The sequence below is a fragment of the Onychostoma macrolepis genome, chromosome 01, assembly GCF_012432095.1.
Source record: "Onychostoma macrolepis isolate SWU-2019 chromosome 01, ASM1243209v1, whole genome shotgun sequence".
Taxonomy (NCBI): domain Eukaryota; kingdom Metazoa; phylum Chordata; class Actinopteri; order Cypriniformes; family Cyprinidae; genus Onychostoma; species Onychostoma macrolepis.
The window spans coordinates 14,320,770-14,456,149 of record NC_081155.1 but is presented as its reverse complement, the minus strand read 5'-3'; the positions used below and the strand labels follow the sequence as shown (position 1 = coordinate 14,456,149).

Sequence of the window (135,380 nt, the reverse complement as noted above, 5' to 3'; positions counted from 1 at the left end):
CCCAATTTCTGCAGGACCAGTTTAAAGAAATCGAAAAATCAATAAATTCAAACAAATTCTGGGATAAATGGAAAGTACTATACAAATCAAATCAAGAAGATCTGGCTATCCAAGATTGAGAGATATGGAAAAATAATTTCCAAGAATTCGCGTCGGGCGGTCCACGGATTTTTTTTACAGTCTATGATTTTAATGCACGGCTAGCCGTTGATTATCCCTTACGTAAATCATATAGATTTGTAACTTTTTAAACGATGGCATAATGTGTCATTAGTGTATCATACTTAGTTTTCCATCATTACGGTCTTCACTGCGCAATCTCAGGACCGAGACTCTCCCATCCCGGATGAATCCAGCAAAACTCCTTACAGCGGACATGTCCTGAACATTTGATTTCGGGCACACAGATCGTATTCCACATTTGCCATGTTTGACTTGGTCAGGCTTTACCAGCCCCAACCCCTCTCTGACCTGCGCTCCCCAAAAACACAACATGATCACAGCTGATGCACGAGAAGATCAGACTCCGGAAGAGTCTCTCTGCACCCCTGGACTGACGAACACACTCATATTAATCTGAAAGCAAACACGAAAGTTAAAAAGGAAGTGCTGGTTTCAGGCTAAACGAAACCTTTTCGATTTCCCACAAAATGAAAGCGTTTGGAAACTGTATCTGCCACGTTTGTAATTTTTTTAATAGAGAGTGATAAGCTAACCCTTATTTCCGCGCAACTGAATAAAAATAAAACGTCCTTAAAATTACCTTTTTTATTTTTTATTCAGTGGCGGAAACGGGCTTCCATACAAAACCATGATGACAAATAAAAATACGGATGAGGGATTACAATTTATTTGAAAACGAAAACAAAATTTAAAGAGATAGCCTAGTTTCACCCAAAAATGAAGATATTGATATAAATTATATACTCCCGTCTTGTTCGAAAGCGTGACATAATATGTCTTATAGCGCCACCTTCTGGCCGATTTTCACACAATTTGGTACACACATTCCTTTGCATGAGGGCTATTATCTATTTTGTACCGGTAAAATCATTCAGATTTGTCCAGCAGGTGGTGGTAATGCAACTAAAAGTTGTAGAAGATGACTGACTGTATCGGTAGTAGGTTCAAATGAGCCAAGAGGGAAAATTGTTGGGAGGACGTTTGTAGTAACAATGTGACAAAAAACACCCGCCAATAATTGGTTCAAACCTGTGAACCAAGCAGATTATGAAGGAGCGCCACAAAAACAAGTAAAGTTAGTATTGCATACTAACTAAACACAATTGTGAAAACATTGTGTTAAATCAAAACAATTATTTGGTACTTAAACTTATTTTATTCCGGTTATGTTGCCTCTATTGTTCCATGTGTAAATAATCTGATGAATATCATTTTTTAAAAATGCACAATAATAGACATATTTACTAGAACATGCATTTTTATTTATCTATGCAAATTAATATGTTTGAAGAAACACTAAATAACAAAACATACAATAAGTTTGAGTTGACATGCCAGAATATCTGTATATTAATGCATTATATTAGGCTATATAAAAATCACAAAGGGCTTTAGTTAATTTATTCTACCAGCAGTAAAACATGAACAATAAAAAGTCTTTTAAATAATGCTAGAAATAGAATATCTATAGCTCTCACAATGTTTATTTACATATATAAGCAATTTTTATGATATCTAACCTATATAAATCATGATAACTAGCCAATATGAGTGTTCCATAGCCAATAAGCTACAAAGTTTAGCAGCATATGCTTGACTGCATATGGTCTGGAATTTGGAGGGAATTTCACGCTCGTCCAAAAACCTTACAAAAGTTGATTGCATGTATTAGCTTGTCACGAAGTGTGTTGATATCGCTGTATTTGGGAAGAATTAATCTGCCAAAACAGGTCTGGGCCTCTGGCAGTCGGTCTTCTGCATCAGGACAGTCCCGCAGTTCAATCTTCAGAGAGCGCTGTGAGAAACCTCCCACAGGTACACGGTCCGTCCCATACAGGAAAACTAGAGAAAAATAAATAATGTGAGACAAATAATAATGATATTCCTTAAATAACGTAGATACATCAAGACATTCGTGTTCAAGACAAAACCTACTCAGAAATTTCCTCTTGTTCTCTTCAGATAACTCAAAGAAAACAGTCCAGAAGTTCTTGATGAGCTCATCAGAGGCAGAGCACTTTTCATAGGAGGCACACTGAAGAAGAAGCAGAAAAACTCAGGTACTGTCAAATATTTAAAACGTCAAACATTGGCACGTTTCTTGAACACGTTTACCTGCTGAAGCTCCTTCCACTCGTATTTCGGGGAGCCGTGGAGAAGCTCCTGGAGTTCCTCAGGGTGGAACATGCTCCAGACATCAAGTGGGCAGCCCTTAAAGAAACCTCTTGAAAAATGCTCGAACTGTTTCTTCACTGACTTGTTGAAAATGAAGTCGACATACAAATCCACATACTTCTGTCTGAAAAAAAAAAAGTGTTTTCACTATGCAGTGATGGATTGTTGCATCCTCCTGCTGGAGTCCCCATGATCGCCATCAGAGGGCACTCCTCCCGTCTCCCTTGCTTTCCCATCATGAACACCCATAACCTATTGCCTGGACACTTCCACCTGTGTGTCACTACCTCATTAACTCCATTATAACTCTATATACATATTATAACATCGAGAGGACATTTAGAAAAGGAACGTTTTGTCAAGACAAGCTTGTGTGAAACATTCAAAGATATTTTGAAGATTTGACAGATAGATCTGTTTCTACCTATTAGCTTTGGTCACTCGAATCTGATCTCCGTTTGGGATGAGCTTTTTTCCTTTGACCTGAAGGAGGTAAATAACAGCATAAATTTAAACAACAGCTGTGTACACTAATACATGTGAAACATAGAAACTGTATTACCATGAACTCGAAACCGAGCATATCCACTACTTCGTCCTCGTCCTCCTCAAGAAGGCTTTTCAAAGTTCTAATGTGAGATTTTTGAAATACAATTATAAATATGACCTGCTCTGTAACACTACAATGTATAAATTCGGATGGCTCGTAGTCTTTAATCGTTTACCTGGCCTCCACAGGAGATAGTTCCTCCAGATCATTCAGTGTGGGACTCTGCTGGAGGAGTTTCTTGAACAAGGCCAGCGGGAAGTCAATGTTTATATAATGATTGGTTGTAGAGCGCCATTCCACAGATAACGCCAAGATAGTAAAAATCCCTATTAGCTTGCATGCCCTGCAAAAGACACAAGCATCGTGGCGCATGTATGTGATATATGAGAAAGACCACATTAGGAAGAACAAGGAATGTTTGGTGAACTTACATCAGGATTGAACCAAACCAGTGAACTCTCATGGACTTCCAGGACCTTCTTCTCCCATTTCAGAAGAGACTGGGAAAGGAGGGAGAAGAATTCTGCCGATAAACCCATCAGATCTACTCCGTTCTCCCCAATGAACGCCACCTGCACAGGAGATTTTCATTAAAATACCATATCAGACATTTCAACTCTGATTTCAATTCTTTAATTCTTTTACCTGCAGTGGATAACAAAAAGAGTGGGTTTTTTGTCTGAGATACTTTAGCGTGTCTGTCAACACTGATTCCCTGTTTATGTGCAACATGTTGCCATTTAAAATGATCCTGTCTGGGTCTGGAAAGCTCTCTAAAAGTTGACCCTGCAAATACTAAAAAGAGTAAAATGATGTTAATAGGATAGTCCACCCAAAAATAAAAATTTTGTCATCATTTACTCATATGACTTTATTTCTTCTGCAGAACACAAATATTCTAAAGAATGTTGATAACCAAACAGTTTGGTGCCCATTGTTTTCCATTATATGGTTAAAAAAAAAAGGAAAAAAAGGCATTTCTCAGTTTAAGAGTGACTAAATGATGACAAAATTTTCATTTTAGGTGAACTGTTACGTAAAAAATGTATTATTTGTCATATGCATGTTTGGCATATGTATGACTTAGTATATCCATGTCTGACTTACAGAAAACATTCTCTGTTTAGATACAGTGTCAGCCACAAAAGGGAACTTGACCAATATGTTAATAGATTCCTGAAAGAAAGATGCATTGAAGAAATATAAGGTTTCTCAAAGTAACTGAACAAGAAACATAAAAATGTCATACATCATGTATCAAGTCGACAGCCTTTAATACTTACAAAGCAGTAATCTTTCGATTTCACCGTATCCTCCCAATCGTCGGGAAAAGCAAAACACAAAAATGGCAATAACAGTTTCTTCAAGGTGGCTAGCAGCTATTGATGTAGAAAAAGAATATTGTGGTGATTTGGTTTTCCTCTAAAAATTTCTTTGTGCAGCAGAATTCACTATTGCTTTGGTTCTTACTGTATCTAGCAGATCATTGATCTCATGAATGATGAAACCCCTGTTTGGGATGTCTCTGTTGGCACTGCAGCAGACCTTCACAATAAAGTATAAACAACTATTATACAATGATTAAAATACATCTTTGATCCAAAAAAGCATCTTTGTTTAAAAAGGCACCTGATAGATCATTGAAAGGACCTTCAAAAACTTCTTCAGGCGTTTAGTTAAGTCATAGCCCATTTCACCACAAGAAATCTGGCCAATCAGCTCAGCAGATGGTTTGCGAAATAACCTCACCAGGCTTTTGAGCCAATCATCAGGGAGTTTGGACCAGTACTTCTCTGAGAATATAACACACAAAAACTTAGACAAATAGAGCAAAGCCAAAAACACAAGTCAAAGACTGAAAGGTCTTCAGCTTTACCTAACACCTTGTGAGAATCAGGATTCAGCTCATGAATTTTGGAGGCCAGAGCTTCAGTGAGCTCAGTTTTTTGTTTCTTGAGATGTCTGATGAGTTCAGGGAGGAGAAGATAAACTCTCAGAGCTTCCACACCAGTTGGATTTGGATTCAGAGACGGCAGCAGTGTCTGCTGAACCACCTTCACTACCTGAGATACAAAAAATAAATAAAATTAACAGCATCTGAAATGTAATTAAAATTGGTTATAAATGTTGGATTGATCATTACCTCTGATATCAAGCTTTTATTCTCTGATAACTTTGCAAAGGATGTTTTAACCAGATCAAAATCCAAACCACAATGCTCTGCAGACGTCTGAAAATGATCATCACAACTACAAAAACAGATATTTACTTTAAAATCTGTAATGGAAATAGTCATTTTAGGCACAAAAATAAGAAATGACTAAATAGAACGACCTAATTTTACCTCGTTTTGAGAAAACTTCCATTCAGAGAGGCAGCGGAGGAGAACACAGTGTTTATTTCCCTGTAAATAACAAACTACTTTTAATGATTCTTTTTAAATCCATTTACATGCATTACTTTCATACATACAATTGCTCAATTGTATCATTACACCTCTAATTATAAAAATAGTAAGAATCCTACAAACATAAGATCAAGACTGTAAGGAAAACACTCACTGTTTTATTGTTGCCCATGAATCAGTTCCAGACAGCCATCGGTCAATCATTCTGTCATTTAATGTCAAACCCCCTCTGCTTGGATTGGATTTGGCCTTACTTTCAAGTTCCTACAAAATGCAAGTAAAACAAGAGTAATCACAGTGCAGCAATAATTTATGTTAAACTACTAATGAATGAAAACTGCCATGCCCTACTTTGAAAAACAAGGCAAAGGAATGATTCTCCCCAGCGATGATTTTTTCAATCGTATATTCATGATTGCATTCTGTGTACAACAAATACTTAGTTCAGATCTTTGGGCATCATCATGAATATAAAAATATTCATAACAAAATACCCTAATGCTAAAAGATGACTTTTGCTTACCAGTTGGCAGATCCACAGGGAAAGGCACAGACTGCATGATCATTTCTCCGTTTCCCAGCTGCCCTTGCGTCCCACATCCAAATGAGTAGATCAGCTTTGACGATGTGATTGATACAAGCGTGTGATGTCTTTGAAAGAAAGAAAAAAATCATTACTAACCTGAATTATACAAAGACTTGTATTAGGGCTAATATATATCTTTCGAGGAATTGTCATTATGTTATGGTTGCATGAGATTAAAAAAGGGTGCTGTCAAAGAAATCTGTAGTTTTTCTCTGAACACTAATTGCTTATGAACAGTCTTTACCTCCCACATGTGACCTGTGACACTTCAGACCCCCACAGTTCAGCAACCACCCGCGGATGATGTTCATCTCTAAATGAGTTGTGCCCAAGCTGACCAGAACCTCCGGATCCGAATGTGAACACTGTGCCGCCCTAATGATACAACCATAAGATCAGCATCTATTTCAGATATTGTTACTTTACCATACACTGGCAAGACATCTCATAATTCATATAGCGTGATATATTTTATCATTTAAAAATAGTACAGTTAGGTTCATATATATTTGGACACTGACACAATTTCCATAATTTCGGCTCTGTATGCCTCCAGAATAGAATTAAAATGAAACAATCAATATGAAAATGTAGTGCAGACTTTAAGCTTTAATTCAAAGGGTTGAACAAAAATATAACATAAATACTTAGGAATTAGAACCATTTTTATACACAGCCCCCCATTTTCAGGGGCTCAAATGTAATTGGACAAATAAATATAATCATAAATAAAATGTTCATTTTTTATATTTTGTTGAGAATCCTTTGCAGGCAATGACTGCCTTGAGTCTGGAACTCGTGGACATCACCAGAGACTGGGTTTCCTCCTTTGTGATGCTTTGCCAGGCCTTTACTGCAGCTGACTTCAGTTATTGTTTGCTTGTGGGTCTTTCTGCCTTTAGTTTTAATAATAATGCATTTTATTTAAGGGCGCCTTTCGAAAGAAGCAAGGTCACCTCACAAGCAAGCAAAGATAAAAAATAAAAATACAAATCACTACACAAGACAAAAACACACAACAAACACTCAGCATATTCAGATAAAGTGCAGAAAAGACTCAAAACATAAAAAAGCCTGTATAAAAAGATATGTCTTAAGACGCGTTTTAAAAGTCAGCAGGCAATCGCTGTTACGAATATCAAGGGGAAGGGAGTTCCATAGGCGGGAGGGGTTGTCTTCAGCAAGTAAAATGCATGCTCAACCCGGCTGAGATCAGGAGATTGACTTGGCCATTGCAGGATATTCCACTTTTTTTACCTTCAAAAACTCCTGGGTTGCTTTTGCTGTATGTTTTTGATCATTTCCACTTGTACTATTAAGCGCCGCCCAATCAACTTTGCTCCATTTGTCTGAATCTGGGCAGACAGACAGTATATCCCTGTACACTTCAGAATTCATTCGGCTGCTTCTGTCTTCTGTCACGTCATCACTAAACACCAGTAACCCAGAGCCACTAGAAGCCATGCTTGCTCATTACACTGCTCCACCATGTTTCACAGATGATTTTGTATGCTTTGGATCATGAGCTGTTCCAAGCCTTCTCCATATTTTTTTCTTCCCATCATTCTGGTACAGGTTGATCTTAATTTCAACCGTCCAAAGAATGCTTTTCCAGAAGTGGTCTGGCTGTTTTAGATGTTTTTTTGGCAAAGTCTAATCTGGCTTTGTGGTGAACGCTCAGTATTTGCTCTCGTGAAGTCTTCTCTTGATTGTAGACTTTGACAGTGACCCGTCTATACCTCCTGGAGAGTGTTCTTCACTTGGCTGGATGTTGTGAAAGAGTTTTCTTTACCATGGAGAGAATCCTCTGATCATCCACCACTGCTGTCCTCCGTAGACATCCAGGCCTTTTTATGTTGCTGAGCTCACCAGTGTGTTCAGTGAGCTCCTTTGACTGCATGAAGTAGGTTAACAGCAACAGCTTCCAAATGCAAATGGCACACTTAGAATCAACTCCAGACCCTTTACCTCTTTATTAGTTCTACTGGATCTTAGCGTTGCGTTCGACACTATCGACCACAACATTCTTTTGAATAGACTAGAAAACTTTGTTGGCATTAGTGGAAGTGCCTTAGCATGGTTCGAATCGTACTTATCTGACCGCCATCAGTTCGTAGCAGTGAATGAAGAGGTATCATATCGATCACAAGTGCAGTATGGAGTACCTCAAGGCTCAGTACTAGGGCTGTTACTTTTCACGCTTTACATGTTACCCTTGGGAGATATTATCAGGAGACATGGTGTTAGCTTTCACTGTTATGCTGATGATACTCAGCTCTATGATACTCTGATGATACTCGCGGCAAGGTGAAACACACCAAATTGAGAAACTAACGGAATGCATAGTCGATATAAAAAACTGGATGACAAGTAATTTTTTACTGCTAAATTCTGAAAAAACAGAGGTGTTAATTATCGGACCTAAAAACCCCACATGTAACAACCTAGAACATGATCTAACACCAGATGGCTGCTCTGTCAATTCTTCTTCATCAGTCAGGAACCTAGGTGTGCTGTTTGATAGCAATCTGTCATTTGAAAGCCATGTTTCTAGCATCTGTAAAACTGCATTTTTTTCATCTCAAAAACATATCTAAATTGCGACCTATGCTCTCAATGTCAAATGCAGAAATGTTAATTCATGCGTTTATGACCTCAAGGTTAGATTATTGTAATGCTTTATTGGGTGGTTGTTCTGCACGCTTGATCAACAAACTACAGTTGGTCCAAAATGCAGCAGCTAGAGTCCTTACTAGAACCAGGAAATATGACCATATTAGCCCGGTTCTGTCAACACTGCACTGGCTCCCTATCAAACATCGGATAGATTTTAAAATCTTGTTAATTACTTATAAAGCCCTGAATGGCTTAGCTCCTCAATACTTGAGCGAGCACTTATCACACTATAGTCCTTCACGTCCGCTGCGTTCTCAAAGCTCTGGCCGTTTGATAATACCTAGAATATCAAAATCGACTGCGGGCGGCAGATCCTTTTCCTATTTAGCACCCAAACTCTGGAACAATCTACCTAACACTGTTCGGGAGGCAGACAAACTCTGTCAGTTTAAATCTAGATTAAAGACCCATCTCTTTAGCCTGGCTAACAAATAACACACTAATACGCTTCTATTATTCAAATCCGTTAAAGGATTGTTAGGCTGCATTAATTAGATCAACCGGAACCGGGAACACTCCCCATAACACACGATGTACTCGTTACATCATAAGTAGAATGGCATCTACACTAATATTTGTCTGTTTCTTTCCTATTCTGTTTCTCAGTCCGTATCCGATCAGATGGTGGATCAGCACCAAGAGATGATGTCTACAGCCCTGATCGTCAGCAGAGACCAGGACACCCAGATGACCCCAGAGACATATCCCCAGCGAAAACCTCGATTAAAATACAATAAAACTAAAAATATAACAAAATAACTAAAAATATAATAAAATGCCTAACTACATAATACTATTATTGTTAGAAATTGCAACAAAATAAAAAAATAGAAATATAAACTTTTGAACTGCGGGTTTCATCTGGTCAGAGGAGAACTGGCCCCCTGACTGAGCCCCCTGTTTTTTTCTCCATTCTGTCACAGAGGGAGTTTTGGTTCCTTGCCGCTGTCGCCTCTGGCTTGCTCAGTTGGGGACACTTAATTTTCTAGCGATTATCGCCGATTTGATTGCACAGATACTATTTAAACTAAACTGAGCAAGACAATGACATCTCTGAATTCAATAATGAAATGCCTTTAACTGAAAATGTAGTGTTTAATCTTATCATTATACATTACTGACACTCTATCCTCCAATTTGATACTGTTAAGTGCTTTGACACAATCTGTATTGTTAAAAGCGCTATATAAATAAAGGTGACTTGACTTGACTTGACTTTACCTGCTTAACTGATGTAGAAATAACGAAGGAATAGCCCACATCTGTCCATGACACAGATTTTGAGTTAACTGTCCAATTTATGGTCCTGGACTTATGGTCCCTTGAAAAGGGGAGAGGTACGTATTAAAGAGCTGTAATTCCTTAACCTTTTCTCCAATTTTTGATGTGAATACTCTCAAATTAAAGATCAGAGTGTGCACTTTAATCCCATATTCATTATATAACAGCAACTATATGAATATGTTTGGTCAGCTACTAAAATTATAAAAATTGTGTGTGTGTCCAAATATATATGGACCTAACTGTATGTAATAATAATAATAAAATAATAAATAATAATAATAATTATGATACTGTACCTTTGATAAAGTGGCAGTGTGTTCTCCTCCACATGAGATGGACACAGTTTTCTTCAATTGAAGTCTATTTATAATTGTTGGGACGTGTCTGTCTTTGGTGACAAGAATTGTGAATTGAATTCATCACTTCCAAATGCAACATTTTCATGCTTTGATTTGACACGGTATTGCACAATTTAGTACCTTTACGTGTACTTTCATACTGTTACTGATTTAGCTTTTACATGAAGAAATAATCAGACCTGTAGTGTCTCCGAGGCCCAGCTGTCCAGCAGAGTTCTTTCCCCATCCAAACACGACTCCAGAGAGAGACAACACAAAGCTGTGGTCTCCTCCAGCGCTGATCTGAGCCAGCGGGATCCCACTCAGACTCTGAACATGTTGAGCAGACGGAGAGCCGGGATGATCTTTCCTCAAACCCAGCTGACCATGAGAGTTCTCACCCCACACGAACACCTGACCATCTGAAAGAGCAACAGCTCTGAACATCTACACTCAAAACTCAATCAATTCATGGCAATCATAAGATAAGAAAAATGGCAGATGTTAGATGAAATAGTTGTGAATACCGTTGGTTAGTGCCATTGAATGATGGTCTCCACATGCGATCTGAATCACCTGCCTGTTATCCAGACCTTTGAGAGACCTGCAGAGACAGGACAATCTGTCAGATCTGTTATTATCATTTATTGTCATTTATACTGTCATGTCTCCATAAACATACCTGCACACAGTAGATTTATCCATGATGAGAACTTTTCCTGAATCAGAAAGAAGAACAGCACCATCTCCTCCACAGACTATCAGTCTGATTTTGTCATCAGTTTCGTCATTTAGCTCTTGTGATTCTGGAGTAAATAAAATATATAGGCCTAGGCTATTAAATATTATAAACATGTTTATAAACACAAAAAAAACATGTTTTATTATTAAAATATATTTATGTTTTCATTGCATATCTTATCAATTATTATGTTTTAGCCTATGTAGTTATAATTTAACAATATGAATAAAACAAAGCGCCATTTATTGTATCATACCTAGATGATCATCACTGTCTTCACTGCGCAATCTCAGGACCGAGACCTTCCCATCCCGGATGAATCCAGCAAAACTCCTTCCAGCTGACATGTCCTGAACATTTGATTTCGGGCACACAGATCGTATTCCACATTTGCCATGTTTGACTTGGTCAGGCTTTACCAGCCCCAACCCCTCTCTGACCTGCGCTCCCCAAAAACACAACATGATCACAGCTGATGCACGAGAAGATCAGACTCCGGAAGAGTCTCTTCTCTCTTCCTTCCTGGACTGACGAACACACTCATAATAAACTGAAAGCAAACACGAAAGTTAAGCAAAAGCGTTGGTTTCAGCCTAAACGAAACTTGTTGAATTTCCCACAAAATGAAAGTATGTGAGAAGGGAATGATATCTTTGGACGTCACTGGAAAACGAAACCAAAACTTAAAGGGATAGTTCGCCCAAAATTAAGAGTCTGTTGGCAATTTTTACTCCCGTATTGTTTCAAATCAGTACTATACAGGTGCTGGTCATATAATTAGAATATCATCAAAAAGTTTATTTATTTCACTAATTCCATTCAAAAAGTGAAACTTGTATATTACTGTATATTCATTCATTACACACAGACTGATATATTTCAAATGTTTATTTCTTTTAATTTTGATGATTATAACTGACAACTAAGGAAAATCCCAAATTCAGTATCTCAGAAAATTAGACTATTGTGAAAAGGTTCAATATTGAAGACACCTGGTGCCACACTCTAATCAGCTAATTAACTCAAAACACCTGCAAAGGCCTTTAAATGGTCTCTCAGTCTAGTTCTGTAGGCTACACAATCATGGGGAAGACTGCTGACTTGACAGTTGTCCAAAAGACGACCATTGACACGTTGCACAAGGAGGGCAAGACACAAAAGGTCATTGCAAAAGAGGCTGGCTGTTCACAGAGCTCTGTGTCCAAGCACATTAATAGAGAGGCAAAGGGAAGGAAAAGATGTGGTAGAAAAAAAGTGTACAAGCAATAGGGATAACCGCACCCTGGAGAGGATTGTGAAACAAAACCCATTCAAAAATGTGGGGGAGATTCACAAAGAGTGGACTGCAGCTGGAGTCAGTGCTTCAAGAACCACTACGCACAGACGTATGCAAGACATGGGTTTCAGCTGTCGCATTGAGCCACTCTTGAACAACAGAGCGTCAGAAGCGTCTCACCTGGGCTAAAGACAAAAAGGACTGGACTGTTGCTCAGTGGTCCAAAGTTATGTTCTCTGATGAAAGTAAATTTTGCATTTCCTTTGGAAATCAGGGTCCCGGAGTCTGGAGGAAGAGACGAGAGGCACACAATCCACATTGCTTGAGGTCCAGTGTAAAGTTTCCACAGTCAGTGATGGTTTGGGGTGCCATGTCATCTGCTGGTGTTGGTCCACTGTGTTTTCTGAGGTCTAAGGTCAACGCAGCCGTATACCAGGAAGTTTTAGAGCACTTCATGCTTCCTGCTGCTGACCAACTTTATGGAGATGCAGATTTCATTTTCCAACAGGACTTGGCACCTGCACACAGTGCCAAAGCAACCAGTACCTGGTTTAAGGACCATGGTATCCCTGTTCTTAATTGGCCAGCAAACTCGCCTGACCTTAACCCCATAGAAAATCTATGGAGTATTGTGAAGAGGAAGATGCGACATGCCAGACCCAACAATGCAGAAGAGCTGAAGGCCACTATCAGAGCAACCTGGGCTCTCACAACACCTGAGCAGTGCCACAGACTGATCGACTCCATGCCACGCCGCATTGCTGCAGTAATTCAGGCAAAAGGAGCCCCAACTAAGTATTGAGTGCTGTACATGCTCATACTTTTCATGTTCATACTTTTCAGTTGGCCAAGATTTCTAAAAATCCTTTCTTTGTATTGGTCTTAAGTAATATTCTAATTTTCTGAGATACTGAATTTGGGATTTTCCTTAGTTGTCAGTTATAATCATCACAATTAAAAGAAATAAACATTTGAAATGTATCAGTCTGTGTGTAATGAATGAATATAATATACAAGTTTCACTTTTTGAATGGAATTCGTGAAATAAATCAACTTTTTGATGATATTCTAATTATATGACCAGCACCTGTACATTCCTTCACAGATCACAAAAAGAGGTGTTTGGCAAAATGTAATGGACTGAAAACTCACTAAAGTCTCCATTATTCATCTGTTTTTCATACAGAAAAAGTGCAGCGGATGGTGAAGCTTGTAATTCTGTACAAGTTCTGCGTAAGTCCTGTAGCCTATATTTTAGAACGCGAAATCACTGTAATTATTTGTCATTCTAACTTGATACAAATCGAGCTATAGGAGGGTATGTAGGTTTTATTTAATAAATTGAAATAGCCAATGAAGAAAATAATAAAAATCAGATGTACTTCTGCTGTTCATGTGAATGTTTCTGTGCTTCATTACATTTCTGAGGCTGTCCAGCCACCTCAATGAGGGAAAAGTGCTGGGAGGACATTAGTAGTAACAGTAATTGGCTCAATACTGTCAACCAAACAGATTACGAATGAGTGCCAACACATGTATTTTTATTTATTTAACAATAAATAACAGGTTATAAGTTGACACACCAGAATATCCACATATTAATGCATTATATATAATATAAAAATTACAAAGTGCTTTAGTTAAGTTATTCTGCCAGCTGTAAATCATAAACAATGAAAGGTCATTATTTTATGCTATATATAAAATAGAATATGTATAGCTCTCATATTGTGTTTATTTAGCCTACAAATATTTACAACTATACATTTACAAAAATAATGTGACAACATTAAGCAAAAGAGTAACATCTATATTGCAAATCTATGACTGAAAGAAGCTCAGGCAAAACTGAATAACAGTTCATGTAACATTTAAAACTAATAAGCTACAAAGTTTAGCAGAATATGCTTGACTGCATATATTTTGGGGTTGGAACCTCGAGGAAAGTTCACTCTCGTCCAAAAACCTTACAAAAGCTGATTGCATGTATTAGCTTGTCACGAAGTGTGTTGATATCGCTGTATTTGGGAAGAATTAATCTGCCAAAACAGGTCTGGGCCTCTGGCAGTCGGTCTTCTGCATCAGGACAGTCCCGCAGTTCAATCTTCAGAGAACGCTTTGAGAAACCTCCCACAGGTACACGGTCCGTCCCATACAGGAAAACTAGAGAAAAATAAATGAAATATGAAAACGTGAAGGAATAACAATGATATTCCCTAAATGTGCATGTGACATAGATGCTTCAGGATGCTCATATATTAAAGCCAACACTTACTCAGAAATTTCCTCTTGTTCTCTTCAGATAACTCAAAGAAAACAGTCCAGAAGTTCTTGATGAGCTCATCAGAGGCAGAGCACTTTTCATAGGAGGCACACTGAAAAAGAAGCAGAAAAACTCAGGTACTGTCAAATATTTAAAACGTCAAACATTGGCACGTTTCTTGAACACGTTTACCTGCTGAAGCTCCTTCCACTCGTATTTTGGGGAGCCGTGGAGAAGCTCCTGGAGTTCCTCAGGGTGAAACATGCTCCACACATCAAGTGGGCAGCCCTTAAAGAAACCTTCTGAAAAATGCTCGAACTGACTTTTTACTGACTTGTTGAAAACGAAGTCGACATACAAATCCACATATTTCTGTCTGCAAAAAAACACAGTGTTCTTACTTTGCAATGAAACATAAGGAAATCCAGCACTGCCAAAACAGGGAACATATACAGCATCTATAGGCTAAATTCTCTGTTTTATGTTGTCTTTTCATATAATATCCATTCAGATGTAATGGATAATTCATTGAAGTATTTTACAGTTTTTCTCAGTCACTTTGGTACATTTCTTGAATCAGTCTTAATATCGGTTAACCAATTTGTACAAAATTGGACAATGGATTACTTGCAAAAGCCTGTACACTGTAAAAAGTGCTAACTTAAAAAAATTGAGGAAACCCGTTGCCTTAAAATTTTTAAGTAAATGATAATTAAAAAAAATAAGTTAAGTGAATTGTCAAGTTCACTTAACTTTTTTTTAAAATTATTATTATTTACTTAATAATTTTGAGGCAACGGGTTTTCTAAATTTTTTTAAGTTAAGTCAACTGAGCACTTTTTACAGTGTAGCAATTCATCAATTCAGAACACATTTACAAAAAAGTATAATAGAAATGTATGAAAAATATGCTTGACAGATTATGACAACTAGCTAAACCATTTTGCATTGAAAGGCTTAAGCAACTATACTGTAAAAAGCGATCCGTTGACTTTACTTAGAAAAATTGAGGAAACCCGCTCAATTTCATTTCGCTTCTGTACTCAGTCTGATATAGCAGACCATCTCCCGGTTTATCTCCGGCTCCGCAGCAGCCGGCCAATCAGCGAACAGAGGGCGGATTGAGAGCCGTGACGTAGACGCTAAGCGCCGAATTTAAGATTGTAGTCTAGGTGACGGAAATCTAAAACGACAGCGGACATGGAGACACGGGATGCTATTCGCTCTGTTGTGGAGAATATTCCCGGCATTTGCCAACTGAACCGAACAAGAAGAGTGTTTAGTTCACATTTTGAATGGAGGTGATGTTGTGGCCCTACTCCCGACAGGTTTTGGGAAAAGTTTAATTCATCAACTGTTGCCGATTGTCAGCGAGAAACTGGGGAGGCCAAAGTCCGGCAAGGCGATAATTGTGGATGCGTATATTCACTTCACATAATCTGCAAAAGTCGTTCACAGCCATCTTCACTCCGGTATTTCGCGTAAATACCGGTGTTTACAGCAAAAGTTCGAGGCAGCCGAGTCGCCGAATAGCATACGTCATAACCAACCGTTATGTGATTGGCTTACGGGTACACCAATGATTTTAAACTTCAGACAAGCGCCCGCCCACAAGAAAGAAAACGCTTGTCCTTCCAGACTCTGTCTACGAAGCAAAGCGAAGTAGCAGAGTTTGGCATTACCAGGCTAGCGGAAACAGCAGACAATTGTACATAATCAATTCCATGAACATACAAAATCATTCACAATGATTTTGAAGAATGAGAATTGCTTTTGATGTGCACAAGTGACTACATGATGTAGAGGTTGAACTAGCAGTTTTGAGAATTTCAATTCTGATCTGAGAAATGTACCAAAGTGACTTAGTAAACTGTCTAACATCACAAGGACATATAGAAAAGGAATGTTTTTCAAGACATGCTTGATTGAAAGATTGAAAGATATTTTGAAAAGTTGAGATAGATAGATAGACAGGCAATTACACAAGTAGAGCAAACAGTTTATACCTATTAACTTTGGTCACTGGAATCTGATTTCCATTTGGAATGAGCTCTTGCCCTCTGACCTGAAGGAGGTAAATAACACAAATGTAAGTTTTAAAATTACAGCTGTGTACAATTATACAAATGAACCATAGAAACTGTATTACCGTGAAATCCAAAAAGAGTGTATCCACGACTTCGTCCTCGTCCTCCTCAAGAAGGCTTTTCAGACTTCTAATGTGAGATTTTTTGAAATGCAATTATAAATATGACCTGCTCTGTAACACTACAATGTATAAATTCTGATGGCTCGTAGTCTTTAATCGTTTACCTGGCCTCCACAGGAGATAGTTCCTCCAGATCATTCAGTGTGGGACTCTGCTGGAGGAGTTTCTTGAACAAGGCCAGCGGGAAGTCAATGTTTATATAATGACAGTTGTAGAGCGCCATTCCACAGATAACGCCAAGATAGTAAAAATCATCTTGCATGTTCTGAAAAAAAAAAACAAGCATCATAGCACATACTGATAAATGGGAGAAACCAGGAAGAATGAGGAATGTTTGGTGTACAACTTACATCAGGATTGAACCAAACCAGTGAACTCTCATGGACTTCCAGGACCTTCTTCTCCCATTTCAGAAGAGACTGGGAAAGGAGGGAGAAGAATTCTGCCGATAAACCCCTCATATCTCTTCCATTCTCCCCAATGAACGCCACCTGCAGAGGAAACATTTTTACCCCCCCAAAAAAGTTTCATAAAACGAGGCCTTACAGTATGGTAAAATGGCATATCAGATGTTTCAAATGGTCAACTATTGCTATTCCATTTACCTTCAATCGATGGGAAAATGAGTAGATGTTTTGTCTGAGATACTCAAGTGTGTCCGTCAACAATGATTCCCTGTTTATGCGCAACATGTTGGTACTGTCCATAAGTATGAATAAGTCTGAAACTCTCTGTATCCGTTCGTCCCGCAGGTACTTAAAAACGCACAATAATGTTAGCTGGATATTTGCATAAAATGATTACATTCACAGGGCGTTTACACGACACTGTTTTCTAAAACTAAATATGGAAAACTTTTTATTTTGGCTGTTCGTTTAAACAGCAGCATTTTGGGGGTCTGAAAACAAACTTTTGAGAACATGTTGCAAGTTTTTGAAAACAATATAATCTCTGTTTAAACTACAAAAACGTATGCAAAGCTTTTCATGGAAAAACTTCTCCGTTTTTAGTACATCATTGTCGTGTAAACATACCCTCAGTTTATCATGGCATATGTCACTTACATGAAACATTCTCCATTTAGATGCAGTATCAGCCGCAAAAGGGAACTTGAATAATATTTTAATAGTTCTCTGAAAGAAAGGTGCATGGGAGAAATATAGTTATTGAACAAAAAACAAGTTCATGCAAATATTCATATGTATCATGATAAAAGCCTTAAATACCCACAATGTAGTGCATTTTTAAAACGATATCACAGACATCAATGCACTCTTCCAGGTATTCCAAGGTGGCTTGCAGCTATTGATGTAGAAAAAGATAATTTTCTTGTATTTTAATATTCCTCAAAGAAAAAACATTCTGTGCAGCAGAATTCACTATTACTTTGGTTCTTACTGTATCTAGCAGATCATTGATCTCATGAATGATGAAATCCCTGTTTGGGATGTCTCTGTTGGCACTGCAGCAGACCTTCACAACAAAGTATAAACAACTATTATACAATGATAGATTAAATTACATCTTTGATCCAGTGTTTAAAAAAGGCACCTGATAGATAATCTGAAGGATCTTCAAAAACTTCTCCAAGTGTTGTATATCCTCCTGATTGATTTCACCACGAGAAATCTGGCCAATCAGCTCAGCAGATGCTTTACGAAATAACTTCACCAAGCTTTTAAGCCAATCATCAGGGAGTTTGGACCAGTACTTCTCTGAGAATATAACATAAAAATACTTAGACAAATACAACAAGGACAACAACACAAAGGCTGAAAAGGTCTTCAGCTTTACCTAACACCCTCTGAATAGCAGGATCCAGCTGAAGGATTTTGGAGGCCAGAGCTTCAGTGAGTTCAGTTCTTTGTTGTTTCTGGAGACGTCTGATGAGCTCAGGGAGGAGAATGTAAAGTCTCAGCGATTCCTCACCAACTGGATTTGGATTCAGAGAACGCAGCATCTGTTCAACCACCGTCACTACCTGAGATACACAAATTAAAGGAATTCCAGGTTGTATACAGTTTAGTTTGTGAAAGTAAACAAAAAAGTAAATAGACACCACACAGAAGATAGAAAACCCCTTTCAGCACCTTTAAGTCTTATTAAATGTCATTGCATCGTTTAATGTTAAACAAACTGAATACTTTGGATTTACTATTACCTTTGATATCACCTTTTCGTTCCCTGATAACTTTGAAAAAGCTTTTTCAGCCAGCTCAAAATCCTGTTCATCATGACTGCAAAAACAAAAATGTACATAAATATTTGTGATGCTTTCAGCAGATTCGTTTTGGCTTCAAAAATTGCTAGACATATCTACTTCTGAGTTACCTTGCTTTGAGAAAACTTCCGTTCAAACAGGCAGCAGAGGAGAACACTTTTGTTATTTCCCTGTAAATATAGTCCATGTATAAATTACAGGCCACAACATTAAATAAGACTTCTAACATACTCTACTTATAAGTCTATTTGCTGAATCCTTCAGCAAAACTTTTTTGTCAGCAAGAACTGACAAACACTTTGACAATATTGTTTTTAAGGGTGATGTGGACATAATACACATAAATGAAAACAGAAACTCTGTCTATTGAAGCACTCACCTCTTTATCGCTAGCCATGAGTCTCTTTCAGACACCCAGCGGTCGATCATACTCTCATTTAATGTCACAACCCCTCTACGAGGAATGGGCTTAGACTTTGCAGACTCATTCCCAAGTTCCTACAAAAAAAGCAGAAACATACGTAATCACAGTGCAGCAAAAATATTAATTATTTATGAATGAAAACTGCCATGTCTTACTTTGAAAAACAAGGCAAAGGAATGATTCTCCCCAGCAACAAGTTTTTTAATCGTATATTCATGATTATATTCTGTGTGCAACAAATACTTAAATTAGATCTCTGAGCATCATTATAAATATAAAAATATTCATAATAAAACAAACTGTTGCTATTAAATGATTTTTAATTACTAGTTGACAGATCCACAGGGTAAGGCACGGACTTCTTTATCCTTTTGCCATTTCCCAGCTTCCCTTGGATCCAACATCCAAATGAGTAGATCAGCTTTGACGATGTGATTGATACAAGCGTGTGATATCTTTATGCAAGAAATAATCAAAAGCCTAATTACTGAGCAGAACTCAAACATCAGACATGTTAATCATGTGAGGAATTATGCATGAGAGCTAAAGACGTAGCACAGTGCATAAAAAACTGTACTACTGCTCTGAGATGGTGATTGTTAATAAAGCTTATGAACAGTCTTTACCTCCCACATGTGACCTGTGACACTTCAGACCCCCACAGTTCAGCAACCACCCGCGGATGATGTTCATCTCTAAATAATTTGTGCCCAAGCTGACCAGAACCTCCGGATCCAAATGTGAATACTGTGCCGCCCTGAAACATAAACTGTTCACTACATTTTCTGCTTGCTTTTATGCTAAATACAATATAAACCTAATATATTATGACTATAGTACCTTTGATAAAGTGGCAGTGTGTTCCCCTCCACATGAGATGGACACAGTTTTCTTCCGGTTCAGACTATTTACCATCGTTGGGACGTGTCTGTCTGTGATAGAAAAACAGTAAATTCATCACTTCCAAATCCATCATATTAATGCTTAGATATATATTTGACACAGTATTGCACAGATTTAGTACATTTATATGTAGTTTCATACTGTTACTGATTTAGCTTTTACATGAAGAAATAATCAGACCTGTAGTGTCTCCGAGGCCCAGCTGTCCAGCAGAGTTCCTTCCCCATCCAAACACGACTCCAGAGAGAGACAACACAAAGCTGTGGTCTCCTCCAGCGCTGATCTGAGCCAGCGGGATCCCACTCAGACTCTGAACATGTTGAGCAGACGGAGAGCCGGGATGATCTTTCCTCAAACCCAGCTGACCATGAGAGTTCTCACCCCACACGAACACCTGACCATCTGAAAGAGCAACAGCTCTGAACATCTACACTCAAAACTCAATCAATTCATGGCAATCATAAGATGACAAAAGATGAAAGCAAAATGGCAGATGAAATACCGTTGGTTAGTGCCATTGAATGATGGTCTCCACATGCGATCTGAATCACCTGCCTGTTTTCCAGACCTATAAGAGGTCTGCAGAGACAAAAAAAAAAATCTGTCATATATATATATATATATTATAATTTATTGTCATCTATGCTGCCTGTCATGTCTCCATAAACAAACCTGCACACAGTAGATTTGTCCATAATGAGAACATTTCCTCCATAAGAAAGAAGAACTGCACCATCTCCTCCACAGACTATCAGTCTGATTTTGTTATTCTTTAGCTGTAGTTCCTCTGTAGTAAATAAATTATTTTCATCAGTTCAACTTCTCTTCAGACAATAAAAATAAACACACTTTCATTATGATGTCATTAATAAACATACAGTATCATGTTCTCTCAAATATAAATATATGGCATTTTTCTTACATTTATATCTTTCAATTTTGACATAATGTGCCATTAGTGTATCATACTTAGTTTTCCATCATGATCACTGTCTTTACTGCGCAATCTCAGGACCGAGACCTTCCCATCCCGGATGAATCCAGCAAAACTCCTTCCAGCTGACATGTCCTGAACTGCTGTTTTCGGACACACAGATCGTATTCCACATTTGCCATGTTTGACTTGGTCAGGCTTTACCAGCTCAAACCCCTCTCTGACCTGCGCTCCCCAAAAACACAACATGATCACAGCTGATGCACGAGAAGATCAGACTCCAGTCTCTTCTCTCTTCCTTCCTGGACTGACGAACACACTCCTGTTAAATTGCAAATACGAAAGCTAAACAGGAAGGGCTGGTTTCAGGCTAAACGATACTTATTCGACTTCCTACAAAATATTGAATCTTTTCTTCTATATTTGTTGATTTCAACACCGAGTGAAAGAAAAAAAGGTTTTAGATGTGGGATAGGACAGCCTATCCACAATGACTTTCAGTTCTTCCACAGACCATAAAGGTGATGTTAGGTAAAATACCAGGGAATGAAAACTGAGAAGTCACAATTCATGTTTTACATTCAAAAACGTGAATGGTAACCGTGTCTGTCATTCTGCATAACATGACATCCCTCTTCAAGCTTTTAATGTCGATAGTTCTCTGTATTGTTAAATTTAGATATATATTTAGTCGTTAAGAAACATTTTATAAAGGCATGTAAAACATAAACAATAGCCACAAGCTTCTGAGTTTATAACGCCTACTACTACAGTTTCGCTTAACTCATTGGTTTAGATCCATGTCAATCACATTAGTCTGGCCAATCAACTGATTGAACCCCACCGACGAAACGGAGGGATCTGATTGGCTCACATGTATTTTCCTTCATAGGCGGTTGGTGTGTTGCTAAAAAAAAAAAAAAAAAGGAAAAACCGACGCTGAGCAGAAATGAGCTACTGTACGATATTACATATATATTAACCCGTTAGGTTAAACAAATACATACCAGATATCATTGTTATCATACAAATTAACGGTAAGTAGCAAATAAAAGATTAGAAATTATACAAAATTCGCGTTTTGCTGTTGCGAAGTGGGTTTGCTTGTAGCGCCAGCTCCGTGAGGCACATCTCGAGGATTCATCTCCATTTTGCTTGTTGTGATGAATGTTTACGCTCAGTAATCCGCATAGTGTATAATTCATACCTGTTTCAGCTATTTTGCGTTAGCGTTTTTGTTTAAAACTTGAATAAAGACTGGTTTGAAGGTTTTGCTAGCATGTTGTTATATAAGCAGAGTGTTACGTCATGTTTATTTACCCTCTATTCATATTTAACTTGTTGATTCTTCGTCCATGTATCTATAATTTGGTTATTCCCATTAGAAATGACTGTATTGATGTTGTTTTTGCAGGTTATGTAAACATAATATATGAATTGTGGTATGAATTAAATAGGGGGTGGGGCACTGTTGTGTTTAATGAGTTACTGAATGCCTCCATTGGGACAAGCAGTAAACACTCTGTTTAGTGTTTAAACAAAGGCTTGTTATAACCTAACCAGCTGACTACCTAAGCAACATTTTTAGGCGTGTATTATATACATAAGTCATATGTTTTTAATCAGTGACTTCAGTGGGAGGGGCTGTAAGCATATTATTAGTGTTTAAACAAAGGCTGTGTTTTAAAACCCAGTGAGCTGACTACCTTAGTAGCTATTTTTAGAATTCATAGGTGACTAAAACGGGCTGTCTGTGTCGGCATCTCGCTACGTTTTGAGACACCTGAAAGCAACGTGCTTCATGTTGCATAGTATGTACACTAGGGAATAACACGCCTCAGGGCAAGTCATTAATTTGTTCTTTTCCTTGTTTTTCAGAGAACTCCTGGTCAAGACTGAATATTTACAGAGACCAGTGAGACAGAGACGTTCTGCACTGATTTTTGAAGTAAATTTAAAGGCCATTTGTTTCAGACTCTTCTTGCCTGTTCAGAAAGTGTGGTACCCTACCACTGAGTATGTCAGTGGCTCTTCTCGTGCGATATGCCATGCTCAGCGGGTCCCGTGTTTGCTACAGGGCTGCCCTTGGCCTAACCGGCATCCACCAAGAAGACCCAAAACGGGCTCTACACATGCCGTCATCTCCTCGGTGCAGCAACTCTCGTTTTGATCCGGACAGCAGTGGCCGTCCGACTACCTGGGACTCCTTTGGGATCTGGGACAACCGCATTGATGAGCCCATCTTGCTTCCGTCGAGCATCCGATATGGTAAACTCATTCCCAAAGTTAGCCTGTCTAAGGTGGGCTGCGCATCGCAGATTGGCCAGCGGAAGGTGAACGAAGACCGCTATCAGTTATCGCAGATGACGGACAACATCATGTACTTTGCAGTGTTTGATGGGCACGGAGGTGCAGAGGCTGCTGAATTCTGCCACAGAAACATGGAGAAGCATATTAAGTAAGGATCAGTGGTATAGTTCACCTACAGTGGTGGCCAAAATTATTAGAACACTAGTATTTTCAGCAGCTAAAAAAATGGTTTTACGTCAGTTATTTCTATCTTTTGCTGTAGTGTGTCAGTAGGAAATATCAGTTTACATTTCCAAACATTCATTGACACACTATTGACACACAAAACCATTTTTAGCTGGTGAAAATACTAGTGTTCTAATAATTTTGGCCACCACTGTAAAAAATACAAATTTGCTGAGATTTTACTCGCCTTTAGGTCATTCAAGATGTAGATGAGTTTATTTTATCAGAACAGATTTGGAGATTCAGCATTACATCATTTGCTCACCAATGGATCCTTTGCAGTGAATGGGTGCCATCAGCTGATAAAAACATTACAATAATCCACATGACTCCAGTTCATCAGTTAATGTCTTGTGACATGAAAAGCTCCATGCAAAAAAGTGCATGGTGAAACAAATCCATTTTCATCTCACATCAAAACTTGCCAGTATATATTTCTCTCCTGATTCAGGTGAGATAATTTTCTTCTGGATAAAGCAATATTATTAATATTTTAATTAAAAATCAAAAGTCTTGATGTGTCGGCGTCGATAGCCTCGTGGGCAGCGCGTCGACATGTAAGCGCCGCTGCGCTTCGTGCGTCCCGTGTTCAAATCCCGGCTCACGGACCTTTCCCGATCCCGTCCCCCCTCTCTCTCTCCAACTTCGTTTCCTGTCTACCTACTGTCCTATCAAATAAAAAGGCAAAAACGCCAAAAACAAATCTTAAAAAAATAAATAAATAAAGGTCTTGATGTAAATGCACAGATTTTCACTCCACAAGATGTTGATGAACTGGACTGGTGTGGATTATTGTGATGTTTTTATCAGCTGTTTGGACTCTCATTCTGACGGCACCCATTCACTGCAGAGGATCCACTGGTGAGCAAGTGATGTAATGCTACATTTCTCCAAAACTGTTCAGATGAAGAAACAAACTCTACATCTTGGATGGCCTGAGAGTGAGTGAATTTTTGGGTGAAATATTTAATTATTGGGCTTGTATTTTATTTTTGTATCTCTATTTTCCAATTTTGTCAAGAATATGCAAGAAGTTCCATATACAACATATGCTCATGATTTTACTCGCGTAGAGCTCTGTCGTGACGCAAGCTCTGTGTTTACCGACACGGGACTAGTTCTTGTAATTCCTTTAAGAGGACTGAGTTTCTAAACCTGTTCAAAACATTATGGGCTTCTGAATCATGTGGTGTTTCAGAATAACTAACTGTTTATATTGCATTTTTATTTGTGTTTCAGAGACATAGCAGAGGAGGAGGATAACTTGGAATTAGTTTTAACCAAAGCATTTCTTGAGGTTGACAAAGCATTAGCAAGGCATCTTCACTTCAGTGCAGATGGTAGGTCCTATTTTACTGATTTATTTGTTTTTTAAGCATGCTTAGTCTCTCAGCTGTTGTTTTAGAGTCTTAATTAAGTATTGCTTTGATGCATCAGATAAACATGTAACAGAGCCAAATGGACATTTGTGAGCAGAACATGACAATGCAGACTAAAAACATGATTTTGACAATGATCCCTTATACAGAGCAGTGAAGACCTTTATAATCTTGTCATGATTATTCACAAATTTCTTTTTGGCTCTGTAAAATTCGTCCATCCCAATATAGATAGCACTTACATGCTTGTGTATACTAGGGGTGGGTTAAAAAAATGATTCCTAGATGCATCAGTATTCTTACACTGCAAATAATTAGCAAACCTTTTATTATAAAAAAAAAATACATAAATGGCAGATATCTATACATTTATTTTTTTTAAGTCATATGTCAGTTTTATCATGTAAATTTAGGGAACTGTCCTTTATAGTTACTGTTTTTATAAAAATATCCTAAATGATTTTCCTAAAATATTTGCTAAACAAAACTGACATGAAACAATGTGTGTTATGAAAATTAATATTTTAGTGAAAATGTTTGCTCCTTTACTGTGCTTGCAACTGTACCGTTGACGTAACTATTCAGATATCTGCACTGTGGCACGTAGAACCTTTATCAGTTGATAATCGGAATAAGTTGTTTTTATTTTCATTATTTTGTTTTTCTCTTTGTATTTTAGGGCTGAAAAATACAATTTAAAGCTCTAAGTTATTACACTCATTTATTCCATTTATGTTCCACTTAACAGAGATTTAGCCTATAAACCTTAATATAGTAAAGATTTGCATCTAACGCTGTTGTTGAAACATTGATGCATCTGGAATTATAGTATCATCTTGAATTGAAATAGTATCCCACCTTTAGTATATAATATAAACGCATAGTATAAAAAAAAAAAAGTGTTTTTTTTTTTAGATTTATCTTTGTTGATAAGGATATTGAATGCTGTTGTGATAGAATAAATACGATTATACTAGGTCCATCATATTCATGTAGTGTGCGGCCCACTAGTGTGGCCTGCTGCGTGACATGTCCAATCTTGCCCTGTGTGTGTGCGTGTTATATTTACAACAGCCGCGGACCCAGCTTACCCCTATAAGAGCTGCAGCTCTGCGGTACCTTTATGGAGGCCGGAGGGTTAGATTGCTCCAGCGGGTCCTTGCGTGGACTTTTGGAAGGTTCCTGACCTTTCTCTCTTTCTTTCCTTTCTGTCTTTCTCTTTATCTCTCTTTACTGTGCTCTACCTTCTTCACATATGTTGGTTGCTGGAAAATGATTGATTAGTTGTTGTGTTCAAAGCTTGTTTTTTGTGTATGGATAACACTAGTTTTATTTGATGTCAGAGAAAAACACATTTAGAATATTTACTGTGGGAGTCATTTTCAGTGAAGAAATGCTATTTGCTAAAAAGAGATGTACCTCTTAAAATCAATTGCTTTTATGCTTTTTAATGCTTTTTTTCTATGCTAAGCATAATGTTTTGCCTAAACAGTGGTGTTTACTTTTCTAACGCGCATCCTATGTGCCTTAGCTAGTCAAAAAGGTACAATGCTACCTGCTTGCCTTGACCACTCCAGTACATCATCTCTTGTGGAAACTCCCTTTTCTTGTTTCAGTTTACAATTGTTTTTATCAGATGCTTGATTACCAAAGCAGTGTGTACCTATCTCATAAATATGCACAGTATTTCGTAGTATAGTGCACTAGTATTACATGCAAATCTAAGAACAGGACTAAGAGTAAATAGTTGTTTAGTTTCTGTGTGTGATTGTGCTTAAACAGATGCAAACTCTGTATTTCGTGTTATACTGTTTCTGTGACCTTCAACGCATCACAAACTAACCATTCTGCCTCGCTCTCTGGTGTGTTACAGCCTCTCTGTTGAGTGCAGGGACCACTGCCACTGTGGCCCTGCTGAGAGACGGGATCGAGCTGGTGGTGGGCAGCGTGGGGGACAGCAGAGCCATGCTGTGCCGCAAAGGCAAAGCCCTCAAACTCACCGTGGATCACACGCCTGAGAGAAAGGATGAAAAAGAGAGGTACACTAACTGCTCTGGGCAGACTGGGACATCACATTGCAGAGCGCTTGTGTTTTGATCACCATGTGTTTGTTTCTGAAGAATACGGAAGACTGGAGGTTGTATTACGTGGAACAGTTTGGGTCAGCCTCACGTCAATGGCAGACTGGCCATGACACGCAGCATTGGAGATTTCGACCTCAAAACGTCAGGTGTCATCGCAGAACCAGAGACTAAGAGGATTTCAGTGAGAGCTTTTTTTCTTTAAATTCACTTTCACATATTCAAAATGTACTGACAATTACCATAATATAATATATAATATATATATTAGGGCTGGACGATATGGCCAAAATTTATATCATGATATATTTCTTAATTTACGTCGATACGATATAATTCCAATATCGGTATGAACACTATTAAAAAAAGCCTCATAAAAACTGCCAAGAATGCCCACGACAGATGTCTGTACCTACAAACTTATGAAAAATGAATTTGCCAAGTCTATGAACTCCTCCTATTAAACTATATAATATTTTAGGGGGGGAAAAACAGCACAAATAAATTAATGTTCACCTTTTATTTGTATTTAGCCTTCATACAAACAAGAAATGTGAAATCACTGTCAAATAAACATCTCAGACTCACCTTATTAATATCATTAACTTCAAACTATAAGCTAACATACACTACCAGTCAAAAGTTTTTGAACGGTAAGATTTTAGTTTTTTAAAGAATTCTCTTCTGCTCCCCAAGCTTGCATTTTTTTAATCAAAAATACAGCAAAAACAGTAACATTTTGAAATATTATTACCATTTAAAATAACTGTTTTCGATTTGAAAATATTTTAAAATGCAAGTTATTCCTGTGATTTCAAAGCTGAATTTTTATTTTCTAATATTCTGATTTGCTGCTCAAAAAACATTTATTCTTATGTCGAAAACAGCGGAGTAGAATTTTTTTTCATGTTTCTTTGATGAATAGAAAGTTAAGAAGAACAGCATCTATCTTAAATAGGAATCTTTTGTAACATTATAAATGTCTTTATCATCACTTTTGATCAATTTAAAGCATCCTTGCTAAATAAAAGTATTCATTTCTATTCCCCCCCTTCTATTACTGTCTCCAAGTGAGTTGCTGCAGAAAAAAATAATAATAATTGAGCAACGACAAAAACATGTTGCTGGAGACGGGATTATTATTGAAAATGATTCTCTACCAGTAGGAGGTGCTTTGAGAGCGGTAGAACTAGCGGTTTCCCCAGTAACCGCTGTAATCTAAGCAGCTCCGCTCATGAACACTACTTTATCAGATAAAATGAAAATGCCATCAAAACTATTCTGAAGACAGTCGGTTTCCTTCAGAGATACATTCATATAAATCACCCGCGTCGCGCTTTGATTTTGAAATGTGCAGTGCTCATGTTTATTCAACGAAGTCAAACGCCACAAATAAATCAATGTATGGGAAACACTAGTAATGTATATCAAAATATCGGAAATGTGTTTAAAAATCATATCACCGTTATTGAAAAAAAAAAAATATTGCGATACATATTGATATCTAATTATTGTCCAGCCCTAATATATATAATGTGTGTGTGTGTATGTGTGTGTATATATATAATATACACACCTCCTGAACAAAATCTTAAGACCGGGGGAAACAAATATTTGCATTTCGCGCTGGTGGATTGTAACCAGGTTGTAAGTACTGCTTCAAAATGTCAAAAGAAGAAACAGGAGCAAGAGACAAAAAATAGAGAATAGGCAATTTATTGAAAACTGCATTTAAACTCAAACAGGCTGTTCATCAGCTGATTAAAAGTTTAAGACCATAGCTTTAAAAAGTTAAAATCTGCGCAAAAATATGGCTTCCATGTCATTGTTCTTCATGCAGCCACACTGTCATGATCTCCTGATGGCAAAGGCAAAAAGGCTTTCTGTCATTGAACGTGGCAGGATGGTTGAGTTGCACAAGCAAAGACGCACGCAACGCATCATCGCTGCCGAGGTTGCCGATTTCACTTGATCTTTGATCGTTTGGTTTTTCAAAGCTGATCCCGGAGTTGCTGTCATAGCAACAGTTCCATAAGCTTAAACCTGCTCAGGAGCAGGCTTATTTCATGTAAACAGGATTAGATTGCATCTTTTTAAACAGAATTGATACTTAAAATATGTCCCAACCACTGCTACCTTATTACAAGATTATCCTACTGATCCAGGGACAATAATTTAAAATAATAATCATTTAAAAATGTATTTACACAACATTATTATATTATTTTTAGTCTATAATATAGACACAGCCGGTTTTACTCACTGAAAGATTTATTCGTCATAAAATATTTACTTCATAATTGTATTAGAGTCTTACACACATGCTATACAGATAATGTAGGACCGTGCATTAATTTGAGTGGTGACAGATGTTATGGGAGTGGCTTGATGGAGAGCAGGAGATGCAGATAACTTGATCTTGACCCTTAGGAAAATTTTAATTAATGCTGTTATGTAACACATCCGTTTTAAAGATAAAATTAATTGAATTGTTAATTACTACATTGAAAAAAAAAAATGTAAAGCCTGTACAAATACTAGAATCCTGAATATAAATAATTATAAATAAATAAAAGTGCACATTTCATTTATCTATTATAACATTTATGTGGTTTTGTTCGCTTGGCTGTTTCCTTACGAAAGTCCAGAAATCTGTCAAGTTTTTCATCAGGTATCTTTTTTTAATTATATGATGTCATTACGTTGCTGTCTTGCCACCAGCCAATCGCTGCATTGCTGATTGTGGTTTCGAGTGTCGATACATCTACTCTTTTAAACCAACCCATGAACGCGCAATTATCTCAGATAGCTCAATCCAGCTATACTAATCATCAACAACAGGTGCGTTCGAAGAACCGAATTAGCCAGACTAGGGCTGGGCGATATATCGAACACGATATGCATGCGCATCTCGTCAGTAAAGCCGGTTCCGTGATTAGCGCTAAATCTCCATCACCTGTTTTCAAATAGAGCGCCATTTAATACACAGAGCCGTAGTTCACTGACAAGCTATGATGAATCGCTTTCGATAATGAACACGATATTGCGTAGCTTGTCAGTGAACTACAACTCCATGAATGCAGTTATGCCCTAAAATTCAAGATATTCGGGCAAAAATGCTCCTGTATGAGATTTGTCTCATATTTATATCATATAAGCGATATCACATGAGTGCTGTTTGTCCCGAGTGCAAATGTGATTTTATTCAACAGTTCAGTAAGTAAGAAGTTAATATTGTGTTATATTTTAAACACAATATTGTCTGTTTTTGCTCCGCTTTGCCAACAATGAAAATAATAATAATTAGGTTATATATATTACCTATAAAGCCACAGCAGAATTGCTGTGCGTGTTTATTTTCTGAATGAATCCACGCTTTGAACAAATCGGGTGAATCAATGATTCAAAGGCCCATTTATAAAGTGAGCAGTTTACTGAATTCCTGAATGAATCAGCCGTTTGAATGAATCAAATGAATGAATGACTCATAAAGACATTTACCGTCACCTGCTGGCAGTTTTAGTTTCTTATTTAGAGTATTATTTCATTTATAAAAAAAAAAAAAGAGGGGGAAAAACTTTAAAGGATTAGTTCACCCAAGAAAATTAAATTGTTATCATTTACTCAAACCTGAATGACTTACTTTCTTTTGTGGAACATTTTTGTGGAAGGTATTTTAAAGACTGTTAGTAGCAAAGCTGTTTTGGTTACCAGTGACTTTCATTGCATGAACAAAAAAACAAGATGTTTCTCAAATTATCTTTTCAAATGATCTTTTATGTTCTGTAGTTTATGTTGGGCCGTTGTAGCCTAGACATTTATGTGTAATAAATTTTATGTTGAATCAAATCAAATATTTCATTCTAAAGCTACTATTTGTAATGTCTACTTAATACTTTCCCATTTAACACAAAAATAGCTTTAAATAATCTTTTGGGGGTATTTTCACAGCCAAATGTTATTTGCGATTAATTAGATTAATTAATCGACACATCATGTAATTAATTAGATTTTAAAAAAACTAATCGACTGGCAGCCCTACTGAGTACTTTTGAGTAAATGTTATTTACATGGATAATTATATTTATTTATTTATTTATTTTTTTTTTTTTTTTTTTATTTATTAGATTTTATACATGGAATACCAACTCAACAAATTACAACATTAATTTTATACAATTATCCTTCCATGGTATTACTGATACTACCCCATTAATCATTCCCTCCCTCAACAACCTAGAACTTCCCACAGGAGAAAAAGAGAAAAAAAAAAAAAACCAACAAATACAACAACAACAAAAATAATAATAATAATAATAAAAAAAAAAAAAAAAAAAAAAAAAAAAGAGGCATGAATAGAAATCGTATGTTTATATATTAATGCTCAGCTTAGGTATCAAGACAGTTAGCCAGCAGGTAATCTAAAAAGGGGCGCCACACTTTGTCAAAGGTCTTTAAAGAACCAGTGAGTGACAGTCTTATTTTTTCCAATTTAATACAAGTAAACACTTCTTTTAGCCATGTATCAAAGGAAGGGGGTGATACGTGCTTCCATTTTAAAAGAATGAGACGTCTTGCTAGTAAAGTAGTAAAGGCTAAAGCTTTTGTACCGTTACTGAAAGGTTAACATCTACAGCCAACCCAAAATGGCCAAAAGTGGGTCTGTATCAATATCTATGTTGAAGGCATCTTTCAAAGTTTTAAATATTTTAGTCCAATAATCAAATAATTTAGGGCATTCCCACAACATGTGAATGAGATCTGCTGGTGATTGCTTGCACCTATTACATGCATCGCTGACAGAGGGGTATATTTTAGCAAGTCTAGCATTAGTATAGTAAACCCTATGTAGAATCTTACATTGTATAAGCCCGTGTCTTGCGCATATAGATGAGGTGTGAGTGAGTTCAAGAATACGCTCCCAGTGTTCATCAGGTAACTCAAATCCCAAACTCTTTTCCCAAGCACCTCTGGTTGAATTTGCAGAGCCTGATTTAATATTGTGAATCAGATTATAAATGACAGAAATACAATGTTTTGAATGTGGTTCAAGCTTTAAGATGTCATCCAACGGAGATTCAGGGGGACGATTTGGAAAATGAGGGAACAGTTTTTGCACAAAGTGCCTAACTTGAAAGAAACGAAATAAGTGGGAATTAGGCAGATCGAATCTCTTAGAAAGGTTATTAAAGGATGAGAAAATACCGCTCTCATAAAGATCATCAATGGTCTTTATGCCTTTATCAAACCATATTCGGAACGCCTCATCCATAATGGATGGTGCAAAACAGTGATGTTTAAAAATCGGAGAAAGGATAGAAGATCTATGCAAACCAGTGTGCTTCCTAAATTGAGTCCATATCTTAACTGAGTGGGATACTACTAAATTTGAACTAAAATTGGCAGGTAAAGGTAATTGAGAAGATATAACAGAGTTCAGAGAGACGTGCTGAGGACTGTTCTAGGTAAACCCAACAAGGAAGTTCAGAATTTATATTGTTCCTCCAGTGTAAAATTTTTTGGATATTGCAAGCCCAATAATAGTGTAAAAAATTTGGGAGTGCGAGACCGCCTTTATTTTTAGGGAGCTGCAAAATTGTTTTCTTAATTCGAGCTGGCTTATTTCCCCATAGAAAAGAAGTGATACGTTTGTCCAAATCCATAAAAAACTTTTTCTTAAGGTAAATTGGAATATGTTGAAATAAGTACAAAAACTTGGGAAGAACAGTCATCTTGATTAGGCTTATACGTCCAGCAAGAGAAAAAGGGAGGTTAGACCAACGTTCTATGTCAGATTCACAATTTTTCAGTAAGGGAACAAAATTGGAGACATACATTCCAGTTAAAGATTTGGTCACAAAAATTCCCAGATACTTAAATCCATCGACTGCCCATCTAAAAGGGAAAAGTGAATGTGTAAGCTTATTTGCCAAAGAATTTACAGGGAACAACTCGCTCTTATGAAAGTTAATTTTGTACCCTGAAATTTTCCCGAACTGATTTAGAATGCTCAAAATAATAGGGACAGAGACCACTGGGTCAGAAATAAAAAGTAAAAGATCATCAGCATATAAGGATAATTTATACTCTCTATCTACCCGTTTGATACCTTTAAAATCTACCTCCTCACGAAGCCAGATAGCTAACGGCTCAATGGCAATGGCAAAAAGTAGAGGCGACAAAGGGCAGCCCTGTCTAGTGCCCCTCTGAAGTAAAAATGGAGATGAAGACACACCGTTAGTTAACACGGATGCCTGCGGAGAGACGTATAATAATTTGACCCAGGAAATGAACCCATCATCAAAACCGAAACTTTCCATTATCTGTATTAGATATCTCCATTCCACTCTGTCGAACGCCTTTTCCGCATCAAGAGCTAAAACCACTTCTGGCACATCTGAACTGGGCATATTGAGAATATTGATAAGTTTCCTTGTATTATAGAAAGAATGTCTTCCAATCATGAAACCTGTTTGGTCAGCTGAAATTATTTGAGGTAGCACTTGCTGTAACCGCAAGGACAAAATTTTAGTTAAAATTTTATAATCCACGTTCAAAAGTGAAATGGGTCTATAGCTGCTACACAAAAGGGGGTCTTTGTCTTTCTTGGCAATCAAAGTAATTGACGCTGAAGATAATGTGGGAGGCAAGTGGCCCTTGGAAAAAGCCTCATTAAACATATTCTGTAGTGCAGGTGCTAATGATATAGAAAACGCTTTATAGAACTCAATGGTGAACCCGTCAGAACCTGGTGACTTGCCACTTTGTAGAAGTTTGATCGCTTCCACCACCTCAGAGATTGATATTGGATCAATTATATTTATTTTAAAATATTTTATTTGAAATTAAATAATTTAAATAAATATTCAAATATAATTTATATTTCAAGTTGTATTGATTTAACTCTACCTGTATTGTCAGTTGCATCACGTCCACGACTCCTTTCTGGCACTTACCACTGATGGCGTTAACTTCATCATGAACAGTCAGGAGATCTGTGACATCATTAACCAATGTAACGACCCTAAAGAGGCCGCACAACGCATATCTGAGCAGGTGAGTCATACAATCCAACATCCACCATTATTTTTTTTTAGTTCTAGTTATCACCTTCTTTAGCCCTTTATGGGAAACATAAATTGTTCAATGATTGCTAATTTTACCCCAGGTATTTAGATGATGTCTTTTGTTTTTTAGTGTGTATCGGAGTTCTAAATAAAAAAAGAAAGTTAGTTATCAAATGAGATGATAAACCAATTATTTTGTAAAGTGCTGATTCAGTAGATTGTTTACAAAAAAGGACACAAATAAAATTGACTCCTGGTTACTTTGATTTCTAAACCGTTTTTGAATGTCCAGCAAAAATGACTATATACTTGTCTTTATAGTGAATGCGGCAGGTTTAAACATGCATAAGATTCGCATTATAACTTTTTTTTTTTTTTCCTTGTCATACTCTTCTGTCCCTCTCAGGCTCTTCAATACGGATCTGAAGACAACAGCACTGTCATTGTGGTGCCATTCGGTGCCTGGGGCAAACACAAAAGCTCTGACGTGAGCTACTCCTTCAGTCGCAGTTTCATCTCCAGTGGCCGCTGGGCCTAATCAAAAATAAGAAGACAATGATGGTTTAACTGTTATACAGAAGTGACTCCCTAGTCTGAATTTACCAATGTGCAATATTCTCCTAATCCATCCTGTGAGGATCACCTCAAAAAAAGACCATTACAGCCAGAACCCACATTTAATGTGGTTTTGGAGTTGATATTGACTTGACAGAATGATTGCCTTGAGGAACGGTTTTCTGAACCGCTGGAGTTAAAGATCCTCTGAGGTTCGGGTTTATCCTTGTCTTGAAAATGGTTCTTTCCCGCTTTTAGCTCCTAACCTGTGGTGCTCTTTTTCATTTGGTTACCTCAGTTCTGGTTTTCACTTTCGCAGATACTATACTATAGAATAGTGTGCTATAGTGGAATCAACAATTATTCACCGCACTGTTATTGTGAGTCTCATTTCATTTTCAGAACAGGAATTTTAAGCACTTTCAGATTTTGGGAGGTTCCATATTTTTGTAATCCTCATAATTCTAGTCTTTGATTGTTAAATGATACGCAGAAGCACATTTCAGTGGTCTACAGGCTTTTTCTGGTGGCTGTGCACATTCATAAGCCTGTACTTACAGAGTTAGACCACTGTACATATTTCTATAACTTTGTCTCCTATTCGTAGTGTGAATATTCATTCATGCTTTATTCCAACTTAACAACCAGCAATTTGAAAGCTACTCTAAGAAAAAATCCTAAGTGAATTTGCAACCTAACTTGTGGACCATTTCACAAATGAATCAATGATTTTTCTGTGCCTTTTCCATAAACATCTGTTCACTGGAACTGGAACTCAACTTTAGGTTTATAACTGAAGTTTTAAACTGTGACTTGTGCTTGTTTAGTATTACTAAACTATTTTTGTTCAGATTGTACGGTTCAGTGGTATTCCCTACAATGCATAGAGCAAAGTCCAGATATTTGTTTTATGTTATTTATATAATGTACATGATGGACAGTTAACTCTATGGTATATGTGATTATATATTATATTTAAATACATATTTTAAGTCTCCTAGTTAAAGCAGAAATGTGAAATTTCATTCATTCATCCACTGATATGATTGTAATTGCAGGCATTCTGCTGTAACTTTAAAACCTAAAGCTTTTAACTGGAAAGGCTTCTGTCGTAATCTCTGATTTCCAGTGATTTTTATTTGTAGAGCCGTATATACACATGTGACCTCAACAAGTTGGTATCTTTCTTCACGTCTGCAGGACTGGTTCATATTTTGATGCTGTTTTTTGATTTATTGATTTCTGCATTAGCACTCTTGTCATTCTCATTCAGCATTTACTCTCATTTTAGACTTTTAACAGCCCTTTTCCTTTAATGTCTTCCTCTTTAAGGTCCAAAAGCACATCCAGTACGATAGGGGTCTTTTTTCATATGTAATGTTTTTCATTTAATATGTTTCTGTCAGAATGTATTCTATTCAGTGTTAATACAACTGTGCATGGATCTTGCCCAGAACAATCTGTAAAACAACTGCAAGTGTTTCCTGCTCTATATATGGACCTAACTTTGCTTTATTGATATGCAGTTTATTGTGAAGTACAATGCAGCTGTGAATAAAGTTTCATCAGAAACATCTCTGTTGGATAAACATGATTTATTTTTGCCTGTTTATTTGTTGTCTGATTTACTTTATATTATATTCAAGGGGTCATCAAATTTCTCTTTATTTCATTATTAAACATATATTTTGTGTCCCAGTAAATGTAATACAGAAAAATGTTCAATGGGGGCTTAAACCCTGATTCCTGTCCCCAAATCCCTCCCACCGCTCCATCTATATAAGATCTCTGCTTCACCGCCTCAAGCACAGTCAGATCTGAATTTTTCCCCCATCTGATACTCCTGAGAAGAGCTTAAACCCCAGACGTCCAGCGGTCACTGCAGCGGCGTGAGGAGGTAAGCATCTTTCTCTAATGTTTCACCTATGTTGTATTAATACTGTAAATTGAAGCTTATGCAATATTTATTTTAGTGCAACTAACATTTTTTTTGTTTGTTTTTGCACCTACATGCAAATTAAGCACATTTCTTCTCTTTTTCATATTGTGCATGTCTTCTAAGGGAGAAAACCTGTCAGAAGATGACTGATAATGCTGTGTTTGAGCATGATCAAATCACTGAGGAGCCGGGCAGAAATGGCATGGCTGGGTCAAATGTCATCGCCATGGAGCTCATAAAGAAGCAACATGGAGCTACTGTCAGTTTCCACAGCATCCGTTATAGAGTGGAGCAGAAGAGCGGACCCATCTGCAGGAGGACAACAGTCCATAAAGAGATTCTGGTGGACCTCAAGTGAGTCAATATCACACAGACAAAAAGGTCAAATGAATAATGATTAGGGCTCATTTACTCTCTTCATTTTCCATTGGATCTTTTCAGCATCATTTTCAGCTGAGCTTCTAATGTTCTTACAACCTTTTCTACATCATTGTATTGGTTCTATTCAAGTATTCAATAACATAAGAATATTAAAATATTCTCTTTTTGCATCATTGAAATTAAAAAAAAGGTTCTCCTATGACATCATAAGAACTTTATCTCTACGGCAACATAGGAATTCAAAAAGGTTCTTCTATGACATCAAAAGACCTTCTATGACAACATAGAAATTTATAAAGGTTCTCCTGTGGCAGTAAGTAGCATTGTCCTGCTTTCAAATCATTCAGTTCATTGTAACTATTTTATTGACAACCTAGTTCATAAATAAATATGTATCATTTTGTGAAGCATTTTCTCTTTCTTTGCCATGTACATGTGTTCAAGAACGTTACTTATATACTGTATTTTATATAAATACTACTGCAAATATATTTGCTTCACAATGTGATTAGGGGTCCATGGCATAAAAAATAAATCAATAAAAATAAAAACATAAAACTTTGTACAGTGGCATCTAAACATTTCTTGTGGCCTCACAGAAACAGAGAAAATTCTCCTCTGTCATATGAAGCATATAAAAGGTTTCTTGTGACATAAAAGAAACATCAATAGATTCTCCTGTGGCATGAAGATGCATAAAACCCTTTTACCTTTACACGTGCTGCATAACATGTGTTCACCAGAACAATGGAGAGCAGAAAACCAAAATTCTGCTTCTAAAGGCATTAAATGAGCTTGACATTTCCCAGAGCCAAGAGCATAGTTTCTTTGGACATTCTTCTGTATAGTGTTAGTGTCAATTATATGATATTATGAATGGGTTTGTGAGTCTAATCTCTTGATCTCTTGGCTTACAAACCACCAGGGTTAAATGCAGTCAAGTGTGATCTTGACCTAATAAAAGACTTCTTTAAAAGACCGCTTCACCTAGATGACCTAGTTTTAACAGTATTATAGTTTTATAAGCATTTCAAATCTAGTAAGTGTTTCGTCAGCAATGCAGTGACATTCAGATTCATTGCTTGATGAGCTGCATTTGCTCATGGCACTCTACTTTTAGACTGTGCAATAAGTGTGCCTCATTTTCTCCAGCGCCTGATGAATTCCATAGCAAGTGACATGAACATAATCTAATTTTTATCTCCCTTTTTAGTGGGATCATGAGACCTGGTTTAAATGCTATTTTGGGTCCTACGGGAAGTGGCAAATCTTCGTGAGTACCTATTTGACTTCTACACATCTTAATAAGATATCAGTGCCAAATGGATTCCGGATTTGTTTAACAAGCTTTTGGAGTATCTCTCCTGACATTTATCTTCTGACAGTAATGCGGAATCAATTAGATGAATGCTAATGAAACATTACTATCATCCTCAAATGGAGTCCTCTTCTCTCTCTCTCTCTCTCTCTCTCTCTCTCTCTTTCAGTTTTTTGGATGTACTCGCAGCCCGGAAGGATCCTGCAGGTCTTTCTGGTGAAGTTCTCATCAATGGAGCCCTACAGCCGCCTAATTTCAAATGCCTTTCTGGTTATGTTGTCCAGGTACAATGCATGATCACTGTATTGAGATGTGAGATCTTAAAAGGTTTTTGATGCTTATATGCTTATAAGGTGTAGGACAGTATATTGGGATTCTGAATTAAGTTTTCTTGCTGACCATATCAATACATTATCTACAACATTTATGGTTATGTGTTAAGGATGACATAGTGATGGGGACTCTGACAGTGAGAGAGAACCTCTGTTTCTCAGCCGCGCTACGTGTGTCCTCCCAAATCAGTCCAAGAGAGAAAGAGGCGAGAGTGACCCATCTCATCTCAGAGCTGGGCCTCAACAAAGTCGCTGATGCAAAGGTGAAATAGTATATATAATATATTTAGTAGTGTATATATAAATTCTGTAGTTGGTCTTCATGTTATTCACCATTTTTATTCATCTTTTTGGAATGAATTATAGCATGTAAGAAACTGCTTGACATTTCATGTCAATATTCCACAGAACCTGACTAGTATCCCATTATAAAGGATATAAACCATAAGTGTATGTCTGTACAGGTGGGCACGCAGCTGATCCGAGGTATCTCAGGTGGCGAGAGGAAGAGGACCAGCATTGGGATGGAGCTGATCATAGACCCCTCTGTGCTGTTTTTGGACGAGCCCACCACCGGTCTGGACGCTAGTACGGCTTATTCTGTGCTCCTGCTGCTGAAGAGGTCTGTATATTCATATACAGACATTGTAAAAAAATTAATTTGTAAAATGAAGCAGCCACTGTTTGAGCTTCAGTTTTCAGTATCCATTTCTGAGATATGCAAGTTATCATATAAAGTACCATTCAAAAGTTTGGGGTCAGTTCGATATCCATCCATCCATCCAATCTATCCATATATAAATAATGTTTTAGAAAAAACTATATTTTGCTCACCAAGGCTTTATTTGATCCCAAATACAGTAAAAACTTCATTACAATTTAAAAAAATGTATTAAAATTTCCTATTTTAAAATATTTAAGATGTAATTTATTCCAGTGATGCAAAGCTGAATTTTCAGCATCATTACTCCAGTTTTCAGTATCACATGATCCTTCAGAAATCAGTCTAATATGCTGATATTATTAATGATCAGCTGAGATGCTTAATATTTTTCTGAAAACCATGATGCATTTATTTTCAGGATTCTATGAAGAATAGAAAGTCCAAAAGAACAGCGTTTATTTTAAATTAAGGTTACACTTTATTTTAGGGTGTTCTAGTGTAATTAAACATTTAAAGCTGCAGTCCGTAAATTTTGCCTCTTTGTCGCCATCTCTGCTTGAAAACCTGGAATTGCAGTTACTTGCAGAATTATCTTGCTTGCGTGGGCTGTACTCCGGCACGGCTTCAGCACGGATGAATCTAATGTTTTGAGGTGAATGTGTAGCTGTCTGTCACGTGTGGATGTTTACTGTACTTCACAATCACAGATTCTAGCCAAAGTCTTGGAATATATGACCCAAATAAACATTTTCACCGTATATTGCCATCTGAACAAGTAACAAGTCTGCCACGTTTGTTCTGACCAACTGAGGAAAAAATCATTACCATAAATCGCGCTACCAATGGTGATTTAATCTAAAGATCGGTTAGCTCATATCACATCAAACCGTGCAAATTATTATTATTGTTATACTTTATTCTCAAATTATTCATATTAACAATATTAAATCAGCATTGCGTGACTTAATATAGTGTGTATTAGCGTGTAGATTTCAATTTCTGTACAGCATAATATCTTAATTGTCATACCGTTTGAATTTCATATTAAGAAATTCTTTTAACCCAAAAAGCAAACTATGCTCCCTTCGAACTGGTTTTCTTTAAAATGCAAATCTTGTGTAATCCCAGGCTATCTGTAATCAGAATGGAATATAATTTAGTTTCATAAACACATAATCCTTTCTGGATTACAATCCGCCATCAAAATGATACATTTATTTATTCCAGCTGCTGTGAGAAAAGGCTATAAATGTTCCGTCACCTGCAGGATCCTCACTAGTAGCCGGGACAACTTCTTTATGTTTACAGACGTGACGTAATGACGCAGTGCCATGCTCGAATTTCCCGCGAAAACCTACCCGTACCACTCAAATTAGAAAACATTATTATAAGCTAACCGTTGTGAATCGGGCTAAAGTAAGGCGATAGTTTTGAACACTGGCTGGTTATGTACTTGCTCAAATATTGATTTCGGATCATTTTTAACCCAAAAAAAAGTTACGGACTGCAGCTTTAAGAACTGAGTACTATTAATTAACAACATGCACTTACTGTATGGTTAGGATCAGGGTTTTTTTTGGGTTACTTGCATGTAATTATGCATAATTGATTGTTATTTTAATAGTAAGTACATGTAACGTGTAACAAGGACACCTTCAAATAAAGTGTTACCGAAATTAATTATAATTAAATATTAATTTCCTAAGTTAATTTCCTTAAAAAAAGTAGTGCTGTCAAGCGATTAATTGCATCCAAAAATAAGTTTTTGTTCACATAATATACGTATGTGTACTGTGTATATTTGTTATGTATATATAAATACACACATATACAGTATATATTTTGAAAATATGTACTTTTATATACATTTTATATTCTTATATTTTATATTATATATAAATATATTTAATATATAAACAAAATATTTTTCTTAAATATATACATGCATGTGTTTGTATTTATATATACATAATAAATATACACAGTATACACACATATTATGTAAACAAAAACTGTTATTTTGGATGCGATTAATCAAGATGAATCGTTTGAAAGAACTAAAAAAAAAAAAGTAATGTTGTTTTAACCTCTCAACCCTGTGTCTGTTTGTTTTCAGAATGGCTGGTCAGGGACGCACCATCATCATGTCTATTCATCAGCCGCGATACTCCATTTACCAGCTCTTCGACAGCCTCACCCTGCTGGCCAACGGCAAACAAGTTTATCACGGACCCGCTCAAGATGCTCTAGACTACTTTGCCAACATTGGTAGAATAATTTACAGATACAATGACTAAAATCTCTAAAAGTTTCTAATCTGTTTAAAATATTAGTAGTTCAAAGAGCTGACCTGTCAGGTGTCAAAAGATGTGAATGTTGTACAGAAATACAATATTTTAAATACTAATATTTCTTATCTTAATGGTGTTTCTTCATATGATATTGTAGGATATGCTTGTGAAGCTCATAATAACCCAGCTGATTTCTTCTTGGACATCATTAATGGCAGCTCTGCAGCTGTCAACATTACAAAGATTCAGAATAATGGAGGTACTTGGTTACATTTCTATTTAAATGGATTTTGAGGAACCAGATTCGCTTGTTTAGTGATTTCCTCATCAGATATGTAATGCAAAACATGCCAACAAATGCCAATAACACGTCTTGCTTCTAGTTAAAAGGCATTTACAAAACTTTTAGAAAAAAGATAAAAGCTGTTGGGTTCATATATTATTAGTGTTGTCAACAATTTGTCTTCAGCAGTGTAGATTATGAATTGTGTATCACTTATATGAACTTACACATTATGTGTAATACTGTTGGCAGATTTAGAGTTTGAAGTGGCTGCCGTCAGCCAGCAGTCTATTGAGGATCAGCTGGTGGAGAAGTACAAAAGCTGCAGTTATGCACAGAGCATCAAAGCTGAGCTAGAGCGCATCACCCGGGCCAAAGACAACAACATCAGAGCCAAGTGTCACACCATCACCTACAACAGCTCGTTCTTCCACCAGCTCCACTGGGTGTTGTGGAGAACCTTCTGGAATCTAATGCTGAACCCACAGACTTCAGTAGCACAGGTACAGTACCACTGTTTATATGGCTACGATCTGTCTGTCTGACCTTCCTCCAAACTGTTTACATTTTTATTTACAAGCATTATATATACATATAAAAATTCTAAAAATAGAAATGAATTTCTTATTTTATTCTTTTAAAACAATGTGACCCCAAAATATATAAATGCACCCCAAAACCAAAAGAATGATGTATTTCAAAATACATCAAAATGTAAATAGTTTAGATTTATAATTTAAATATAATTTCTAATTTTATACCATTTCTATATCACTCCAAAATCAAAATAGAAATGATTTTTTAGTATAATATGAAATTATATTTTGCATAAAGAAAATAAAGCCTGTTATTAGGTCCATTAGTTTCTGTATTTGTATTTTCCTCTCAATTCCTATTATTGTAATGCCAGAAAAATGTTAAAATATTTATGGTATATATTGTACTGCCTTCTATTTTGTTCTGCTTTGTAGTGCAATACAATTATGCTTGCCAGTATTTTTTATCTTATTCCTGTATTGCAGTACTGACAATTATAGTATGGAAATTGAGAGTGACGGTAACAAAATTAAATCATTATGAAAATAATGTTACAATGTGAAATCATCTAAATCTAATGGTTCTAATATAGACTTCATCTTTTTAATGAAAAACATAATTCCGGTAACACTTTAGTATGTTGCCAATTCTCACTATTAACTAGTTGCTTATTAGCATGCCAATTATTTAAATATTGGCTGTTTATTAGTATCTATAAAGCACATATTGTGCATAACCATATTCTATATCCCTAATCCTACCCAATACCTAAACTTGACCACTACCTTAATAACTATAAATAAGCAGCAAATTAGGAGTTAATTGAGGCAAGTCATAGTTAATGGTTTGTTAATAGTGAGAACTGGACCTTAAAATAAAGTTTGACCATAATTACTTCTTTTGTAATGTAACCAGCTCATGTTTTCATGAGATTCAAGCATTCAGCTTAAGGAATGTAGGGACAGATTGCACTAAACAAAGATTTATTGCCCAATGGTTTAGATTTATTCCCTCTCTCCCAACCACCAGAATTTCCTCAAAAGAGACTTTCTGGAGACTTAGATGCTCATTAACCACCAAATACCATCAGAGGAGTCCTCGATTTACAAATTATTAACAGCTGATTGCTCCTAGAGGCTTTCGACTAATTTCTCGAAGTCGAAGCTAAGCGGATTTGGTGACTGTTGTGATCTGGATCTCCCCGCCTCGTAGATCTGAAGTGATATGATTTCTGGCCATGCAATGTGTGGAGAAATAACAGAATGGTGGTTAGTTTAGTGCTGACGCCTCGACATCGGGGTGAAGAGTGGTTTACCATCCACAGCTCTGCTGTATTTGCTTAGCCTTTTACCCTGGGAACGACTTTCACACAGCTCAGAAACTCATAAGCTGTCAAGAGATTATTGTCAAACTCGCTGACTGTCACTCCATCTGCCTATTACCTTTATTGAATAAATGATCACACTCAGCCGTTTATGTGTGGATGCCAAGATGTTCAATTTGTGTAACTGGTTTATTTGATTTGCTAGTAGTTATTTCCTATGCATTTTCTTGGCGTATTTCTATATTTACCTTCAAAATAATATCTTAATGAAAGCATGTTCACGTGTCAATTACATTGAAATCATTTATTACCAGTTTTAAAGCACACTGCTTGAATTATGATCTTTATTTTTGGCAGCTGGCTGTCACGACCCTCATGGCTGCCATTGTTGGTGCAATCTTCTATGGAGTCAAAGATGACCAGAGTGGCATACAAAACAGGTGAGCTAATCATTAAGTAAATGGAATTGAGTAACTTTATTTTAATGCCTTTATGAAAGCTGTGTATGTGTGTGTCTGTGCATAAAGCTTCACATTATTCTGGACAAAGTACACAAATCCTGTACTATTTCTATATATCCTGTACTTGGCGTAAAACCTATGATATTATCTTAAAAAATGCAAAAAAAAAAAATTACATACTTTGTACATAAATACTATTATACTGTTAAATGCAAATGTCACCATTTTCTTTTCAGGTTTGGTGTTTTGTTCTTCATCACAACGAATCAGTGTTTCAGCACACTCTCGGCTGCCGAGCTCTTCATCACCGAGCGCAAACTGTTTATGTAAGTGCTTCAACACCTGTTTGACATTTAGAAAGGCTCGAGAAATATTTTATTTGCTGCTACGGAGTGTCAGATGCTGGGGTACTGTATATTTTCAAGCAAATAACCACACATGCATAATGAGAAACTGAGAAGTTATTGCGAGTGATTTTATTTCCGTTTTTGCATATCCTGGGGTCTCTAAATTATCTGTAATAATGCAGTGCTGCATAAAAAACTGGCTCAGTCCCTAATATCAAAAAGCTGCTTTGATGCAGTTTTGGTTCTGCATCTACATTTAGTTCAGCCTTAAACTTGTTTTTAAATATGCCATTAGAGAGTATGTTTTTTTTTTTTATTATTATTGCTATTTTAATTATTTTATCATTTATTTTATTATAATTAAAATTTGTATTACAATATATAATAAATATACAATTTAAAAATGAAAAATATAATTCAAATAAATGAAAATATAATTATATTTGAAATACATTTTAAAATCATATACATAATTTAACGTTTCTAACATTATTTTTGCATTATTTCTCTACTTGATCTCTGTGATTCATTCTGTGTGAACACCTTTTTTTTTTATATGCACTCTGCAGTGTAAATTAGCATGTTATTTATTTACTCTTTTTTGCAGTCATGAATACACAAGTGGATACTACAGAGTGTCTGTCTACTTCCTGTCTAAGATCCTGTCTGACATCATCACTCAGCGCACAGTCCCCACCATACTCTTCACCTGTGTTGTTTATTTCATGATTGGTATGTTGTAAGTGATTATACCTTAAAGAAACAGTGCATAATTTCTTAATCGCTTACTTCAATTGCAAGATCCACCAGTTTTCTGTAAACATTAATTTACAGTTTTAATTTAATGTGTCTTTGCATGCATGTTTGCAGTGTTCTAAGATGTTGAAATCTTTGTTTTGCAGGGTTAAAACCCACAGTGGCAGCGTTCTTCATCTTCATGTTGACAGTGATTCTGGTTTCTTGCGCGGCTGCATCCATGACCATGGCCATCTCAGCCGACCAATCGGTGGTGGCCGTGGCCAACATCTTCATGACCATCAGCTTCATCTTCATGATGGCAAGTTCACACGTTCACATGCTTCAGAACAAGTCTTTCTACTGCAGAGAAGGCCTGTTCTTCTAACTTGAATTGCATGTGTGTCCAGATCTTCTCTGGTCTGCTGGTTAACCTGAAGAGCATCATGGACTGGCTGTCCTGGCTGAAGTACCTCAGCATCCCTCGCTATGGACTCGAGGTATTCCGCTTCGGTCTCTACATCTGAGTGACTAAAAGACTTTCTGTGGAGATAATATTTTAATGTTGAGGAATGTCAAATGATCTATACAGGCGTTGGAGATAAATGAGTTTGTGGGGCTGAAGTTTTGTGGGAATGTCTCTGCCGTGATGAGCAGCCCTGCTGCTGACATCTTCATGTATGTAAAAATATATGTATATATGGTGATATATGAACTACCAGTCTTCTAATAAGTTTGGTTTTGCACTTAGAAATATTTATAATTGTGTAGGGTTGGCGTGGAAGTAGTGCCACCTAACTATGCCACTTTATCTTACTAATTAGTAGAGTTACAAAAAGGTGGTAAATTTTGGAAACATTCCAGAATTTTTGGAAAATTTCTAGGATTTTTTGGAATCTTCCCGGGAATTTTTGGAAAGTTTCAGGAATATTACCGGACATTTCCCACCCCTTTGCAACCCTACTAATTAGTTTAAGAGCATAATTAGTTTAATTTCATTCAAATGTTTTGGTGTCAGTATGATGGTAGTGTGTATATATACAATAGATTTTTTCGTGTAATCTTCTACTACATTATATTTTACAGGTGCACAGGAGAACAGCATCTGACATTCCAAGGAATCGATTACTCATCCTGGTGTTTATGGCACAACCACATAGCACTTACAGTCATGACTTTGATTTTTCTCATCATCGCTTACATCAAGCTCAGATTCATTCCTAAGCTCTCGTAAATGTTCTGATTAATGTTAGCTTTATGAATCATCGCACATTAGCACACTCAATTCTGCTGTCTTACAGTATCATTTTGTCCTTTACAGTAAGGATGAATGTAGATGGAATAGTTGTGCTTTCTTTCAATACTGATTTTATCCCAAATTCAAGACTGTAAAAGTCATATTAATATTGGCGCTATTTACTTTACAAATACACATTACTGGTCTTACTGTGAGTAGTTAATCAGTTCACATTATTTTTCTGGTAATCAATGTGTCCCTACATTTTTTTTTTCTTATTCTGTGCAAAGGTATCACATTAGAAGAAAAAAATGGGCTGTTAATGTTTCATGTTGACTTGTTAGTGTACTATTACATCGTAACATTATAGTAAAAAATAAGAGATCCTAAATGAGAGTGTTTCATAAGGTTATATTATGTTACCTTTACTGAAATGATTTATTAATCAAGTTAAATGTAAATATTTTGTCACCTCTCTTTCATTGTTCCCTCAGTCACAGGCCTGGTACGACTCGCTCCTTCATAATCCGTGTAACTGGTCTTAATGTGGCCTAATCCACAGCCAACGAGAGAACTGAAAACACTGTTTGCTGTGCTAAAACCACAGATAAAAGCTAATAAACTTTGTGACTGCTGATAACTACACAATATCCCTATTGTATGGATCTTACAGTAGCTTTGTTAGAGGGCATTATGACTGGGATCAAGCCAAATAATGAGCACATGATGAGTCTGAATGGATTTTATTTTGAATGACTGTCATATTAAACTGTAAAAGAATCTGCCAACTATAGAGGTACCATAAAGTGTTACAGAGGAAATTGCACAAAAAAAAAACAAAACACATTGACATTTTTATTAAGCTTTCGGAAGAAGTGTGTAATTTCTGCTTCTTTAGCAACACCAAACACTGATTTGTTTGAGCGACCCAACTTAAGACATCTGCCACATTTGGCACAAGTGACTACCAGTTTGACCATATATTTATAATTATTTTTCAGTTTGTTGATGCTAGTTGTGCAGAAACTATACACTTTACATTTAGGGAATCATGAAAAGCTCTGTAAATCCTACCTTAAGAAAAATACACATGGGTTTCCCATGAAATCAGATGCACTCCAAATCGAAGTTTGTTTAAAAATGCAAAAAGTATCAAAATGATTTAAGAATCAGAATTATTCAAAATAAATTTAAGTATATATGTTTAACAAAACATGCCACACTGAACTGCAAATTATGTAAAGCAAACCAAAAAACCGAGGGAAAATTGCACCAAAGCTCATTACCAATACATAGTTTATATAAAAAGCATTGTGTGACCACTTTCATTGTTTGAAAATTATGAATGTTAACTTTTCATGTGAGAGATGCATTATAAGGTATATTGTTTTGTGTATGAATAGCTATTTTCATACATTTCTTCCATTCCATCATATATTTATATATATATATATATATATATATAAAGATACTGATCCTTGTTGAACATTATTTCCTTCATTATATTCATTACTGTAAGCTTTCCATCTGGTTTCTTCATTACTGATGAAAATGGACTTTAATACTGTAGGTTAGTGAAAGCATAATGCATATCTAATATATACTGCATTTCAACCACACTGTAAGCAGTGCATTCAACTATAACAGGATACAGTACAAAAAATGTGATATAAAATATACTTATGATATTATGATACTTTTCCAAGCCATTTTTACAATGACTTCTAACCAAATGGTGACATGATGATTTTTAGTGACTATAAGGTTCACATACAGTAGATATATTAATTTTTATTTTTTTTGCTTAGATGCCATTGCTTATGCCATGAAAATGGTTTAAGAGAAATTTTGGGATCAATGCATACTGTAAATTAGTTATAGCTTGATGGGAAATAATATACTAAATAGAAGTAATCATAGCTAAATTTACTGGAAAAAGCTAAATGTACCTCAATTTCAAAATACATTTAAATGTACCTGGTTAACACATGTTAAATACAGGCAAATCAAAGCTATGCTGCCACTGACTGACCCTAAAATCTAATTTGTTTCATTAGCATATCCTCAAAAATGTATCTTTATTAAGTAATTATGAAACCGTGTTTTAGAACTTCCTTGTCACATAAAAAAAAAAAATAATAATTATCTTAAAGCCCCAATTAACTTTAATATAAAGAAACCCAAATAAATAGCTTTTTGCAGGACTATTTAACTCTGCTGCTGTGGCTTTGGGGCGGACCTTTAATACTGTTTTAGTAAATTTTGCCCAGTGCACTGCACCAGACGTGGCACTGGAGAACAAATTGTGGACTTCATGATCTGTAGGAATGTTTTTACAATCAAAACTCTTCACATGTGGGCGGCCCCACTGGTCGCAGCATCTGGGCCCTCGTTGGACAGCGAGGATGGTGAGCAGGAACTGCGGGGGCGGAGCTGAGCAGATGGGATGATGGGAGTGGCCTGATGGTGGCTCACCTGTGACATGGTGTCATCAGACTCCCAGCGCTCCAGTTCTTCTCTCACCAGCCTGTCCATTTGCTCTCGGTGCAGCTCTGGATCTTGGCCCATCCTCTCGTCCTGAGAGAATCAAATTCTATTTCTTAATGTATGCTACGATATTTTGGTCTAATCCACAATTAAACATAAAAATGACTAAAGCTGTGTCCCAAAACCTACTGTCTTGAAAGCATTTTTGGGGAATCATAAGCACAGTCCCGACACAAGTTATCTCCATGTCCTGACAAATAATTTGTCAAAAAGCAAAAATGCAACTTGACAGTAATATATTGTATATATGGAGTAATGATGCTCTAAAATCTTGGGAATAAACTACATTTTAAATAAATTAAAATAGAAAATAGTTATTTTACATTGTAATCATTTCACAATACTACTTTTTTACTCTATTGCTAATCGAATAAATGCAGCCTGGTGAGCATAAGTGACTTCTTTCAAAAACATTGATTAATTTTAATTATTCAAAACTTTTGACTGGTGTGTATAATGTATTAATAAATATATAAACTTTTTTATCATCACCTCCATGACTCCATCCAGGATCCGTCCAAGCACATCTCTCCTCTTCATCTTGGCTCTCTCCATGGCCTCTAACTTCACGATAACGGCGTCAATCTTAGACACGATGCTGCCGATGGAGTGCTCCATGCGGTCCACTCGACGCACAAGCCTGATGGGCCACAAAAAATACAAAAAAACTTTTTATTTAGAGCTGTAACATTCAATATATTGTGAAAATGTAATCCTAGCTAAAAGATTTTAAGTGAATGGCGATGTTTACACTTGGAACTCCTCGTATGATACACCCCCTGAGCTGCTGCCACGGCGACGAGAGCTGTGTCCACTGTCCTCATCATCGTCCTCCTCGGAGTCGTCCTGGCTGCGCGAGAAGCTCCGCCCACTCACTGGCCTGGGCAGCGAACTGTGCTCCAGATCCAAGTCCTCCTGGCGAGTGTTGAAGAGATACTAAGCATCCGTTCCAGTGTAATTTAGCAATTTGCTCCTTTATTTGACATGTTTTAACTGTGTTCTTGATTTTGTTTTATAGCTCTGAAGGTCATGGGTACAATTCGCAAAGAAAACTTTGAATGCAATCTAAATTGCTTTGGATAAAAGTGTCTGCCAAATGAAAAAACAAAACCATTTATGCGACATCCTGCAGCATTAGTTTTTCACTCACTCTCTCCTTCTCCAGGTCATCTCTCATTTGCTGGTGCTCGTGTTCGGTCAGTTCCTGATCTCCGTCAAGGTCATACTTAGCAAAAATGGCTTCAATCTCAGCATCCGAATGGCCCTTTCTGTGTACAAATGCATATAAAACGGTTCACACTGATAGTTGCAAGGGTTTCATTTGTATCATACAGTGGGGGTAAATGTTTCTCACCCTCTGAGGTCCTGCCGGAGCTCATCAAAGCTGAGTTTGCCTGCAGCCTGGTGTAAACTGTCTGGGATGTCATTGATGGAGGTCTTCTTCAGCTTGAGTTTGACCATCGCTCTGTTGTAGCCCTTCTTAATGAGGTCTGTGATCTCCATCTCCGACCTCTGCTGGGCCATGTCAGCTTTCACCTCAGAGTAAGTGTCATTGATGATGGCCAAGAACATATTCTGAACAAAACAAAAGGCCCAGTAAAACATTAGCATTTTTAAATTTAAGATTGATTTATTGATTTATGTCATGTTCCTCTTGTTGTGTTTACCAGTAGAATCATGAAGATGAAGAACACAAAGGTGGTGAAGTAAATCGGCCCCAACACGCTGTCGGCCTCCTCGATTTCTGAGAAGTCAAAATCTCCCAGAATGATCCGGAACTGTGTGAAACTGTGAGCAACAGAAACCACCAATATTAATAATATTCATAAAGTATGAAAATATTTAAAAACCAAAATGTCTTAAAGGGACAGTTCACCCAAAAATGTAAATTCTCTCATAATTTACAAGCTGTTCTAAACCTGTATGAGTTTCTTTCTTCTGTTGAACACAAAAGATATCCCATTGACTTCCATTGCATTTTCTTTCCGTATTAAAAGCTTGATGGTGAGTAAATAATGACAGAATTTTCATTTTGGGTGGACTATCCCTTTAAAAGTACTAACTAAATGTATTGAGTTATAATTAAATGAATAACTGAAAACAAATATTCTTTCAGAAATAAAAAGTAAGTAAAAAGTATATTATAAAAAGAAAAGTGACACTTTTTATGATTTGCTCATTTAAAGTTGTGGTAAAACAGCAGTAGCGAAAGCAAGCAGCGACAAATCTGTTCTTCTTTGTTTTTAACGTACATCTGAATAAAAATAAATAAATAAAAAAAAACGTAAGGCAGGGACTAATTAAATTACATTTTATTTAAACAAAAAAAATAATAATTGTAAAATTTAAAAGTAAAAAAGGTAAAAGTTAGAAAATGTAAAAATTAAACATACAAGGATGAATCATAAACAATAAGATATATAGCATGCATTTAGAATGTATGCATGATGATTTCAATCTCGCATAAAATTTTTCTAAATAGCTAACAACTAATTATTGTCATGTTTTCGTGTATCTTTGCATATTATTATTTATATAATACTATATTCTAAGTACATATTTGGTTATTTAGATGCCTCCAAAACTCACATGCAGGCCTGGAAGGTGCTGAAGTCATTGACTTGAGTTCCAAACACTAAATACGCCAGCTGAGCGTAGGCCAGGAACACAATGGAAAACATGATAGCGAAGCCCATCAGGTCCTTGGCACAGCGTGACATGGTGGTGGACAGCTGATTCATGGTCTTGTTGAAATTAATAAACTTAAAAAGCTGTGGGAAAAGCAAGATGGCTGTATTTTGATGAAACAAACAACAACAAAAAATAGTTTTTGCAAGTCAAATATTGAGACGAGACCTCACCTTCACCCATGAGAGGAAGACAATGATGGCAGCCAGGTTGTTGAAGTGAACCTGAAGGCGAGCAAGCGGCTCAAAGTTGGGGTATGTGCTGTGGTTCTCCAGCAGGAAGTGAAGTCTATGACTGACCGCTGACGTTCTGCAGATGTTCATAATGATGGCTGGAACGCTGAGCTGTGACAGTGATGAACAAGAAGAACAAAGACCGAAAGTGTCATAGTCAGTAGCACAAATGACATTGGCTGGAGTAAGCCGTGTCTCAAAATCTATCATTATGCACTTTGACCTACTGCGACAATGAGAACATCCAAGCAGTTCCACAGGCTCTTGAAGTAACGCAAACGATGCAGGCGGATCTCTAGAACTTCCTCCACCAGGTAATACAGCACAAAGAGGCAGAAGGCCACTTCACACATCCCCACAAAGTAGTCCCAGCTGGACACGTACCGGATAAGACGCACCGTCTGGAACTGCCAGGAGGTCACAGCGCCCCCCGTGGCTGGAAACTCCACCAGTAACCTAAAGCAAAGCAGTCAGTGGCAGATCTTTGAGGAAACATTGTATATCGAGTCAAGAAGAATAAAGCATGGATGCTAAAGCTATGCTATATTTTATTGCGTAAAATAACAATTTAACATTTACGAATCCCTACACATGACATGCATAAACAGGGTTGCTGCAGGATTTTTAAGCTCAAATTTAAGACTTTTTTAAGACCTGCACAAATAAAATGAATACCATATGAGCAGGGTAGGGCAATGTCTATTAAACTATTAAACTGGAAAATGACTGCAAAAAGCATGATTTACAGTTCAGATAGATGTTTTCACAAAAAAAAAAAAAGTTTTATAAAATGATACACTTCACATTTCAGCCTTTAAACCATTTTTTAAGTCAAAAGTATTAAATATTATATTAATTTAAACAATTATTATCAATAAAATATTATATTAATTAAATAACATACAAACACGTTTTACTGTTTAGATTTTTATAATGAATTATCTTTTTATCGATCCACCAGTTCACATTTACAGCTCTGCGTGTTTGCAGGTTAAAAACATGGGTCGATTTTCACATTGGTCTGAACAAAAACAACCCAATGTTCCTTCTATACCGGAGGCTGCAGTTCTAGGACTGCATAGGACCCTATTTTTTGGGACAGCGCTATCTACTCCAACAGAGGAGACCTGATTCAAACATCAAACAAACAGATGCAAAGGCTAGATCCATGGAAACTACTCATTTTTTATCTTTCCATCTTATTTTTAATGTAAGAGCTAGCGTGAACTGTTTGTGGGGGAGTCAGCAATCTCCATTAAGCCTTTTTAGCTGTGCAAAACAGTTCATTGTGCTGCTGGATGTTGTAAATTAGTATTTGTATTTTAATTATTTTACATTTATTAAAGTACTAATAATCACACTAATTTGTACGCAACTGTTTTACCGTTTACTGCACTTTAAGTGTGTCACACATCAGACGTGAAGCACTGCGGCTAATGAACTGAAGTCTCTCACAGACACTTCTTTCTTTACAAAGTCTTTCAGAAAGTCTTTCTTTCCAAGAAAACTGAATTTAAAACCAGAATATATTGAAATAAATTAGGTTAAATATTTCAAGAGGGTTACCAACGTGTATGTTTAGGGTTAGGAGTTGATTAGGATATTTATTAAGTGTATACAATTAAACAACTACATAATTCCTTAAAAATAATAATATACAGAATTGAATTGAATAGTGGCTCATGCTATAAAATAGTATGAGCCACTAATATTTAGTATTAACAAATGAGGACAACGGAAGCAATCAAAATCATCAAAAGAGCAACGATATGCAAGTGCTATAACAAGTCTCATTTGGCCTAATGCAGTACAAGTAGCAAGGGATTTTTTTTTAAATTATATAATAAATAAAAAGAAAACAGAATAGAAAAAGTATAGAGCAAGCTAGTGTTAGAGCCCTTTTTTGCTTTTGTTAACTGTACAATAAATGAAAAGAAAACAGATAGAATATAAAAAGACTAGAAAAGCAGTAAATGAATAGAGTGCAAGTCTGCAAGGGACAAGTTTGTTTGTCTAACAGAATTAGAATAGAGAGTGCTAGAGTTAGAGGGTCAAATAAAGATGGAAGAGATGTGTTTTTAGCCGATTATTGAAGATGGCTAAGGACTCAGCTGCTGGGATTGAGTTGAGCAGGTCATTAGGAGGGAACAGTTAATGTAAAAGTCCGTGAAAGTGATTTTGTGCCTCTTTGGGAAGAACAATAAAGCGACGTTCACTTGGTAGGCAAATTACACCATCGCAAATGCTAAACTTAAATCCTAAAAATTTTTCTTAAAACTTAAATTTCTTAAAAAAAAAAAAAAAAGTAGTTTATAAGTATTAAATGGAGTCTGTATGTTAAAAGTGGAAGAATGTTAAACCTACGCTAGGCTATATTTTATTATTAGTGCTGTCAAATGATTAATCGCGATTAATCACATCCAAAGTAAAAGTTTTTGTTTACATAATATGTTTGTGTACTGTGTATATTTATTATGTATATGTAAATACATACACATACAGTATGATTTGAAAATATTTACATGTATTACTTATTTACATGCATAAATTTATATTATATATAAATATATTTAATATATAAACAACATATTTTTCTTAAATATATACATGTGTGTGTATTTATATATATACTTAATAAATATACACAGTACACACACATATATTATGTAAACAAAAACTTTTATTTTGGATGCGATTAATCACGATTAATTGTTTGACAGCACTATTTATTATATAAAATACCTATTAAAAATGTAGTTATTTGCATGTTAATTTTCATTTAAATAGTAATTTAAATGATATATTAACGTTAAACAAATGCAAACAAGAAAACAATCACAATTCAGTACTCAATCCATCATGAAACCTTAACTATTAATGGATGATTTTCAAACTTTAATCATAAAAATATTTTTTTAAAGTACAAGTATAAAAGGTTTACAAAAAAAGCTTGATGGTTTAAATGGAGTCTGTATGTTAAAGGCTTGGGCAGAATAAATAGCAAAAATGTAATACTTGGTATTCTTGGTTTAATCATTTTTATAGTAACACAACTTCAGTTCATTACCTGACAATACAAAACAGGTTAACGTTGCCATTGTAGATGGAGAAGTCCAGGAACACTGCTCTGGTGCCACGGTCCAACCAGAGGTTGTTTTTTAACTCCTGCAGCTGATTGGCTGACTTCTCTCGAGTGCGTGACAGGTCCTGGTAATATCCTCCACCACCATACGTCGACACTTGACCCCAGTAGCTGCTCTCACCCAGCCTGCTCTCCTCTGAGTACCTCCACCTGACAAATAAACGGGTAGACAAACCTGTTTAAGACCAAAGATCAGTCATTATTGTATTATTAAAAATATATGTGTATTTTTACATACGCTGTCCCATTCTTCGGTCCGAATGGTGACTTGTCCTCATTGGCAGGAGAATAGACACTGTAGCAGTCGTAAACCTCATCCCGCAGGTCCTCATGGACAGAACAGGACTCATTGCGTACTTTGAGTTGCCGGAGACGTGGGACGCCCAACAGGAGGTTTTCGTAGTAGATCAGACTCTGGTTTTCTGGGAGGCTCTTGTTGTTGTACCAGAACTCCCAGTACATGCCATTAAGAAAAGGGCCTTCTGTGAACTACAGATAATGTTTTCATTAACATCTGTGATGCAATTGGAACTAATATGCATTTTCATACTGTAAAAAAGCATTAAAGTCAGTGGAATAATTACTTTCCAGAAGTCCTCCATTGTTGAAAGAGTCTTGAAGGTCGTTGGTTCTCCGCTTGCCAGCGGTGTATCCAAGAAGAGTTGGGACATGACTTTGGTGTAGTAGTACATGTTGGTGCTCACCATTCCGTAGGTTACTAAAACAAATATCAATAATGTGTTTTAAACAGAATAACATGTTCTGTTTCTGTAGATGGTAGAGCATATTGGAGAGCAGTTAGATGCTCCTAAAAGTTTCACTGTATAAAATATTGTGCACTTTTAATATGGATGCATTTATTTGTGTTCATGTAGCTCAAGCTGTAAAGCATGGTACAAGCCAATGTCATGAGTTCAATTCCCAAAGGATGCATTAACTGATAAAATGTACTGTATACTGTATATGCAATGTAAGTTGTTTAAAAATCTGAAAAGTCTGAAATGCATAAATGTATGCATTATCTATGCTGAATGGCAACTCATACTGTAATTAAAAAAAAAAAAAAATGTTATACTTTTTAAGTATCATTACATTTTATGCTCTAATTAAACAGATTCTTAATCTGATGAATATTTTAAGGCCTATTACTCTTAACATGTAACGAAAGGAAATGTAAAAAAATTAAAAATGTTAATGTAACAAGGTATGCATTAACATATTCAAGCATGAAACTGTCCGATATTCAACTTACATATGCAGAGGGTGACAAGAAAGAGGATGTAGGTGATCATTTCTCGTAGGACAGTTTTCAGATACATCTCTCTGTTACTGTTGCTCTCACCCAAAAGACGGGTATCCCACAGCACTGAAAAAGATCAAGAAATAAATCTTCCATTAATTCACAAAATAATGTTTACCTGGCTATATAATTAGACACTTCTCACTTACAAATTAAGATTAAGTCATAATTAAATCATACAGACTAACTATTAACCCTAAAAATACAACTTTTTTTTTTTTACCCTTATTTCATAGTGAGGTACTTAAGAAGTTACAAGGAAAACAGTAATATTGTGAAATATTACTGCTTTTTAAAAATAACTGTTTTCTATTTTAATTTATTTTTAAATATTATTTATTCCTGTGATGCAAAGCTGAATTTTCAGCATCATTACTCAAGTGTTCAGTGTCACATGATCCTTCAGCAATCATTCCAATATGCTGATTTGCTGCTCAAGAAACATTTCTTATTACTGTCACAGCTGAATACTGTGTGCTGCCTATTATTTTTGTGGAAACCATGATACATGTTTTTGGAATGCTTTAGTTAAGCAAATTATAAATAGGACCCCTATTACATTTCACTTAAGACATTATCTTGGCCCTTTCTGAAAAGGCAACTTTATCAAAAGTGTAACTCATCCTCGCAAGGCTATTACAAGTTTTACTATATGTAACCCTGGAACACAAAGCCAGTCATAAGTAGCACGAGTATATTTGTAGCAATAGCCAACAATACATGGGTATGGGTCAAAATTATTGATTTTTCTTTAATGCCAAAAATCATTAGGATATTAAGTAAAGATCATGTTCCATGAAGATATTTTGTAAATTTCCTACCGTAAATATATCAAAACTTAATTTTTGATTAGTAATATGCAATGCTAAGGACTTCATTTGGACAACATTAAAGGTGATTTTCTCAATAGTTTTCACCCTCAGATTGCAAATATTGTCCTATCCTAACAAACCATACATCAATGGAAAGCTTATTTATTCAGATTTCAGATAATGTATAAATCTCAATTTCAAAAACTTGACCATTATGATTGCTGGTTTTGTGGTCCAGGGTCACATATTTGTGTGGACATTTTCAGTGTAGTGAAACATAACCACAAAAATCCTAGCAAAAGTTTTACCTCTCATTTTCTCCAGTATCCTCTTCCCACAGCTGCTGTGTTCTTGTGCTGGTGGAGTTGGATACAGTCCTCTGTTGATCCGCGCACTGATGCTGCTGCTGGACGCCGTGGACACAGACCTCCGGCCGGGGCTCGCCGGAGGCCAGTCCGCTTCCATCATCCCCTCCTCCGGCTCGAACCCTGGGTTATCCCGGCTCCATGCCTGTCTGGAGCTGGAGGTGGGTGGAGAGGGGGTCTCATCGGGCACTCCGAGGCCCACTTCTTCATGATGCATTTTTTCCATCTCGATCCCTTCATAAGGCGGAGAGGATGCGGATGCCGCCTGGGCCTGCGGTGCTTGAGGACGGACGCGACTGGAGCTCATCGTGTCGTTTACAGTAACCTAACATAAACAAAAGTCTTCACTTTAGTTGCTGAGTTATTGGGAAGCTGGCTATGTGCAAAGTGATGCCAAAACTCAAAACACTAACGTTAATTCAAAGAGTCTCGAATTTGATTTCCATAAAGTCAAAGTTATTGAATAGTTATTTTTTCAGCTTTTTAAAACTACAAATCCACTTTTGCGATGTTATGCAATAGAAATGCGCGAGAAAATCCGAGTGAAAACTTCATACAACAACAAAAATCACAGAAAGGTATTTGTCTGGAAAAAGAGACGCTTCGAAAAATAAGAATAGTTTATACTTGCATGTTGTTCTCTGGGTGGCTTCAGTCCAGCTTTTGTGAGAGTTTAGAAAAGCAGTTTTCCAGTCCACCCTCAGCCATCTTGTTCCCAGTTGTTTCCAGACTGGAGGAATCCAGTTACACTGACATCAACCTCTGGAAACTTCAACATTACCCTTATTTAGTGCGGCTCCTCCCTTTCTGTCCACCACACTCTCACTGACACTCACAAAATCATTAAAACGCGCTTTTAATAAATAATAATAATAATCATAAAAAATAATTAAAGACGTAATTTTGTAAATGGTTTACGTATCTATAAATTAATTTGTGAATTGGTTAAAAAAGTTTAAAAAAATAGCCATACATTTGTATCATTAGGTCAAAAAGAGAGAATATAAGCCTAAATTTGTTACATTTTGTAACTGCTTTAAAACTATGCGAATTCACACATAAAGTGTGTCGTTGTTTGCGGCTCTTGCTGCCAGGCAACAAGATGACGCCCCCTCTCTAGGATTGGATGCGGAAGTCTGAGTGACAGTTGGCTGAACCAATCAAAAAATCTAATAAAAAAACTTTACGACTGTATGCAAGTGAGATGTTGTATTATTCTAGGGACTTCGCCATTTATCTTTGCTGTATCAACCTAGGCTATATATCAGTTAATTACCACAGAAGTTTTAAATATTATAAATATATACAAATAATGGTACGTTTCACTTTAATATAGAGATATGCATTCCAAGTACTAAGAAGAACCTTTTCATTAAACAATTGTTTTTTTACACTAAGAAAAAAATGTTCTTTTAAGAACTGTTCACTTTAAGCTTCTTGAGGGAATTCAGAGTGTTTCTTCAGTGGCATCGATGGAAAACCCTCTTTTGGAACCTTTGTTTTCTGTTATTCATGTAGGGTGACTATGACAAATCTGTTAATTTGGTCATTAAGGTCATGCTTTACTAATTATGCCTAATTATTAGTATTAAATAATTCATTTTATTCTAAAAATGAATTACTTTCAGTGGTGTGCTTGTAAAAATGTGGCAATAAGTGGGCCTACTGCTTGTTGTATATGTGACATATAGGCCTAAAAACTTTGACTTTTGACTGACTTTGACATGCATAAAGCATAACATTTACACAATTCACACAGTTATATACATACATTAGGTATCTCCATTGGTGTGTCAGAACCACTCAGTTGTTGGTTCCATTTGCACTCAGTGACAGTGACTGTGTGGAATATGAGACTCATTCAGTTGTTCAGTATGCAATTAAGTCTTTTGTTTTTCTGGTCTCTGGCATACCATGGCAAGTCTACCACATTCTGCCATAAGGGATATTCAGTGAGTCATTTGCAGCCTCAGACAAGTCCAAATGTATCTCTCCGATTATGATCAGAGTGAGTTTGAAGTAAATATTTTTCATTTGAATCAACTGTTTCTGTTTCTGGCATTTTCACATGTCACACCATTGCCCAAATCTCTCCATTGTCTGCAAGTTCCTCCTTGATTTCAAGCCCACCCTGGGAGTTACCATGTGTAGAAACATTTGGTTACCTAACCTCCGCATAAAAGTGCCCCTGCTTCTCCAGATCCAGGTCACCAACTTATTTATCTGTGCTCCTCAGTGGTGAAATCAACTCCCAACACCTGTTAGAACAGCAAACACTCCAGCCACATGCAAATTAAGTCTCAAAAGATATTCAGACATAATTAAAATGTATTTTTTTCTAACAAATAAAGTAATTTAGTCAATGCCTCAGGTGATTTCACAATTTGTGGCGCTCCACAAGGGCAGGTTTAAAATATATAAAAGGCACATTGACAGCATCTTTGCTTCATTTGCAGCCATGGATGTTAACATTGCTCTTGGACTGCTTGCTGCACTGGTTGTTCTCACCTCACAGCCGTATAATACAGAAGGTATGTTTCTGAAAACTTGTTTACATTAATATTTTTATGCTTAACTGTATCAATGACCTCCTTTAGTCTTAATTTTGAAGCTAAACCTATGCTAAAATTATGAATTGATCAGAAGTAGTTCTGATGCTTTTTCAAACTAAAATTCATGTGTGCTATATCACAGGTAGAAATATTATTTGCCGCAAAGATCTGCGCAGTAAGTACAAAAGTCCCATTCTGAATTTTTTTACTAAATTCTTTCATTCTAACATATGTAAATGTGTCATACATCTCCACTTGTTTGTTATGACTGTGAATGGCAGATCCACTGAATTTTAGTCCCAATTGTTCTCTGTTGATCAGAGCTTCAGAAGCGCTCAGGTGAGGATGTTGTTCTTCTAGAAGGTTATGAAGTTACACCAAAGGATGAGGAGCGAGACGGTGACTGTGTGGAATATGAGGCGGCCAGTCCTTTTCCCACCTCTGCTGCACAAACAACCACAATGAATAAAGTACCAAACACGGTTAAGCCAGTGCCGACCCCCCAAAAACCGTCCAAAAACCAGTGCTGGGTGTACTATGGTAAACCTGTGAAGCTGTATCTACACATGAGGAAGCTGCCCACACTTCGCAGTTCTCAAGGGAATGGGGTGGTCTCTGGACCTTATACAGGGGGAGTAAACAGTTTTGTTAATAGCCAACCTAGGGTGGTGTGTGGGAAAGTGCAAATTACAATGAGAATTTTCCCTAAAGGACTTCAGGATTACTCTAATGGCAACCAGGGAAAGCAAAATAATAAAGGGCCAGGGGTGGTTAAGCCAGTAATGGGCAGGCCTGCGATGGCTATGCAGGTGTCCAAAAGTGGAAGTTCCTCGTTTTACAACTTTCTCAGATCTTATCAGGGAGTGTTGGCCACTCAGAGGACCGAGGGAAGTTCAGTTTCTTCTCGCTGTGTTTAAGGTGCAGGGCAAAGCACTAGACTAATGTTCTTCTCATGCTAATTTAACTATTCACGTCAATAGCCAACTGCTTCCTTACCGCATGCTCAACATAGGCTTCATACAATTTAGCCAATAAATCCTATATCAATGTGGAGGTGGTGATTTTTACAGTGAGTGTACACATTGTAAATCATTGTATTGTATAACTTTTTTATTTTTATTTTGGTATATAGTTGTGTTGTACCACTATGAAGCATGTCTCTAATAAAAATTCAATCACTAAACATGGCAGGTGACATTAATTCTTCCACTTTTTCATACAAATGCCATTTCTGACAGTTTTTATGTGCTTCATCACAGGACTATGTGATCTAAGTATGTAACTGCAAAACACTATTAGAATTGTGATATACAGTTAAACAGTGACACAATGAATAAAGAATACAAGCTAATTTTAAGTTAAACACAAATATACATAAATTTACTAGCAGTGATATTAAAAACCATAAAAATGTAAAAGAGATGGTTACCTAAAATTTGTTTTATTTATTAAAAAAATAAATATATATATATATATACACACACACACACACACACACACACACACACACACACACACACACACATTAACAGCCTACATGAATTCTTTAATTTTGTATTGGGTCAGTAGGGTCCATACAAATTGTGTAGCCTAAAGGGACTTTATATATACAAAGCAAAATATAAAACAGAACTTGATTGGCTGCGTTATTTTCTTCCCTTGCATGTCTTCCGACAAGTCCCTCCCTTGACCTGATACTTGTTTGCTTTGGTTTCCACGGCTATAAGAGCGACTTCTCAATTGTCCAATCACGATCGGCTTTAAAGTCATTCCGACCAATCAGATGGTCTAGTAGGCGGAGACTTGCCGCTTGAGAGGCGGGACTCACCGGGGCCTCCATCACTTCCTGTGCCGCAGCCTGTAAACCTCTACGCTTCCTTCTGGGCTTCGAGACCCACACAGTGGACCCGGCACTTCATTAAAACATCTCCTTCTAATATATATCGCACTATTTATTTGTTTATCCATCAAGTGTGAATTCAGCGGCTCAGAATGGAAACATCTGGTAACTCGAGTAAGAAGCAGAAACTGAGTAACGCGCCTGAGAGCTGGGTGAGTAACTGTTTTGTCGGCTGGTTATTGAGGAATGTTTTGCATTACTAATGTGGTACAGTTACAGTAGCAGACCTCCTGTTATGAATATGGTGTTTTTGCTTAATATGCTGAATCTGACCCATCCCGTTTTTAACTGATAATATAAGCGAAATCCAGAATAATCATGCTTGTAATAGAAGTCCTTAGCTGTGATAAATGTGTGAAAAAGATAATTTTATGCGTAGATATGACAAGTTAAAACCTAGTGTGCTGCCTACCTAGACAGCATTTCTAGGCAGCACAAGTACGAATATTATCACTTTCTGGACATTTATTACGACACTAACATGGCTTCTAGGACGTGTACCATGGTATTCTTTGGAGTATGTAAATACCATGGTACATAGATGTGGTAATCATTTAATACCACTTCTATATCAATGGTAGTACAAACAGTGTTTTTGATTTATAGGTGTGTGCAATATTTTTGAATATAAACAATAAAAATGACTATGACATGTTTATTTATGTTTATGTGTGTATGTTTATTTTAATATGTTTATTTGGGCACGGTACCATGATACTGCAATTTATTTATTAATTTGGTATATGTATTATGGCATTAAAAGTATGCATTTTTTGCATTTATATGCATATATAACAAATAATAACAATTAAAAACAACACCAAGAGACATGTCCATTCATATTATACAATGACGCCATGAATAAAGAATGCAATACAACAAACAAATTTTAACTGAAAATTTAACCGAAAACACTTTCTTTACGTGTTTCACTTACGTCAATCAAACAGGAGGTCTTTTGTCAGAGATGAGACAGTTTAAATAAATGTGTGTACTGCAATTTGTGCAGGGGATGCAAAGAGCCACCAATGTGACGTATCAAGCCCATCACGTGAGTAGAAACAAGCGTGGCCAGGTAGTCGGCACTAGAGGAGGATTTCGAGGATGCACGGTGTGGCTTACAGGTACTCTATCAACCCCTCTTCTGTTATTGTGGAAAACGAATAACTTGATGTTTCCATCATGGCTGTGTCTAAAATTTTCAGTAAATATCGTGACCTGTTTGTTCTGCATCCTCAGGTTTGTCTGGTGCGGGTAAGACAACAGTCAGCATGGCTCTGGAGGAGTATCTGGTGTGTCATGGCATCCCCTGCTACACTCTGGATGGAGATAACATCAGGCAGGGCCTCAATAAGAACCTGGGCTTCAGCCCTGAAGACCGCGAGGAGAACATTCGTCGTATAGCAGAAGTGGCAAAACTGTTTGCTGATGCTGGGCTTGTGTGCATCGCCAGCTTCATTTCCCCGTACAGCAGGGTAAGAAACATGCAGAACTTTTTGTGTGTGTGTATAAGACTTCTCAACCATGTAAAACCTGACATATGAAATAATATTCCGAAAAATATAATGCGTTTTATATTTTCTGTTATAGTCAGTCTTTTTTGGCTCATATAGTCTGATATAGGAGAATATGGAGTTCATACTTGAGACCCAAACTGAAATATTAAATATGCATGTAAAGATATTCAAGTAAACCTCAGTTGCATCAGTCCAGGAAGTGTTCATCTTATTCTCACACGTTATTCTCACATTTACTCACAGCTAAAACACACACATGGACCACAGCCTGAAGGGAGACGTACTTGCCTTCGAGATGCATGTATCAACTATGATGCAGTAGGCTTTATAAGGTTAAATGTTTGATCAATTGTTTTTTGTCTGCTGCATGTCCTCAGGATCGTCTGAATGCAAGGAAGATCCACGAAGCTGCTGGCCTTCCATTCTTTGAGGTGTTTGTAGATGCTCCTCTGGATGTGTGTGAGCAGAGAGATGTGAAGGGGCTCTATAAGAGGGCTAGAGCTGGAGAAATCAGAGGTAAGGCAATTTTATAGACATACATATTGTACAAAATATGTGTCCAAATATGCTTATTTCCACTCACTCTTTTGATGTAGCTACGCTGTGTTTTATGGCTCAAATGTAATCTCTAAATGGTCAGTAGTCAATAGGACAGTCAGTCCTAAAGTGCTGTGTCAACAAACCCAAAGCATTCTCTTAATTTGCATGACCTATTTGTGCAGAAATATGTGAAATGATTAAATGAGACAAGACAGCGGCCTTGGAATGTTTTGAGGCACTGAAGATGGAAAAAGAGGTCTTATATTTTTGCAAAATGTTTAAAATTGTAGATGGTGGGCTTATTGGTGTGCGTAGCATTTCATTTTGGGAAGTACAATTGTGATATTAGCATTGTGTGAGTAGTTTGAGAGTAAGTTTAAGGTCTTTGAGAGGTTACACAAAACATTTTTAGCAAACCTGTGGTGATTCACTACAACCCTTTTGGTTTCCTGAAGAGATTGGGGTGATTATTTGAAATCAGGTTTCTGGTAGGAGATGACTGTGACTCAGTGACTCCGTGTTTCCTGCTGTTTTTGTTAGGTTTAATTTATTTTGCTGTGGAGCTGCAGAATAAGTAAGGGTAAATCAGGTGAAGAGTGATACAGGAAAGATGCAAATCTGAAAGCTGCTAACATCTTGTGAATAGAATGATAGACGTTTATAGCAGGAAGTGTCTTTTTCTCATGTACATGTTAACTGATACATGCACAACACATCTGAGCTGCTTTATACGGTGGTAGAAAACAACAAATCATTTCAGCGCTGCCAAGACCTGAACTGTTTCCAGTCCTATAGAATGAAAATTTGTGCATTCAAAGTATGTCTGTTTCTGCTGGTGAATTAATTGGGCTTTTAATATAATGGGTTACTCCTGTTGTGCTCAGGTTTCACTGGAATAGATTCTGAGTATGAGAAACCAGAGGCCCCTGAACTTGTACTGAAGACGGATTCTTGCAGTGTGAACGAGTGCATCCAGCAGCTTCTGGACCTCCTGCAGGAGAGGGTAAGTTCACTCCTTTCATGCATGTTAAAGTGAATTCAGTGTGAGCCTCAGCTGTGTATATCTTCATAGCATATTTGGAAATTGTGATCTAAATGTCTAGAACAGCACATGGCACAGAAGTGTTCACATCAATGAGTATGTTTATGTGAAAAGAAATATTCTGATATGTTCTGATTCTGAATGTTACAAATTTACAGTTAGTATGAAGTCATGTTTCATTTAATTAATTAAGTTGCATTTATAAACCTTATTCACAAAATCCACAGAAAGGAGATCATTTTAACAGTAACATTTTTCATTTTTAAAATGTTTATTTTATTCCAAATTTATTCCTGTGAAGGCAAAGATTAATTTTTACACCAGTCTTCAGTGTCACGTGATCCTTCAGAAATCACTTTAATATGCTGATTTGATGCACAAGAAACATTTCATATTATTATCAATGTTAAAAACAGTTGTGCTGCCTAATATTTTTGTAGAAACAAAGAGTGATTAATTTTTTCAGGATTCTTTGATGAATAGCATTTTTTTTTTTTTTTTTTAATAGAGATATTTTGTAACATTATACATGTATTTACTGTTGCTTTTGATCAATTAAATGCTTTCTTGCTGAATAAAAGTATTTATTTCTTTCAAAAAAAAAAAAAAAAATCGTACTGACTCCAGACATTTGAACTGTAGTTTATTTAGCAGTGGCAACTCATGGCTAACTGGATGCATTTCTGTGATGACAACAAGACAGCAATTCTATTTAAAAAAAAATAGAATTAATGAAATTTTGATGCCTTCATGCATTTAACCGTCATATTCAAAATATGGCCTTAAACTGAATTTTATGTACATGTTAACTTACTCATTATCACATTATATGATGGAATATTTTTCTATACACTGTACGTTGACATCCTTATTTAATTAACACAAGGCCACAGTTGTACTTTAACACTGATTCTTATAGAAAAAGTTGCAAGTTGACTTAGCAGTGTCTCTTATCCTTTCATCGAACTTTGATATGAATGACAATGGTCTCTGTTTGATAATGTTTTGACCGTTTGTAGGACATAGTTCCTGTGGACGCATCCTACGAGGTCAAGGAGCTCTATGTGCATGAGAACAAGCTGGACTTGGCAAAGGCTGATGCAGAGACTCTTCCAGCAGTGGAGATCACTAAGGTATCTCCCCTCCTCATATGCCACTCAAATACAGATTTAAAAACACATTATGACTTAAGGCATGACTTGCGTACATCCTAACAGCTAATGTCTGTTCTGTATTGGTGTGTTAGGTGGACATGCAGTGGGTTCAGGTGCTCGCTGAGGGCTGGGCCACTCCTCTGAACGGCTTCATGAGGGAGAGAGAGTATCTACAGTGCCTGCACTTCAACTGTCTGCTTGACGGTAAACAGATGACCTTATGTCTTCTCATGGCATGGATTTCTTTTTCATGTCTTCTGAATGCACCACTAGATGGCGACATTCGACAGTGCAATGCACTTTTTCTGCCGGCCACTATTACATTCAGGAGTGCGTCATCTTTTCCACTTGTTTGGATTTACTGAATCATTTTCTTTTAATTGTCGATTACAGAGAGAAGAAACAATATTTAGAAATATTTTGCGCATTTATGTTAAACAGAAAAGCCACCAACATCAGGTAGGGCATGAAGATACCCAACTCAAGGAGGTGAGCAAGAACATACTAATATTTCAAAACTTCAGGGTAGAATCAGGAGAACAACTCAGAATGGGGGACCAATCGCAAAAAACATTTCATTTCAGTGAGGGAATCTGAAGGCTCAGCAAGTGGATTTTAAATGTTAATTAGTGGTAGAAATAAAAGAGCTATTATAGTTTTAATGGTGGCTTGGGTGATGTTGATCGCATGCTCTCAAGCCAGTTTCAGAAACCCGATCTTCTGAAATAAAAAGTCGGCACCTTTTTGATTACAAGAACGACAAATGTGCGAATGGCTTTTTAAAACCATAATGCGGTCCTCGCATTTATAGAACTGGGTAATTACAGCAATTTCCCACATCAAGCTTGAGTTTCCAAAAAGTGTCAATTTAGTTTTACAGCCTCATAACGCTCTGCTGTGTGTTGTCTTGCCTAGTATTCAAATTTGCGTTCAAGGTATGCATTGACACACACACACACACACACACACACACACCTATTAAGATAAAAAGTGGGCCTAGTAGATGCTTGAGTTTAATTGTGACAGAATACAGCAAAAGAAAGCCATTAGGTGTTCATGCATTACATCAACCGCGTCATTAGACTTGATTTTTGTACATCACACCTTTTGTTATTGTTTTGATTTTTACAATATGCCCATTTGGACTCTTGTTGTACCAGACTGCCATCTTTATGAAGCGGACAGATTTGTGCATGTTGCGGCCTGATACTAGTTTAATTTGGATTGAGCTGAAATGGGATGCTCGCAGGGCTCTTTCTTATGGAAAACAGCTGTTTCTGTTATGATGTGTGTGTGTGTGTGTTTCATCCTGAAAATGTATTTTAAAAGCTTCCCGCTCATATTGCTTTAATCAAGGTGTTGGACCTCTTACTTTCTTAGGAAACTCACCACTTTCACATTTAAGAGTTCTTTCTCTTATCTTGCCCCGTAGGTCATAGGACTCTTCCTTTTTAGGCCTTTAAAAGCAGTCGATTTTTCAAAGCCTCAGTCTGGTTGATATATGTACCGTGCATCTGACCTCTGTTTATAGGTGGGGTTATTAACCTGTCGGTGCCGGTGGTCCTCCCGGTTTCAAGTGCTGATAAGGAGCGTCTGGATGGCAGCACTGCGTTTGCGCTGGCCTACGGTGGTCGGAGGGTCGCGATACTGCGAAACCCAGAGTTCTACGAACACCGCAAGGAAGAGCGATGTGCCCGGCAGTGGGGCACCACATGCAAGGATCATCCATACATCAAGGTCAGGGGATCAATATAGACACAACCTGTATGTTTTGAAGATTACTAACAGTTTCCTAACGATGGTGAAAAAGCTACATTTCTGCATGACCTGACACAGTCACAGCCATTTAGATTGTAATTACTAGATTATTGTAATTACTTTTCTCTGAGCAACTCGCTTCTTAGAACTCGGAATTATGCGTTTGAATTTCAACACTATTAATTCCAAATGAGTTGGTGTAATTCGAGTAATCAATAGACAAAACCACAATACAGGAAGTTGTGCAAATGCCTTGTTAATAAACAGAAAGGTGTTTAACGCTGCTAGCTACATTAAACTGCATTGTATGTCTTTTGTTTGTTTTTAAATTGTTCTTGCATAATTAAGATATTTACAGTAGTCAATTATAGGAATTATTAAATAGAGATTTTACAAAAGAACTGCTTAACTACATTGTAATGCTAAAGCCACTACCATTTTAAGTGTTAACCGTTAACCACTTTTTGAGCACGCAAAATTTCAAATTTAAGCTGTCATAAATCTTAAATTATTTGGAACAGAGACTTATGTTCGGTGTCTTTTTTTATAAAGAAGACACTTGACAGATTATTGCTGAAGTGAAAAGTTAAAGTGAAACTTTAAAAAATGGTAGAATTTAAGTTTATTATTCTGAAAAATGCACAAAAAATATTTTAGAATTTTGTCTGAAATGATATTTTCTTAAACATGCTTTACTCTAAAACTGTGTGAAAATCAAAGCCATAATTTAAACAAGTTGTGTTCCAAAATTGAGGTCGATATCTCAAAAATGAGATGTTGAATGGGTGTTTCCATGGGTGTACCAGATGTTTCCATTAGATAACATTTGCTTCACACTATTTCCAATGTGGTCATTTTTTTTGCATTCTTTTTCTTGCATTCTTCCGTATATTGCTGCAATACAATTGTATATATATGGCAATCTTTTGCGGTGACCTTTTTTTGCAGGACCATTTAAACTTTCTAAATCATGTGCCTAATTCTATTGTGTTCATATAGCAAGTGCCAAAACCTTTTCCAAGTTTCGTACAATTCCGATGAAGTAAAAAAAATGGTAAAAAATGACCGAATTCTGACGTGGAGTCAATGCACCTATACAACAGTGTGGAGCTGGATTTTGGTCTAATTCGATTTCGTTGTGCTGTGTAGCCACATATATGTAAACCTAACCATAGACTGGATCCTGGTTAGGATAAAATTGTTGATAAAATATTTCTATCAACTTATGCAAGCAGTTGGAAATGATTAACATCATCCTGTATCTAATTTTTGTTGTCAGCTCCCTCCCTTTTCTTTCTTTTCTGACTCACAAACCACCTGGAAAGTCCCGATTATATGCATGGCGTGAATGAGAGCACTGTTTAGACTACATACATGTTAATATCACAGTGATTCAGCAGCATGATCCATTAATGCATCACTTTTCACCTGTTTGAGACTGAGCACCCTTTATAGGAATAATTTGCCGGTTGCTTCATTGCTCTTTAGTGATGTTTATGAGCAAATATTATTGCTCTTGCTTTGGTTTTGATCTGAAACTCAAACCGCAGTGTTGCACTAAAGACATTACAGCTTAAATATACTGTTTTCTTAAAGGACATCTAAGAAGGGACATCATGACTGTGGGTTATCCCAGGGAAATTTTCTTCTAAAGTGAAATTTTGTTTGTATCTGTAATTGTGTTTAAAAGAAAAGATTTTCCACTTATGTCCCATTTTTTGAAGGTAAAGTCATGGATATCTAGCAAGAAACAGCTGACCTGATGCTTTAATAGGTCTTTGTGCGGTCGCATTGCCAAGCTTTCCTTGGACTGCGCACTGACAGAAGACAGAGCCACGATGCCCTCTTAGTCGGTCCATGGAAACAAGGTCTCGCTCTCTCTCATCTTTGCTCAGGCTCCGCTTTAGTAATCCCTTTATTCCTCGACCTCCTTCATTTCACACATGTGTTTTAGTTGGATTTCTCGCCCTGCGTTCTATTTAAACAGTGTTTAGGCAAGTGGCGCTCTCCTCCCCTCCTCTCCCCTCACCTTCCTCTTACAAATCTCGCAGAGTAAATACTGAACAATTGTTTCCATCTGTAAGTAGGGATTGTGGGCTTAGGTGGACTTTAATGGCTCCGCTCTGCTCCAGCTTGCACTAATGGGTGCCAACGGAGAGCTTTCGGACTCTGGAATGGCCCTGTCTGTCTGCTTGCCTTTGGTCACAAAAACCCATCCACAGACCAAAGAAAGAAATTGCATGGACACAGTAAAGAAACTAGCAATCGGCTTTCTGTATTTGCAGTATTCTTCGCTCAGTGGTGTTCTCTTGATGAGGTTTAGACTTCTTACAATCCATAAACTTTGAGTCCTTTTGGAGGATGTCAAAAGAAAATAATTTTTTCAGTTATTATTAAATTATAAAACAATATAAACCATATAATATATAACAATTTAAAAAAAAAAGTTTTTATTTCAATTTAAAATTATTGCTGTAAAAAGTTTGCAGTTTGTATATGAAATTGAAATTGTATATTTAATTGTGCATGCTTGTTTACATCAACTGCTGTCATCACTAACTTAAATTTTTTTAAAACTCACTTTTAAAACACTAATCATTCAATAACAAGCAAATCTCAAAATGAATGTGCATTTTTCATAGTGTACTTTATGATCTTGTCATGCCTAAATTGATATGTAGCATTTTAAACAATTTATTCTTCTTCTTATTATAATTCTAAACTATACTAGGTAGAACAGCATAGAATTTAAATATCAGAATACTGGCCATCATTTTTTTTTTTTTTTTTTTGTATAATTAATTCAACCAAAATTGTTTGCGGAAAATGGCTTGCGATTTGTTATTTCTAGTTTTTGATCTTATAAATTTGTAATTTGATTTTATGAATCTGTATATTTGAAATGTGAATATATATATATTCATAGGATCGTTCATCTCATTATTTCACTGTGTCTGGTGTGTATGTTAAACTCCCTCTGCTAAAGCGTGTCAATCAGCAGGACTGTAAAACTGGCCTCCATTATGTGAGGTAAATACACTTTTCCTGTTTATTTCGGCTGTCAGTCTGACCGCTGAATCTACATTGGGGTTTTGGTGCAGGGGGATGTTAACCAGACTCGAGAGTATTTACCTAATTGCATTATCTATGTTTTTGTTTTTTCTTTTTCCCCCTCATTTCCCCCACATTGCTCAACCAGTGCTCCGCTATTTTCTATGACAGCTAATAGCATTGATTTACTGTATAGATGCGATTAGTGCCAACAGATCGCTCATTGAGTTTTTCCATCGCCAGGCTCTGCAACATAAATTAAATAAACGGCTGCTACTGTTGCTATACTGCGGCCAGCAAATGACAGCTGCACATGCATTCAGTCTTCAAATGCAAAAGCAATGCAGTGGATGAAGCGTTTTATTAACATTCACCGCTTTTAGGCCTCTCCAAGTTTGCTTAATATGATCACATACTTGCACATAAAGTTCTTGAGCCACCAGTGCTGCTGTCAAGTCAAATCAATAGATGAAAGTCTGTGGGGTTGTGAAACGGTATTCTCCATCCTAGCGGCCCCGAATCTGCCGAGAGCTGTGGTATTCTCACCATACTGTACTGCTTTTTAACCTTGGCCAAGTTACCGGCTCAACGAATGCCAGCGAAGACCTCCTGAAGGCGAAATATTAGCAAAAGCAGCCGAGAATTGTAGCCTGATATGATAGGTTGCTATATAGAGGGATTGTAATTCCTGTTTTTAAATGAAACTGTGTAGAAATGTAAGCTAATCAACGAGGGGCCCAAATTTAGGAATGATATCAAGCTTGTAGACTAGAGCTTTCTAACTAGGATTATTAAACTTGTTCAGGGAAACAAAACTGTATTTACTATTTAAGTTCCTATGCTGCTACAATGAGCACTTTTAAGGAAAAGCTAGTTGGGTTGTACAACTCACAACAATCATATTTTTGAAATGCATAGTTTTGTTTGATTTTTTTGAATGTTTTCAGAACCAACTGTGGTTGGCAATTTGAACAGTTTTTTTCTGCCTTTGTGGCTGGTTTGTGGCCAGAAGAATACTGTAGACAAGACTTTATTCAATAGTTATGTTAGACCACTTTATTACAACATGTTGAGAGTTTAAGTCAGTATGTTCTTGCATGCATCATTTGGTTTCAGAATCTGAAGGGTTCATTATGTTCCTCATGCCTCAAAGAAACAGGGCAAATTATGGCAGTTTTTCCAACAGTATTGTACAGACGATCATTGGTGATCAGATGATCCTGATGGTCTTTCCTGTGGCAGATGGTGATGGAGAGCGGAGATTGGTTGGTCGGTGGTGATCTCCAGGTGCTGGATCGGATCTACTGGAATGACGGGCTGGATAGTTACAGGCTCACACCAACCGAACTTAAGCAGAAGTTTAAAGAGATGAATGCAGGTATGGAGCTACACTCAGGAGTTGCACCTTTTGACTAGTATGTTGTGAGGTAGAAGTAATCTTGCCTTCAAACTGTAGCAGGTCACATAGGCATACATTTTCTTTAATGGAATTTAATTGTATTATCATAGACTTGCATTCTTCCGTATATTGCTGCAATACAATTGTATATATATGGCAAGTTATGAAATATTAAACACTCTTCTCTCATTTTTAGATGCCGTCTTTGCCTTCCAACTGCGGAACCCAGTGCATAATGGCCATGCGCTGCTCATGCAGGACACTCAGCGGCGTCTAATTGAACGTGGCTATCGTCGACCCGTGCTTCTGCTTCACCCACTGGGCGGCTGGACCAAAGATGATGATGTGCCGCTGGCCTGGCGCATGAAACAGCATGCGGCCGTCCTGGAGGAGGGACTGCTTGACCCCAACTCCACCATAGTGGCCATTTTCCCTTCACCGATGATGTACGCCGGCCCAACAGAGGTTAGTGTACAATGAAAAAGGACCGAGAACAAATACCTGAGGCACCCCATTAAAATAATAACTTAAGGTCAGATGGTCATTATATTTTTTCCATATTCTTGCTTTAAGTGGAGATTCTTGAACCTCTAGTCATCTATTAAAGATATGATGTTCACCATATATATAAAAAAATGAAAACTGAAATCCCACCCAAGACCATTTTTAATGCAGCTGGTAACTCCTTATTTTGAAACACCAGATTCAAATTAGCATTGTAGCTTTTGAGATCTTTTTCAATATGCAATTCTTAAAGTATCCCATACTTGCATACTTTAGGAATTACAAATTGTTTGATATATGCAATATTTTAAAGAAAGAAGCTCTATCAAATGCACTTTGTACTAAGAATGATAATTAAAATGGCATTTTAAACAAATGAACATTTGTATGGAAAGTTAGTGGTGAGGAAACTTGCACCAGGCACATTCCTCCATGAATTGTCGGTGGTGCACTGGATTTCTGATCTGTTCCACCTAACCTGTGCTTGAGGCTGAAGACAATAGGGACAGGCTCTTCTTGTGGGCATCACGCATCTCTGGACTTTCCAGTAGGAATTGATTTGTGTCTCCAAGAGTGATGTAAACAGAACCAAATTGTTTAGAAGCCAGTGGCGTCTACAATCCATACACACACACAAACACACACACACCCACACACACAGCAAGCACAAATGGGGAGCTTTCTTCTGACAAAACTTGTTGCTGGTGTAGTGTTCCATGGCTATTTTGAAGTCTCTTGTTCTTTAATCATGTGGCCGGGGACATTAAAAAATTTATTGGGAGCAGACAGAGTCTTAAGACTAAAGCAGCCCACAGGAAGCACTCGTTTGCTTCATTGACTTATGAGGAGGAAGTAAGGGACACGCTGACTCCACAGAAAAGAATTAGCTTAGGTGATGTAGGTCAATTCTAATCATACGTCCATAATAAGAGATGTTTTCATTTATCTTGAAATTATTATTTTAATCTCTGTGCCATTAAACAAAATTTCACATTTGCATTTGGTTTACATTATCATTGTTCTTCCAATTTTAAGCATAGGATTGTTAATCAGAAAATGAAATCGGTCACCCTCTATCTATTCACCCTCATGTTGTTCCAACCTTTCTTTCATTTGTGAATAACATAAAAGAAAAGAAAAATGTTCAGCACAGATTGTCCTAGATGTTTTTTCTGTGTCTATCTGTTTGACTTGTATGTCTTCTAAAATCACACAGCCGTTTTGTCTCAAAAAACTAAATTGAAGTTAGACACTTAAAATCTTCCTGTTGTGGGTGGTCTCAAATCTTATTCGCATGCATTTGGTTGTGATGAACATTTTGTTATGCCATATTCAAATATACACAAATGTGAATGACATTTGAGAGCTATAACAGAGGGAAAGATTTTAAGGAAATAATCGTTTAAATTTCACCTTTTTCTCGCACAATGCTCAACAACAACTCCAATTCTCATTCATAAGTCAACTGGTTGGACTAACACTTAGTTAGATTAGTTTTAAAGTAAAAATAAAATACATTTGAACTGCTTCCAACAGGTGCAGTGGCACTGTAGGGCCCGGATGGTGGCTGGGGCCAACTTTTACATAGTGGGCCGTGACCCCGCAGGAATGCCTCACCCAGACACAGGTAAAGACCTCTACGAGCCCTCCCACGGAGCTAAAGTTCTCACCATGGCCCCTGGACTCATATCCCTGGAAATTGTGCCTTTCAAAGTGGCAGCCTACAATAAAGCCAAGAAGGCCATGGATTTTTATGACCCCAAAAAGTAAGTTTATGTCTTTTTTCCCCTTTAAATTTGCCTTCCTTTCTATTAAAACAAACTAATTATACAAATTGAGTAAGACAAGTATCTTTAAGCAACTAATTTCATCAAATTTGAGAGATGGGCATATTGACAGTTGTGGTAAATTGAAACCAACCGCTGAAGGCATGAATTTACTTCATAAACATTTATCTTCTATACATGTTCAAACAATCTATCACCGTACAACCTCCATGTCAGGCTTCCTCGATTCCTAGCTGTGTTGCCAAGAATAACAGGAAATGTTTTGTTGTTGTGTGCTTTCACCAAATTCTACGGCTTTGCTCCATTCTTTGAAGTCATTTAGAAGTGGAGATCTGCCATTATTCCTCTGGCTCTGTGGAAATGCTGCGGAAGATGACTAACGAAAATCATGCGTTTTCGCTGCGTCTCATCTTGCAATTAATAGCGCCCACTGCTATCGAGTTAACAGGCTTTTCAGTCGTCCCTGATGAAGACCATGTAGCATGTCAGCATGCAGCAAAATTGACTTGAACAAAGACAGCGGACTTTTAATGTTGCATGATCTTTATGCAAATGCGTATCCCACACAGAGTTTAAAGGAATAACTTAACAAAAAAATGAAAATTGTATCCATTACTCACCCTCAGGTTATTCCAAAACAATATATGGCTGTTTTTTTTCCATGGAAGAAAACGACAACAACAAAGACAGATCTTCAAATAGATCTTTCATCTGTCAAGATTCAAAGAGGACCAGAAAAAAAACCACTATGAAAACAATCTATACAAATCATTTAAGTGCAATAAGGTCACTCAGTGTTCAAGTATAAAAGAATATAAACATTTGAAGTAGTCAATAAAGAGCAGCTTGGACATTCTGTAAAGCATCTCCTTTTGTCTTCCATGCAAGAAAAAAGTCATACGAGACTATTTTTGGAATTACTGTTCCTGTGTACTGTTTAAGTGGTGCAATTATTTATTGAGATCATTGCTTACCTTGATATGTGAAGTTGAGCCACATGTGACAGTGGGGCTGGAGGTTACTGGCATCGCTTCCCTCCTCCATCCCAGCAAGACCCCCGAAAAATTGGTTGGGGGCGGGGTTGGGGTGGCAGACTCACACTCTGTCTGACTTTCAAAGGGCCCCGCTTGGCGCCTTAGTAAATTTATGGCGTTCCGTCTGCTCCTTGAGCAGGGTGTTGGGCCTGGCCAAATTCGAGACGAATATGGATGCTGAGCCTAATTGCCAGCCATCCCCCTTAAAGTCCTCTTCTAAAATGCCTCAAATCAGTCCAAGCTGTTTCTCATTTAAATGCATATTAACTGTTCTCTATGGAGTTGGAGTTTATGTGTTCCACCCCTTCAGCCCATTGAAGTGACGACCAGGTGGAATGGTGATAATATTCCATAAACTATCATTTGGGGCTCCATCCAATAGTAGGATGCATCATATTTGCCTGTTACTACTGGATGAGTGCTGAGGTGTTCTGAATGCATGTTTGGGCATTGATATACTGAAATACAGTATACAATACAATTTAAATGAATTTTTTCTGTATGAATATATTTTAATATGTAATTTATTCATGTGATATCAAAGCTGAATTTTAAGCATCATTTCTTGATTGTCTTCAGTCAGTGTCACTTGGTCCTTCAGAAATCATTCTAATATACTAATTTGCTGCTGAAGAAACATTTCTTATTATTATCAATGTTGAAAACAGTTTTGCTACTTAATATTTTTGTGGAAACAGTCAGGACATTTAGCATTCCTTGATAAATAGAAAGTTCAAAAGAACTACATTTATTTGAAATAGGAACTGTTATAACATTATAATTGTCACTTTTCACTTTTGATCAATTTAATGCATTCTTGCTGAACTGAAGTATTCATTTATTTGGGGGAAAAAAACATACAGACCCCAAACTTTGAACGGTAGCAGTGTATTTATTTTATCCTGTACAGTAAGTGTATATAAAATAAAATGAATCCTATTAAACACTCTATCAATACCATAAAAATTACTTGACTGACTCAAAATACTTGGGTTTGCTCAAATGCATTATTCAACATTGTACATTATAAGCGCATACAAAGCTGCTTGTCTAGACTGAAAGGCCGCTGTGAACGACACCGTTTAATGAATGTGGTTACGATAGGGAAAGCGCAGTGCAACAGTGTACGTTTATAAATTCATTGCGCTGTGTGAATTTGTTTTCGTAAGGTCTGCGTCTTAATTGAAGAACAACTAATCCGTAACAAATAAACCCTATCCGTAGGAGCCGTTGAGGATTGTATTTAGACTAGTGTTGGAGTTTTATTCATGCAGTTGGAGACTAATTAGCTCTATTTATCAGACGTTTTGCACTCTGTTTATTTTCAAAGCATTTGTTTAAATGAAAATGTGTAGCCGAGAGTTTGGATTTAATGACGTGGGTCTGAAGTTTAGATTTCTGTTTCTTGCTAATTTATTTTTTGTCTAGAAGTAAAGTCAGCCTGTTTACCTCCTCGTCTTTGCACTGTTGAAAGGAATTATGTGGCTTGAAGAGCCACTTGAGAGAACATATTTTATCATAGAGCTCTTTTCAGAGAATAATGCATCGTTCCTTCCAGAGCGAAACGTCCCGAACAAAGGAGCAGTGTACAACACCTAGTTATTATCTCTGACGCAAACCCCGAGATTATGTTTCTTTTTCATTTTCTTATCACATTGGGTACCACACTGTCCCTTTACCATGCACATCTTAACATTCCCTCTGCCTTCTCGTTTTACCCAGACACCAGGACTATGACTTCATCTCAGGAACCCGCATGCGGAGGATGGCTCGCGAGGGCCAGAACCCTCCGGAAGGCTTCATGGCACCCAAAGCCTGGAATGTTCTCAAGGAATACTACCAGTCTTTGGAGAAGGCCTAAGCCGGTTTCCAGGTGTGGAGAGAGACGGAAGCAATTCTGTTACAGTGAAAAAAGGGAAAGGAGGAGGAGAAGGAGGTGATCTTGGTTTGTAAAAAAAAAAAAAAAAACACACACACAATGATTGAACACTGGGACCACCCAAAGGACTTCTTGCACTGTTTTGGATGTTGTTCCTCATTAAATCACTGTCGGTTTCATAGTTCAGAGTCTTATGGAAGCGTTTTTATATGTTCGGTTAAAAAAAAAAAAAAAGCGAGTTAACTTGTGAAAGGTGCATTTTAAGTATTCAATACTGTAAAGATAGAAAACTAAACTGTTTTATTAGCAAATTATGCCATCTCTATTCTTGTACACTCCATAATCGCTGTTACAATTGGATGAAAGATGACATGTAATTTGAAAATTGCCCTACTTGCCTTAAAGAGCTTTTATTGAAACTGTTACATTTACAGCATTGTTCTGGCTTTAATGCATGTTGAGCTCTATTGACAGCATTTATGACACATTGTCAAAAGAAGTACAACAGAAAATGCATGCTGACTTTTTCTTTTCTTTTTTTTAACTGCGAAAAGTCAGTAACATCAGTAAAGCTGATACGTTTTGCACAATATGTGCAAGAATAAAGGACTTTTTGCATAGAGAAATATCAAAACAAAAGACCTAGAACAGTAGACCCGTTGCATAACTAAATAATGTATTTATGAATATAAAAATGCAAAAGTACATTGCAAGTACACTAATTTTTGTCTTACCATAAAATCATTTCAACCTGCCACAAATGCTGTTGATAGAGCTTAATGTACTGAGCAATGAACAATTCTTGGAGCCAAAATGTGTGCCTGGATGCGACTGTATACAGTTATTGTGACGGTTGATATCATTAGAAAAAACCCTGTTGTTTTATTCAACGATTATTCAACTAGGCGTGGTGACAACAGTATATCCTTTGTGTTCGTTTTGGCAGCATTTTATTCTAGAATCTGGACAACTGTTTAAGGAACTTTCTTGCGAAGCAGCAAAACAATTTACATCTGTGAGGTTTGTTCTTGAAGTTACTGGCATAACTTTAATAGCATCTGTCTGGTCTGTAACTTTTCTAACCATAGTGTTTTGATATTCCTTTGTTTGAATATAGTGTTTTGTTGAACAAAGTTATTTAGCTTCGTCTTTAGGTGCATTTTTTGTAGTATTTATTTTTATGAATTTTGTGTTGTATTAGAATAGAAAACTATCATGTAGACGTTCTTCAGTTTACAACTTATAGTTGTCCTGTTTATTTTTAACAGCATTGTCCTTCTTACCTCAGTGTCTTTAATAAACCATTCCACCAAAAAAATCACAAATATCAGCTTCATTGATATTTAAAGTCTGCGCTCGTCCAAAAATATGAGAAGACATGAAAATCACTGAACACAACGTACATTTTCCCCAGTTCCCGTAGTTAAACAGTGCCGTGTGCAACTGCTGTGCAAGGTCAACGAAATATATCAGAAAATACACGCAGAGAGCCAGCTGGCCTCCAGATGCAGTCGCGCCCCTGTGAAAGTGGGACACCTAGGGTTAATCCAGACTCTTTCAGGAATAACCTGCCCTCTCCTTTGATTCCAGCTTGGAGATGAAACGTCCAAATGTGCCAGCCGTCATGTTTTTCTCCATACGTCCTCTGCCAGATCTCGTTCGATCTATGATCCGCATCAAGTGGGGCCTTCAACAAGAGTGAATAGCACTTCAGTCTGAACATGACGTGAAAGTTTGCCTGGTTATAAAGTTATGTTTTCCCTCTTCATCTGTTTACCTATATTCCTATAGGATCACTTGAATTATTTCGATTGAGAAACAAGAAGAGCCTTATATCTTTAACAAATGTGCCAGAACAATTTCAATACAAAGGGTACCCAACTTTCAGTCAATCACGTAACTGAGTATGTGTATGATAAATGATGCTTGTAAATGTTTCTGCCAACTGTTTTTTTTCCTTCAGCAGTGTCTTTTAACACAGGCTTTATTAATACTGACAGACAGAGAAGCGGCTTTTGGTAGCACCTGGTTCTTGTCTTTGCCGCTCCGCAGTAAGAGCCTCGGCCCGTTTGACCTTCCCTCCAGTGCTGAAAATGCAAACCACCATAAAGGTAAATTCATCAAATCATGAGGAAATTATTACAATATCCTTAACATATAAAGAAGGGTTAGTGAAGTTGTTTTGAAAGGTGATGGGGAAAGAATTATTGCTGTACAAATATTTGTTGTTGTTGTTGTTGACGATGGACATCTTTGTCAGAACAGCATGTGTTTTCCTGGCAAATAAATATACTTTAGAGTTTATTTCTAAGTATACAAACTCCAGACTCTTGGATCGTTCAGCAGACAGTTCATGTCTTTTTAATATCTCAAAGTGTTCCAGCTCATAGGTCTTGACCTTCTTTGACTGCATCAGACAATGTAATTCATACAACAGTCAAAAATGGTACATTTATATATGACTAATTATTACCAAAATTAAATTTTGCACACAAAGACATGATTTTTTCCCCTCTTAAAAAAATGGAATGTTTAATAAAATTGTGTCACCCAGGAAGTGACATCATTGTGGCGGGAAGAAAAGTTGGAAATCCGATTTGATTTTTATTGAAGTCTTGACTGTAGATGTCAAGCTCAACCATTCAACTGTCAATGTCGTTGTAAGAAAAAATGTGACCTTTTTAGTTTTATTTCATACAATATAGTATTACATGACTTTAGCAATGCCAAGGTTATGGGTTCAATTCCCAGTAAATGCATGATTAAAAAAAATCTGATACGTGCGCACCTTGTTTCTCGGAATCTTTGTTGAAAAAGAACCAACATTTTTCCTGAGACTTTCAAGTCCCATTTTGTACCCATGTGTGGAAAGTGCCCGATAACTCGCACGCATTGCTGCACATCCTCCATGACTAATTAGTGTCACCACTCCGTCATGTGACATCATCGGCTGTACCGGTAGATTAAACTGTTACATGAAGCCCGGCCACATTTCCCCTGCATCTGCTTTTACTTCCATTCAAAGCCGGCCATGACAAAATCTGCCTCCTATAAAAGGACAATGAAGCTGGGTTATTATCTTTAACTGCAAGTAAAACTAAAACTATTAAAAACATTTCTTGGTAATTGAAATCAATCTGAAATAAAATAAAAAGCTTAAACTAAACAAAATGTTAAAAAAAACACAAGTTTAAATGCAAAAGAAGATATTTTGAAATATTTTGGTACTGATCAGTTGACGGTAGCCATTACCGTCCATAGTATGAAATAAAAATCAGCAAGATCACAACTGTTTGGTTACCAGCATTCTTCAAAATATCTTTGTTAGTGTTCAAGAGAAGAAAGAAACTCATAGAGATTTGGAACAACTTGAGAAAGTTGAGTAAATGACTTTTAATTTTTGGGTGAACTGTCTCTTTAAGTAACAAACCTGAACTAAAACTTAAACTGAAATAATATAAATTTAACCTGAATAGTAATGTTGAGGAAAAAACTACAATAACAAAATTACTAAACTTTTTAATTTAAAAATTTGAAAAAAAAAAAAAAATTATAGTGTATAAATAAATAATACTAAAACAACTCAAGCTTAGTCCCCGGCACTTTACAAGGCACATGTTACAAGTCCTATACCGATTACCTTAAATTCCTCCTCCAATATTACCTGTATTTTTCTCAGGTGTTTTACATTTGTGATGAAATGAGAATGTTTGCCGACATTCCCATGTGATTTTCATAGCTTGTAAATATTTGCTTGGTTCCACATGTTTTTTCCTGCGATGTCTGATACTTGAGATGTCAGTCACAAACATTCATGATTTTCAGTGTCTGCGTCCTTTTCCTTTTAATCTGCTTCCATCCGGTTTGGCATATCTACAGATATTAAAATCTGAGATATAGCGCATTACCTCAGATGTGAGGGGTTTGAAATGAAGAGATCACATGGATAGAGGGGTATCATACATCAAATGCTACAGCCTGGCATGTTCACATCAAAGAGACGCATCTGTTTCATGACATGATGAGGACCCAGTCTCATGAGGCAGCAAGGAGGAGGACGTGACAGTCAAGCCTCTCGTGCTCCTCATCTTGTCCTCGTTCACCGTCTGAGTGTCTTCACACTCTATGGCAGCGCTCCAACCTCATGCCACCTACCTGGGTAAGTGAAAGTGATCTTTGTCATTACGAAAGATTCTGTCGTCTCAGTATCAGACGGCACGCCTAAAGGCTGTTCACAAACCATGTGATGCATATTGTATGTTTAAATCACAGGAGCTGTTCAAATCTGCCATTTACAGGAGCCAGGTGGTGACCCAGTTGTAAGTAAACAAGATTTTCTAAATTAAAAAAACCCAAAAACAGTATATATAACTGAATCCTTTATATAAATAAACATTGCCACTATGTCCTGACAGAATTACAGGGTTCATTTTAATAATATTTCTCTTTTAAGGTTTCAGCTGTGTCCATATCTTAATATTGATGTATTCAAAATCAGTCAGTGAGAAAGTCCAGTCTATCTTAAAGTTCCTCTTTTCATATTTTACCTGCTACAAGTTCAACAAAGCCATAAAGAGTTTGGAGAGTTGGAGAGTGTGTGTGTGTGTGTGTGTGTGTGTGTACCTACTTAACCATATTTTGGGGACAAATTTGTACCCAAAAGTGAGCTAAACCTGACAAAATCTCCAAAAACCTCCCTTTGGGGACGTCCTCATTTGTAAAACCAGTTTAAAAATAAAGTAAACAAAAGGTTTTTTGAAATTGTAAAAATGCAGAAAGTCTCCTGTAAGGGGTAGGGTTTGGTGTAGGGTTGTTGTAGGGCAATAGCACATACAGTAAGTACAGTATAAAAACCATTACGCCTATGGAATGTCCCCATTTAGATAGCTAAGTAAATGTGTGTGTGTGTGTGTGTGTGTGATTTAATCATTTTAAGTAACTGTCCTTATATTTCCAGTATCATGAGCCATCACACAAATTTAAGAGAAATTATTTATTTTATTTAATGTATTTTTTTTTCTTATGCTATAAAACTATAATAAAAACTGTTAGTTAGTAAAATATTGAAATTTAAAATAACAGTTTTTATATTTTAATACTACTAAAATTTTCAGCATCATTACTCCAGTATCACATGATCCTTCAGAAATCATCCTAATATGCTGATTTGGTGCCTAAGAAACATTTCTTATTATTGTCAATGAATTGAAGGTTAAAAAAAAAAAAAAAAACAGTTTTTATTTTAAATCAAAATCTTTTTTAAGATTATAAGAAGTACCTTTTACTGTTGTTTTTCATTATTTTAATGTGTCCTTGCTGAAAAAATATAATTATTTTTTTGTCTTGTAGCCTATTTTGCCAGTGAATAATTCTTTCTTTTATTTCATACCAATTTGTTCTTTTATTGGTCACTATTAGGTACTCCTAATAAACAGTCTGCAATTTTGTTAGAAGGCAAATCACAAACTCTCTTGCGTTTATGCACGTTGTTATTCACCTGCTCATTTTCATAAGTGGTGTCGCCCACGTCGCTCAAATTTCTGATTCTTATTAAAATGAACTTTTAATGTGTTAGCAGCACTGACTTCAGCTTTACAAGTCACTTAGATGTCCTCCTCATGTTTAAGTGATTGTCATGCCTTGAAAAAGCAACAATATGCACCAGACTTGATGCTGATAGTTTGATTTCTTGTGTCTGCATGTGTGTTTCTCAGGTAATGCACTGGAGTGGAGTGGCTCATTGGAGTAACTCTGTTCGTCTGATTGAAAGCTGTCAGCACATCTTAATGCCTTTTGGACACAATGAGTTGATGACGAAGGTAACACTGATGCTATCATCTGCTGTATGCTTTATAGGTCAAAACAATGCATTACTAAGACACTAGCTTTCACTGACACGCTACTGTATTCAAATGCAATGGCTTGTGTGGAGCTGCCTCTTGCGTCAGCACCATCTGAATAAGTCCTGATGCTGCGCTGTTCTCCTTTTATCTGTTCTTCCTCAATCAGGAGACAGAGATGCTATCAGTGAGTAGAGAAACATGCGCTAATCCCAAAGTTTATTTGTTCATCACTAGCAGTTACAGACCACCCTTCAGGGGGTACTGGTACCTCACAAAGTAAACATGTACAACGTCAGTAGCGCAGGTTTATTGTTGCTGATTGTTGCTAGTTAATCTAGAAACAGAGTTTAGTGGGATCCATTCAGTAGATTTAAAGTTACTTTTTAAAGTTTAGCAAGTTTTAGATATTCTATGTTGCTTTCATGAATATTTTTTTAACCATGCTAAAGAGTCATTTGGTTTTATGTTCTATTACAGTAAATCTAGTTAAGATGCATGCACAAAATGCAATTATAATATATAACGATTCAGTTTACTGCATTAGTACTTGCAAAAGCAAGCAACCAAAGCAAAAAAAAGTAAGCAAGCAAAAAAGCAACCAGATTCACATAATGTTAATTTTCATTTTCATTTTCATTTTCTCCACCGGTACGAATTTGAAAAAAAAAAAAATTGATTTGGTCTCATTTACTAACCATGCATTTACATAAATTGTGCATGAATTCTGTGTATTAACATTTTAATGAAAAAAAAATCATGATTTATCAATAACTTTCATACTAAATTATTTGCAAAATTTAAAAAAAAAATGTAGGAACAACTGAAACCACATATAAGCAAAAAGCACATACTCTGGATAGTCTTATAAATGTGTTAAGAATAAGATAAAGTTTTATCTAGAGATAAATCATCTTTATACTGTATAAATTTCATCACATTCAGTAAGAGAATAAGAAAAGGTATATTGTAGTTTGAGATGCATAAATATGCTTATGCAGCTACAATGAATGGTCTATAATTGGGGTAAATGCTCTTCCATTAGTTGCACAAACAAACATCCTAATCCTATGGAAGTCACCTGTAGGAGAAAAGAAAAACAACCCGTGGCAATTCATCCCCTCAGTTTATAAACCGTACTCACGAATTCTTAAACTGTTCCCACGGATTAATAAACCGTACCCACGAATTTCCAATCCGTGCGCTCCGATTTGGTAAACTGTACCTTCTGTTTTTGAATCTGTACCCACAAAATTTGAGCGCATGGATTGGAAATTCGTTTGTACTGTTTATTAATCCGTGGGAACAGTTTAAGAATTCGTGAGTACGGCTTATAAACTGATTGTTACTGATTGTTTTTTTTTTTTCTTCTACAGGTCCATATAATCGTGCTGGTGGAGATGCTCAACAAAAAGAGCAATATTAGTGCCACGCAATGTTTCCTTTTCTAGGAAATCAATCTTTGAATGACTTCTACATATTCAATTTCAATATGTATCTTTACATCTAAAAAAATACAATTAATAATACATTATAAAATATAAAATACATATAAACAAAAATATATATATATATTTTTAAGATTTATTTATGCCTTTATTTGGACAGGATAGTGTAGAGTAGACAGGAAAGCATTAGGTGAAGAGATCGGCAACCAAAGGACCACAAGCTGGGATTCGAACTCGGGTCGCCATGAGCACTGTTGCGCTGTATGTCAACGCACTAACCGCGAGGCTATTGGCACCAATGTTGTTTGAGGTTTAACCTTTCTAAAAAAGAGGCTGTGTGGTCATTTGTGTTGGTTTGTTTTCTCTCACGGTATTTGGCCAGAAATAAACACAGCCTGATGATATATGACCAAACTGGCATTTGCATTCAAATTGAAGATCTTATCATTACAGCATGCAAATGGAGTGGTAGCTATGTGAGGACATAAATACATGCTCATCTTGATACTGTTTACCAAAGCCCCGCTTGAACAAAATCTCACATTTCTGCCACTGCAGATTACCTGAGCTTTGTTCGCATAATTAATAACCAATAGCGGAAATATGAGTGTGTAGTTACATCTGCTTGGCCTTTAGCCATGTGTTTTTATTAGTAATACATAGTGGCTCTGTTTCAGCCGAGGCTTGTTGGCTGAGCACCTGGTTGGCAATCTTGATTTCCCATATATCATCTGCTGTGGTGCTATTCGATGCCGCGATTGTATTTGTCTTGGACATTGTTCTAGCTTTGATCATGAGCAGCTGTAATTATTTGGCCCCGCACTTTCCGCAGGAGACAGCCGGTGCAACAGGAGAAGGCCTTGTGTGTGTATGTGTGAACACAATCCCAAACAGACCGGTCACAGTGCAGGACTTAAGTAGAGGATAAATAGCCCAATTAAATGCCTCCTTTATGGTTTTCATCAACAATACAGTTGGCTGGTATTGTGCAACACTCTTTAAGTCTGTGAATGAAGGCGGATACGTAAATGAATCAGTGGAAATTGAATCAGGCCCACCCTCCCCCTCCAGGCTTTCATCCTTAGGTCCCGAAACAAAAATAAACACATGAATTAAACCTGAGAGGTGAATGAAAGGGAATTGTTCATTTATGGAGTCCGGAAAACAGGAGCAATCGGGACCGAAAACAAGGGTGATTTCATTAAACTCCAAAAACCACACATTTGACCCCTCCCTACAGCTCGGCTATTGTAAGGAGCAAACAATGAAGCTTTCTGTACACAATTTATTTTATTTTTTTTGTATTTTGACTTTTTTTTTTTTTTTCTTACTGTACTGAGTGTATTGTCTATGATGTTTTTATAGGCAATATAAAATAAAATAGGTATACAGTTTAAAACAGACCGACATAGTTCTTTGTCAATAAAAATATTTAAAAAACTTATGCAAATATTTTTATTTGCAGTTATTCCAAATACTATCACATGCCCATATTTATTCATATCTATAACTCAGTACTTGGATAAGTTGCTCATGTGATTTAAAAAAAATAAAAATAATAAAAAAATAATGTCCCCGTAATTCAAAAGGCTTAAAAAAACATACTACATGGTGTTTTTTTGAAAATCTAAAAATGCACAAAGTTTCCTGTAAGGGGTAGGGTTGGTGTAGGGCAATGGCACATACACTTTGTACAGTATAAAAACCATTACGCCTATGGAGAGTCCCTGTAAACCACAAATACCAACGTGTATATACACACATACATACATGCATGCATACATACTGTGTGAATAATTTGGATGTTGTTATAATATAGAAATATTTAAATTATATTTCTGTACTATTATATCAAAAATAAATAAATATATATATATATATATATATATATATATATATATATATATATATATATATATATATATATATATATATATATATATATATATTTATTTATTTTATTTTTACTAATTCTGGCAAAACTTATAAAGTTGATAATTATGCATTTCATTCTCGTAAACTCTTCCACTTAATTTTTTTTTTCCTTTACACATTTTTTAAAATGCTATTTGCATTTTTTGGGCCATTTTCTGTCTATTTTAATATCTCCTCTATGAGTAATTACAGATTGGTTTATTTTTTTATTTATGTTTTTATTTTTTATTTTCCTCTCGATAAAGCTAAAATATGTACTTTCTATACAGTGAGTTTGAGAAAGTGATTTGTGTGATTTTAAGCCTAACAAATTCACATCACGGCATGCCAATGCTTCCACTCAAAATAGTATGCCAATTTGTAATTAAACATTTGTATTACATTAGTAATAAGGGCAAAACGGACACTTTTTACTAGTGATCTAGATTTGGCACTTCCATCAGTGGCACAGTAGCATTTGTGCGCACTGTTCTGTTTATTTCTTGTCTTTAAGTGTTTCAGGAGTTTAAAAAAAGCCATTTTTATCTGGGTCTGGTAGACAGCAGCCCACCCTGAAGTTCAGGTAATCCAGGAGTTCCCCAGGGAGCTCCAGCGGCAGCTAGACTGGTCTATAGCTTCTCTCCTGATATCCTGATTTTTATAGTTCACTCTTCCTTCACTACCATTCCTCTGTCCTCAGAGCCAAAGCCAAATGTGGTCTTTTTTACAAGTTTTTTTTTTATGAACTTTTATGAGTTATAAGTAGTATCGCATGTTTCCATTTCCATTGTCCAGAAATTCCAACAAAACACACATCTCCATAAATCAGGTCCAACGGATCCCCCTGCAGTATTGTTGCTGCCCTCCTGGTTTAATCCTGAGCCAGTTTTCTGAGTTTAGTGGAATGCAAAATGGCTTTATATCGGACAGATTTAATTAGCAGTGACTGTGGAAGAGACAAAGACATATTTAGCTTTGGAATCTTATTCGTGATAATCACGCTCTTGGAGGACAGTCAGAAACCATTAGTTCCCCCTCCCCGTGTCACCCCCTGACATTTTAATTTCTCTCGGCCACATCCTGACTAGCCAAGAGAAGAGATATATTCAGATTTGTCCTCAAATAATATGGCTCCAGTCGAGCTTATTGTGTATAGATGTGCTTTGGTACAGCATACATAATTTCACACCAGTGATTTCTGTTTATTATGCAGTTGGATAAATATACAAGTCACTTTAGTTGTTGTATCAGCAGATTTCTAAGCTTGTAATTTTATTCTCTGTAATTAGATAATCTCTTGTCGTTTCAGCTTTTTTTGAAGTGGGTTTCTTTAGTGAACGACATACTCAAATGAAGTTTTATTTTTATGACTGACTTTCTTTTGTGGAACAGAAAAGAAAGTCAGTTTTTTTTTGACCATACAATGAAAGTTAATGGGGTCCAGTGTTGTTTTGGACACCATCGACTTTCATTGTTTGAACAGAGACTGTTTATTCATAATCAGTGTTGGGGGTAACGCATTACAAGTAATGCAAATCAGATTACTTTTTTCAAGTACTTTCGTCCGCCATAAAATTCGGATCAGGTTCAATTTTCTGCGTTTTCGCATCTGTAGCACGCAAAAATTTTGGACTCGGTGTGCAATGGCCTTAATATTAAAATAATAGCATCTTCCATTCTCTCTCGGTCTGCAATAGCATAATGGAACGCGCTGATGATGGATTATGTCTGCATGAACAGGGTGCTGAGTGCTATGCAAATACATACGTTGACAGGCAGGCAAGACAGCCTATCGTAGCCCTTAGACCTAGGGATATGATTGGACGAACATTTTATAGTACTAAGTCTTCCACAGACAATATAAATACATTTAGACCACTTAACTTAGTGATTGTTATCGGGATATGAAGAGATTTTCAACCAGCATAACCAAAATGTTTTCGAATCAAATCACCTAACCTGCCTTTAATAAACAGAATTCTATCATGACAACTCTCTGAAGATTTTAGCTTGGTAATGGATCTGACAATGTTAATGTATTTGGTCTTTGCAGAATAGGTCTGCTATGCTACTGCTGCTGGATTGCTGCTGCTGTTGGTTATTGCTGTAGTTGTAAGGCAAGGCAAGGCAATTTATTTCTAAAGCACGATTAAAAACAACAATAAGTTGACCAATGTGCTGTACAGATTCTAAAAACATAAATAAGCAAACAATATATACACATCACTTACACAGCACAGAGCATCAGACCATTCAACATAAAAAAAACAAAACAGTTAGTTTCCAACAACGTCACTGAACAGCATTTCAGAAAAAATGAGTCTTTAAAAGGGACTTAAATGACACCAAGGTGGAGGCAGTTCTTATGTCTAAAGGCAAACTGTTCCAAAACCTCAGGGCCGATACTGCAAAAGCACGGTCCCCCTACAGTTTGCGTCTTTAACTAGGAACAATCAAGAGTTTCTGGTCAGAGGACCTAAGAGATCTTGATGGAGTGTACGGTTGCAATGATTTAAATGATTTAAAAACAAACAAGATTTTAAAATAAATTTTATAACGGACCGGCAACCAATGTAAAGATGACAAAATGGGAGTGATATGGTCCCGTTTCCGAGAACCTGTTAACAACCTTGCAGCGGCATTCTGGACAATCTGTAGTCATGACAGGGTGGACTGACTAATCCCTACATACAGGGAATTACAGTAGTCCAGACGAGAAGACACAAAAGCATGCATCACTATAGATTATTTATATAGGTGGAGCTGGGGAAGGTGGTGGGTTTCAGAGGAACTCTGAAAGTGTGCTGTAAAATGCTCAAGTGCTAACCGGCCATTAAAATGTAAAGCAGCAAGCTCATTGGCTGCATATGCAACATTAACCAATCAGCTTGTACCAAGTCGTTTAATGCTATGAATATCATCAGTTACATTAAGAACCAATCAGCCTGCGCAATCTAGAGTTTCATGAAAGAACGTCTCGGTTACGTATGTAACCCTCGTTCCCTGAAGGAGGGAACGGAGATGTCACGTCGGTGACCGATGAATTGGGATCTCGCCAGAGAGACCAATCCACTTCGAGTGTAACTAAACAAACCAATGGACATTGGCATGCGGATTCTGCATCTGGCTGCCACACCTCGCAGTGCGGGTATAAGAAGAAGGAGGTGTACCGCATTAATTCATGCTTTCGCTGAGGAGCCAAGCCGAGCCGGTTACCCTGCAGCTCAGCGGTGGTACAGCAACTGTGGTGACGGGATGTGACGTCTGTTCCCTCCTTCAGGGAACGAGGGTTACATACGTAACGGAGACATTCCCTTTCAGTCGGTCACTACGAGTCATGTCGGTGACTGACGAATTGGGATCCCTACCAAAGTGCCACAGGAGCTGCCGCCTCCAGTGCCCTGTGTAGGCTTCCTGGTCCTTCCTATAAGGCAGACAATAGGACCAGGCTCTACACGGAGAAGGTCAACTACTGCTGTTCCTTGAGCAACCCAAGCAGTAGGACTTGGATAACACTGGGAAAGCGTGCCCTTCCAGCTGGAAGAGGCACACTGCGGAGTCACCTCCTCCCAGAGGGGGTTAAGTGACATTTACTCATGTGAAGTAACCCTGTAGGGCCATATTGCACATGGAAGTCTCTGAGATGGCTCAGGCTGCATCATTTAGAGACGGCAGAACGTGGTCTGCCAGGGAAAAGTAAGTAAGTATACCGTAGAATACACATATGGAATCCCAACAGGGTCACTCATATGGGCACTAGCCTCACACCAGATTTCAAAAATTCATTGGCTGAAAGGCCTGGCGCCGGACGCTCCGCCACCTCTGGCCGCCGGAGTGCTGGAGGACTCGACAGGGTTTGCCCTGGAGAATTCTGGAGAATTTAGGCGTTAAGGACTCCGCAAGCCGACTCTGACTTAACTGATCAGCTGATTCCGACTCCTCCTCCAGGGGCAGCGCTTGCAGGTTCACCACCTGGTTTCTGAAGGGAGTGGTAGGAACCTTGGGCATGTAGCCGGGCCGTGGTCTCAGTGTTGCACTGCTTCCCCACCGACCTCCCTTCTATGGGGTCGTGGTGGGCGGAAATAGCAGCAACGTAAACCTTAAGGGTGGAGGGGGACAGCCTACGCTCCAGCCCTTGCTGCAAGAAGGACAGCACGGCTCTGATTGAACATCTCCGGGGGTCCTCACGGTGAGAGGAACACCATTCGACAAACAAGTTCAACTTCAGCGCATAGGCCCGTCTTGTGGACAGTGCTCGTGCTGAAGCGATAGTGAGTGCTACCTCCTGGGGTAGATCACCTAGAACAGGGGTGCCCAACCAGTCGATCGCGGTCGACCAGTCGATTGCAGACTGCTTTCCAGTCGATCGCGAGAGTAAATTGCCCTCTGGTTTGCCCTTTCTCTCTCTTCACCGTTCCCACTTCTCAGACCTCAAATACATTAAATATTAACCTTTATAGACATGCGAGGAGCTATGAGCTGTGAGGTTTTGCTTGACAATCCAAAGGAGTTACGAGATTTAACACAAGCTCTTTTAATGGTTTTCATTTGTTGTTAAATATTTGTAATATCCACTGACAAGACGTAAAGGGTGACCAATAGCATTGATTTATGAAAGAAAAAAAAATAATTAAACTGTCGAAATTAGCAGCTGAATTCGAAATCGCATACTATACTACTCATACTATTTCATATAAATATATGGCAGAAATAGCAAGAGTAGTATGCTAGTACACTAATTTGAATTCAGCCAGGGTTTTAACAAGGCACATTACGTTATTAGCAGGGACTTGCTGTTTAAGTGGAGAAGTTGAGAGAGCTGCGACTTCAGCAAAGTTAACGCAACTATGGCAGAACCCAAAAAACCTAAAACATATAATTTTCATTCAGACTGGGAAGAGAATTATTTTTTTGTTTATTCAAATTCGAAGTCCATCTGTCTTATTTGCAAAGCAAGCGTGGCCATACCGAAGAAGGGCAATTTGGAGCGGCATTTCAAGACTGTGCACAAAAGCTCCGATGCAGATTTCCCGGCTAAATCAGCTCTATGCACCCAAAAAGTCTGGGAATTGAAGGGGCAGTTAGCAGCACAGCAGTCCATTTTTACCAGGCCAAACACCAAGGGTAAGGCTGCAACTATAGCATCTTATCGCATCAGTCGCGTTCTTGCAAAACACAAGAAGTCTTTCAAGGACGGCGAAGTTGTGAAAGAAGCATTTGTCGAGGCTGCAGATGCACTATTTGGTGACTTTAAGAATAAAAGTGATATCATGGATGCCATTAAGGACATGCAATTATCCTGTGGCACTGTTACACGGTGATGTGAGGGAATGGCAGAGGATGTCGAGGAGCAGTTAAGGAACAGTGTGAATGTTTTTCTCTTCAATTTGATGAGTCGACTGATGTTGTGGATGTGGCACAGCTATGTGTTTTCATTAGAATGGTTTTTGGAGACATGAGTGCAAAAGAAGAACTGCTCACCATTTTTCCATTGAAAGGACACTAGAGGCAAAGATAATTTCCAAGCTTTTGTCAACAAGACCCAATTGCCCCTCTTTAAACTCATCTCTTTCACAACGGACGGTGCTCCAGCAATGGTGGGCCACACTAGCGGGTTCACTGCATTGTGCAAACAGTGACTACACCACTCCTGGTGTGGCTGTCTGCACGATCTTTGTTGAAGTCGCGAGACCGTGACCACTGCTGCTGTTGCCGTAACGCCCGCACTTGCTTGTTCTCTCTGCAACACCGAAGTAGAGAGCAGTAGCGATGCACCACTGCTCGGCTCCGAAGCGAAAGCATGAATTAATGCGGTGCACCTGCTGCCTCTTATACCCGTGCTGCAGGGTGTGGCAGCCAGATGCGGAATATGCATGCCAATGTCCATTGGCTTGTTTAGTTACACTCAAAGTGGATTGGTCTCTCTGCAGGGTTCCCACGAGTCCTTAAAATCCTTGAGTTTGTGAATCTGATTTAAAATTTTCAAGGCCCTGGAAAGTTTTTGAAAATAAACAAACCTTGAAAGTCCTTGAAAATTCCATATTATTCCTTCCAGTCCGCTAATGTGCTATTTCGGCAACACTTTGTGGCCTATGCATACTAGCTTTCTTGATTTACGTTGCACATTTATGCGTTACGTTAAGTGTTAACCATGTACTTTGTGGTGTTCGTTCACACGCACTACTAAGATGGTACCTCAACGTTTCACAGACACACCGTGAAATATTGCAAAAATAGGCTGAAACGTGATGCCTGGAAAATGCAAGTTTTAAGATATGAAGAGATCCAAAGGATGTAATGTTGAATTGCTTTGCTTGTTAAGATAATGTAAAGCCATGAGGCAAGAAAAACTTAAAAGCATATTCATATATCTTAAAACTTCTGGTTACATGTGCCTAAGCTCTTTTCAATAAAATCCATGCAAAAGTTAATATCTGATCATTTTAGAATACAGTATAGTATGCACCAAATATTATTCAATTTTATGCAAAACAGAAATGAGACAAATATCAGATTTCTGTCATATGCCCAAAAATAAATGCAAAAAAAAAATTGCTTCTTTGCATAGTTGTGTTTGACACATGAAAACTGTTAACAATGTGTCTTACAAGGTGATGCGATGTAACCTTTGCTCTCACTTGAAATGTGTCCCCACATTAAGTGCTTGAATTTGAAGTTATTGGACCTGGAAAGTCCTTGAAAGGTCCTTGAATTTGAAGTTAACCAAGGTGTGGGAACCCTGTCTCTGGTGAGATCCCAATTCGTCGGTCACCGACGTGACTCGTAGTGACCGACTGAAAGGGAACTAGGCATTTTGTTTTTTAATACAGTCAATTATTGTGCTTAATTGTTTAAGTGTTCCAACATGAGTATTTTATTTGGTTTACTAATAGGCAATAATACAAGCATGTCCACCGTCAGGTGTCAGTTTATTGACATACATTTAGATAAAATATTTTGTTTGAAGTTTAAAGTGTGAGGCCCTCTGAGACAAGCCTGAAGACAGATTGAAGAAGGGAATTTTACTGAGAAGTGTGTCCAGCTGCAGATATTTTTTTTCTGTACATCGGAATGTCCATTTTTTTCACTTTGTGAAGTCAAAATTCCAGCTAACAGCTAAGTGGCTAAGACCTCTCAGTAGTATGAATATGAACAGAAACACGTCATGTTTGCGTGATGCATCGGCCCTCAATGGCTCCCCAGAGACATTTTCTATCTACATCCCGAATCAAGGTAACAAATGTGTTTCTGTATCACGACTATGGTTCTCTGCCAAATGCATTCAAATCAACGTTTTATTTGCGTCATATTTTTGGTGGAGTGGGACAACACAATTAAATGGTCTTTCGGACCTCCATGAAGTTGAACATCTGTGATGTAAACACTCTGTCCCACTGAATCACTCTTATTATAAGGGGACATTGCCATCTTGCCTTTCGTAAGCGCTCCGTTACTGTTATATCCCACCAGGAGTGGGTTATTTATGTGAGAAATTGCTGTGGTATTTTCTGACACTATCCCCTTGTGTGTATTTGTGGGAGTCTGGATTCCACCTCTGCTCATTTACACCTAATCATTCTTTAGTGTGAAAATTAGGCAAGATGGAAAGGCAGATGGAACATATTAAAAATATATATACACACACACTGAGTGGCTTACTAATGCTTGTCAGAATAACAGTGGGCATTATCCATGCACATGGATTTCATTTGTGAAGCTTAGTCAACAGATTTTTACATAATTTTTGACTTCCATTTTGTTTTTATGCCAGTGAATTTTGTGGCCTCTAATTTTTCCTGATACACTTTCGAGGACTGTCCCAAGAAATTTTCAGTAAGTCAGAGTATGTGAAAAAGATTTGTAGTACTAGATGTGAACTACTCCCTTTGTACTTCAAAATGTGCGAATATGTTTAATTCATATTTTTGAAAATACGTGACTCTGATTGGCCAATCGCGGCATCCAGCGGTGAGACATTTTTAATATTCGCAGTCATCCATGGCAGCAATATCAGTTTTTTCATTTGAATAATACTTTCATATTTCTCATATCAGATTGCGGACTTGCACTCTTTTATTTTAAGACAAGTCACCTTTATTTATATAGCGCTTCTAACAATATTGTCAAAGCAGGTTTACAGTATTAAATAGGAAAATAGTGTGTCAATAATCCAAAAGGACAATAGTAAACACTCAATTTTCAGGTAAAGGCAGTTCATCATTGAATTCAGAGATGTCATCATCCAGCTCAGTTCAGTTTAAATAGTATCTGTGCAATCAAGTCGACCAAAGACTATAGAATACCCAAGACATGTCACTCAATATGGCCGCTCTATCGAACGAAGCAATATCTTCTGAGCAAAAGAGCCAATCGCTAATCGGTAAAGTTAGTGCGTCACTGCAGCTGCCGTCAGAAGTCCCTGTTGCTATAGAAACAGTAAGCATTCTGGAGACTTTTGAAAATGCTGCAGTTCATTTTAGTTTAATAACTCCAGGTTTGCATTTCAGTGTAAACGGAGCAAAACGGAGACTTTTGAAAACGATGGTGTGGCTGCCCACATTCGCTCTTCGTATCCTGGACGACCATGTAAACAATACCATCATGCTCATTGTTGTACCCATAGATATGTGTAGGTAGATTCCCCATTTGACCGCCCCAAGCACATAAACGCGTCCGCCATCTAAGTAATAGAGCATCTACCTCTACATATCTATGGTTGTACCTCAAGTTCAAGTTCAAGTTGAGCTTTATTGTCATTCTGCTACATGTGTGGACATATAGTGGAACGAAATGTCGTGTCTCGCAGGACCACGGTGCTACATACTAGTTAGACATGAGATACACATACAGCAATGCAAATATGGGAAAAAAACAAAAAAAAAAACACAATAGGGCTATACAACAGTTTAACCATCTGACTATACATATACTATAAATACTATAACTACTATACCTAGTTGACTACACATACACAAACTGAGACTGTACAAGAACTTTACATAAATACTGTACATGAAATAGTGCTAAAGAGATATTTTTTACATTAAATTGTTCAGAAGAGAGATTTTGTGGGAAGCAGCGCATAGTGCAAAAGAGTTAGTAGTGCAATGCTCCAGTAAACATTATTTTATAGTGCAATATTCAAGTAAACATATATTATCTTATTGAGTCTTTGTTGCAGGGAGTGTTTATAGAAAGTGTCTAGTGTGCATATAGTGGGATGAGTGCGTTACTACAGGTGGTTTGTATAGCCCACTCACCTGTGTGTAGCACACCCAGAATTGCACTTAGGAGAAAATTGTCAATAGTTATTTATAGTTGGGGGGCTGAGGTGTTCATGGTTTCAGAGCGGGTACAGGGAGATTGGAGTTAAGAGCTCTCACAGCCTGGGGAAAGAAGCTGTTGAGCAATCTGACAGAACGAGCTTTGATACTCCGGTACCTTTTTCCTGATGGCAGGAGCTGGAAGAGGTTGTGGGAGGGTGGGTGGGGTCCTTCACGATGCTGGAGGCCTTGCTGGAGCATCGTGCAAGGAAAATGTCCAGGATGGAGGGAAGAGGGGCACCGATGATCTTTACGGCAGTGTTCACTGTCCGTTGTAGGGTCTTGCGGTCAACTGCACTGCAGTTCCCATACCAGACAGTGATGCAGCTGGTCAGCACACTCTCAATGGTGCCCCTGTAAAGGTGGTGAGGATGGGTGGAGGAGACTTGCCCTTTTCAGCCGACGGAGAAAGTAGAGGCGCTGTTGTCCCTTCTTGTTGAGTGGCGTGGCGTTGGTGGTCCAGGTGAGATCCTTTGTGATGTGCACCCCCAGGAATTTAGTGCTACCGACTCTCTCCACGGTTGAGCCGTCGATGGTCAGTGGGGGGTGGTCAACAGAGTTTCTCCTGAAGTCCATCACAACCTCTTTTGTCTTACCCACATTGAGGGACAGGTTGTTAGCACCACACCATTCAGCCAGCTGTGCCACTTCCTCTCTGTAGTGCCACTTCCTCTCTTGCTGATGAGGCCTACCACAGTTGTGTCATCAGCAAACTTGATGATGTGGTTGGAGCTGGACTTGGCAGTGCAGTCGTGGGTCAGCAGCGTGAAGAGCAGCGGGCTGAGCACACGGCCTTGTGGGGCCCCTGTGCTCAGTGTGGTAGTGCTCGAGGTGTTGCGGCCGATACGGACTGACTGAGGTCTTGCAGTTAAAAAGTCCAGGATCCAATTACAGAGGGAGGTGTTAATGCCCAGCAGGTTTAGTTTGTGGATGAGCTGTTGTGGGATTATTGTATTGAATGCTGAGCTGAAATCGATGAACAGCATTCTTACATAGGAGTCTTTCTGTTCCAGGTGAGTAAGAGCTAGGTGGAGAGTGGTGGATATTGCATCGTCCGTGGAATGGTTTGGACGATATGCAAACTGGAATGGGTCCAGCGTGCTTGGGAGACTGGACTTGATGTGATGCATGACTAACCTCTCAAAGCACTTCATCATGATTGGGGTCAGTGCTATGGGACGATAGTCATTCAGACAGGACACATGTGACTTCTTTGGTACTGGGATTATGGAGGTGGATTTGAGACACGTGGGGACGACTGTCTGGCTCAGCGAGGTGTTGAAGATGTCTGTTAAGACATTCGTCAGCTGTGCAGCACAGTCTCTCAGTACACGTCCAGGTATGTTGTCAGGGCCCGCAGCCTTCGTGGGTTAATCCTGGATAGGGTCTTCCTTACATCAGCTGGGAGAGACAGAGTACCTGGTCGTTTGGAGATGTGGGTAGTTTCTGTGCAGGTGTGTCGTTCTGTATCTCAAATCGTGAGTAGAAGTGGTTGAGTGCCTCTGGTAGGGATGTGTCATCGTCACTGGCCTGTGGCGGGGCCTTGTAGTCAGTGATGGTCTGGATGGCTTGCCACAGGGTCCGAGTGTCTTTACTGTCGCTGAAGTTGTTGTTGATTTTTTTAGCATACTGATGTTTTGCCTTCTTGATGCCATGAGACAGATTGGCTCTTGCTGTTTTGAGGGCTGCTTTATCTCCTGATCTGAATGCTTCATCTCTGGTCTTTAGCAGCCCACGAACCTCTGCTGTCATCCATGGCTTCTGGTTGGCGCGTGTGGTGATGGTCTTGGTGACTGTCACATCATCTATGCACTTTTTGATGTAAGCAGTCACAGTTTCAGTGTACTCCTGTAGGTCTGTGTGGTTGTTGTAGGTGGCCGCCTCTTTAAACATGTTCCAGTCTGTGTCCTGGAAGCAGTCCTGCAGTGCTGAGGTGGCATTTTCTGGCCATACCGTGATTTGCTTTTAAACCGGTTTGGTGAGTTTCAGAAGTGGTCTGTATGCTGGGATTAGCATAACAGAGATGTGGTCTGAGTACCTGAGGTGGGGGCGGGGTTCAGCTTTGTATGCATTTTTCTCTATTGTATAAACAAAGTCCAGTGTGTTATTTCCCCTTGTTGCAAAGTTCACATGTTGGTAGAACTTTGGCAAAACTGTCTTTAAGTTTGCGTGGTTGAAGTCACCGGCTATGATGAAAAAGCCGTTGGGGTTATTTGTTTGTTGTTCGCTGATGGCGCTGTACAGCTCGCTGGCGCGTCCTTTGCGTTTGCACGGGGGATGTAAACCGCGACAATAACAATGGCCGTGAACTCCTGCGGCAGATAGAACGGTCGACACTTCACAAACATAAACTCCACCAGCGATGAACAGTGTTTTGATACTAACGCAGCATTGTTACACCATTCTTTGTTGATATACACACACAAGCCACCGACGCGAGTCTTACCAGACAGTGATGAATCTCTGTCCGCTCGGTAGCAGTTTAGCCCGTGCAGCTGAATGGCGGAGTCCGGGATGTTGTCCTTTAGCCATGTTTCAGTGAAAACAAACACACAACAATCCCTTGCCTCATGCTGTGTAGACCGACTGAGTTGAATTAAGTCCAGTTTGTTTTCCAGAGAGCGAACGTTTGAGAGCATGAGTGTTGGAAGAGCCGGTCTTGAGGGGTTAGCCCTTAGCCTGGCTCGTATACCTCCGCGCTTACCGCGTTTCCGTCCTCTCTCACACCGCTTGCGACGCCGCCTTGTGCGGGTAGCGTCAGTAGGCGAGGCCGCGGTCTCGAGGTCCGGCTCCAGCAGTAAACAAAGGCCTCGTAGCTTCTCAGTAGCCGCCGGCGAGAGTTTGTGTTTGTATGTGTTGTTGATATCCAAAAGGCTTTGGCGATCATAGATATATCCCGGAGTGATCTCCCGATGAATTAGCGGTAAATTGACATTGTTTGGAGACGAACAGATGACATTAAAAGACATAAAAGCACCGTCTTTGGGACCCGGAGAAGCCGCTGCGTCTGAGCGCGCCGCCATCTTGGATTGTTCCCATGTAACCTGCATGAATGGTCATGTGACATGCGATTTAGGTTGTGTAGTGTAGATGGAGATCATTTCTGAAACGCAGTGAAAACGCCAGTGTAGACAAGAAATGTTTTTATTTTATTTATTTTTACTTATTTTATTTTATAAAACGCCATTTTAAAATGAAAACGCACTAATGTAAACAGGGCCTGAGACGTGCGCTTAGGACTGCGCATGCACACTGGTGGGTCTAGCTTGAGAAATAAGCTTTTTATAATGCTATTTGAGCAAAATAAACAACATTTACGATAAAGTTGTCAGATTTCATTGGTGATTTCAAATATGAAATTTAATCGTAAGCTTGGCCACCAGTTTTGGAGAATTTGATGTTTCCCCATTCAAAGAGATAGGAGCTGCACCTGCATGCCCAAGAGGCATTTCAAAGATGGCCGCCGAGTCACATGACTTGCCTTAAAGGGACTTTGAAGTTGATGATATCGCTGGAAATTAAGGGTCCCCAACTAAGCAAGCCAGAGGCGACAGCGGCATTTTATACAATCCAATACAATTTATACATTTTATACAATCGCAGTTGGCGCCATCTTGTGTCTCACGCTTTCATTGTAGTGATAATCACCTCAGAGGACTTGTATTTTGTGTATTTTGAATACACACAGTATATTACTGTATTTTGTTGCACTGGGTCTTGTTGCCAGGCCAGAGGTTTTGTACGTTGTAATGGACTTTTTTTCCTTAGCGGAAGGTTCATAATAATACGCAGATAAGGTTACGATTTCAACTTAAATCAGTATTTGGATAAATGCGATTTAGTCTGTGAAATATCATTTTACTCCATCTAATAAAACTCATAATAGAATGAGCTCTGGACTCGTGCCAGTATAGGTTTTCCTTTAATGACTTGAGGAAGTGGCTGTTGAATAGACTTACAATGTACTTTGGGTTTGCTTACGGTATTACAGACTTCTATGAGGCCCTTTGAACTGAAAATAAAGAAGTGTTTCCTCACTATTCAGACAAATTACATTTGATCTTGGCTGTTTCCTTTCTTTTCAAATCCCTTTTAAGTTGTCTGTTGAGTGAGAGAAGGCAAAAGTGACTTTTTTGGCTGAGCTGAAAGGCCAAAAACATATAGGGCTAATAATCATACAAAAGCCCAGCTGGTGGTTTTTACTTTCTTAACATTTATGGTGACTGAATAGACTGTTTTAAAGTCTTAGTTCACCCAACATTAAGCAAACTGTGCTCTTTTTATTTCAATAGAAAAAAAAGCACCATAATTACTGAAAATATTCATTGACATTGTTCATTTTACACTAGTTTTGATGTCAATCATACATCATTTGTTGTATTGTGAATGATTGCAGTGCACCAAACTTGAAAAACTATAGCAGGTTTTCAGTGGATAACAATTCACATTTTAGTCTGTTCCTCACACAAAGCTATTGCATGGCTTCAGAAGATTTCCGATACATCTTAATTTTAACGTATTTAGGATGTTAATTATGTTAATGTATCTAGATTTAAATAATTTTAAGACTTATTGCAGCCCTCTAGTTGAGAACCACTGGTTTTTATGTTGCTGTTTTAGCCGTTTTTGATGATTGACAAGCTTATAGTATGTACTTCTCTTTTAACATCCATTTTTGTGTTCTACATAAAAATTAAGTCATGTAGGTTTGGACCTACATGTTGGAACTACTTACCACTCTTACAAAATGTCCCCTTTTTCTTTAGAAAAAATGTACTTTTTGTGTTCTCGATGGTAATCAAAACCAGATAAACACAAAGTTTAAAAGAAAGTAAATACATTTTTTTTATTTAAAAAGTCATTTCCTCTTATCTCCCCTGCTTCTCCCCAGAGTGTTAAAAGCTGTTGCAACATTTAGTCCAACACATGGTTACAATGTACTATGCACCTACACACACTATTTAAATGTCTCAGTATATGGTTTTACTCTTCCGTCAAGCACATTTGCGTCTGAATGTATGAATGTATGTTCCAATTTAGTGCATTGCTAATGAAAATGTGCTAATTTAATGTTTAGTTCATACTCAAACACAGCCTGGGGGTCAGAGCAGAGACTGCAGTCTTCCCTGTAGAGAAGCCAAACTTCATTAGATACTGTGTATTTATGTTTCAGTGTTTATTAAATGGTGGTTTGAGTATTTTAGTGATGGTACGCTTGCTCATCACTCTTGTTGCCCAGAACTGGGTAGTTGGTGTCCAAGAACAAGAATGATGGATTTTGATAAGACATTCTTAATTCCGCTTGGAACGTCTCCATGCTCGTTTAAACCCAAACTATTCATCCAAACATTTGTCAATGACCTATGGTGAAAAGCAGGTCAGGAGTAGCAGTTAGATGCTTGTGGTATGGCAAAGTATGGAACTTTTTTTTTAATGTTACCCACAGTTCTTCCTTTTACACCCAGAAGGTCTTCTGGAATCAATTGTCGCCTCAACAGTGTGTCAGCACTCCTGAAAAGTTGTCATCTGACCAAAACTAAGGCTTCTATGCCAGTGCAGCAGTTTGTATTCAGTACAAAATGTCACCCAAGGCAAAATCGCAGCCAACATAGTAGCTCTGTTTCATAACGTATGAACTGCCTCACAATTCTCTGACAGGCAGCTGTCTCTTAAGGTTGACTTTGAATGCAGTTCGATTTATTCTTCTCTAATGATTTCCTTGACGGAATCTAATCATGAAAAATGTACAATTCAAATAAATGCTTTTTTCTATATAAACCTTCTATTCATGAAAGAATCCTGAAAAAGTGTATCACGGTTTCCACAGAAATATTAAGCAGCACAACAGTTTTTCAACATTGATGATAAGAAGTCATGTTTTTGAGCAGCATATCAGAATGATTTCTGAAGGATCATGTGACTCTGAAGACTGGAGTATTGATGCTGAAAATTAAGCTTTGTATCACAGGAATAAATTACATATTAAAATACATTCAAATTGATAACGGTTATTTTAAATTGTAAAAATGTTTCAGAATATCACTGCATGTTTTATCTAATAAATGCAGATTTCTGACCCCTATCTTTTGAGCGGCAGTGTGTGTTTATGAAATATATCAGTATATTTACAATGAACATTTCTGTTTTACAGTTAACTCCATTCCCCATTTTGAATGATGACTGCTGTGCATGTTGGGATTTCTTTAATTGATGATGGATACATGCAACACGATCTCAGAACTGAACCAAAACAAGGTAACTTTTAGGGTATCTATTTATGCCTACCTTTCGAAACAGTCTTGAATTCAGGAACATGCTATGATTTTGTCTAGATAGATTGCTTTATTTAATAACACAGTTCCCCACAATTCTCTAAAAATCTCAAATGCTGGCTTTAAAACGACTTAATCATGCAGGACTTCATGGCATCTTATCATGCCAGCTGGGCACGAAAGCGTTGGCTGGAATGGACACTGGTAGTCAGTGCACAGGGTGCCCGGTCCCTGCCTGCTGCTTCTGCAATCCCTACATCTCATGTTTAGGGACAATGAGCCATTGTGTGGCAGTTATTCAATCCTGTTCAGCTTGCGAGCTTTGACAGTGAGTGATCACATAAAATGATGTCACTGCAAATGCTTGTAAGCCAAGTACAAAGGAGCACCTAGATACTGATCTGCGGCCAGATTAATGTGAGGGAACACTGAAGAATTCAGAGGAAGTCTGTAACAAAAGTCACAAGCGTGTTGATTTTACAGAATAAGGCAATTTTGTACCTTTAAAAGATACATGGATTGGAAGACTGCTGTTCTGCCATGATTTTACTGAACATTTTAAATGACAACAATGGAAAAGACACCCAGGATCCACAGAACTTGGAATACCTGATTTCCAAAAAGTTCTACAAATCCCATGACCCTTCCGTATTCATTTATTGACTGTTAAGCTAATTGATTATGCTTTCAGCCACAAGTAAGAGTGTTCACACAAAAAAAATATGTTGTAATCCACCCAATGTTTTTTGAACTTTCATTGTATGGATAAAAACAGTTCAAAATGTTGTTTATCTTTCCGAAAGAAAGTCATACATGCTTGGAACGCTTAAAAATTCTACAAAAAAGGTACTTTATATTATTAAAATATTCATCTAAGAAGAAAAAAAAAGGTTATTTTTAAGAACTTTCCTTCTTAAGATTCTTTGTAGTTTCTTTGTATGTTCTATGGTGTTGGTGTGAAAACTCCTTTTTGGAACTTTCATTTTTAAAATTGTGTGTAAACGCAGAAGGAACCCCAGAATTCCATTGTTTTTCCCGTCAAAATCAGTGTGGAAAATGCAAAAATAAATCTGCTGCTTCCATGGATCAAATTCCATCTGGTCCTGCAGATGACGTCAAGTTTTATTTGCTCTGAAATTGAGTGTTGATGGCTGTTCACCATGTACTCAATATAATGTACAGAAATGTAAATGTAATGAATTATAAGGCAAAACTCACAAAAACATTTGCAGACCTTTACTAGCAGAACAGAACACAAACAACAATGACTCTGTGTCTGATTTACATTTAAAGATCTGTTTGTCTATAATTAAAACCCTATTCCTGACAAACCCAATCAGGAGTGTACACTGCTATAATTACACAACAATAATTGCACTCAAGTATGTTGTGTTCTGTTGCATTTCAGCATGCTATTAACATACCGACACGATAGCATTGCTGTTTTATGGTTGACTGGAGTGATTTAGTGGAATATTTGTAAAATCACGGTTTATCATGAGAGTGGCTTGGGGCCTACAGTATTTGGTCATGGTACATCGTAAATCTAAGTAGATGAACTGGCTCCAAGTTGCAATTCCTGGAATCCGTCACTTCCAGTGACTACTGTGTTCATAGTGATCTGGGAATTTACAAGAACTTCAACATGCAATCCAAATTGATTTCTTAAAGTAAAATGGGTTAAAGGGATAGTTTACCCAAAAATTAAAATTCTGTCATTAATTACTCGCCTTCCACGATCAAGGTCCAGAAATGTAGCAAGGACATCGTTAAAATAATCCATGTGACATCAGTGGTTCAGCTGTAATTTTACGAAGCTACGAGAATACTTTTTGTGCTCACAAAAATAATGTCTTTATTCAACAATTTGTCTCCGCGTCACCCTGGTGCCATTTTGGAGAGTTAAAGACGTTATTTTTGTGTTTTTTTGCGTGCAAAAAGTATTCTTGTAGCTTCATAAAATTACGATTGAACCACTGATGACACATGGGCTATTTTACCGATGTCCTTACTACGTTTCTGGACCTTGATCATGGTAGGATCCTTGCTGTCTATGGGAGGGTCAGAGAGCTCTCGGAATGCATCAAAAATATCTTAATTTTTGTTTCCAAGATGAACGAAGGTGTTACGGATTTGGAACAACATGAAGGTGAGTAATTAATGACAGAATTTTCATTTTTGGGTGAACTACCCCTTTAAGAATACTATTTCAGGTTGACATTAAGTAATTTTTCATATGCAAATGTTTTTGGTTACTGAAAAAGGCGTATTTGTAAAAATTTACACACAAGCAAATTAGCATATTACTATGATTTCTGAAGGACCATGTGACACTGAAGACTGGAGTAATAATGCTGAAAATTCAGCTTTTTCAGAGGCCAATAGTAGCTTCTTCAGGGGCTTTTCTTAAAATCCAAGACCATATGGATAAGATATAAATGTAGAACACATGATGCCTGTGAACACTTTTAAAATATGCAGCGCTGAAATCAAACTGTGTGTAACTCCAGGGAAAACCCCATTTTATGGATTCAAGGTCTTTTAGGATAACTCATCAAATATTTCTCAGTATCTGGCTCTCAAGGTGACTTGCTTCTTACTAAGTCTTCAAAGCCTGAGGCGTAGTCGTATTAACCCAGATCAGGCTGCTTGGGTTTGAGTCAGAGACTATGCCTTTTAAGGCTGTAATTTAACAGCAGCTTTCCTTCATGTGGTTAACGCTTCAATAAAGAGCGGTCATTGTTATCAATTTAAAAATCGGAGTCATTAAGACGTCAAGAAGCTGCATTCATGCTTCGACCGTTTTGTGACTTTTAGGGAAATGGCCCAATCCATCTTCCAGGAAAAAGGGGACAGTGTAGGAGAGGTTATCAGATGAGGCAGTGTGGTCTTCTTCATGCTCACCCATCATTCCAGAGAAAAATTCCACCACCAAGACTTCCTGGAATTTAGGGATCTGTCTGAATCAGCTGACCAAGTCTGATGAAGGTTTGAGAGGTTTGTCTCTGCTATGAATTTGAAAGTAATTTTATTAAGAACATGCTAAAGAAAATAGTGCAACAACAACAAAAATAACAAAATAAGGGATATTATTACAAACAAAATCAGTTATCAGTAGCGCAAAATAAAATATTATTTTAAATATTAAAAATTATTTATCTATATTTAATTGTTAGCTAGAGATGATCATTTTTATTATTTTGTTTTATTTATTTATTTTAAATGTATAATTATTTTCTGTCTAAATCTCTGCCCAAAATAATTATTTCAAAATTATTATGAAAATAAGAAAAACTTTGACTGTTTGAGATGTGAATAATACATTAGTCATTTAAGCATTTGTTTATGGAATGCAAATCATGGCCTCAGTTTTCCTTGTTGTTTTACTCTTGGCAAAAGATAAAACACTTCTTTTGCGTATTCACTTATCTAGAAAGCCATGACTTCTATCAGAATTTTATGGGTAATTGATTTACAGAAATAAAACAAGAAACCGCACACACCTGTTTTTCATCATTTGTTGAAAAATACATTCAGGAAACGACATAGTTTGGGACAAAGGTTTTCAAAGGGTTCAGAATCTTAGAAACCGTTTTCCGATGAAATGGATAAATGCAATAGCAAATTGTTTTGTTCCAATCATAATTCCATTTAACAAGACGCATGATTTATGTGGCAGCATTTTATTAATGTATAGGCCTGTTTTATACTGTATATTTGGTAGCACTGAGGTGGGTCTGAATTTCATGTTTCATTTGTCATCTTGTGTTGTGCTTGAATATGTTCACAGAGAAGGACCACACGGAATATGTAAGAAATAAAAAGTTTTCTTTTGGGTGGTTGGGCTTAGTGGTTAAATATCTGGGTGTGAAACCCAAACGCTGCAGGTTCAAACCCTCAACAGGCTCATTCACAAGCTATAACTTTGAGTTCCTAAATAAGACACTAATTTTACACACATGGGTCAAAAATGACCCATCTATGCAAGCATGAAAAAAAATATATATATATTTTGTTAAAATAATTAATTTAGACCAACACAAAAATCGCTAACCTGGGGTTATTATTCTTTATTATAATATTTATTATATTTTCAATTTTTGTTAGCATCTTTATATTTTAAGTTTAATTTTGGATTAGTAATTGGCCACTGAAACGATAATATTAAAAACACACAACCAGTTGCATCAGCATTTGAATGAATGAACATGCAGTAATGGCTATTGTACATCACCTAAATATTATTGTTGATTATTCATAATGTGCTCTGCCACATACTGCCAAATACTACCTATATATACACCAAAGTGTATATAACTCTTAAAAAAATAAAATAAAGGTTCTTTATTGGCATCTATGGTTCCATGAAGAACCATTAACATCCATGGAATCTTCCCTCATATAAAAAGTTTTTTTTTTTTTTGATTGTTAAAATGTTAGGTAAAAAAAAAATAAAAAATGGTTCACTGATCACTGAAAGGTTCTTTGGGGATCCAAAAATTGTTCTTCTATGACATCACATTGCCTTTTGGAAGCTTTATTTTTAAAAATAAACTGTTTGTCAAATCGTTGTCCAGTGACCTCGTGTTCTGTTTATGTAGTAAGCACAGTGTGCATACTATATACTGCAAAAATAGTAACAGTAGTATGTTAATTCAAACATAGCCGTTGTTTGTGCCCGTTTCGGACACTGCAAAGAACACCAACAAATTAAACATTTCAATGGAGTCTTTGTTTAAGTATGTTAAGTTTCTTAGTACTATGCAAATGTTGACCTACAGTGTGTTTATGTTAAACAAAATGAGGAATAAAATAAGCAGACGTGACTGCAGTTTTGACGCAGAGGACAGTAGATTCCGACATATGATCGGAGTGATGAGATAAGACACGCTTCATTGACAGAACAGATGAGTTATGTTTCTCTAATATACCTCTCGCGGCATTATTTCTACTGGAATCAGTCCAGTCATGACTCATGTTCATGTGAGATGTAACCAAGCTGAAGTTGGCACCTGGATATGCTGCCTGACATTTGAAATGGCTTAAGAATTTGTGGGCCACCGAATTTGAATGAAATTCAATGAAAACAACAACAGCTGATCTCTGCTGTAAATATGTCTCTGTTTGCTCTACTCGAGATGGCTTGAGACGATAAAGCCTTTGGACTGTAATGTTGTCCGTGCACACAAACATTACATCGTAGCGATCAAAGCTCGGTTGGCTTATTAACACTGCGGCGATGACAGAATTTCAGAACGCCACCCAGAGTTCTGTTAACCTCATTGGAAGCTTTATTTATTTTTCCACTGCTTATTCACCCTTGAACCTGTTACTCACTTTCAAGTACCATATTTTCCACTCAGGCTACATTTTTACCAGTGAGGTTTTGTTTTCAGCACTATATAGTTTGGCTGCCAAAAACACCATCCCTATGATTTCATCATCATAAAGCATGACTGCATTACAGCATTACTATATTACCGTTCACTTACTTCCATGGTCCTTCTTCACATGTGATTTATTATTGTGGCCATCTCATATAATTTATACCTCCAAGATCAGCTGATTCATGGGTAAAAGTTCAAGCATGTCATTTGTTTGAAATCAACATCCTAAATGTTGTTTTTATCCAAAACTTTGAGAAATGTGTTTCTCCTCTTTAGCAGACAAGTGTTCTCAAAAAATCCTGGCTTTAAACAACTGCTGAGGAACTCACAGATTCCATCTGGTCACTGGCAATGAATTTAAGCGAGGACTCATACTGACATTACGTAATTATATTTGCGGTTTATCGTTATTATTGTTTGCTAAACCATAATTTGTTTTGTATTAAAACCATACAAAAAGTTTTTTTTTTATTCTTATTTTTTTATGTTCTCTCTTTTTCTTTTTATGATATTTTGTTTTTAATCTATGAAAGTTTTGAAAGCAAACTACTCTTGTGCTCTCTCAGTCTATCTCAAGGCATAATCAGTAGACTGTTCTCATATAAGATGATTTTCTTATGTTTTATCTGCTTTGACATAAATAGCCCATAAAAGATAGATTGATAGATTTGAACTTTTTTCCCCAAACTGTGTTAGTTACTAGGCTACTTAGTTTTTTTTTTAAAGCTTTTGATGGATGGATGGACAGACGGAAGGATGGATGATGGAAGGAAGGATGGATGGATGGATGGAGGGGTGATGACAGATAGATAGATAGATAGATAGATAGACAGAAAGAAGGATGATGATGGAAGGAAGGAAGGAAGGAAGATGATGATGGAAGGAAGGAAGGAAGGAAGGAAGGAAGGAAGGAAGGAAGGAAGGAAGGAAGGAAGGAAGGAAGGAAGGAAGGAAGGAAGGAAGGAAGGAAGGAAGGAAGATGATGATGAAAGGATGGATGATGAAAGGATGGATGGATGGAAGGAAGGAAGGATGATGATGGAAAGAGATAGATGGAAGAAGGGAAGGAAGGATGGATGATAGATAGATGGATAGATAGATAGATAGATAGATAGATAGATAGATAGATAGATAGATAGATAGATAGATAGATAGAAGGATGATGATGGAAGGAAGGAAGGAAGGAAGATGATGGAAGGATGGATAGATAGATAGATAGATAGATAGATAGATGGATGGATGGATGGATGGAAGGAAGATGATGGAAGGATGGATAGATAGATGGATGGAAGGAAGGAAGATGTTGGAAGGATGGATGATAGATAGATAGATAGATAGATAGATAGATAGATAGATAGATAGATAGATAGATAGATAGATAGATAGATGCTAACTTTTTATACCCTACTAGTTAAAATAATAAATTAAACGTAACGTAACAAACATAGGCAGGCAGATCGACTGACTGAAAAGCACATGGAATAGTTTTTAAAGTTAAGCTAAATCTCTTCTGCTTCACAAGTTAAGCTTCATTTATTTAAACATTCATATCGCAAATGTGCTGCGATGGTTTCCTGCTGTTTCAGCCAGTAGTGTGTGTGTGTGTGTGTGTGTGTGCGTGTGCGTGTGTGAGTGAACAGGGGCGCACCAGATCAGTTTCATCCTTTGTCAATAGGCCTGCAGACTGGGGGCGGAGGAAACACATCCTATAAAAAGAAGGTATCCCACATCATGAAACGCCAGGCTTCTTCTCAAACACTCACACGAACAGGAATCCTCCTCTTTGCAGCAACTTACTTAGATTTTTTAAATGTTTTTTTGGCAGAGCATCCTGACGCTTTAAATTTCTCCACATCTTTATCTTATATTACACTAAGCCTATTTGCAATGCGTATGCTATGTTACGTTTTTCCCACTGATATTTGACAGCTAATTTGATGGGCTCTGTAAGGGGTTTATACTTTTTTAAGCGAAAGTGTGGTGGTCAAAGCACCTAGTGGTGTAGGAAATATCTTATCTTCAAGAAACCAACACATTTTCATTCAGAGAGAAAAAAAAAAAAAAGACTGAAAGGATGCTGAACGTTTCGCGGAGTCGGAGCTTTTGGATGTTGGTGCTGATCATCGCGGTAGTGCGGATGGGAGAAACTCAGGGGACCGAGAGCGAAGCCCAGGTGAACTCCATCAAATCACTGGAGCCACAGACCGCCGCCGCCAACCGCTCCAGCGGCGTCCCCAAGAAAGGAAACATCCCCGCTCAGGTAACCCCGACACCTCAGCCGTTATTTCATTAGTCTTAAGCTAAAACCCTTCAGGAATTATTACTTACCTAATGACTAACGAAATAACTCACTCTTATGTCACTTGTGTGCGAATTGTTCGCTGATCTTTTTAAAGTAATTTCTATCAGTCACTGTCTGAGGGAGAAATATCGTTTGTCCTGCTCAAGCCAAATTTCTAAAATCGCAAGATTGGCTTAATTACAGCATATATGTTTTAAACACGTTTTTAAAACAAGTTCTTGTGATCTAAAAACAATCTATACTAAAGTGATAACGGAACTAACTAACTAACGTTAACTGACTAATGATAACGGAAAACGGTTGAGCCGCGAACTGTTGCTATGGTTACCTCCTCAGCGACTTGTATTTAACGATGTGTGACTGACTTGTAAACTAACTTTTTGTGGTTAGTGAAATCCTATTTTGTATTAATTTGTTTGTATAGGCTATATATTACACCGTAAAACTTATTTTCTGATGATTTATTTCGCATGTTTGTATATTAGTCTATAGGCTTCATGTTTGACAAAGTGTTGATTTACGTTGCAGGATCTGAAGCCAAGTTTTACTTTAAATATAATGCAACTGGCATGTCATGTTATGTGGCTCATCTATTATAATCAGTTTTAAAAGCCTCAAACATATGTGTTATTTCAAAAATGACTTCAGTAGTACTTGAGTATTATACAAATAGTTATCAGAAAGTGGTTGTGGCTCAGTTGAATGGCCAATGTCCTTTTGAAAGCTTTACTCATATTTCTAGTCTGTTAAATCCTGGATTCATGCCATGCTCAAGATTTATTTATGACTTGTTTTAAGTATAAATCTTCAGTAAGACACAATATTGTTACTTCAGATTAAAAAAAAAAAAAAAAAATCCTCTTTGCTGTTTGGTCCTGGTTATGTCTCTCAGATCAGCTGTAAATATGCAGATGTTGTTGTAATTGAGAGCAGACGCAATTCAATGCAAAAAAGAAAAGAAAAGAGGAGATGATGGGATTTTTCTCTCTCTCACTTCCTCTATGTATTGGGAAGATCTCCAGAATGCAAGTTTCCCTGCCAGACCCTCATCTAAACAATTGCTCTCAACTTTACCATCTCCATAAACGCAGGTGGTCTGGATGATCAGACCACTGCCATACATGTGGAAACCACTACAGTCCAATATTAGTTAAATGTCATGCTACATTTAGCTGCTTATCCAAATGTAGATTGCTAACAACTTTGTAGATTGCTAACAGAGCGACTGTTGTCTCATTTGGAAGTTTCCAGTTGCAGATGTTGCAGATATTGTGGACAGATCCCAACTTTCTGTACCTGGGGCGACTCTCTAAATATGAATGAATTGCTTAGGAGATTTAATTATATTAATTAAAGATAAATCTGGAAATGTTATACCTTGCTGGTCTTGTGATTTAAGGTTCTGGGTCAACAAGTGCCCAAAACTTATATAAAACCAACCAAAGCAGCTGGGGAGACCAGCAAAGACTTTCAGTGTAAAAAATATTTTTGTTTTCTGAAGGGTAGTGTATTTTTTACTTTATGATTATGTAGTGTAGTGTTGTGCAGTAATTTATATAGATGCAGCAAACTAAATTGTAAATGGTGCAAGCGGGTTATAACGGTTATATTGTTCATAGCTCTTTTGTGCCAATGGTCACATGATCCTAGAGTACACATCATTTGCAGGTATAACAGTTTACAGTGACAGTGTATTAAATTTAATACCAGATTTGAAAGAGCAGGTCATGTGGATGCAGTACTGGTGGCAAATTTCTTGATTGCACCTGCGGCTTTGAGAAATTTCTTTCGTTCTAGTTCCCTCTTATATTGGTTACATTTTAAATGCAAATAGCCATCATGTTTTTGAATAGCATATACATGATTTCATGATGTGCAGCCATGAACACTGATTGTTGGTGGCCATTTTTGTTGATTTTTCTTATTGCTATCAAGTGGTGGGGTATTTATTTTACTTTTTTATTTGATGTAATGCCTCCTATGGGTGGAATTGGACAAATCTAGCCCCTGCAGTTTCGTATTTGTTCACAAAAATGGAAACAAGCTTATTATAGCACCATCTAGAGTCAGACGGATGCAAAGTAGTGTTAGATTCAGGAGCATTTTTGATACCGAGACTAATAATTTAGCATAGTATAAAACAAAACAATAAAATCAGTACAAACACAATATGGTTTCAGAACTTATGGTAAGAATGACAATGCAAATGACATAAATGGTTAGGCTCGAACTAGTATAGCGGAAATGATATATGCACTGAATATCTTTACAAAAGTTAATGATGGCACCCAGAAGAGTGCCTGGAATTAATTTACCATTATGTCCTTGTAGTCACTTTCCTTACATTTTTCTCTCCCATCTGGTTGAGCTGTCTGAAGAATGCTTTACATTTTTATATGTCATTACACAGCTGCTGAAATGTTTCCTCTCAAGTCCTCTAACTCTCAAGGATATGGCGAAGATTATAACACAAGCTCCCAATAAATCTCCCACACTGGCGTTCTCCCAACTGCTGCAAATTAGGCAGGCAAGAGAAACGGCCACCCAGTTTCATACATCCGTCCTAAAGGGGACAAGCAGAATTCGGTTCGCTGTTTCGTGCTGTAAGTAAAGCTGGCCTGTAGCCATGATGCCAGTGTTTTATTAGTAGCTACAACTTCGTTTAAATGTGTTTAACTCTTTGACGGTGAAACTCATGTCAGATGTTGTCCACAAATAAAATAAACCTACCAGTACATTTGAAACAAACCAAAATCACTCACTTTAGACGATCAGAGTAAATGTTCAAGGGGGGTTAATGGTGGTTTCCAGTTGTGGGCAACCCAAAAAGAGGGATATTGGGATTGGCAGAACTCGTTCACCACATTAACCTCCCGACTAGAGGGAAGAGGCTAGTATTCCCCATGAACACGAGAGCTGTTTCACATCAGTGCCGCAGCTTTGGAACTTTTAACTTTTCCTCTTATTTAATTTGACGCTGAGGTTCCGTTAACGAGTAGGACCGGGGCGGGGGATTGTTTGGGTCTGGCTTGTAAAGAGGCGAGGTGGGTTGCCCTCTCCTGCTCCCTCTGAGGTTAAGTGACTGTTTAGTGATGCTAACGAGCTGAGAGGGTGAAATAAAACGGGCAAAGGTGTGGCGGCTTTTTACCGCTAACCAGGCTAATCATCTGGATTTGACTTCATTTGAGGAACAAGACAGCTGAGAGGGTATAATCACCACGGGTTTCTGACCATTATTTAAAGTGTTAAGGCATGATGTTGCATCTCTGTAGCATTCCCTGAATTCCATGGATGTTACGCTTAACATCCAATTAGCAATGCTCATTGAAAAGCACCCATGTGAATGTGAACCAGGGTTGATTAACTAAAGCTAGAAATGTAAAATAAATGTTAACTGTAAAATAAAGAGTTAAAGAATAAAAAAGAATACAAATAATATATTTGAATATTATTTAATAAATAATATATACATAAACTAACAATAAAATAGTAATGTATCAGTGATAATAAAATAACACTAATGTGAAAAACACCACAGTGCTGAAATTCCTGGTAGAAAACCCAACTTGCCCAGTTTCAGGGCATGTTAATGAATTATGGTTTACACTAATTGCTGTTGATCGTCATAAATTGTAATTGTGAATGTTTACACTGATTTCACATTTCAGTTTGTATGCATCTTTTGCCTGCTGTCCTGTTAAAGAACAGTAGTTTGGAAGAAAATACTACTGATCCCTACCTAAAAACATAACCAACACACTCCCAACCTGATCAAGATGGTCTGTTAGCTGTTTTAGAGGGGATTTGCTCACTTTTTTAGCTTGTTAGCTTGGGAGACTAGCTTCAGATCATCTAAAGACCAGCTTGGCCAGACTGGGAGACCATCTTAAAACAGCTAAGATCAGTTTCTTAGCAGGGATTTTGCTGGTTTATGAGATGATATTCTTGCGACATTTTCCATAACTCTCAAGAGGTGGCACAACAATGATTAAATACATATAAAGCAACAATTACACATCCTTTATTATTTTCTTTGTTGTAGTAGCACTAAAACATTGTTGGGAAGTGAAATAAAGAAAAATGAAAATTAACTTCATTCATTTTCAGTGTTGGGGGTAACGCATTACAAGCAATGCAAGTAACACATTCAGATTACTTTTTTCAAGTAAATAGTTAAGCACTAACGCAGTAACACATTACTTTTAAAAGTTACTTTTTCAAACAAGTAACGCAAGTTACTTTGTTTTCCTATTCATTCACTGATTCCTGTCCCTGTGTTGAGAGAAACTGGGAGTGAGGTGCAGAGGCACTTCCTTCAGCCTGAGGCTTATTCATTTCACTTTGTGTGAAAGAGCCTTTGCAATTGCCAAAAGTATAACTTTTGGGTTTTTTTGTTATTAAAAAACAAAGCAAGCCTAGCCCAGGTGACAAAAAGTAACACAAAAGTAACGTAATGCATTACTTTCCAAAGCAACTTACTCCAACACTGGTCATTTTGTTGCAGTCGAATTCTTGAAATGTACAGTAGGAACCTTTGTATTTATTTATATATATATATATATTTTGTTGTCTAGACTGTTTATTAAGTCATATTCCCAGAGCCCTCATATTTATGTCAATAGTGCCTTTAAGGGTTTGTTCCAGATATGTTTTTTCGTGTTGGTGAGATTAGCCTTCAACTTGTGCTTCAACCAGTGGGAGAGAGCGCAGCTTTCCTGTGCAATCTGATAGCTATAGGGCCATGCCCTTTGAGGGTGGATAAGGTTTGTTTGTTCAGTGACATCGTTTATTTTACTCTTGAAAACCCTCTCAATTCACTAACACCATTCATGGTGTCAGATGTCAGCTTTGCTTTTGCAAGGTCAAGTTAAGCTGGGCCCCGGGGCCCTAGAGGAACATATGTGTGAGACACGGGTTTTATGTGTGAAAACCCTATTCAGGATTTCATGAGTCTGTTGTGTAGATGAACTTAGATGTGGGTTCAAAGAAGGCCTTGCAATCCTATAGTTGTAGACTGAAATTAGACTGAAGATGTTTCTTTTGTAAGCTGTAGTGTACAATATCTATTTTTAGCTCAAAGGTAGCTGAAATTAGTTTTTTTTTATTTGTTGCAGTAAAATTCAAATGAAAGATTTGAGCAGTTTTATGGATAGATTTTAGCAGATTTTTAGTAGATATTTAGTAGCGTTTTAGTAGATTTTTAAATAAAATAGAATATAAAGATATAATTACAATGAAATATATATATATACACACACACAATATATATATATATATATATATATATATACACACAATATATATATATATATATATATAATGTACTAAAAATATATAATAAATATAGTTTGTATTTATTTATATATATATATATATATATATATATATATATATATATATATATATATATATATATATATATATATATACACACACACACACATTAAAAATATATATTATAATTAAAATATATATTTACAACTTATATGTAAGTTATATATATTTACAACTTAAATTTTTTCCCCACCTTAAATACATATATTTACAACTCTACTTGTGATTAATTTCAAAAACAGAGAAATAAACAGATAAAAATATGATTTTTTTTTTTTTTTTTAACTGATAGAAAATATTACATTTAATACTTCCATTAAAAAACTACACTGCATTATATTTCTGGCAGTTTACATATCTGCCTGCTGAAGTGCATATCGGTTCCTACTAACAAGATAAGACTTGACGTAGTTTGGGTATTACCTGATATCAATCCTTAAATGTTTTTTGAAAGCATGAGGGAGAATTCAGATAGGCAGATGATTTTCAAAGGCATGGCACGTTTAGTCTTCAAAGTCCGCCTTTTTTGCTAGCATGAGAGCGGTGACACAGGGGCCAGTGGGCATCCCTCATCGCCGTCTGTCTCTGAGCTTATCATTGTGACACTTATCTCACACATGAATGTACTGTATGGGAGGAATAAAAACAGATTGTGGAATCAATGAGGGATGAGGATCAACGAGTCGTATCCAAGTGTTGGCCGGGTCATTAAAATCCTGATGTGATGACGTTGCCAGATTGTGTACAGACGTGATTATATGTCTGCATTGGCTCTGGAGGTTTATGCGACGCTATGGAGAGATGCGGGTGACTCTTGCAGCTTGGAATCAAAATTCAGTTTGTCTCTTTCACTTTGTATCATTGAGTTGACATAATTTAGTCTGAAAGCTGAGAACGTTTAACGTCTAAGCACATCATATAACTGAAACGATTAAGAGGATGGAAAATGTATTCTTTTTATGATGTCTGAATGGAATTGTCTGTTTTACATGGTTCGTTCTTCTGCTAATGTAATGTACTCAATCATTTTCTAATGATGCAATGAATGATTACTGAATGTTTGAGGTCAGTGACTTTTCAGTATTTAAACATTTTATGAGCCTCATCCGTTCCTTATTCGTCTCGTGAATGTATCGTTGGTGGCTTGGCCTGGTTTCATCATGTGTTTTCAATGTTACCAATTCTGTTCTTTGCATAAGAAAGGAATATTGCTCTAAGGTCTGTCAATCTACAAAACAGACTTGTTTCTTTTGTTATTAGATATTGAGATATTCTTCTCCCCTTGTTGGAACACGTGTTTTGCATTTGACGCCAAACTGAAGATTGTTACGGGTGATGTAACACATTTCCCTTGCTAAATCTTCACTAGCTGGTTTCTGTTCTGGAGTTTGTGATTTGTAAAACATTGTCAAGCTGAGTTACAACCATCAGTTTTATCTTAAATTAACTTAAGGTAATTTAACCAAATATTAAGGTGCTTAAGGTCCGGTTTGCTTATTTTGGAGGAGTTTTGGACACCCGCTAGACTGCTTTAAACCAGTTTAGCCTGGCCTAACTTGATTGTACTCAAAGGTATACTAATATAAAACACATATTAGACAATTTTTTCAGTGTACTATTATACACTATTAATGACATTTTTAAAATTATATTATATCTAAAAAATTAACCACATCTCCGTCATAGAATAAAAAAAAATAAAAATTATATATATATATATATATATATATATATATATATATATATATGCATGCTTCTGACTTTTCTCACAATTCTTGGTGTATATCTAATAATTCAGACTTTTTTTTTCAATTCTGACTTTTTTTTTTCTCAGAATTCTCAGAGAACTCACAATTATGAGAAAAAAGTCAGTGACTTTTTTTTCTTGCTATTTATATATCGCAAAAAAAAATTATGAGATATACATACGAATTGTGAGGAAAAAATGTCTGAATTGTTGTTCAGACAAATTAATCTAAAATTCATAATGTCCACAGATTTGTGGAAACTCATTCTACCTGTTGATACTGAGGGATTATCACTTTCGGCACAAAGCTCCTTACAATTTTTTTTTTTAAATTGTTCAATCGTGGGATCCAGTGGTCTGATGTTTCCCAATATTTGTCATCATCCATTGCAACTTTGTATATCAGTGTGCTCTTTATGGAAACAGGCACTACTTTTGTGTTTCTCACAGACTGGCTCATTTTATACTAAATAATAAAAAATAAAAAAATCAAATAAATAAATAACTCTAATCAATATTTTGAGTGCATTTATTTGGTAAGTAGTAATCTTGTGAGTTGGATATTACTCAGTCGGTACAGCAATAAATGTTCCCAGGATCTTGTAGAAATAATATACTGCAGCAGAATGCAATATTTTCATCACATTCCCACCATGAAAAGTTTATCATGGGAAGCCCAGATAACTTTGCTTATTTTGCATGTAGTTTCATCCAGAATTTCAGCGGTCACATAAAAATGAAAATAAAATATGGCTGGTGACAAGGATGAATGCTGGTTGGAATAATCTAATTCAAATAAGGGATCAAATAAATGTCTGTTGTCACCCCCTGATTCCTACTATTTTATCTTTATTGTAACATTAAATATGTTTTTTTTGCTGTTCAAGGAACTAATAACCTCCAAGATTTGGTGGAGAAGAACCTAGATCTGATCAGTCTTTCTCATTCTTTTCTCAGGGTTATCCATGCAGCAGTGATAAAGAGTGCACAGTGGGAACGTACTGCCACAGTCCTCAGCATGCCCCGTCCCGCTGCCTCACCTGCCGCAGGAGAAAGAAGCGCTGCCATAGAGACAGCATGTGCTGCCCTGGCAACCGCTGCAGTAACTGTATGTTCCTGACTGATCGCTGATTGACATCGTTTCCCATACTAACTCAAAGAAAGTTACAATGGATCTTCTCTGTCTTTCTTCAGACATCTGCATCCCCATCTCAGACCGCGCGCTGTCCAAGTCACCTATGGAGGAGCACAACAAGCTTTCCATCAAAGAAAAAGGCTGGAGGAAGAACGGCAAAACTCAGACCAAGATCGCTCTCAAAGGTGAGCAACTGACTAAATGGAGAACCACAATTTGTGAAAAGATGTTTAGGACTTGCAGATCTGCAGGGTTGGAGAGAGCATTGACTCAAATAGACTTTTTCCCTGTAGGATTAAGCCTGGTCGGGTTTGCAGCAGAAGAACCGTCAACCAATGTTAAACTAGAAAATCTCTGAAAAAAAAAATATATATATTTGCGCAGAACATCAGTCCGAAAAGGCTGTTGAGAAAACAAAAAACATTAGCAGAACTGTGGGTTTATAATAAGGTCCACATAATACAACTACTCATTGTTAGTTCAGTCAGCTCAGGTCCTTTAAAGGGGTCTTATTATGCTCTTTTACAAAGTCTTGATTTTGTTCTGGGGGTGTACTAGAACATGCTCTCATGCTTGGTGGGTCGAAAAAAGCATTATTTTTCACATAATTTACATTATTACAATACCTCTCTCCCCAGCCTGGCACAAACAGCTCAGTTAGTTCCAGGTTTAATGAAGGTCCGCCTTCTGAAAAACGAAATGTGTTGTGATTGGTTAGCTCGCTGTCCCAGTGCGTTGCGATTGGCGAACATCTTAGACGGTGTTTCAGTACTGCCCCGCCCCTTGCCAAAACAGCAAGTTCTGTCTGCTCTGGTATAGTTATGAGCCGGTTTCAGAGTTTGAGAATATTGAACAAGAGGATCACGCAGAATATTTGCACGCACGGATATTGCAAGACATATTAACGTAACGTTATTGTTGTTTTTTTTGGCTAAATCATGATTGTTGGTGGCATATATGCAAATTCATTCTCTGCCAGCAGGAGGCGCTGTTAAAGTGGTAGAGATCGAGGTTTCCCCGGTAATGCTGTACACAAAGCAGAGCTCAGCTCACAAATGCTGCTTTATCAGACATTACACGCAAGATGAAATGAAAATGTCATCCAAATTTTTCTGAAGACAGTGGGTTTCCTTCAGAAATACAGTGATATAAAAACACCCGCACCAGGTTTCGATTTTGCTCATGTTTATTCAACGACGTCAAAGCCTCAAAGGTCATTTTTGATGTTGTGGCGGGCGCCACAAATATATCAATGTATGGGAAACACGGTCTAAGTCTCATAATTGAAGTGTAAATTCTGCAGATTACATCATTGTCCAGTATTGTACTGTCAGCAATTTATAAAAACATACAGAATTATTCAGGTGCATGTGTAATAACTTGCGAAAACTTCTTCTTCTTGTCTGATGCGTTCTAACCACGACCTCGCCCCTTCCCACCCCCCAACCATTCGAATTTCCGTAGGCGGGATTTATTTTAATGATATTCTAATGGACCGCTTTGTGACATCACTAACACTGGAAAGCAACTTTGTAGTACAAACGAGCCGTTCGTTGTAGTTCTTGAAAAGGGATTTTTTAAAAACGAAATATCTCCCTTTGGAGTGGACTTTGAGATTTGTTTGTTGTTGTGGATAGGGTCTTTAAAACAGCTCTATTAATTTATACTGTTATCAGCACATGTCGAAGTAGATTCGTCTCTTGTCTCTGAGAGAATATGCGCTGTTAATGCAGCGTTAGAAAACTCCGTCAGTTTTTTTACTTTCACTTTCTGTATGACTGAAGTTAAGACGTTCACCGGCATAACTATTGCGCAAAGTTTGCACGTTGCTTGTGTGATATCCATTGGCTCGCCTTCATGGTTTAAAACAGAAATATTTCCAGTATTGCGACGTAACTGCAAACCCCCATGCATATATACTGTATCTTAAACGCACTGTCTGAAACACGTCTCTATGCTTGTGTGCGAGTACAGCACGCAAGTAACGAATTGAGTTCTGTTTCTTTTCTTCTTGTGGTGTTAAATAGCTTGAACGTGTAAATTGGCAAATTAATCTGTGAATCACATGCCGAACGGTGGGGTCTGGACCTGGTCCGTATATCACGAATCAACTGCGATCCGTTTAAGCCCTAATAGCCATGACAGATCAGAGCAATCTTTTATTTACTAATTTAACATGAAATCGTCAAATTGCTACTCGATATCAATCGCATACAAAAAAATACAGAATAATTCGAAGAACCATTTACACAATAATCTATACACATTTTCCCCAGAACTTTCTCGCGACCCGGTAGGAATTCTTCCATGGCCCGGTATTGGGTTGCGACCCGGTGGTTGGGGACCTCTGCATTATTAAATATTTAAAATAATATTGATTCCAAAGTTCTGTCATGAAACTCTAGATGGTGCAGTCTGATAGGTCAAACTCAATTTGACATATTGACATCATCACATGACACCGCTCGCTGCTCAACCTTCAATAGTGCTTGCTGTAGCAGTTACAGTGCGCTTCAGAAACCCTCCGCCTTCCCCAGCTCCACCTTTATAGATCTGCAACAGAGTGATTCATGTGTGCTATATATGGGGGTTATTTCATGTTATATGTCCAGCAGCAGTATTTCTTACATGCTCACAGCAGCATGTCTGTGGATGTATTTGCAGTAGCAAGTCTTGGTACGTAACAGATCTATTCTCCCAAGATCAAACACATTAACATTGTCAAGTAATTTACCTTGCTAAACCCTCCAAAAGTCGTCATGATAGAACTAAGTTTAGTGTTAGTTCATGTTGACTAATGTTAACTAATGGAACCTTCCTACAAAGTGTTACTGAAAGGCGTTTAGACGTATTGGAATAATGATGCCTCTAACCAGACACACTTTCCAGTGATTCATTTTTTCCTCGAAAGCGCTCTCTGTGTACCCTGATTTCAGGAAGTTACATATAATCTCAAGCAATGTGATTGTAGCATGTGCTTTTCTGTCTAGTTTTGTGTGCCGTATGCATTAGACAGTCAGTCAATGTCTGAGACTGTTTCATATTCTTACTCACTTATGAACTATGTCTGCAATGAGTTGATTCATTGGATGTGGTTACATGCATGTGTTGAGGGGGACGGCGGGCCACAAATTTGGCTGTAACTACACGTAGCTCATATATCTTGAAGATTTAACCACAGCAGGGAGGCCTGTGAAGGAAGGATCACAATGCAGTGCTGTTCCCACACCTCCGTATTCTCGCCTCAGTAACATGCATGCTGACGGCACAGTCACGCTCAAACATAAATTAAACCACACCAGATTTAGACAGAGCCATATGAGGCACCCTAAATGTGCAGACTGCTATTTAGAAGAAATTATTAACTTTTACTTTTATCAATCAATTAATCAATCAATATTATTTATTTATTGAATATTTTATAGTAAATATATTTATTTAGTTGATTGATTGATTTGATGAATTCATTCATTGTTAAAAATACCCACAAACCAATGTGGAAGATGCAGGAAACTGGTTTTGTTACAGGAAGTTTACTTTTGTGTGTTAAAAGGCCTTTGGCAGGAAAAGCTTTCATGGTGAATTGTTTAAAAAAAAAACTTGCATGACTAAGTAATATTTATATACATAATAAATATTTGCTTCACTAATCATCCCTTTGAAGAGTAAAGCAGACCATTAGCCAAGCATATCATGTTCCCTTCAAATGGGCCAAAATTATTAATATTTCGGGAAATTATTTGCTCAAATTAGGGGCCCCAACACAGTTTCTGTATATAGGCCTCGTAATGCAATTGAAATTAGTATAATGGAGTACAGAAAATGCTTTAGCGTTTCATAAGCCAATACAACATATGGGGCCGTTTTTTTTTTACTTTACAAAAGTATGTTACATGTTATGTACAGAAGACATTTTAAAAAAAATATTCACCTCGAAGTGCAGCTTATAACGCCAAAATTAATTTAACACAAAATCACACTACAACAACATTCAGTTTGTAAAAAAAACCCTTGCACTATTTTCAGCTTGTACTAAGTGAATACCAAACATTGGAATATTGTTTTGCATTTGTTTGTAAGTAGATGTATATCAGTAACAGTGACGTATTTGGTTGCACTTTATTTTCTGATTTCACTTGAACGTTGTGGAGGATATTTGCATGAGACATAAAAAGATGGAGCGTGCGTAAGAGTTGCACACATATGTCATCTTTGACTGGGTCTTTCCATTGACTGATGGAGGGGTAATACAGTCACAAAGTAATGGAGGTGGCAACAAATATTTGAACACAAAAGAAATATGATTGGGGGAATGGAGGAGAGTGAATTTCCATTTCATGCCAATTTTAATGAAACAAACTGTAGTGCTTTTTGGGATTGGTAAGGGAAGATCAAATAAGTTTCTTTCTTATGTTGAAAATCATAGAAGATATTTTGAAGAATGCTGGTAATCAAGCAGTTGATGGTCCTCATTGACTTCTATAGTATTTCTTTCCCTATTATGGAAGTCAATGGGGACCAACAACTGTTTAGTTCTTCACAATTCTTCAAAATATCTTCTTTTGTGTAAATAATGACAAAATTTTCATTTCAAGTTCTATGGATTCTATTCCGCTCTTCTGTTTGAGTAACAGAAATGGCATTGCCTTCTTCTTTGACCTGCAGGTCACGAGGGCGATCCTTGCCTGCGATCGTCCGACTGCTCAGAGGGCTACTGCTGCGCTCGCCACTTCTGGACGAAAATCTGCAAGCCTGTGCTGCGGCAGGGCGAGGTCTGCACCAAACAACGCAAGAAAGGCTCCCACAGCCTGGAGATCTTCCAGCGCTGTGACTGCGCCAAAGGACTTGCCTGCAAGGTATGGAAAGATGCCACGTCCTTCTCCAGGTCCAGGCTGCACGTGTGCCAGAGGATCTGAGACGGGAGGCCCCTGCAAAACAAGCTGCACCTTGGGGCCCCTGCGTCCCGCTGGGAGAGGAGTGGACGAGGTCTCCTTTCTCCAGGACTTACTCAGCTGTGATAAAGAAAGAAAGGGTGAGATACAGATGAATGTGTGCCAGAACAGGGTGGGTTTGGGATGGGAACGAACTGATATGGTGGGATGCCCAGCCGTAGCCGTTGAGGAAGCACTCCGGGCCTCTTTTCAAGTTTTATTGATTTACAAGCCATATTTATCACTGATTTAACGTTTGATGCAAGCGCTGGCATTATTTCAGTATGTCTGTGCTGTCAATTTAGTATCTGAATGCTCTGATTTGGTTTCTTTTTTCATTCACATATGAGTTTTTCACTGCATAACCACTAAAATATTAACTAGGTTGTTTTTTGATTACATTATCACAGACTTTGGGTCTCGTTCACTAATAATTGTCTGAAAACAAACAGCAATTTTCATTTTTAGTTGACTTTTTTTTTTCTAAATTTCTGACATCTGCTCTTCTGAAAGTGCACTTTGAGTTTGCTTGTATATAAAAAAAAAAAGATCCTATGTGTAACACCAGAACAGAAGACCAGTAGTATGTTTTCAAGGTAGCCACACACTAGTAATGCATTTGTCTGAGAAGTATGATCATTAGTTCAGATTTATTCAATAGATAACATTTTTATTATGTCAGAAATGCTAAATCGGTTCTGATTATCAAGGGAAGTTGTTTACAGTGCTGTTCAATGAATGTGCAGATGCTTTATGACATTATGAATCATATTCCAAGCTTTTGTTCTGTAAAATTCCACACCATCTTTTAGCTAGAATAAAATAATAATAATAATAAAAAAACTAATAAGCTCTTATATTGTAAATAAAATGCAAAATTTTCAAAAATGTATTTAAGAAACAGCTGTATATCATGTATATATTGGTAAAAAAGGAACAGACGGGGACATGAATAAAGTAGCATAAAGACTTTTTTACTTTCAGCTTATTGTTTGTCATAGCATGGTGTGGTTCCGTTTTCCTCAAGCTCTGTTTTTACACCGCAGATATGAAAATCCCCACGCAGAACTATTTCTATTAAATTATTTTCAAAACACATTTCTTCTTTGCAAAGCTCATGTTGTGTATTTGTTTAATGTCGGATTTCCTGGGTTAGTCCTTACTTTGTTCCTGTTGTAACAGTGCTGTTATGTCTCATTGTGTATTTACAGTGATTTAAACAGATTAAAGAATGTATTTTGTATTACAAGCATTTGGCTGCTCTCATATTTTCAGCTCTAAACTGAACAGCTTCTGTGTTTTACCTTCTAAAAAATCAATTATGAAGCCGTCAGCATTTAGTGAATGAGTCTCAGTGGTTTTATTCGTTCTGTATTTCTGTGGCTCTAACTGTAATGACATTTATTAGCTACTACATTAAACATAAGTAACTAACATGCATTTTCTCCTTCTTCTCAATGGCCGTTTCATGATTAGCTTAACAGCCGTGAGTCTAACATGTCAATAAAACATGGAGACTGGGCCCTTGTGTTTCTGGCAGACAGGTTACGAGTAGGCGAAAGAATATAAAACGTCTAAGGCTGTTAACATGACAAACCCTTGACAAAGCTGCAGCGGTCCATATAATATTCTTGGACCACGGAAACAGCTTAATGTTGTCTACCTCCAACTTTAATATGATGTTGTCCTTCGAGAGCAAAAAAAAAAAAAAGTATTTGTTTGTTTTTTCAATTATTCTATACATCATCAGAACCAGTGTTGGGGAAAGTTACTTTTAAAAGTAACGCGTTACAATATTGCATTACTCATTACTTGCATTACGTTACTCTTGCATTACTTTTTGTTACCGCCGCTAGGCTTACTTATTTGTTTTTTTTAATAATAAAACCTCCAAAAGTTACATTTTTGGCTACTATAAGGGCCCTTTTCACACCAAAAGTGAAATGAATAAACCTCAGGCTGAAGGAAGTGCCTGTGCACTTACTCCCGATTTCTCTTAGCACAGAGATTTGAGAGGTGTCAGTGAATGGGAAAACAAAGTAACTTGCATTATTTGAAAAAAGTAAATCAGATACTTAGTTGTAAATTAAAAAGTAATGCATTACTTTACTAGTTACTTGAAAAAGTAATCTGATTACATAACTTCCATTACCTGTTATGCATTACCCCCAACACTGATCAGAACGGTAAGGCTTCGTAAAGTAAACAGCACGGCATGAATCATGCCATTCTATGCATGAAGATTCATTTCACAGAATCATAAAGGTTTAAATGGGAATGTTTCATTCAATCATATTTTTGCAATTTTATTTTCCCCAAAACGTTCAGTATCAGCTTTCTTTGTTTCCGAAAGCATGCGTGTGCAACCAGAGTCATTGGTTAAATTCAAAGGGCCAGGAATTTCTTTTGAATTATCGTGAACTTGTGATTTTTATGGACAAAAAGGATATGAATATGATAAAAAGGAAAACTGGAAGAAATACTAGTGGTTTTCAAACTTGTTCCTGGGGACCCACAGCTCTGCACATTTTGCATATCTCTCTAATTTACACACCTGATTCAGATCATCAACTCATTAGGAAAGAGCTCCATGAACTCAAATCAGTGTGTCAGATAAGGGAGACAAATGTGCAGAGCAGTGGGTCCCGAGGAATAGGATTGAAAATCACTGCTTTGGACTGCTAACAGAGCTGCATGTGGCAGCTCTACAAACAATGCTCTTTACTTTTTTTTCATCAGCTCGACGATTTGATTGCTTTTATTGGAAGTGTTGAAACCGCAGGGACTTTCCATATTCATTCCTTAAAAACACCTTGGGCCCTAATTTAACGATCTAAACGCATGGTCTAAAGCGCACGGCGCAAGTGCACTCAGGGCCACGGTTGCCAACTCTCGCAAGACAAATAAGCAACCGCAGCTTCAAAAACAAACCCAAAACAAGCCCAATATTTTTTTTGATGATTTATTATCATCAATATTATTTATTATCAATTATTTATTACCAATCAATGAGCCTGCAACATATTACGCTGAAACCACTCTTTTATCTGAAAAGCAAAAACAGAAGCTATTTTACAAAAATTAGCAAACTGCAACAAAAGTGGGAACAAAACTTGTCTCCAATCACCTGTGAGCAGAATAGGATTGGAGAGATGGAAAAGGAGAAAAACACAAGAGCTTCAAAGGGGATCCGTAACATAGCCACATATTTATAGCCTAAAATATATAGGGGTCATTCTATGGAAATGTAAATTTTTCTGTCCCTAGCCTTAGAAATATTACACTTGAAAAACAATTACACCACCTTGAGCCATCAATGTGGCAATATTTGTTTTTAATTAATTATAAAGAATTCCAAGCACCACAAAACTGCTCGTCCCCACTGCCATATACAGAGGGAAAGTGCTTTATTTTAAGGTCAAAAACAGGTTTTTCTTCCATTTAAAATAAAATAATGTATACATAACTATCAAATAAATGACATAAAAAACAAAATGCCACATAAATATTATAGAAAAATATTATAATAAATTATAACATTTTATATTAAAAAAGAAAATATGATATAATATTATTAAAAAGATTTTAAAAAATCATTAAGCTGTCATTTATGTGTATTCATGAAGTCAAAGGGCAATCTCATAATGTGGTCTAAATTTAAATGTTAAAAAAAGAAATACATTTTAAGACATCTTGCCATACCAGGCTATTCGAACCAAATGTATTTACTCAGTATTAGGATATGACTACTTGTTTTTTATTACAGCCCGTGATAATTAATACATTACAAAAACATTATAAAAATTAGGCCAAAAGAAAGTCATCCCACTCCTCTACGTCTCCTTCTGTCATCGCTTGGATTACAGCGTCACGCGCCTTCTTTTTGAATGTGATTTTTCTCTAATGAGGGGGAGGAACATTTGGCAAATTACGCTATGGCACTTATATTATTGCACTGGTTGGCTATTAACTGCGAGCAGACAGAGTGTCAATCAATGCACTGGAGAATACGGCGAACATAAATAAAGAAACGAAGTTGCTTATCAGATTTCCCTAACATTTAAAAAATTTTTTTTTTTTTTAAATAAGCCCAAAAACCCGCGACCAGGGATTTTGCCCCGCAACTTTACAAAAAAAGAAGCCCAAAGTCGCGTATAATACGCGGATTTGGCAACTGTGCTCAGGTTTTTTGCTAGTTTAACGATGGGAAAACGGTCGGCGCGGCCGGGCGCATGCTCTAAACGGGTTGTCCCTATTCTCTTATGGCTCGTTTCCACCGAGCGGTACGGGTCAGTACAGTACGGTACGGTTACTTAATAGGCGTGGTGTAGCCTAAGCACAACATTGCCTCTTTTATGTCAGTTTTGAACAATAATAGCCATTATAAAAGTATAAGTACAAAGCATAAGAGGCTTATATAAGAGGAAATAAAGACAAAAGAACAATTCAGTCAAAGGTAACGTTATGCTACAAAGTCAGCGCTGTACTACGGTAAAGTTCAAAATAAATGATAAAGTTAAACTTTGTGCTCAGTCAAAACGATATGACCAGGAACAAATAATAGATTCATGAGACCACGAATGCCTGTTAAATATACACACAACGAATTGTATGTTTAACCACTACAGAGACATCAGAGCCAGCGGCATGTCGGAAGGACCAGCCATGCGTAAGGCTGCTCGAGGCGGATACATGAGCACTGAGCGCCGGTGATCGCCTGGAGCTCCGAAATCGGCATAGCAAATTTTCAAATAGGCGCTATCTTTATAAATAAACCGCAGATTTGAGTATTAAACAACTACATTCTCGCCTGAAAAACTCTTAAAACTACATTTCTTGACACAATAACAGTAATATTTTGAAAATTACGCGGGTTTTTGGGCAATGAAGTTTCACAAGTCCACAAGAACGCATATTGAAAAACGGCTTGTCTGTATGAAAATATAAAATATTTTTTTTTGTGTGTTTGCGCACTCAGAAGTAATAAGCCGAACACAACAGAGCTTTATCCCCTTGTATCACGCACAAGTGACGATTCTACTCAACCAATCAATGTCCTGCAGCGAGTTTAGCTCCACCCTTTTGGTACCCTTTATGGCGCTTTTCCACTGCACGGTACGGCTCACTTTCCACTGCCTACAGTAGGCTACCTGTTACTTTTTTTAGTACCACCTCGGCCGAGGTTCCAAGCGAACCGTACCGTTACCAAAATGTGACGTGTAAACTCAGCTGTTCACTGATTGGCCTGATTTTGGCACTGATTTTGGTACCATTCACAACTTCTGACAATGGAATTGCGTACTGTACCGAACCGTGCCGCTCAGTGGAAACGAGCCATTAATGCGTAATGGGTGTTTTTTGGGAGTAACGTGCAATAAACCAATCAGAGCCTCATCTCCCATTCCCTTTAAGAGAGAGTTGCGCTCGCGCCATGGCAGATTCGCTATTGAAACGGTGAAATTTTAAGGCGCACAGACTGAACGCGTCTCCAGAGAGCAAACAGATCTGCTCATGCGTGAGTAAATAGGTAGGCTAATTCTGATACACACAATGACTATCCATTATGACATTTGTATATTTATGCCAAATGGGTGCCCTAAGCAGAATTGTATTGTTGTGCCCCCTGTGTCAAATATTATGGAAGTAAAAAAAAAAAAAAGCATATAGGGATCAAAATAGAACTTTGATAAAATATAAAAGTAAATAAATTGTAATTAAATTACATTATTTACAAATTACAGTTGTAGCTCTAGACAGTTACCTACAGCTACGATTTACTGTAGTCTGATTGATTTTATAGTCTCAAGCATTCAGAAATCAGGCAAAAGAAAATTTTGAAAGCAGTTTTACTACGATAAAACCATAGTAAATTGTTGTTTTAAAGGGTTGTGATGTCTACATGTTTTTGCTGAAGAAATTATAGAGGCTGTAGCATTTCTATCGCAAAAAGGTGGCCAAAAATGAAATATTAAGTGGATATTTGAATTAGCTGTTTGGTCAGTATTAAACAAGGACTTGATCGTCCTGTAAGTGTAACAGCAGCAATTACCAGGGGCCTCATTTATAAATTGTTGCGCAGAAACCGTCCTAAATTTGATCTTACGATCGTTTCTCAGAAATGCGTACGTGCGATTAATGAACGTACGAACAGAAAACGAGCGTACGCGCCTCTTTCAGATGTGAAATCTATGAATTGCAAATGATCTTGAACTTGCGCGCAATTGAATGGTTTCAGCTCTCTGCCTTGTAAACGACTCCTAATTAATATCATTAACATATAAAATATCACCAATCATCATAATTTAGAACAGCGACCTGCAAGAACAGCTTACATTTGAAAAAATCTGCATTACTCCGACAATAAAAAGTGCGTACGTCTGCTCGGACCCTGACGTGATGCTAAGCACTTTTCCACGTCAAAGACCATTTTTATAAATATGAGCATTGGAGTGGATTTAAGCGTACGCACACTATAAGATCAAATCTGTGCGTACGCACGCTTTATAAATGAGGCCCCTGGCCTTTGGCGCCCTTTACAGGCATTTGTAATAACATGTAATGTACATAAATTGTTTATTTTGTATTACATCATGTATTTTAACAGTGTTATTCAATGAAACCATGTAATTATTAATTAACCAATCATTATTGCCTCATTGTTTTTATATAATGCATTTTAAGTAAGTAGGCTGACACTAGCAAAAACACTTGCGCCGGGTGTATGATAGGGCCCCTTGAGAGATCAGCAAATTAAAAAAGAAATTGCCACATTTTTATGCTTGTATTTTTTAAAGAATTTCTATTTTAAACAGATCAATAAAAAACAATTGGTCATAGTGATCTAGGTCTAGTGAAAATCATTCTAAGCGGTTTAATTTTACGGGACGTTAAAGGAACTAGCCTCAGATGTTGCAGCCCATTATAAATCATTTTCTCAATTTTTTTGGACCGTCTGTAGGCACAACCTGTAATAATTATGAAATACTAGCCTTTCAGCTCATGGTCAACCAAGTCATGCTGTCCAGGCGTTTGTATTATGTTTCACATGTGTTTTTCATTCTAAATAATGACTTGTGTCTTTAGCATTGGGTGGGCTTTTGGGACCAAGGTAAGCATTGTTCTTTGGTGCAGCGATTTATCAGTTCGGATTCATAAAAAGACAAGCGAGGTAGAAATTCTCTGAAAAATCCCTTGATGGTCATTGAACCTCAAATCCGAGTTGAAATATAAAGCTGACTGAAGCTCTTTTCTGAACACCAATGCTGAAGTGAAGAAGAAGTTAGTAACAGTCGGCCACCCACCAGCACAGAGCAGCAACCGTAATTTGCTAATTGGTTCAAAGTGATATCTGTGGCCCAAAGCTGCTCTCTCCTCTGAGACAAATGTGTCATTGTAATCCAACACAGTTGTTTGCGTTGGCCCTCTGTGTGACTGTGCATGTGCCAACAGGCGTTGGTGTCGTGTTGATGGATGGAGGGCCCTGGTGGTGTGCCCGAGGTAGCATGTGGCACACTTTCCTGGACATCAGATGTGGAAGAATGAAAGTCAAGGCCACACAGACACAGGGGTGGCAGATGAGATCCCACCTAGTGCTGGGAAAATTGACATTTTTTTATGTGTCAGCTGTGCCTTTTTGACTTTTTCTCTCTCTGATATATTAAAATGAATTCCTTTTTGGCCCTTTGGGAAATTTTGCAAGATGGGTTTGAACAAACATCGTATGCATGAGAGTTGCAGCACAGTTTGATGGAGCATATGTATTCACCTCCAGACTGCATTTCATATATATTTAATTTTTTTCATCTTCATAAACTTCATAAAGCATTGGATTTTCATTTTCTAAACTGAGTCAACTAACATCTGTGAACTTACGCAGTAAGAAAAAAATGAAGAAAAACGAATAATGACCTGGCAGAAAATGACCATTTTCCGTTAAGTTTCTAGACATTTCTTCCAATCCTAAAACAAGACACAATGCAATGCGTAATTCAAAATATAGGTAAAACATCTGTGAAAAATCAATACTGAAAATTCCTTATACTGAACTGTATTTTTTAGATTTCTAAAAAGTATAGACATATTTAACATGCATTTTAAGTGCCTTTGACAAAGAAATTATGCTTACGAAACATTTTTATGGCCAAAATATATGTTAAATAAATTTTGTAAACTGTCAGGCTTGTGTTGTGTTTTGTTCCCCATGTGCTCCCTCATGTGCCCATATATGGATTTTCCTGTTCCTGTCTTTATTGGTTCATTAGTTAATTCAGTCCCACCTGTGTTTGTTAATTGTCTCGTTTAGTTTGATTATTTATACACTGTGTTTCAATGAGTCTGATGTCGTGTTCGTGTGTGTCCCCTGGAGTTTGGAGTTATATTAAAGACTGTTTATGTTCAGTTTATCCTCGTCTCTGCGTTCCTTCATTTGCCACAGAGCTCAACCGTGACATAAACAGCACAGCTGAACAAAACATATTTGTTTAAACTTTTGAATAGTGAAATATGTAACAAAATACATTGCATCTGGTACAGTAAGAAAAAAATATATTTCCAATCTTAAAAAAACGGTAAATGCAAACTGTATTTTAACATTTAAGCAATATATATATTTATATATTTACATTTTTTTGCATGATATATTTTTGCTCTGCAGTACAGGTTTATATTTCCTGGTGACTGATGGATAGATTTGTCGCAGGTGATATTCACAATGACCTTGTAAAAAATTGAATTCTGTTTGCTTGAGTTTCAGCTAAGACTCAAAGTTTCCATTACTCTTTTCTTTTTCTACTCTTGACATAAGCCATTTTTCTTACGATTTTTAAATCATTTAAATCAGGCCAAACCTATCACATACACAGAGGCCAAGAAATGGGTCATAATTGTTTTAGAGTTTATCCAAACACACTGGCTGCAATATGCCAGTCCCTTATTTCTGGAGCTCTTCCTGGTGAAACAATCAGTCCGGCTCGCTCCTCATTACTCCACACTGAGCAGAAACCGTCAGACTGCCAGACAGGAATTCCAATTAGTCATGTACCTGTCATAACCTAGGGCCAGCTGTGTATTTTTTAATTAGAAGACAAAAACATTACAATTGGGAGGAATTAAGAGACTATCTGTCATTGGATTAACTAAATCAACAGTTTTGTTTTATCCAAACCAGCACATTTCTTGCAAACAGAGTAAATATTCAAAGCTCTGGCTGCATGCTTTTAAAGGAATCTCAACAAATAAGATTAAATGTGAGCGATATTATCTCAATATGATTCAATGTCAGCGATGCTATCTCAATTTACGTTTGTAAAAGATCACAATGAAAAGGAAACATTGCATATGTGGCTTTGATATGTGTAAACACAGCTGATTCATTCTGACAGATCATGTTGTAAACAGCTAAAGAATGTCATGTGCATCACAGAAATATATTTACTTTGAACTGGACGCTTCAAGTTTGGTCAGCAGGTCACTGCATGCATACTTCCTCAATCTTTCATTGTCTATCACATTTATGTATTTGGGCAGAGTATACGGGCTCAAAATATCCGTATAATAGGGTAATAGTTTAGAAAGTATAATACAAATAATGAATGTATATAACAATAGCTCAAATGCAGAAATGTGAACCTTTTGAGTTTTAGTTTTAAAACACTTAAGTGTGTGTGAACTGTTCAGTACAATATTGTTTGTTTATAGATATTTGAAGTTCAACAATATCAGTGCACTGCAGAAAGTTGTGTACCTATCAAGACCCACTTGTGTATTTTATTAATTAGGAGACAAAATGTCACAACAAGGATGATTTCTGAGATCTGTCAACATCAGATAGGGCACAGCAAGGAAAATTAAATGTGATCCAACCAATATTATCTCTATTTATGTTTATATGGCATCAACGTGAAAAGACATCACTGCATATGTGTCTTTGACATGTCCAAACACAGCTGATTGAATCTGACAGATTATAAACAGCAGAATAACGTAATGTGCGTCACAAACATTGGTTTATTTGTTTCATTTGCTTTTAACGTTCTGCTCCAGGTTTGCTCAGCAGGTCAGAATGCACTCCAAGCTCAGACTTGCATTGTCCATTATTTATTTATTCAATATTTCTTTATTTATTGAATGTGGCTCAATCAGCTTGCAGTACGCTTGCTTTGTTTCTTTTTGCTTCATTTGACAACTGACTTTGGTGGCCTTGCTGAACATTATTTGTTCATAGTACCCAGAGCTCACCAATTTATTTAAACTAGGTTATGATTTTTTTCTCTATTTTAATTGACAATATGCCACAGATGCTGTCCATAGACATTACATTGAAAATAACCCAGAATATTCCTTTAAATTCTTGGGCCATTAGCTCTCATACTTCAGATTCACTTAAAATCTGAATTTTCCAGTTTGGGATTTTCCACCCTGTCAGAAAACACTTTGCTTGTGTGGAAAGTAAATGCCAATTTTGGCTCTGGTGTGCGTTCTGTCAGCTCTGACACGGGCTTGACTAAACTCAGAAAGGATAGTAGCATGAAGCAAAGTGAATGCAAAATTGCACGAAAATAGCTCAACAAAACCACATCATAATACAAAAGTCAAAAGAACAGGAATATCTATTACGTAAAACACAAATCATTTTTAGGGGCCCAGTCCTACAGCTTGTTTACAATATGTTTATTTATGACCTAATACAATCAAAACGAAAAATTTACTGCCTGTTTTGTAATATGACATTTCCAGCAGGATATCTGAGAGGGAAAAAAGGGACTTGATTTTTATTCAATGGGAAATTGGATTTGATTCCCACAAAATCTTGTGTTTGAAATTGACAACCATATTTTATAACTTAATCGTTCTCGCGCTAGCTGTGAATATTACCTGTAACCATAGTTGATTAAAGTAAATATCAAAGATAGCGACGTCCATAACACTAGGTGTGTTCGACTTCATGCGGCGCCATGAAAATCGATCGGCGGCTGCCTTGCCTGGAAGAAGTGCATGCCGGTTAGAAAATTTGTCCGACTTGAACTGGCGCCGACGCCACGTCACTGTCACGTGTGGCATCAAAGTACCGCGAGAGCGTTTCGAGAGCAGTTTCTCCAGAGCGACTGCGGGAGCGCTGCTGACCTACCACACAGCTGTTTCACTATTGGCCAAATTCACCACATGACAACAATGAGTGTGTTTCTAACATCTTCAATTCCAATACAGCTCACAAATATTATTTTACTAGGAAAATATCACAATCGTGTGAAAAAATGGAAGCTAAGCCAAACTTTGAACATTTTATAAAAAGAGATTAAACAAATGGTACTACTACTACATTAGATAAAATTAAGAACAAAAAAGCAAGAAAGACCTATGAAGCTTTTTGTTACTTTAAATTGTTGTAATTTTACCCCTGGCATGAATTGTTTCACTTTACATATTCTCATGAATGTTTATTTGTTTTTGTACTTGTTGTGAGTTGTATATGCTTATACAAACCTTTGTATAATTTTTGCATAATAATAAAAAAAATACTGCCCACAAATCTGTTTTTAGAACAGTAAAAGCTTTTTTTTACTGTATAGTCACAATGTTATATTGAGTCACATTTAATAAATTTTTTTTTTTTAAAACACTGATAAACGGCTATTGGTATTTAAATAGTATATGTATATGTTGAACTTTATTCTTGAACAGATGACCCTGTATTAAGCAGTATATAAAAAGTGTTTCTGTTGTTCATGAAAACATTTCTAAAACATCCATGCATTTGACAAATATAACATGTTATTCACTTCATCTGTGATAAGAGTATGCAAACAACGCGAGAGCATCACTGGAGCAGAAAGTGTCCGACTTGACTCTCCGCTTTCAATTCCGCCCCCGACTGCAAGCGGCTATTCTCGCCGATAGGTCTGTGCGGC

General features: G+C 37.2%; 8 protein-coding genes across 14 annotated transcripts in view; 5 read left to right on the top strand and 3 right to left on the bottom strand.

The window, feature by feature from the left end:
* The window catches only part of LOC131543674 (uncharacterized), a 26,300-nt gene extending 14,699 nt beyond the window's left edge, over window positions 1-11,601 (bottom strand). Inside the window, 26 exon segments of the mRNA XM_058781266.1 lie at window positions 285-517; window positions 1,815-2,025; window positions 2,119-2,218; window positions 2,299-2,482; window positions 2,783-2,841; window positions 2,921-2,987; window positions 3,084-3,184; window positions 3,186-3,251; window positions 3,340-3,480; window positions 3,554-3,703; window positions 4,016-4,084; window positions 4,192-4,287; window positions 4,379-4,453; window positions 4,538-4,701; window positions 4,785-4,971; window positions 5,052-5,157; window positions 5,253-5,312; window positions 5,470-5,579; window positions 5,667-5,737; window positions 5,839-5,966; window positions 6,146-6,276; window positions 10,158-10,249; window positions 10,400-10,621; window positions 10,727-10,803; window positions 10,882-11,005; window positions 11,198-11,601. Of these exon segments, the coding sequence (XP_058637249.1) occupies window positions 285-517; window positions 1,815-2,025; window positions 2,119-2,218; window positions 2,299-2,482; window positions 2,783-2,841; window positions 2,921-2,987; window positions 3,084-3,184; window positions 3,186-3,251; window positions 3,340-3,480; window positions 3,554-3,703; window positions 4,016-4,084; window positions 4,192-4,287; window positions 4,379-4,453; window positions 4,538-4,701; window positions 4,785-4,971; window positions 5,052-5,157; window positions 5,253-5,312; window positions 5,470-5,579; window positions 5,667-5,737; window positions 5,839-5,966; window positions 6,146-6,276; window positions 10,158-10,249; window positions 10,400-10,621; window positions 10,727-10,803; window positions 10,882-11,005; window positions 11,198-11,405 (3,232 nt within the window). The 5' untranslated portion in view covers window positions 11,406-11,601.
* Window positions 11,602-13,748: 2,147 nt separating this feature from the next.
* LOC131545274 (probable E3 ubiquitin-protein ligase HERC4) lies at window positions 13,749-21,948 on the bottom strand. The gene is made up of 24 exons (XM_058783950.1): window positions 21,207-21,948; window positions 20,910-21,024; window positions 20,740-20,816; window positions 20,418-20,639; window positions 20,175-20,266; window positions 19,961-20,091; window positions 19,662-19,789; window positions 19,490-19,560; window positions 19,290-19,408; window positions 19,021-19,080; window positions 18,851-18,926; window positions 18,484-18,670; window positions 18,241-18,404; window positions 18,088-18,162; window positions 17,920-17,991; window positions 17,754-17,822; window positions 17,295-17,444; window positions 17,040-17,180; window positions 16,794-16,954; window positions 16,630-16,696; window positions 16,487-16,545; window positions 14,673-14,856; window positions 14,493-14,592; window positions 13,749-14,380 (listed from the first exon to the last, which is right to left on the bottom strand). Exons 1-24 carry the CDS (start codon window positions 21,418-21,420, stop codon window positions 14,166-14,168), a joined length of 2,949 nt encoding a protein of 982 aa, XP_058639933.1. The 5' UTR covers window positions 21,421-21,948; the 3' UTR covers window positions 13,749-14,165.
* Window positions 21,949-22,072: 124 nt separating this feature from the next.
* Window positions 22,073-36,382, top strand: ppm1kb (protein phosphatase, Mg2+/Mn2+ dependent 1Kb). The gene is made up of 7 exons (XM_058783000.1): window positions 22,073-22,208; window positions 23,050-23,629; window positions 24,946-25,046; window positions 26,959-27,124; window positions 27,206-27,350; window positions 34,088-34,222; window positions 34,640-36,382. Exons 2-7 carry the CDS (start codon window positions 23,190-23,192, stop codon window positions 34,769-34,771), a joined length of 1,119 nt encoding a protein of 372 aa, XP_058638983.1. The 5' UTR covers window positions 22,073-22,208; window positions 23,050-23,189; the 3' UTR covers window positions 34,772-36,382.
* Window positions 36,383-36,592: 210 nt separating this feature from the next.
* Window positions 36,593-47,244, top strand: abcg2d (ATP-binding cassette, sub-family G (WHITE), member 2d). Its single transcript, XM_058786568.1, has 16 exons — window positions 36,593-36,685; window positions 36,851-37,081; window positions 38,322-38,381; window positions 38,596-38,710; window positions 38,869-39,021; window positions 39,223-39,380; window positions 41,539-41,690; window positions 41,871-41,972; window positions 42,249-42,499; window positions 44,215-44,297; window positions 44,555-44,644; window positions 45,273-45,397; window positions 45,568-45,722; window positions 45,811-45,900; window positions 45,993-46,078; window positions 46,487-47,244. The coding sequence occupies exons 2-16, from the start codon at window positions 36,870-36,872 to the stop codon at window positions 46,632-46,634; spliced, it is 1,980 nt and encodes a 659-aa protein (XP_058642551.1). The 5' UTR covers window positions 36,593-36,685; window positions 36,851-36,869; the 3' UTR covers window positions 46,635-47,244.
* A 120-nt stretch (window positions 47,245-47,364) lies between these two features.
* Window positions 47,365-58,605, bottom strand: pkd2 (polycystic kidney disease 2). Of its 3 annotated transcripts, none has more exons than XM_058786547.1 (15): window positions 58,352-58,605; window positions 57,668-58,049; window positions 56,500-56,613; window positions 55,832-55,965; window positions 55,486-55,736; window positions 55,173-55,397; window positions 52,333-52,561; window positions 52,046-52,216; window positions 51,774-51,955; window positions 50,852-50,972; window positions 50,539-50,759; window positions 50,335-50,452; window positions 49,936-50,096; window positions 49,677-49,824; window positions 47,365-49,214 (listed from the first exon to the last, which is right to left on the bottom strand). In XM_058786547.1, the coding sequence occupies exons 1-15, from the start codon at window positions 58,355-58,357 to the stop codon at window positions 48,987-48,989; spliced, it is 2,691 nt and encodes an 896-aa protein (XP_058642530.1). In that variant the 5' UTR covers window positions 58,358-58,605; the 3' UTR covers window positions 47,365-48,986. The 3 variants fall into 3 exon arrangements, with proteins under 3 accessions (XP_058642530.1, XP_058642522.1, XP_058642540.1); XM_058786539.1 differs by having other exon boundaries at window positions 49,936-50,099; window positions 58,352-58,601; XM_058786557.1 differs by having other exon boundaries at window positions 49,936-50,099; window positions 58,356-58,600.
* A 1,444-nt stretch (window positions 58,606-60,049) lies between these two features.
* Window positions 60,050-61,193, top strand: LOC131543668 (uncharacterized). The gene is made up of 3 exons (XM_058781251.1): window positions 60,050-60,255; window positions 60,419-60,451; window positions 60,598-61,193. The coding sequence occupies exons 1-3, from the start codon at window positions 60,087-60,089 to the stop codon at window positions 61,191-61,193; spliced, it is 798 nt and encodes a 265-aa protein (XP_058637234.1). The 5' UTR covers window positions 60,050-60,086.
* Window positions 61,194-62,112: 919 nt separating this feature from the next.
* On the top strand, window positions 62,113-105,747 carry papss1 (3'-phosphoadenosine 5'-phosphosulfate synthase 1). Of its 5 annotated transcripts, none has more exons than XR_009271708.1 (18): window positions 62,113-62,328; window positions 63,186-63,300; window positions 63,416-63,651; window positions 64,071-64,209; window positions 65,118-65,236; window positions 66,295-66,408; window positions 66,522-66,633; window positions 67,961-68,166; window positions 72,481-72,616; window positions 72,834-73,102; window positions 74,678-74,907; window positions 77,685-77,907; window positions 79,842-79,952; window positions 81,721-82,000; window positions 82,114-82,160; window positions 83,556-83,660; window positions 102,518-102,621; window positions 105,456-105,747. XR_009271708.1 is itself a non-coding variant. In XM_058778981.1 (12 exons), the coding sequence occupies exons 1-12, from the start codon at window positions 62,269-62,271 to the stop codon at window positions 77,821-77,823; spliced, it is 1,875 nt and encodes a 624-aa protein (XP_058634964.1). In that variant the 5' UTR covers window positions 62,113-62,268; the 3' UTR covers window positions 77,824-79,404. The 5 variants fall into 5 exon arrangements, 1 of the variants encoding a protein (XP_058634964.1); XR_009271707.1 differs by lacking the exon at window positions 105,456-105,747 and adding an exon at window positions 102,783-103,863 and having other exon boundaries at window positions 77,685-77,898; XR_009271706.1 differs by lacking the exon at window positions 105,456-105,747 and adding an exon at window positions 102,783-103,863.
* Window positions 105,748-109,246: 3,499 nt separating this feature from the next.
* dkk2 (dickkopf WNT signaling pathway inhibitor 2) lies at window positions 109,247-124,717 on the top strand. The gene is made up of 4 exons (XM_058779012.1): window positions 109,247-110,285; window positions 118,366-118,516; window positions 118,603-118,728; window positions 123,209-124,717. The coding sequence occupies exons 1-4, from the start codon at window positions 110,100-110,102 to the stop codon at window positions 123,457-123,459; spliced, it is 714 nt and encodes a 237-aa protein (XP_058634995.1). The 5' UTR covers window positions 109,247-110,099; the 3' UTR covers window positions 123,460-124,717.
* Window positions 124,718-135,380: the final 10,663 nt, after the last annotated feature.

What these genes read in the sequence shown, in the direction of transcription:
- LOC131545274 (XM_058783950.1), bottom strand. Translation starts at nt 21,420, where the DNA reads ATGTTGTGTTTTTGGGGAGCGCAGGTCAGAGAGGGGTTTGAGCTGGTA. An exon ending in GGGCCTCGGAGACACTACAG is followed by an intron (nt 20,267 to 20,417) that starts GTCTGATTATTT and finishes TTTCTATCACAG; the next exon opens with ACAGACACGTCCCAACGATG. An exon ending in TCATGGCTAGCGATAAAGAG is followed by an intron (nt 19,081 to 19,289) that starts GTGAGTGCTTCA and finishes CTATATTTACAG; the next exon opens with GGAAATAACAAAAGTGTTCT.
- ppm1kb (XM_058783000.1), top strand. Translation starts at nt 23,190, where the DNA reads ATGTCAGTGGCTCTTCTCGTGCGATATGCCATGCTCAGCGGGTCCCGT. An exon ending in TCTTCACTTCAGTGCAGATG is followed by an intron (nt 25,047 to 26,958) that starts GTAGGTCCTATT and finishes GGTGTGTTACAG; the next exon opens with CCTCTCTGTTGAGTGCAGGG. An exon ending in AGAAAGGATGAAAAAGAGAG is followed by an intron (nt 27,125 to 27,205) that starts GTACACTAACTG and finishes TTGTTTCTGAAG; the next exon opens with AATACGGAAGACTGGAGGTT.
- abcg2d (XM_058786568.1), top strand. Translation starts at nt 36,870, where the DNA reads ATGACTGATAATGCTGTGTTTGAGCATGATCAAATCACTGAGGAGCCG. An exon ending in AGACTACTTTGCCAACATTG is followed by an intron (nt 41,691 to 41,870) that starts GTAGAATAATTT and finishes ATGATATTGTAG; the next exon opens with GATATGCTTGTGAAGCTCAT. An exon ending in TCCCTCGCTATGGACTCGAG is followed by an intron (nt 45,901 to 45,992) that starts GTATTCCGCTTC and finishes TGATCTATACAG; the next exon opens with GCGTTGGAGATAAATGAGTT.
- pkd2 (XM_058786539.1), bottom strand. An exon ending in TCATCTTCATGATTCTACTG is followed by an intron (nt 50,760 to 50,851) that starts GTAAACACAACA and finishes TGTTTTGTTCAG; the next exon opens with AATATGTTCTTGGCCATCAT. An exon ending in TCCTGGATGGAGTCATGGAG is followed by an intron (nt 49,215 to 49,676) that starts GTGATGATAAAA and finishes TGATTCTCTCAG; the next exon opens with GACGAGAGGATGGGCCAAGA.
- LOC131543668 (XM_058781251.1), top strand. Translation starts at nt 60,087, where the DNA reads ATGCCTCAGGTGATTTCACAATTTGTGGCGCTCCACAAGGGCAGGTTT. An exon ending in ACAGCCGTATAATACAGAAG is followed by an intron (nt 60,256 to 60,418) that starts GTATGTTTCTGA and finishes GCTATATCACAG; the next exon opens with GTAGAAATATTATTTGCCGC. An exon ending in TTGCCGCAAAGATCTGCGCA is followed by an intron (nt 60,452 to 60,597) that starts GTAAGTACAAAA and finishes TCTGTTGATCAG; the next exon opens with AGCTTCAGAAGCGCTCAGGT.
- papss1 (XM_058778981.1), top strand. Translation starts at nt 62,269, where the DNA reads ATGGAAACATCTGGTAACTCGAGTAAGAAGCAGAAACTGAGTAACGCG. An exon ending in TGGACCTCCTGCAGGAGAGG is followed by an intron (nt 65,237 to 66,294) that starts GTAAGTTCACTC and finishes GACCGTTTGTAG; the next exon opens with GACATAGTTCCTGTGGACGC. An exon ending in CTTCAACTGTCTGCTTGACG is followed by an intron (nt 66,634 to 67,960) that starts GTAAACAGATGA and finishes CTCTGTTTATAG; the next exon opens with GTGGGGTTATTAACCTGTCG.
- dkk2 (XM_058779012.1), top strand. Translation starts at nt 110,100, where the DNA reads ATGCTGAACGTTTCGCGGAGTCGGAGCTTTTGGATGTTGGTGCTGATC. An exon ending in TGGCAACCGCTGCAGTAACT is followed by an intron (nt 118,517 to 118,602) that starts GTATGTTCCTGA and finishes GTCTTTCTTCAG; the next exon opens with ACATCTGCATCCCCATCTCA. An exon ending in GACCAAGATCGCTCTCAAAG is followed by an intron (nt 118,729 to 123,208) that starts GTGAGCAACTGA and finishes TTTGACCTGCAG; the next exon opens with GTCACGAGGGCGATCCTTGC.